Here is a 142,353-nt window from a genome sequence, read left to right as displayed (position 1 = left end):
CAAAACAACAAATAATCTACCTTGGAAATAATGAATTTGAGATCGGTGAGTATGGTAGCAATAAAAAAATTTGGGAGGAAAAAAATGACAAAATTATGCAGGAGTAGAAAGATGGAAAAAGATAAGGAGTAGACAGATGTGAGAAGTATGGAGAAATTGTAAAAAAATCATTAAATAGGGAGAAAATAGAAGTAGAAAGCCATTAGACAGAGAATGTCAAGTTGTTTAATTAGATAAGGATTTTGAATGTAATTAACAAACAAGGATAGATTTGGTAGATAAAATAAAATAGTTGAAATAAATCTCTTGATTCTTATCAAATTAAGCATTCAGTTACAATTCTTGTGCTGAAAAAAATACATACAAATTCAGCACCACTTAATAAGTTCAGCAGAAAAATTTTTATTTATCAAACACCCAAAACATCTGAATGTCTGAATAAATTCAGTTTCAGCACTTTTTTACATTATCAAACAGACACTAAGCATGATGGAGTATCTCGGACTGGGCCACAGACTGATTGCTTGCAGCGTCCTAGTGGGACGAAGTAGGTGGGCTGTTTCCTGTATTCCTACATTCATCTCTTTGGTAACATTTCCTTCATTGGGCTGAAGACCAGATAGACAAAATCCAAAACATTAATCTGGGCTTTCCTGATTTTTGGTTGGTAACACCGGCCTAGTCATCTTCTTTTCGGTCAACTTTTTTCCTGTTGAAACCCTGTGTAAATGCTTGATGTAGCAAGAAAATGTCGACCTGGTGGAATCATAGCTGAAAGTTCCACCATGGAGCCGAAAGTTGGTTGTCCTGCCTACCAATTCGCACCAGAAAAATTTTGATTATCAAAAGCTATTGAGGAAATAGATCATACAGTAGTATCAGCGACATAGTGTGTGTAGAAGAATGTGCCAACACAAAAGGTTTTGGTGTATATAGTCCTCCTCAAATCTGATTCCAAAATAAGACGATCCAATTAATCCCAAGATGTGTATGAGCATGAAATAAAGCATTTTATTGGCCACTTCTTAGGGTTAAAAAAAGTGGCTAAAGAATTAAATTCGACTCAAGAGAACGCAGATGAATTATAACCCATTTCAGGATCTATATTCATTGAAACATAGCACGTAATAAAAAAAAAAAAGACTTGGCTTCCTAAAGTAGTCAAAACTATCCGGGCATAGGTAGTAGTAGAGGTGTCAAAATGGGTGACTTGGGCGGGTTTGGGTTGGGTAAAATGGGTAATGGGTATAAGTGAGTCAACTCATTTATATTCATTTAATTAGATGGGTATAAATGGATAAGTCAAAAAATGAATTGGGTAACCCAATTACCCATTTATAGCCCATTTATTTTAACTTTTTGTAAACTCATTTAAATTCATTTTTGCAAACTAAGTTATCAATTTATACCACTCTTTGTACCCATCATTAGTTTTAAATATTTATTTATAATGTTCAATAAACTTAATTATCAATTTTTTTTCATTTATACTCTATGTCACAAAATTACCTATTATTTAATAATTGAATAATAAGAATATAAAATTTTGAACTAAGTACTATAAAAATTAATATAAAAACTTAATCCAAAAATTTTGAACCCCAAACATTTTTTTCATATATAAATTTAAAATTTCATTTTAGAAAGATAAGAAAATAGGCTAAAATTTATCATAAATTAGTAATGCTGAAAAGTGAGCAAGTTAACAAACTAAGAGAAAATAAAATAATAAGATAAAACCAACAAATAATAATAATAATAATAATAATGAAACAAAAGTAGTTAACATCATGACAAAATGAAAAATTTGAAAAAAAAAATGGGTGGGGGAAAAGAAGAGACTTGGGGGGAAGAGAATTCTAAATGGGTTAATTGGGTTTGATGGGTTACCCAATAATACCCATTTAATAAATGGGTATTATTGGGTAACCTATTTATACCCATATATAAAGATTTAAGATACCCATACCCATCTATTCATGGACGGGTATGGGTAAATTTAATTAAGTGGGTTGATTTGCCACCTCTAGGTAGTAGTATATTGATTATTCATCATCTTATCTTATCATTGCCTTGAGCCAAAGGCTTTGCCAGTATAATACGGACAAGAATTCTTCAGATGGATATATTAAACATATGAAACAAATTTATCAGGGATTACCGAACCCTGGTGCATGTCTCCCCTTGACCGCGCCCAGCCGTTTAACCAAAGTAGTAGTAGTAATATATAGAGTTGGCAGTCTATGAGGTTGGAGACATAGTTTAACAGAGGTTGTACGAATGTCAAACTCACATGCAGTCATATGGAGTTTGCCGCTAGAAAATCTAAATACGAACGAATGATACTGTTGCTCAAATATGTATGTATATATGTATGTATATATATGTCACAAAGTTGGCGGAATAAAACTAAAAGTGTCCATCGAAATTAATAAACCTGCCTGCCGGAAAAGAGCTAGCGTATGTCTGATGGAGCAAGTTCATTAGGTTCAAACACATGATGGTCTTTTAGGTTTGCACTTGTTCAATTAGGTGGTGATGAGAAGTTGATCAAAATGGTCTCCCCTCGTTAACTGATATGCATTACTCATGTGTAGTAGCTTGACCAGAGATTGTGTACCTTTACCAACTAAGTTACATTGACCTCAAACTCAAAGCATCGATCAGTAAGCTTTCAGGAAAGTCATTGACGGCACCATGCATGAACTGAGCATCGGATCTAAGGGGTGCCGATAAGCATGCTGTAAACCCTGCTATAAAAAAAAAAAAAAAAAAAAAGGGAAATGTTCTTTTGCATGTGAGAATTTTTATTTACACTCTCTTTTTTGTTATCTGCATTCCCACTATCATTTTTATTATATAATTTTTATTTATTAGACTATGTTATATAACAAATGGTGGGAGTGTAAATAATATTTTCCTAAAAAAGAAATTGGATGCGCGCAGCACCTGCTGATCATGGTTTTAACCTTATTCAAATGGTGCATGGCCATTTTAACTCGGACTGGGCTTACTAGGCACCTTTTCGTTACGATCTTCTTTTCACTGAATCAAACCATCGAATGATATTGAGCAAAAAGACCATACCACGACTCCAATACTGTATATATATGTGTGAGACATATACAGGAAACTTTCTGAATCACGAATCCTGATTTATCACTACCCGAACTCCATTGGAGCCTTTTTTTTTTTTTTTTAAAAAAAAAAACTGCTCGTTAAGCCAATTCACATGCATGCTCCTCTCAAAGCTAGCCCGAAAGCCGCAAAAACAATCTTAAATACTTCAACTCTAAGAAGATAAAAGAAAACAAATGTTTTGGCAGAGTAAAACTTCATAAATATGCTTAATTATTTTTTATATAGGTATTCATCTTTCCTGCCCAGTCAAAGTAAAGTCCACCACCCCGCCCCCCCCCCCCCCCCCACAACAAAAAAAAAAAAGAAAAAAAGAACGAGTTTTAGTGCGTATACAGATTTGCAAGCAACTAAGCACGTCATCAGAACATTTTAACAGTGGAAAAAGTGTTTCAAGGTTTCTAAACACAGTATGTACGTAGATTACAAGAAGATCGATGACATAGGGTGCCTACTGCAAGCATAACGAAATACTAATTCAATATCGAGTGTTGCATTGTACCAATAGATGATCTCGTAACTTGTATTGTACTCTGATTAACTAGGGAGTAATATAGACTTGACTACATAAATTGGTATACTATAATATAGCAAAAGGGAAAAAATTAAAGACTCGTTCTCGATAGATTTATTCTTTCGTTTTTTTTTTTTTTTACTTTTTGTTATATATCTTGGTAGACATGAATACCAATAACTTTAAGATTTAGAATAAAGCCGGGGGATGAGATTATATCATGCATGTGTCAACCTAAGGATTTTCAGTGTTTCGCTTTAGTATGACTCAAGTTGTCGTATTATTACCAGAATATTATTTTTTTTTTTTTATCATTTCTAACTTGTGGATAACGCCGTCAATCTAAAAGTCTAGAGCATGATGCCCACATGGTAGCATGTGGTACGACTTTTGAGTTCCATACAAAATTAATCGTATCTACCAAATTAAAAATGATCAATTGCTCTCTTTGAAATGGTAAACTACGAAGTGGCTCAAGCAAGCACACATCAGAGAATCAAAAAAATGATTAACTCAATGTCAGCCTTTAATTATCACTGCCTGGAATTTTGTAATGAACGAACGAACTATACAATGGGAAGAATGTATGAGAGGTATAGTATTTTTTGAAGTTCATGCACCCGATTCTGTGGACATTGCGTAGTTTGTTGAAGCTGTTCCTTTCTGCACTGTTCGGTTGCACAAAACAGCACCAGAAAGTGTTTTTGCCGCCTGGGCAGAGCTCATGATTATTCAGTATCTAACCACTTACGCTTGACTGAATTGTCTTTAATTTGTCTCAATTTGATGAATTGGAAGCTGACTTAGATTTCCACAATCATCCAAAAGAACTATATTGTTTCCGCCGTTTGGTGGGGTTCATTTTGCAACTTCAAGTTAAATAATTGCTAATAAAATGGAGTAAGTATCCAATCCACGCAGGATGTTCAAGATTCACGTCGAACAAGAAAATTAGTATTAACATGTCGACAAATTACGTTGCTGTCAAATTTTAAAAAAAAAAAAAAAAAGAAAAGTGCTCTGAAGATGCAAGCCGTTCCACCCAAATTACTACGTTAATTGTTGGGATATCAAGTGTGAATCAATATCCCACATCGGAAAGAGACGAATAGAATGAGGAACATATAAGTGGGAATGATCCATAGACCCAATGCCTTAAGGTTTTGGGTTGGATTTGGTGTCAAACCCATGATTGTGGTTTCCATTCTAACTCATGGTTAAATTCTCCCCGAATTTGGCTCTCTCAGAGCCCAACATTAATTAGTCAAAGATACCTGAAATTAACAACAAAAATTGCTGAATCCAACTGATTATTGGAGTTACATTCCAATTACACCATTCCACATGCACATTTTACGTCTTTGCCAGATGCCTAAACAGTGGAAGATATAGCAAATCCCAGGAGAAGTCGTCTTAAAACCGGCATTAATTGATCAAATCATGTCTAACTCAACAAATTAAAGGAGAATGTCATTCAAAGTTTGATATGTGCAGCCGAGAACGTATGTAGATGAATTTCCGATAAAACTACTGTCTTATTGAGTATTGCGTAGTGGAAAAAGAAAACAGAAAGGCCAAAAAGAGGAAAAAAATTACTTCATGGGACCATTGGTAATGCGCCTTGTAAGTTGTAACCAGGGAAGGCATTGACCATAAGACATGCTAATGCTAGTACTGTAGATTGACACCCCACACGTGCTTGGGAGAAAATCAAGAGGTCTGGAATGAGGAAAATTCATTTAGCCGCGCGAACCTTGGGATTATTGAATAATTGTACTTTACAATTTGTAATGCGACTAGAACGGTTAAAACACCACAAACCGTACCTTATTATCGAATACAATGCAACTACTATCAAAAGTCAGATTATTGCAAGAAACGTGGCGTTGACCAAGGAAGAAAGAGCCCGCAAGACTTTTGGTCCGACTGACCAGAGACCAAACTCTTACCCAGTGCTGACGGACACGTGTGCAACCGGCAAAGCACGCTTGGGCGTCAGAGAATGGCATCTATTCTCGACGAGACTATAGCACTGTATTGTTATTGTGTGGTAATTGTACATTGACGAGGCTCCCAGCCACAAATCAAAGAGAACTCTTGGCTCAACCAGGTAGGGTTTATTTTATATCTACCACAACTAAAATCCGAAAAAAAATAAAGCCAATTGTAGTGGGGCAAACCCACGCGTGACACGTGTCAGCTCGGCCGACGGCACACGCCAGGTCGGCAATAGAGATCCCGCAGCCCTGGCATATCAGCTCGGAGTAAGGGAGGACAGCTCGGTCTTGGCCGCCGCCTCTCCGTGGATGGGCTTGGTGGGCCGTCGCCTCCGAATCTTCAAGAACTATCGTGCCAAACCCTAAGAAGACTCTGAACCCTAAGGGGACACCCACTTCTACATGGAAACTACTACTCGTTAAGCTTATAAATATATCACTACTCGACAACTCAAGATACGCCATCTGCAGTGCTCTAAACTGCAACCCTATCTCTAAGTTCTACTGACTTGACCGTTGGAGCTACTCCGGGGACTCCAGCCCCGCCGTTGTTCTTTCTCTGCAGGACTGCCGGCCCGATTTCCCCACTCAGCCCGGTTGCACTCAGCTAGCCCGGCGCGAAGCAGCTCAGCTCGGACCGCATCTTTGGCAGTCGCATCACCAATGTTTTCTCTATTAGCTGTATGATTTTTTAAAAGAAAACACAAAATTAATGTCGAAGTCAGATGATTTTTTAAAAGAAAACACAAAATTAATGTCGAAGTCAGATTATATTAGCCAGTGTTTTTTCTTTTTTTTACTCGTACTCATTCATTTTTGTCAAGAGCTAATATCAAAATCAGATTCCATATGAAAAATTGAGTGAGAAGTTGAATTTTGTAAAAACTTTGTGATCAAAAGTGGTAATGGCCGACGACAGCACCATCACTACAATGGCCAAAAACAACCATGGCTGCTGTCAAGTTCTTGGTTAGGCAAATAGGATGAGAAAGAAAGAAACGTGAAGGACGTTTTCCTTTCTATTTGCGATATTCCAATTCTATCCTGAAGTTTATGAGACAGAAAATGTACATTTTTTATTTGTGAGAGATGAAAAATCATCATTTCAAATATAATGGACGTAAAAAGTACAAAACTATTATTTTCATCATCATTTCATATCTAAGAGACGTAAAAGGTATAAAACCAATATGAAGGACTATTTGTTTGATTTTTCCTATTTTAAATAACCTCTTATCAAAACACAACTATGTTTATCCTCTTAAATAAAATTTTGTAAGAGCAAATCAACTAGTGTCTGAAGCCAGCACATGATCCTTTAATAACTTGTTCAACTGTAAAGACTTCACATGAATGATGTGTGAGTTGTACAAATCTGCTAATTAAGGGCGGAATTTGGGATCACAGCTGTGCCATACAAATTTGCCAAAAGAACAAATTCAGTTACTAATCCAATTCCGATAGATGATTTAGTGTAATTTTAAGCTTCATCGAGGAGGATTGATTTCATTGAGGAGAACTGGTTTCATATTTAAGTTAAATAATTTAACCATGAAGTTATCAAACTAGAATTTGTTACGTCTTGTAGGAAAATAGAATCCCCCACTTTTGGGCTTGTTTTATCTTGATTTCTTTTCCCCCTTCTCCATGGCAATATACTCATCCGGGTAGCATAGCAGAAATGAAATGATAACTCGACAAGCGTTCTACGGAGTGATTCATTTCTCCATCAAATTTTTTTACCTTGTCCAGATGAAACAAGTATTCCCCAAAGCTAGAAATGAACAGATTAGATAGGACTCCATGAGCTGTCCAATATGATGATGTATCGGCAATCTTGGCTTTCATTCACTTCACCAATTAACCATCCTGGGTCCATTTGCTGCGTAGCCAAAAAAAATTCCATTAACTGCATCATCAATTTATCCCGTCCCTCTGATCAGTCATCTTGTGGGTCTCCATCTGGTGATTGATCAAAGCAAAGCAAGAATAGCATATTTCTGCAGCTATCGACCTCGGAGAATTATTTTATTTTATTTTTCTGGTGAAGCAAAAATAATTATAACTCATTTACAGAAGTTGTTATAGATCGCCTATCCCTCTCACATCTCGGAGAATTATTATTGTATGGATGATGAAGCTCCACACCCAACCTCACCTCAGCCTTTTTTTTTTTTTGGTACGGTGATATGGGCTGTGGAAGACTGGTAGGCAGCACCTTTCATAAGCTTGCAAACAGTGCTGATTGGTGACTGGTTAGTACGCGGTACACTTCCGTTCGAATGTCATGTATCTGCAACGTATTAGAAAAAATTACTGAGATAAAATTGAGGAGTGAGCAGTAAAAAGGAGTAAACGACACCGCCCGGACCTGACCCTCTGTTGTTAATGCTTATCCATGCAAATGCTTTTGCAGAGCCTCTTCCTGCTGATTCCTGACTCATGTGGTTCATACACCGCACTATTCCCAGTCCGCCACAGCAAGAGATAAAGAGGCCATCAAAGCATTGATGATAGGGCGTCTGTCAGCATCCAACCAGATGATAATGAAAAACTCTACAAGCCCACCACTAAAATTTCCAGGGAAATTATAATATTGGTGTCCTGTTTCTTTTTGTCCCCATCAAGAATATTGTACTATGCTCTGTTCTTTCTCTTTTTTTTTTGGGGGTGGGGGTACAATTGCACAGTAAACCTGTAGCTACATTAATTGTTCGTCGGTTAATATCTTAAATACTAGCAGTTTTAATATGACTTATTTTAGTCTACAGCAATGTAATAGTAGCTTTATTAGTACTACTATGTGAATATACGTAATCCACCTTGAAAAAGGGTGTAAATCCCTCATATTGGTTTTCTTCTGAGACTTCAATTCAAACTTCCAAAAACCCCAATTCTCTGCCCAGTGCCTTCAATCCTATGAGCCTATGATGTTATCTTTTATCCGAAATGGGCATGCCACGTATCCTGGTTGTACACGTAGATCATCTTGGACTCTATCTCAATTCTGCATCAAAATTCATTGGCTCTGCGTTTTTTCCTGTTGCATCATAAAAGTCTGCACTATGAGCAATGCACAGTGACAGGCCCCCCTACCCACTCTAGAGCTATAAGCTTAGTGAGATTTTCTTGATAGCGCATTAATTTGTACAGTAACGTCTCTCGGTTTCACTGAATTAAGCAAGCTCGCCCCCCTGACGTGTATTTGGAACCATGCATGTTATTTATGTATAATGGTCCATAAATGCACCATACCAGATTAATTAATTTATATACTCGTACGTCACCCTAAAGAATTAAAAAACATTTTAGTAATTATAATTTTTTTTAAAAAAAATACACAATCTAAATAGTGTGGGGCTCTTGAGGAAAACAAAGCCCAGGTGATACCCATTGCCACACCCATTATCTTATACTGCAAAACCCTGCCTTCTTTCTTCTATGAAAACCCGTTATAAATAGCAACCCTAGCTTCTCACTTTTCGACCCATGCCCTTGATGAACCTCTCCAGCTGACTCATCTTTGCATAATTCATTAGAAACCAATCACCCCAAATACCCACTGTTCCACGCATATTTCTTTGCCCAAAGCAGACCCAAAGTTCCAAAGTTGAAAGCTGTCTTCCCAAGACAAACAAAGGTTGCTTTTTTCGTCATCAAAGTTGAAGCTGAAAAATGGCTAGTTCTATTACAGCCGCTCCAACCCAAGTAGCAGCACCTCCACCCCAGTTCTACTTCGATGAGAAGTGGAAGCTATCAAAGAAAGAAAGCTCATCAAGAAGCTGCCGTTCCTCCAGTTCCTTGATCAAGAACCCCTCCACCACAAAGAGATGCGCTTTCACAAGAAAATGTGCCCGTTTGGTTAAGGAACAAAGGGCCAGATTTTACATCATGAGGCGCTGTGTAACTATGCTCATTTGCTGGCGTGACTACAGTGATTCTTGAAGGCCAGAAAAGAGAGGGTCAATGCATTTCTCCTTTGATTCTCTTTCTTTCTACGAGATTGTTCGTGGGTTTTTTTTTTCTGGGCTGTCAAGAAATTAAACTCTAGTCATGAGCTTTTCCAGCGTCCGAGGAGGAAGAGAAAGAAGAAGAAAGAACATGAGAGAGTCACATAGATGATGAGAACAACACGTAAATACCGCCAAAGAAATTTTCCCTTGATTTTTTTTCTTAGTTACCTTCTTATCCTTTTTAACTGGTAGTTTTTTAGAATTTTTTTTGGACCCAATCTCCAGACCCTAGTGAAGGAGAGATGGATTCTTGATGTTACTACTGTTATTGTTGTCCATGATCATTAACTACTGAGGTAGAGAATGTACGGAATTAATTACGAGGACTGGGATTTTTGTGATTTTGTTATAACCTCTCGCCATGGTATGTATTACTCGTGCTCCTACTGTACTGCTGATTGCAGGCATGTGCTTTCAACAGTGATTATCAACGCTACAAAACTATTTGCTTAGTTGTAGTTTCAGTTTCTGTAACAGTTGATGACTGAAACGACGGGGGCCGGGCCGGCCTGTGGTTTGCGACCTCTCTTCTCTTTCTCTGTGGAAAAGAGGGGAGAGGAGAAGAGATTCCATGACGACATTGCTGCAGTGCAATGTGTGGATCCGGTGTGCTCGGCTGACGCAGATCTGTATTATTTTAATGCATTTTTCAACAATTGTGTCAGCAATTATTTAATGGCATTATTAGGGTATAATGGGGTTGAATTTAAAAATTCCCTGCAGAGTTGATTGATGAACGTGGGTGAGAGAAGGCTAAATCGAATTGAGAGTTGCCTTTTTCTTTTTCTTTTTTGATATAATGGATAGTAGAGAGCAAGGCTACGATGCATCCTTCTGCATGGCTGAAAATTTTGCACTTGAAGAAATGGTACAAGGCAAAAAATGAATTGGAGAAATAGTACAAGGCAAAAAAAAATTGCTATAGCGGTTATTAGACTTTTTGTAAGGTATTTGAGGTTTTGGATTGTAGTTTTTGGTAAAGAAAAATTTTTATTTTTTTTTGTGAATATATTTTTTATTTCATATACATCAAATTGCTATAACACATTTTCTATATAAACTCTAAAAAATAGCAAGAGCCTGTTTGGAATGCATTTTTTGAGAGATTTTGAAAGAAATTAGTGCAAAGTGATTGGAAAATGTGAGAAAGAATACTCTTGTGAAAACTTTAAAAAAAAAAAAATTTGCAAAAAATGCATTCCAAACTACGCCCAAGTATTTGGTCAAGCCATCAATGCCTGTAAACCTAGTCCTAATTATATTTACGACAAAAGAGATGAGATTTCAAACCTAACCTTTCTTTTGTCTAAATATTTTTAGGCACACAAACGACTTCTGGCGATTGCCATTACTAATTTACAGGAATTTTTGCTGAAAAGAATACCAAGTCCTGATAACCATATGTATACAATTGGCTGCACATCATACTTTACTAATTGATGATTTAAGATGCACAATGCGTATGGTATTTGACAAATAATTACTATGAAGGGCAATCTGCAAGATACAAGCTAATCTGTAACTCATACTCGTTTGTTTCTTTCAGTGAAAACTAATCCTATATGCTTACAAAACCCTTCAAATTTTGCGGAAGTTTTTTTTTTTTTTGAGCTCAGAAGCTGATTTTGTATTTGTAGTTAAGGACACCAACAAGCTATGAGACCCTTTCGTGTTGAATAAATGTAGCGGCATGGTAATGCCACAAAGTCTCGAGGATATCTTTGTTAGGTATGTTTGACTTTGTACGTCTTATTTGATTAAAAAAATATTTCAAATCCTTATGATTTAATAAAATTTTTAAAAAAGATACATTGTAACAATTTGTTTTTGATATAATATATGTTAAATAAAGGAGTGATTGAAAATATATTCATAATATAAGAAAAAAAACAAAATGAGTTTCCATACACCAACCTATGAATTAGGCAGCTATGACTACAATTAATTTGGTACCACCTATGGACGGAGAAGAAGAAAGTGGGCCTTCAGCTGGATTGCTGTCAGCTTCTACTTTACACAGGGCTGATAGCTCGACATGTAATTGGGCTCGACCTACAATGTTGTACTTGCCCAAATTACCGTTCTGTCCTGATTCCTTAGATCGTTCGGACCGTTTGACTGGCAGTGGACCACTTTTGACTTCTCTTTCTCAGGACTTTGCCCGTGGTGCGGAACTGGAGATTATGCCCTTAGAATCGTCATCTTCACCTGACCAATTTAGTGTTACGTTTTATTTTTCATTTTTGGATTTTAAAGATTATTCCGCCTGTTTCAGCTTACACACACACTCTCTCTCTCTCTCTCTCTTTTATAAAAAAAAAAAAAAAAATTAACTGGTTGCTTCGTAGCCTATGCTTACAGTAGTAATTTTTATACGGTTTGATTGTCTGAGGGCATAATGGTCCATCTGGCTCTGTTTCTTTTATTTTTTGCTATTTCTTTATTAGTTTTATTTTTTAGACAAGATTCCATGTGGATCAAAACGCGGGCAATCAGACTAGTGTTCCGTCGTGGATTTGACCAGACTTGGGGGCTTGTAGGACAGTCTGAATCTCCAAAACAAGTCGTAATTGAAAGCCTGAAAACTTGGTTTGGAATTTGGGTTCAAATTAAATAGTACCACAAAGTGAATGGACAAAAATAATAAAGGTGTAACAGTTTCGGGAAAAGAAAGGTAGTACAATTGCTGACAAGGATTCACGAGAGCTACACATGGGGGGAGGGGGGGGGGGTCACACTTCGCAGCTCGCAATTTCGCCTACACGCCAAACTCTCGCCACGGCAGGAGGAATTGATTGACCAATTGCCATCCCATATATACTCCACAAATAATAACGGATCACTCGAAAAAGAGGTCATGTAATGTTCGCTCCTTATCAATTATTTTGTTTTATATTTCAAAATTTTAATTTTTTAAGATTAGTGATTTAACTGTGATATTTGTACTTTTATTTTCAGTCTTATCTTTATAAATTTAAAATTTGAATTGGAATGACAACATGCATATAATTAAAGGAAGAAATTAAAAAACGTTTTAACTTTGTCAACATGACAAACATTTTAGGATATTTCAAAATATAAAATATGATATTTTCAATAAGACTAAGGAAATATATTTAAATGTTGCGAAAAAAATGAGAAATGCATATGTGAGTAATCTATATGTTTAAATTCCGTAAGCGATTTATAGTTTTGAGGATCTGTCTTGACTCCTAATAATAATAATGGAAGTAGGTATCAATAAACAAAATTTTTATTGTTTCAAAAAAAAAAATCTGCAACGGTTTCCTTCTACCATGTAATAGTCTCGTCTTATTGTGGAGATCCTTGATAGTGGAAAATTAATCCGTCACCAAACTTCCCTACGGAACAACCAGAATGGACTGAAATTAGTTTTTTTTTTTTTTTTTTTTGGTCAAAAAAAAGGACCTGGCCCCACTTCAGGCCCCAACCCTTATTCGGGTTGTTGGGTTACCCCATTTTCGTTACTGGGACTCAAACCGGTGACCTACGGGATACTACCGCATGTGGTCACCGGCTGAGCTACCCAGGAAGGGCGGACTGAAATTAGTTGGGGAGATCCATATCGCAAATTTTGCCCATAAAGCTATTTGATCTTATCGTTCAGGTGAACGATCGCCCAAACTATCCACATATGAAGCAGAAAACTGTAATACCCGTTTGGATTTTTTGAAAAAGTGTGTGTAAAAAATTCACTGTAGCACTATTTTGATATGTAATCTATAGAAGGTGGCAAAAAAGTAGTTGAAATATATAAAAAGAAAATTATTCCAGAAAGTTTAGAAAATCTAACATAAAAAATGAAATCCAAACAACTTCATCGTTGTCCAAAATCATATATTGATGCCTTTTTTTTTCCGGCAACATCTGAAATTTAAATCCTCAACCTACCCTCCAAAGAGGAGTTTTAATGCAATATTTTTTTTTTTGGCAATCACAGCATGCCTTCGGGTTTTTTTACTAGGCTGTATAAGGGGCAGCTCCTTTGAATTTTTTGTATTGTAGGTAGGTTTGAACTCCGATCTATCGTTCAAAAAGGGACTGAGTAATTGGTTTTAATGCAATATTCGCAACGTAGTGTTTTTTTTTTCTTTTTCTTTTTTACACCCTCCATACGTAGTGTTTTTTTTTTTTAACCCGCCATACAAAAGGTTGGCCAATTGACAGTTTTGAATTGTGGATGGCCCATGATGTTAAGTACAACTCCAAAAGGTTGGCCCATAGAGACACACGAGTAACCCGACCGAGTTGGTGTGTGATTGTGACGTCTAATCTTCTCTGGGAGGGTCCCCAGTTTATCCTATTTAGTCATGTAGCTTTCGCCGAGGCGCGGACTAACATATTAATCGTATCTATACTATACGTAAGGTTTAGGAACAGATTTGGGATTAACATTTATCGTTACTTAATTTTTTTTAGTTATTTTAGGAGGGTCATTCCAGCGTATTTAAATAGTTATCATATCCAGTTAAGGATGGGTGGTGCTATCAATACTATGTTGATCTCCATAATAAAAATAAAATGTGGATTAAATTGTAAAACACGAGTAAATGTCACGTAATTTTAACACAACTAAAATGTACAAATTCATATAAACAGTAACCAATCACAACATCTTTTTTTCATAAAATTATACAAATAATTTGCAATAAGTTACAACTGTTCAAGAACTTTCAATCGTTTCTGCTCCTATCTCATAAACGGTAGGACTATTACTTTTATCTTCAAGAATTAAAAATGATGGCATCCCTAGTCCGCCAACCTCCACCTTCAAATGCATGAAATAGGTTTAAAAAAAAACATTAAAAGGAAAGCTCTATAAGCATAAATTATAATTTAAATTACAGCTGATACATTCATGACTTTCTTGAGCAATTAATCCAATGAAAACATTTCTGCGCCATCACGAAGGTCATCAGGGTTGAATAAATTTTTGAATGCTTTATGAAGAAAGCATATATACTAAAATAGCGGCTATTTAATTCAAGAAGACATTTCATGTTTATATTCTAGTTATTTTCCAAGAGAATTCCGAGATTCGTCCAAGAGAATTCCAAGATTCGCCTTTTTCGCTCGTTATCAACCATGAGTTTAATCGGAAATATGTATCGTCAAAAAGGATGTTTGGACAGTCATTTTTCGTCGAAAAATTACTTGGTTTTTCATTATCACATTTCCCTATTATCTTTTTTCCTCACACACATCAAATCGCTATATTCATTTTTCTACAAAAAATTCAAGAAAATGCAATCCAAACAATCCTGTCGACATATTTGCTTTTAATTGCACTGCAATGCAAGCTAGTTAACGTGACAAACTGCTGCGCAATACCTACCGGCAAACAGCTTAGTTGAAATATTAACTATTTAAACAGCAAATAAAATGATTTAAACACCAATTTGTCTATCTGCTCTGCGGGATCCAGTAATATCTGACGACACATGGGTGATGGAGGATGTCAGAGCCAAACGGCCCAAACCCGTAGGGAGCCCCAAGAAAATTCCCATTCTCTCTCAAAAAAGCATATTTTCTCTAACTTCATTCTATTATTAAAAAAAAATTTAAAAAAGGTGCCCGAGTATTCATTTAATTTAGTCAGATTCTTATATCTATTAATCACTTATACACAATTTTTTTAGACTCTTCTCCCCTTAAATTAAAATAAAATTATATTATAAAAATATTATCGTTATCGTAAAAAAAATAACTTCATTTTACTATCGAATACTCAATTCGGATGGACACAGAGATTAGTCCCAATCTCAATCTTGAGATGTTGACCTCTCTGGCCATTGTATTGGCTGTGTTTTTTGGTGAAAACGATTCACGTACTAGGTTTTACTACATTTGCTTCACAATAATTTACTGTTGAATCATCCTTTGATTTTGTTTTGGTTCATTTAAAGTTTTAAACTCATCACGGTTCACTACAGTTAAAAATCAACTACCAAAATAATATTAATAATATTCGGACGCTGGAACGCATGTGCCAAAGTGCCACAAATCTTTATAACCACCAGAAAAATAAAAAAAGGTGCATGCAGTTAAGCGTTGCAGAACCCAAATAACACGTATCAATTAAAAAAAATGTAACTTTATTTATTTTTATGGATTAATCTAATATTTATCAACAATGTATACAGTATTTGAGCATGAATTTATGTCACATATGTATGATATGTATTTAAAGTTGCTTATATATATATATATATATATATATATTATGAGCGTGTATACAAGATTAATTAATCATATTTCTGTTGTCTAAATTTTTAGAAAGAAAGTAGGTCACATTCCTAATTGATTGGTTGATACGATGAGATAGTAGTGTTTCAGTTTGATATCCAATTATTCACGTACCATAATCCTCTTAGGATGGGATAATCCTCCGACATCAAACTTAATGTAGATTGTGATTGATACCTTAAGACTTCAATGTCCCAATGTAGATTCGATGAATTATTACAACCAACCACGAGCCAAAAGTGACACTACTAAAACCAACTGCTTTATCCCCTTCATAACATAAGAAAAGCACACCAGAATTGGCTGCTGCTTCAACCTATTGTCACGCTTCATACTATCGTTTTTAGGTTCTAATTGATTCACAAATAATTGAATGAACAAAATGGTGAGATTTTTTTTTCTTCCTTTTTTCAAAGTAGGGTAAAATGAGACTTAAAAAGCAGAGAGACAAAAGAGAGTAATTAAATTCTGAATCTCTAATCTCATAGGCAAGGGAATTAAGCTAAAGTATCATTTTTTTTTCTTCATTTTTTTTTTTACTTTTGGTAATGACATCGACCGGTGATGTCACTAGTCAAACTGAAACATCCATGAATCTTAGAGAATATACGAACGAACCAAAAAATAACCCATAAAGCTGAAGTCATACTAGTATAGTTTTCTCTCTTTTTTTTAAATTCTTCAAACAAAAATTTTTTTTTTTTTGGGAATATCAAGTAAGTAAGGATATGACGTAAGATGAATTGGAGCACGTTGGACCACAAACATTGCCGTTCATCAGCCCACAGTTTGAGAAAATGCCAAATTTATAATTCAAATCTTTAGGCGTAGAGCCGTAGACTAATGGATTCGCTTTGTGGACCTAACTGCCTGAGTCGAAACTCCCAAATGTTTAAAAATCATAGCAACACAGAAAACGGTCAGGTTGGGTCAACAGTCACATCAAACGTCTTACCTGCGGGAGAAAATTTTGTTAGCATTTCCACGTGGCAACAATCGGCAGGATAGTCGAAGAGATAACATCAATCAAATGGTGGGAGGCTCCTACACCATCCGTCACATGGCCATTGTCTAATGGACCCATCCTCACATGATCGTCTGTTTGGAGGTCCCGCCCTCGGCAGCATCTGATAATACTCTACTATACTTCTTGTTATTTCGAAGATAATTTTATCCCATTGATACATATGGTCTAATAGATACCAAACTCAATTTCATCAGAACAAACAATTTTAACTATATAGAATAAGGAACAGCACTACCATTCATGAAGGCCGTCCTGGTTGTGCTGTTTAGGTGCAAGATTTATCTTGTAGAAATAAAAAATGTAGAACTTGTTGCGATGGTACGAAACAATAAAGATTGCGTTGATAGTTTAATAAATTGAATTTAAATATGCTTGTGTAATATAAAAAATTTTAAGAATACTAAGTGAAATTGTCAGAAATCTCGTCGAGTGATGAGGTTTCTGAAATTATCCCTTTAATTATATGATTAATATATTTAAACTCAACGGTCGTTACAATGCATTTTGAATTCTTTGTATTCCTCAAGTGGGAGCCTATTAATTTAAACTGCAATCTAAATGAAAAGTCTTGCTGAAGTTTAGAAAACACGTTTTCATTACTCGCTGTGTGTTAAGACTGCAAAAGCGGTCTACAATATGGTAACATCCCAAACGAACATTTTATTTTTCTTTTTCGCGCTCTAAGTTATACTCCTTTGATATTTCCTAGATCTACATTTTTCTTTTTAAAAAAAAAAATAAAATATTTTTAGTACAGTGTCAGTGAGGAACGTCAAGTAATGAATCGTTGATCCGCTGGAATTTTAGTAAAAACTTGCGATTTTGATGGCACATATCTGCAAGGATTTGATCTGTTTACTGAAACCATTTGATCCAGGTCAACAAATACATTGGACATAGACGTATTACTTAGAGATCCATGATAATTTAGTCCCATTTCGAATCCCGTCGATTGTATGAGCAAAGGATACAGAAGATAAGATCGGGGAATAAATCGGGGTTAGGATCCCGGTGTCGTTTGACTGCATCAGCGATTCAAGAGAATCACCAGTCACCCTTCAATGGTCAAGCTGTTCACGTGCGATTTCTGGACGTTGGTCTCCACCCCTCAATTCTCCAAGATTCACGTGCAGTCCATTTTTGTACTTTGAGGAAAAAAAATCTACTTTTCTCATTTCCTTTTTATTTATTTCATCTGGGCCAGATCCGATTCTTTGTGCCCTTTGTGGGAACTGTGATAGATATTTTATGTTGTTGGCTAAATCAGATGGGATGGGAATCCATTAGGATTGAGGCTCTTAAAGGTCATTATTGCTGGATCTTACTGGGTAACTTGGACCTACGCAATCGAAACTATCAGCCCCCAGTCAGTGGACCTCTGGGCCATTGATGTAAGATAAGATTGCTTGGGCGGCTGGATTGGGATGGGGCTCACAAGTGCCCAACTTTAATTGAATGACACTTTGAACGTGACAAGCTTTGATCATCATCCCACTCTCTACTCTCTAAAATGTTAAGAAAAAAAAAAAATGGAGAGGACTAATCATAACGACAGCCATTTTCTCAAGAAAAGTGCATATTCCTTGCTGTCCACCAAGAAAACAAGGAAAAGAAATAAATAAAAAAAAAGAGAAATAAGGCTAAATGGGCATGCCACATAAATGACAAACCACTAGTAAAACATAAGGTGAGTTTGAAACTATGTCCTAAAGGTAGAGCTTGTGTTGTATTTATCTATCTAAGTGGGCCTCAGCCTTCTTGTGACCCAAGGGAGAGATTGAGTTCATTGAAATTTGACCTTTAATTAGTCATGAAACAAGTGTAATCAGACTTTAAGTAATTTCAATAGGCTTTGACATGATTTCAGCTGGAAACATAAAAGCGAATCAACTATAATCCAAAGCATGCTTTAGAATTGAAGAATGCCTACTTATGATTGAGTGGCATGGCAAACCGGATTGATAGCCTAACTTTCGAGATGTGTTCCAATTGTGAATGGAACCATTTAGATTCAACCCAATCACAAAGATATATAATCCATTGACGGACGCCACTAGAAACAAGAAATTTGTTGGACCTTCTCGGTCGTTTTGTGAAAGGTAAATTGATCAGTCGAGGATATCTTGATCTAATGACTAAAGTCGAGACTTTAAGAATTAATAGTTTCGGGCTCTTTGTTTAAAAAAAAAAAAGTGAATTGATCAGACGAAGCCGTATTAATATAAAATTTAACCTATATAACATTTCTGTATGGTCATATTTATTCATAGTTCATATGTTTGTCGGTACAAAGACATCTAACGAGAGGATGGCACCAGAAGCAAAAGACAATTGTCCAAAAACGTTATAGGTTTGCAGTATCTCTACCTATTATTAGATGTCTCTCGTGGGCTTCTGGGCTAGTAATATGTCTGTTTCCTTTAAAGAAAGACTAGACCCTTTGTTGGGCCTGTATCACAACCATACATAACGACTGCCTTGACTGGATGGCGCGCGTGGAGACGCAACAAACCCAATTTCTGCAGCACTTTCCAAATGGTATAAAACGAGTAGCGACTAGCGAGAGAGAAGGGATAAAAAGTTGAAAAACCGACCAACACTCAGCACAGAATACAAAAAGCGCCTGAAGCTTTATGGCCGGCGACTCCCTCCATCACCATCATCAAATCTCCGATCATACCCCTCTGTTTTCCTCCAACTCCTGCCCAACCCTTCCCCTCCGATCACTTCCGCTGCTTCCTTTTCCGTCGTTAAGGTACAATTTTCTTCCCTTCTAAACCCTAGTTCTCTTCCAAGATTCCTACTTTTCGTTTGATTTGTACTTTTTGCAGCATCAACTTTGCTGCCTGCATTTATTGCTTGCCAATTTCTTTATCTTTATGCTTTTTTTTTGGGTACTGTAAATTCACTAATTAAATATGAATTTGACCACTTTTTTCCCTTTTCTGATTAAAGCTGAATTTGACTGGGTTGATTGGGTCAAAGCTCACCAATACTCTTCTAAATTGTATAGTGAATCCTATAATTTAGATGCTTGCTCACCGATAGTTTAGTAGTTTGGTTTATTGATCCTTTCTTGGTGTTTTGTATTGGGGAAAGAAACTGCGGTTTAAATGTTTCAAGGAAGTTCTCTAATTATTTAGCTTGGAAAGTATTTTTCGGGCATTCTGATCGTGATTTGTTTTACCTCTCAAAAAAGGATTTCTTCCGCAGTAAAATTCTAATTCAAGCTAACCAATGACTTGTTGACTTGTACTGAAAATTCATCCAAATGACGTTTTATGCACAGATTGTTCATTTTTCTATCCTGCTTGCCTTTTTTTCTCATTTATGTTTCATAGACTATGAAATTCAGAAACTTTATCCAAAGATTCTCACCCTTTGTGCGTGGAATTCACTATAAAGTTCAGCAGTTTGAGTATTCAACTTTCAGTGCATGGTCAAAACAATTTCCTCAGATAGCGTTTTATGTGTTTAATGCTGGTGTGTACAACTAACTACCCAGGTTGGTTAAACTTTAGAAACCATGAGTGATACGATTGATTTAACTGGAGATGGAGGTGTCTTGAAGACCATTGTTCGGCATGCCAAACCTGATGCAATTGCTCCATCGGAGAGTCTTCCACTTGTAGATGGTAAGTTCATATGAACAGAATGTCAGTTTAAACATATCCAGCAGTTTTGCTAGTCATACAAACTAAGGGCGTAATGGAATTAATCCACCATGGGAAAAGTTTTAATCTGGTTTCCCATTGTAAGAATTACTTTAATTTAGTAATTGCTATATCGGTTAAGAGGCACATAGGACTAGTGGGCTTGACTGATAATGATTAATTGATTTTTCTTCTGGATGCAGTTCATTACGAAGGTATTCTTGCTGATACTGGTGAAGTTTTTGACACTACCCGGGAAGATAATACTGTTTTCACATTTGAAGTGGGCAAGGGCTCTGTGATTAAGGCTTGGGATGTTGTGTTGAGAACTATGAAGGTCGGTGTCCTGTTCTCATAACATAATTTGTTGTCCAGATAAATTACTTCTTGCATATCATGGGTTTCTCCAGGTTGGGGAGGTTGCAAAGATTACATGCATGCCAGAGTATGCATACGGAAGTGCTGGTTCTCCCCCAGAAGTACCCCCTGAGTAAGAGTTTCCTTCTCTAAAAAATTTCCCCCTCTTTTAAGTCCAGCTTATAATTTCACTTGACAACAGAAGTGAAACGTTCTAGATGTATCAGGCAAAGCATTAGCAGTCCAAGTTCCACTGAGTTTGTCAAAGATAAAGGAAGCCAAATATCTTTTTGGTTTCCATTGGCTTATTGAAATACTCCAATCTTTTTGGGTCATTATGCTCCTCTACTTGCGTGAACTGGTTAAGTGAAGAAGACCACTTACCCAAAATGTGGTCTCCGGCGTCCATGAAATAGTGACTGTCACTGCAAAACGAATTGAATTTTTAAGTGGTGATATCTGGAGAAGTATCATCCTTTGTAACTTCCCAATTAACTTAACTAGAAATGATCCGTTACATCTATTTTTGGGTTGCTAGCCGGATTTAACTTTCCAAACTATCTAATGCTGGGAACTGCCGTTTTTATCTAGATGGCATGCCTAGTGATTGTGTTTACCTCGTGAAGTTTCACTTATTGAGTTTGTTTATTCTTGGATCACCTTTCTCATTCTTGTTTAAAACTAAGTTGCATTGTTGTCAAATGATGTGCTGCAGTGCGATACTCATCTTTGAGGTGGAGTTGGTGACGTGCAGGCCTAGGAGGGGTGCAAGTCTGAGTAGTGTTTCGGATGAAAGGGCTAGACTGGAGTAATTTATTTCTTGCCAATCATTCACATTTCCGTTTAAGTCAGTGCAGTATGAGATTTAGACTTATTCTATCTCTTTGCTCGTTTTGACAACCAGGGAGCTCAAGAAACAAAGGGAGGTTGCCGCTGCAACCAAGGAGGAAGAGAAGAAGAGGAGAGAGGAAGCTAAGGCAGCTGCTGCTGCTCGCATACAAGCCAAGCTTGAAGCCAAAAAGGGTCAAGGCAAGGGAAAGGGTAAAGGAAAATAGAATTGTCTTTTTACAATTAAGTTGCAAGGCATTAATCAGAGATATTTCCCTAGATTGAACTTTAAAATATCTGAAGACGATCTACTGTGGTGATTTATAAAACTGTAACCTGTGATTTATGATGGGTTAGCTTCTGAAATTTCTTGGCTGTTTTGTCGTGAGTTTTGCGTTTACAAGTTCTGATGCACTCGTTAGACGATTTTTTGGTGTTTTTAACTGCAAAGTTTGGACAGACTGTATAAGATGATTGAAGCTTCAACTGAACAGATGAACGAATGCTACCGTATATGATTAGGTACTGCAAAATTGCAGTGAACTGATTCAGTGAAAACAGTCGCGGCCTCAGTTTGATTAAAATTGCAATTGTTGTCTTATACCAGAATGATTAAAATTGCAATTGTTGTCTTATACCAGAATAGGCGATATTTACTGGGCCAAGAGCACCCCCTCGAGTAAAAGCTTCCACAGCCGGTTGACCAAAATGAGGATCCCAAATTGCATGAGCAATAGGTCTTACGTGTAAAGGGTCCTGTACCCATGACTCAAAATTTCCTTGCCAAGCTACATGAAACAGATTTCCGGAAGTCCATAGAAAAATTATTGCTAATTGACCAAAGTGAGAAGCAAAAATATTCTGATAAAGACGTTCTTCAGTAATATCATCATGACTCTCGAAGTCATGTGCGGTAGCAATACCAAACCAAATACGACGAGTAGTGGGGTCGATCGAATGCCATAACCTCCCAACATAGTCCGGTGTAGGAGATTCATGTTACCAACCATCTACAAAGTGTTGATTTTTGGTGCAACTCTGCTGTATACCGAACGAAGCTATCATTAGGTAGGTCACGAATAAAGTTGGGGTTGAGAAATTGTGTTCGGATTTTGGATGTTATCAAAGGTAATTTAAAGCAATTTATTCTCATGCTATGCCAAAATCATTACAATAATGGTAAACGGATTTATAATTTCAAAGCATGAGTAAGCTAAGACATTTAGTATGGTTACTGAGGAAGGACTACACCATGTATGAAGCATCCATTTCTTCCTCTTGGCCATTCGGATGCCAGCCTGATGCAGCTCGAAACTTGCAAACAGGGCATGTTCCTTGCTGACACAGCCATGGATCAATGCAGTTTGCATGGAACTGCAAAAGTTAAAACCAGAATCTTAAGCATAGCATTTACAAGGCCAACCTACCCCGTGACATAATCTGCCTCTGTGAATAAGTATTCTTAATTTGAAATATACTTCAAGGTCATAAAAGACCAAAACATTAGATGGCAAGGTCTTAGATCTTTATCAAAATCATGAGCGTCCATTTCTATTCTAAATTAAGGAGCTAGAAATGCCAAAACGTATTGAGCTTGATTTCAAGGATTTACGGTATTGAGAACTAACAGAATATAAGCATAGCTCCACCCATGTTGCAGTGGAAACTACTGTGTCAAGGATATTGTCTAGCAGGGGAAGTTAATTCCGAATAGAGAGCAGTAAATAACTTACTCTTCCTGGTATCCTAGAAACATCATAGTCATTGGAGCATTGCACTGGCATACTCACTTTCAATAGTTCTTCAATTTTGAAATATGACCAAATTTAAGTCTTCCCGCAGAAAGACCAAATTTAGATCTTCAAGTTGACATTATGACACTTAATGTACCAGAGTTGCAATTGTAACCCATCAGGCTGTGTTCACAGCACAGGTCGTTTTTTGAGTAGTTAAACACCAGAAACACAATAAGAAACTCTAAATGATGTATTCAAAATGACTTCCACTTAGTAAGAAGGAAGAGGAATCCAATGTTGTTGCAAAACAAAGACAAACCTGATGCAAGCATGGCAAAGTGCGGACAAGTTCTCCCACATCAACTTGCTCCAAACAAACACTGCAAGTCAGTTCATCATCGCAGGCCTTTGTGCCCCCAGCTGCATTGGGAGGGTCTTGCTTCTTCTGCTTGTGAGTGAAGTAGAGAAGTTATTACAGTTTCTACAGATCATCAGAGCAATTTCCATATATCATCCAAGCGACCAGAGAAATTGTATGCTTGGATACAGAATCCATCTCTGTGTTTTTGCGAGGAAATCAAAGCCTCTAGGATCGAAAAAAGAGATTACCTAAGCAAATCACCTTAGGGTGAATAATGATTTGACCTTTTTCACATTCTGCTGGAAAGTACACAAGGAATATAGTGGATAAAAAACATCTGATTGATTTTCGAGTACTTACATGCTTATTATTCAAAAACCATGTATCACCAAATGAAACACAAACTTTGGGCAAACAATGTTAGCCTCTCAAAGTGAACGAACCTAATGATAAAAAAGGGAACTCGTTTTCTGACTGATAAAAACAAAAGATAATGTTACATGGTTCAAAATATACAGCTATGACCATGATGCAAATAAATCTGGTAGCATACACAGGGGAGAAGATAAATTTTCATATCTTAAAAATAGGTAGAACTATCTGAATGATATGATATTTGCGCAAAAGGAGAAAGGAAACCACCTCAACTGAGGATGAAGAAGCCGCCTGCTGAACTGATGAGCCAGCACTGTCCAGAAAAGCAGAATCAAGACATGTTAATTCCAAGATAAACACAAAGCAACTATACAAGTCATCCATGTATTTAGGGAAATAAATAAGGAAACAATGTTTAAACTTACAGATACCCCCATCCCCAGTCATCCATGTATTTAGGTGAAATAAATAAGGAAACAATGTTTAAACTTACAGATACCCCCATCCCCCGTCCTCCTTAGTGAGAGGCTGAGACTTCATATAAATATCCCAAGCTAACTAGGCCAAAGTTCTGCCAGTCCTGCAAGGTGGATATCTTGCAGAAGCAGCTATCAACTATTTTGTGATTTTTCAAATAAAAGTTGAGCTGCTGATAGACAAGCTCAATACAAACACACAAAAAGAAGGTTGATTGGCACCCTCCTAATTATAATCATCTAAATGTAGGAGTAGGTTATGCAAGATGCAGCACTGACACAGGTGGACAGGACCAATTAATGCTAGTGCTTCTTATTTGGAGAGGGGGGGAGGAAGGTGCATAAAGCAGGATTAGGAAGGCAGGGAGGGCAGGGACCATACTGACTTACCTTTGAGGGCCAGTAACCTTATATTTGTGAACAGGGAGAGCATTTATCTCTTCCTCAGTCATTGAAGGACCTGTTGGAACATTGTCAGCATCTAGTGCCCTCAGAGTTTCGTAATCTGAATACAGCAACAAAACATTTGGTTCATTTTTCTCCTTATTGTTTTAACCAACAAACCGACAGATATTAAATGCGAAAAAAAAGGATGCCAAAATTTGTTTTTCTTTATTTCACCTGTGTTAGAGCAAAATCAAAGATTCTTACCAAGGTCATCAAATTCCCGGTCTAGAAGTGCAAGCTGGAGTCTAAGACCATGTAGTCGCCCTCTGGTTGCGAGGGCAATGGAAGGTGGCATATGCAAACGCAGCTCTGTATGACCAAGAAGGCCACTAGCTGCCACAGCATGAGCTTGAGCCTGAGCTTGTAGCTGCTGACAAGTTGCATACATTCGTAGGGTTGTTGCCATCAAAAAGACAGCAAGTACCAGCCAGAGCTAAAAGGAAGCAAAGCTTAGGTTTTCATAAGTGCCAAATTAAGATAGAGTCTAACAATTCACCAGTGAAGAGAATACTAACCAGAAAGTTGGGTGACATTTGATGGGAGTTAAGAATCATGAACAGCAAAAGAACTGGTTCATAGAAAGAAAAAGAAATTATATTTTGCAAATTTTCAGTGAGTCACTCAAAACCAAAAATTCCCAAACTGTTAAAAAGGTAAGCACCTGTAACAAGAAATGCAAGAGAATTGGTATTAACTGGTCGGGCTCCATGAACACGCTGAACAAAAGGAGTAAAAGATGTTTGGAAGCATAATCAGTTTTACAAGGCATCTTGAACCGTGTAACTTTACAAATGATGTAAAGTAAATTTTACAAATTGTACAAGGTTAATACCACTGTACGACGCTCCGGAATAAGCCCTGGGAAACCAGTTTCTACATCTGCTCTAGTGCCTCGGAACACAAAACTCATGGTCTTGTTTTCCAAAACGTGGATCTATCTCCACAGAGACTCCAGAGACTTCAACAACCAGAGGATGAAACAGAGAGTGAGAGCAAGAGAGCGGGAGAGAGCAAAAAAAGATTTCCAATCAAACCCCATTGACATACTATCACGCCTCACAAGGACACAAGCATGACATGCGACATACAGCTAACAGTAAGTTTTTTTTTTTTGGGGGGGGGGGGGGGGGGGGGTTGGTTTGGAGGGGGGGCCTGGAAATTCAAGGAAGATCATGAGATTTAAAACAGACCATTCCTATCCTTTCAAAATTCCATCCATTCAAGGAAAACTGGCAAGAATTGCATTGAATGAACAATGCTTTAATTGTCTCTCATCTTCTTAACTATTTTCTTTCCTGTTTCCTTAAAATTCGTCACCATTTTCTTCCTTAGCTATTTCCTTATCTCTATTTAAAAATTCTCATGAAAAGCTTAATAAACAAGTGTCCCATTTCATGATTCTTGGTTTGAAGATAATCACTTCAGGACCTGGTGCTGATATCAAGATAATCGTTGTATCAGTAGCATAACAAACACTAGGTCCTTAGTATTAAAAGGAGCTGTTATCATCCTTATCAGTTTTTGTTCGGTGAAATCCTGCATGCACTCTCCAATGGCATGAGTTGATGCCTTGTGCGGCTAAAATCGGAACTTCCTAAAATGCCATACAAGTCACTAAAAAGAAAAACAGTTCAGTAAACAGATGCACAGGAGCCAACGCATAGACTGCCCATTAACTCTTTTCACAGCAGTCCTTCATCATTGAGTTACTCAGTACTTTCAACAGAAATGACCTAGAATTTAGCCCAAATACAGCAACATTCATACAATAACAGGACAACGAAGATTTAAGGAAATACAATTATTAGTGCCATTATTATTTGCATTTACATAACATAAGAAAGTAGGAATTCGTTCCCAATCCTGTCCATTTACACAGAAACCCAATTTTTTGTCATATATCGGATCACAAACTCCCATCAATACTCAAAAGCACAAAAAAAAAAGCACTGTCACAATTTCGGAAGTAGAATCACTAATTAATTAGATACCCAAACTTAATTTTGATTAAAACAATCTACTTCTTTCTGCGTAGAAGGGAAAAGGTTAGTACACAAATTTGGTAACTAGGGTTCAATAATACACTTTCTCATCAGTCACAATTCTCCAATTATTGAGCAAAAATTCAGCTTCAGTAACAAAATAGATAATAATCTCCTTCTAAATTGATCATTGACGAAACAAAATCATAACATTTCATCAAAATCGTCAAAATTCCAGCTACATAAATATGCGGAAATGATAACGGACTTACAGGAAGTGGTTGAATGGAGAAGAAAGAGATCGAGATGACTTAGAAGAATGGCATTCATAAATTAAAAATGAAATCTTTCGTATCTCCTCCCCTAGTCCCCTTTCCCTCTCTAAAGTCTCTCGTCCTTATTACTCTCTACTCTTTTTCTTTTTTATTATTTTTTGGTTATTTGCGAGGATTTTCTATTTTCGTTCAGGGTCAAGAAGGACAAAGAATGAGTTTGGGACGCGAGAGGGACAAGAGCTGACTCGGTAACTGTTGGCTTTTTCTAAATTTTGTCTCTTTTCTTGTGGTACATTTTTTCACCCTACTAAAGCTATGGATGGTTGGAAACAGTTGCTCTGCTTAAACCACGGAGCTGGAGCCTGTCCAATTCGGTTCGATTACTATAACTAGTGCTTAAACCACGCTCTAATGTATGTGCAGTTAATAAAAAAATATATTTATTAAAATTATCTCTTTAAAAAGTATTTTTAAATGAGTTTTATGGGTTAAATTTTATTAAAAAGATAATGGAAGTGGAGCAAAATATGTAGGTTAGGAGCAGAGTATCAAAATAGTTGATTCGAACGGATTTGGATAGATCGTAATTAAATAGTGATATAATTAGATTAATTCATTTATGTTCATTTAATAAATGGGTATGATTATACCCAATTACTTATTTATGATTCATTTAAAATTCTACTTATTTTTTTATTTGTTCGCATGTTGTTTGATAAGATTAATGGTATTTTATTGTTATTAGATTGGTAAGAAATTTAAATTTATTTGCTTAGCACTTACTAAACGTTAAATTTAAATGTATAATTATTTTTAAATGAATATAAATAAGTAAGTCGGGTCAACTCATTACCTACTAATTAAATGTATTTAATTGGATACCTATTTAGACTCATTCAAAATTAATGCACAAGTTTGGATGGGTCAATATAATTTGATTGTGATTTACATCTCTAATTAAGAGTTGTGTGAGGAAGTTGTAATTAATGGATAATTGAATAAATAACTATCTTTTGATTCAAATAACTATCATGTGATTGGGGAGATTATTTTTGAATAAATTTGTCATTCTAATTAAGTGTATATTAGAAATTTTAAAAAGTGACATTGTATATTTACATCATATAGTGGCGTTTCCCTTTATATATTATATAGATGCTTATAATATGTGATGTAAAATTTATACAAATTTGATACAATTATGAATTTTACAGCACTTATTTGTATGGATTGATAAATTTTATAATGAAAAATTCGTTCAAAAGGTTCCTCACATTCGGTAAATGATATTTTCGTCCTTTACCTTTAAAACAATAAATTTACATCATTTACAAAATCAAATCGTTAAATTTTGGTTCTAACTTAAGTTTTTTGACCACTTTTAGTTTGAAATCACCACTTAACCCCACATAGAGTAATTTTTTATGTATAAAAAGATCAAATCCCACTTTTTTAGTGATAAAAATAAATATGAAATAGATACGGTCCCACCTTTTTAGAGAAAATGAATATAACTTGGATTTGATTCTACTTTTGTGGGGACAAAATGAATATGGATCAAAATTTTTGATTACGAATAGAATATTAGTTCTTTGCCACTAAAAAAAAATATCTTGTATAGGTCACATGGTAAATTTAGGTCTCGTTTGGAGTTGCGGTGCTTTTGATAAAAAAATACTTTTAGAAGCTAACAAGTATATTTTAAAGTATTTGATAAATATCATCCCATAAAATTAGGAGTAGAGTTTTTGATGTTAATAGCACTTTTAACAAAAACTCAAATTTGGTGCATTTAGAATAACTTTTATGATTTTAAAAATAAAAGATCAAATTTAATCATTTTATCTTATATAATGAACGAAATTTTATAGGATAATTAAACATCATTTATGAAGTTAGCACAATTTTTGTAGGTAAATTAAATTTTAGACTTTTAGGGTTAGGGTTTACGTATTAGGGTTTAGTGTGTTAGGGTTAACAGGCAAAATCAGCGTGATTTCATTTTTAAAAAAAATTTTAAAGCTTCGCTGCACCTAAATATATATATATATATATATATATATATATATATATATATCGCTGCATTTATTTCCATGGGAGGAAAAAAAATGAAATTTAAATCAATTTTTTTCTGAAACCTCCTTTATAAATTGCGGTGACCCTTAAACTAGAGCTCAATCCCAAGTAACCCTACTTTTGTGATATTTTCTTCTTTTCACATTATTCTGAGAAATTTGCCAGACTATAATACCTTAAAAAAAAAAAGAAGGAAAATCTCATCAACATGGATGAGTGAGCTATATAATAACCAAGTGTCAAGCTAGAAGTTTATGTCATGCCTGCTACCCATTCTACACGTTAACCTCGATTTAACCCCTTCCCATGTTTTTCCATGCTTCTCCAACCCCTGAGGCTTCATTATGCTTCAGCAAGTACCACATAAGTTTTGCTAACAAACCTTTCTTCTCCAATTTCAACCATCTAATGGCAAATCCTTCATTGCCTCTAATCTGAGACATTAGTCTCTGAATTAAAATCATGAATCTTTTTCCTAGCAGTTGAGTCCCTTCGCACCGGCTACATATTTATTAGGGGGGTTAATACCACTTTGTCCCCCCAAATTTTGGACGATTATCCACTTTAATCCCTAAACTTCAAAATGGGACACTTAAGTCCCTAAACTTATAAATACCTCTTACTTAAGGAAAATTGTTAACAAATCCTGAATGCCGTTGGTGGTCGAAGTGTCCCATTTTATAAGGATTTAGGGATTTAAGTGTCTCATTTTATAAGTTTAGGGACTTAAGTGGGAGGTATTTATAAATTTAGGGACTTAAGTGTCCCATTTTGAAGTTTAGGGACTGAAGTAGGTAATCGTCCAAAGTTTGGGGGTGACAAAGTGGAATTAACCCTTATTAGGGATGGCAATCGGGTCAGAAACGGATTGGCGGGTAGGATTGAGAATCGGAATAATAGAAAATCCGCTGACCCGAACACAACCCGCAAACCCAAAACGGGTCAGGAGACCTGACCCAAACTCGAAAATTTCGTGTTGGCGGGTTGACCCCGAATGACCTGAAACATAATTTTAATTTATTAATTTACCACTATAATTTATAATAAAACTAATTTCGCACAAGGTTAATTACATAATCAAATAATAAAAATTTTAATAAAATAATCCCAAACCAGATCTAAAATAAATTGAAACACCGTAAAAGTGTTTTATCCCAAACCAAATATAAAATAAATTAAAATAGTATAAAAGTATAAAATAATGTATTACATTATTTGTCTAAACATAATAATTTCAACTTCACACAAGTTAAACAAATTCATTTAGGATTAAGTGGTTAATGCCTTTAGAAAAAAAAATGAATAACTTAGTTTAGTTAGATAAAATATTTTTAATTCGTAAACGGGTTATCGGATCACCCACGAGTTGACCCGAATTCGACTTGTTTTATTTTTGGGTTCACTGGGTTCGACCCGATTCTGACCCAAACCCGCAAAACCTCAACCCAAACCCGTTAATTTCGTGTTAGATTCATGTCGTATTTTCAGGTCATTTTAGAAATTGCCACCCCTAATATTTATTTTTCCTTGGAATGCCTACATTATATGTAAAAGTATCTAGAATTACTACTGGAAAAATGCATTTAAGATCATTAGGTCATACTGGCTCTCCACAACATGGCCTATCATAGAGTTGAATGGCATTTCTTGAAAGCTATAATGATCGAAATGGATTTTTGTGATAAATGGGTGCATTGGATTGTGGAATGTATTCCAACTGGTGATGTCAATCAACCCCTATTTTTTCTTTTTTCTTTAAAAAAAAAATTTCATGCACTTGAATTATCAACCACAAAAAAGATCTGCAGCAAGATTTCCTTCCACCGGGAGCATCGCATGTTTGAGAGGGTTAATTCCACTTTGCACTCTTCACTTATATTTAGATTCTTATTTTGATGTCTAATTTCAAAGCACTGCATTTGTGTATTTAAAGTATAAAATCTGTTCCATTTAAGCTTCTAAAGTACAAAATTCATCCTATTTAAGTAAAAATTCTATCTCACACATATCAATGATTTTAGTCCCTAAGCTATAAAGTTGGTCCTACTTAAATATAAGGAAAATTTATTCAAAACATCCCACACATTTTACCAAATGAATTTTTTCATTATTCACTTTTAAAATTTTTATTTTACATCCCTTAGAAATTCAAGTTAGTAAAATTTAATCCCAACCTAAATTTTTGACAAATTTTTAATCTAAAATCACTACATAATCCACATACAGTCATTTTTTATGTACAAACAAATTAGATTCTATTTTTTTGGTGGCAAAAATAAATATGAATTTAGTCCAATCCCACTTTTAGTGGCCAAAATAAAATATGTCTTAGTTCTGTTGATTATTTTAATTAAGTGGGACAAGTTTTATATTTTAAGAAATAAAGTATCTCACTTTGAAACTTAGGGACCAAAGTGAAAAGTGGAATATGATTAAAGGGTGCTAAGTGAAATTAATCCTATTTGGGAATAGCATGGGAAAGATTTTTCGGGTCTCAAGAAACGGAAGCAAGGTACAGAGACTAAGAAGTACAGCGCTGTCCATTATCAAAAAAAAAAAAAAAAGGGTACAGCGTTGTCAATTGAAGATGGAAAAGATTGGTGATGTTCTCTTGCTGTGAAGCCAGGAGAGCTCATTGCCTGTGTTTTTTCTTGGGGCATCTTTGAAAAGAAGCTAGGGAATGGATAGGCGGGATGATCGTCACTTGTTTCTATTAATTTCGTCCTTCAAATTCACCTTCTGTTCATGTCGAAGTACCTTATTCCTTCATTTCCCTTTTTGGAACTAAACAACCACCCCCATTTGGAAAAAGATTTGGCAATAAAATTTAATTTAAAACACCACCAGAAATGAAAAGTGGCCCCGTTTGACAAATGACTTTTTGAGTATTTGTCTAAAACTTTACTATATCTTATTATTGAAGTTGTAGGAAAAATTTTTAAGATGAAAAACTTTTCTTTCTTTCTTTTTTTTAGACAAAAAAACTTTGAGAAGTTTTTCTTCTCTTTTAAGATGGAAAACTTTTCTTGTTCTTCTGTTTCCTTTTAAGACGTAGTTTAAAAATTTTGATAAAATTTTTTAGGTTATTGTAAGTAAAATTATTAAAAAACTGATAAGAGACAAACTCGACAAAAAATTTATTTTCCAAACAGGCCTGCAAGATAACACAAAAGTTTTAATCTACCCAAAACATTTTAAGAGTGAAACTGCATTAGTGACGTTTTCAGCCCAAACATGGACGCAACTTCTGCAAACTAAGTGATGGGCTCATGGGTGACGACCCACCCTACGACTCCTTGAAAGGATGAACCCATCTTAAAAATCCATGATCAATCGAAACGGGCTTAAGAGGGTCCTCGAGTCGATCGTTAATATTACCGACTGTTTTGATACGGATTTGGGGGTCTGGTGACCACGATTTTTTTGGGGAGAATTCCGGGTCTGATGACCTCACAATCAAAGGGTCCAATGCCTGGATCCAAACAGCAAGCTGTAGGTGGTAGTCGTCCATTTGCCACAAGCAGCCATGGATTCACCGCGTTGCACGCCAGTTTAATCAGAGCACATCATTGCGGCCTTCGGTTGGGTAGGTCCCTCGATTACGATAAAACGATAGGTTGTAATTTAAATATCTGTATCTCTCTCTCTCTATTTTTTTTTTTTTTGGTTGCCTGCCACGGTATCCAGGACTTTGCCCTGACTAATCCGTTGGTCGACCCGGGTCGCACACCTGGCTGTGGTGGGTGAGTCTCCCAACAAGGATAGCTGCATACGCCAGGTTCGAACCCGAGACCTGCTTAAGCGGAATCAAACTGCTTACCACTTGGCCCAACCCCAGTTGGTTCTCTCTCTCTCTATATGTATATATATAACGAGAGCATCACACAATAAATACATAATGTCATTTTTTAAAATTTCTAACATTCCCTTAATAACAAGGGTAAATTTGTCTCAATTTATGAAAAAGAAACTTCTCCGCAATTAACAATGAGCTATTTGAATCAGCAGTAGTTAATTGCTGAATTTATCCATTTTTTCACACTAATTGCCAACTTTCACGTAATTTGCCCAACTTTCATCATATTTATGTACAATTATCTAAAACAATTTGACCAGTAAAAAATATTATAAAGAAATAATTGTTTTAAAAAAATATATATAAATATATATTTTAACTGCACAAACATTAGCGTGTGTTTCAGGCACTAGTATTAATAACTATTCAATGAATGAAAACTTGTTGAATTTGTTTGGATCCTTTAGTTTTTCAAATAATATAAAAAATTTTAAAAAGTACTCTAAAAGGTACTTTAAAAAGTAGTCTAAATTTTTTTAATATTTCAAAAATATTCTAAAATATATTTTAAAAACTCTACTACTCTTAAATATTTCAAAATATTTTTTAAAAAGATCTCAATATATATTCTAAAAACTCTGCTATAATAAAATTTTTTTAAAATATTTTCAAAAACAGCTAATACAAAAGAAGCCGTTATTTTAGCCGAAAAAGAAACAGAAAAGAACGTCGTTGCAACGGACCAGATCATGCACATTACGTTTTCCACTGTTTTGTCAAACAACAGCTGTCTGATTGAAGGAATCAGCCATCTATCTATAGACCACAGAGCTAAAGAGTAAAGGTGGTCAATTTGCATTAACTGCACAGGGTCTTTTTCAAGGGGGTCTCCAATTCAGTTTGGGAATCAATTGTGTGACCACGAGGCCCACCCTGTGATTTTCCATTGTCTACTGTTAATTTAATACCCCCGGCCCCTTCCTTTCCTGGCACCAACAATCTGGGACGGAAAACGATTGATTATTCGGTGAAAACAGGCCTGAAAAAGGACGATAGAAAACCCAAATCCCAATTTCCCTTGCCATGCCTTTCCGCCTGGGTTAAGGCCACCAGTTATCTTTTTTTTTTTTGTTTTGGGTCAGGCTTGGGGTGGAGGAGGAGGAGGGAGACAAATTAAAAATATAATCTTTTATATACTAACAGTTTATATATTATTATCGTTAAATATATGATAATTAATTTTAATTTTAAATTATATATATGTATTTAATCATAAAAGTGTATACAACGATAGCACTAAGGGTACGTTTGGTTCTACAGAATTAGAATTGAATTAGAATTGAAATTCTATGAATTGGAATTCCAAGTCATTTCAATTCTTTCGTTTGGGAAATGCATAGAATTGATACGGAATTTATTTGAAATTCCAAATTCTTTGTTTGTATGAGAGAAGAATTCATTAGGAATTAGAATTGTTTCCAACTAATATTTCCTTACATAAAAAATTTCTTTTTTTTACTATATAATAATTTTTTAACATTTAGCTAATTGTTACTAAAGCTTTAAGGAAAAAACCAATTAGTACCTTTAATAATTTATTTTTTCTTGCATTTAACTGATTGTTAATAAAGCTTTAAAAGAAAAAAAATTAGTTCCTTTTTTGCAAAAATAAAAAATTCTTTTTTTTTAAAAAAATTAAATTATATTAAATAAAAAATAATTGTATATTCTAACTTAAAAAGTAGTTAATATTTATCGAGTTAAAACCTTGATACGTTTTTAAAGTTAAGAACTTTAAATTTTAGAAAATCAAAAGCCTACTTTATCAAAATGCTAAAGCCCTACTTTTGTCAGATGACCAATTCACACACAGTCAAGTACTTGCTAAATAGAATAATATCTGTCATCAATTCTTTAGTGAGTGTGCAGACTTGTGGAAGATAAAAACCAACAGAATACAGGAAGAGCACTTATACAAAATCTCCTTAACTTTGAAAAAGAATGCAAAGGTTCATGTAACTCAAGGACAAGTCAGGGCATCAACACAGGCAGCTATGTTAATCTCAATATCTAAAATGCTAGTTCATCAGACAAAAGATCCAATGTTCCATTCTTATCATCTCAAAAACAGAGAAAATAGCTGAAATACTCTCTAGAATCTTTCTATAATCTTGTTTTGATCCATTACATAAAAAACAAAGAACTCATCAGAATTTAAAAAGTCATGGATACACGATGGAGTAGTAACAACTTCTACTTGCTCTACTTGGGCTTCCAGCAATCAGCTCAACTTCTTCTACAAAACAACTTCAACTGGAGATTACCAAAAAAAATCAATTACAATGCACATTTACCATCCAATTTGTTTCCTTGGTTCATTTGGTCAATAAAACAGGTGCCCATTACACGATCCATTTCAGGAGTCCAAGTGAAATACCCTTTGCCTTTCCCTTTTGACTGAGATGTTGCTTCAGATGCCATATCTGAGGCAGATATGCACCAGAAAAACATCACAATGTCATGTTCTTAAGAACATATTTAATAGCTACTGCATTATAGAACTAAAAATGAAAGGCAAATATGCACCTAGTCATGAAAGGCAATCAATCTCTAAACTTAAAAACGTGTTGGGCTGGACATTGATTTCATATCATTGAAGAGTAAATAAAGGGAAACGTCCATCAAAGGTAAACAGAATTCCTGTATTTTAAGTTCTATGACTATGGCTGGACATTCCAATTCTTTGCTTATGCTGTCTTCAAACAAAACTAGAAAAAAATGATTTGCCTTAAATGTCGAATGAACTTTCACTAAGAGAAGGCATCAAGATTCAGAAGTGATATTTATGCCTCAAAGATACCAATTATTTTGTAGAGAGCATGTTAGTCTCTTTAATGAGTAAGGAGAATTCTACACTTAAAAAAGCCAAAACTCAAACCATATGAGAAGGGAGTTATAAAAGATTTGAGTACAACAACCCCCAAAAACAGCAATAACAAAATACAAAATGAAAAAAATACAGATCAACAGGCAAACCAAAATGAAATGGACAATCGCAGTAAATATAGACACCTTTTAAAAGAGTAAATGAGACTGGTGTTACAGTTGTCTAGGAGATGCAGATTCAGCCATTTTCAACTTGTACGGAATGACCAAAAGGGTATTTTTCACTTCTCACTGATGCAAGAGGGCCAGCCCATACAGTCCGCATTCGGACAGGATGAGGGGTAAATCATACAGTACTAGCAATTAAATCAAAGACGGCTCAAATTAATAAATAAAACTGACGCCTGGAGAGTATTAGGGGCCACATTTCGCTAAGTTTTTACTATTGCTGCCATTACTGTAGTTATAAAACATGAAGAAGGGGCATGCAAATTATAATTGTCATTAGTTTGCGACAAATGATGTGGGGGGTGCAAGGAGGACAGCCCTCTTGATAATGAGGTGAATTGTTTAAATTGTTTTCCTGCTTCTATATCATCACAAAGTTGGGTTCCCATAGCAGTATTTGGACGTCATAACTTAAAGCAGTATGAAAGTTGGAGATACCTCTGCTGTTGGGGTCCGCTCCAAAATCCAGAAGCAGTAGCACACAATTCTCGTTTCCTTTTGATGCAGCTATATGCTGAGTACAAAAAAAGGATGTAGAATGAACAAAAAGACAGAATTGCATTCTAGAAATAATTTTTAAGGAGTCAAATGAGAGTAGTATATATATACACACCAGGGCAGTTCTCCCATCGTTGTCAGATTCATTTGGATCTAGACCAAATGAGTGGCCAGAGAAACGGAAGGCAGGGGGGAGACGGTGGTGGGAAAGGGTTGCAGGTGGAAGCGATGGTGGAGAGCAGAGCACCTGCGGCTGAGGAAAAATGGTGAGTTAGATAGAAAGAGAGGGGTGCCGATACCCTTGACCCGATTTTAATTTTTGATCCATATTAGATCCGCGTTTGGACCCGTTTAATTGTGGAATTGGAATTAGAATTCTTTTGATCTGGTAAAGAATTCAATTCATGGAATTGGAACCTCTTGGAATTAGAATTCAATGCTAATTCTATGGAAAAGGCAGCATCCAAACACAAGAATTAGAATTGGGGTTCCAATTCCAATTCTAAACCCCAATTCTATGGGGTACCAAACATACCCTAAACGTTATTGGCAAAAAAAAAAAACAAAATTGAATGTTTGATAATCTTTGGAACCACTAATGCGAAATAGTACGGTGGCTGACAGCTAATGTTCAGAAGTTTCCCGGCACGAGATTGGTGAAGGTGACGGAGGAATAAGCAAATCATTCTTGGGGTGTTACGGCGTCTAGATGTTAGCCAAAATTAAATTTTTTTTTTTTTTATCAATTGTCAATCTTATACTACTAGTATAAATACCTGTGCTACGCACAGTAGATTACATTTTTGAAAAAAATTACAATCTATAGAGGAATTTAAAAATAGTAAAATGTTATAATTACGGACACATGAAAATATATTTAAAAAAATGAAACTTTGTAACAAATTCTAATTTAAGGGGGAGATTCAATTGAGTCTAGAGGAATCGGTGGAGACTGAACCACCAACTGAGTCTAGATGTTAGCCAACTGGGATTTTCAAAGTCAAAAACCAGCATTAAGAACTAACAACAGACGTGGACTCGCCAGTTAACATCAAAATAAGAGTGGCACAACAAACTAGGAAGTAGTACGTTAGACGAATGACTTGATAGACGATGTAATAATACCCAAATCTACCAACCTCGACCCAAGGCAGTGTACGGGATTGGAAGTAGGAATAAGTTGAAACTAGAGGCATTAACGAGCCAATTATGGGTGCAAAATTTTATGTCAATGAGCAAAACAATTGATAAACGCCATTCCCGAAAGTCATTAACCCAAGCACGAATTGGTATTACCGCAAAAGAACACCTATACAATGAACTTCTACAGTTGGGGAAACGTTAATGTTACAGACATAAGACTTACAGTTAGGAATTAAAGAACACATGTACAATGAGCTTCAAACGTTAATGTTATTGTCAGACGATTGATGAAGAACTGAGAAAGATGCAACAAATATAACGTCAAGAGTCCACCTAAAAAAACGATTAAAAACAAGGTATATGTCTAAACAATAGCCCAACCTGGGGGGATTAGCCCTCACGTGCTACCGTTGTTGGGTATCTTTGGGGCAGAACTCTGTCCAATCTGGGGGATTAGCTTCCAGACATGAAAAAAAAAAATAGATACAAATATGGGAAATTGGAGAATTCCTAAACATCAGAAAACTAGATTGCAGTTTTGATATCTAAACTTTAGCCGTTATTTTGGTACTCAAATTTATTCGCGATTTTGGTACTCAAACTTTGGACAAAAATAAATTTAAAACCCAGTATTATAATATTTAAGCACATCTGGTGCACAAATTTTTTAAATTCCTAGTAAAAAAAAGTAACGTGTACGGCGACAAAATTGTAACAAATATCTAAAAACCAAACTGCATTATTTAGTTTGTGTCTGTCATACAAGTCGTATGTCTCTTAGTAGAAAATTTTTTAATAAATCAAATTGCCAATTAACCGGTTTCAACTTAACTTGTAAATTAATGCACAACAAAAGCAGTTGTATGTCCCTTAGTATAAAACTTTTTTAATAAATCAAATTGCCAATGAACTGGTTTCAACTTAACTCGTAAATTAATGCACAACAAACAACAGCAATTGTCACACAATTGCAGATTTCTTCTATCAAAATTCAAACTAAATTAAATTGTTGTTGAACTGGCTCCAACTTAATTTGTAATTAATGCACAAGAAATTGAACCACCTTTCACACTATCGTAAATTCCCATTTGTCAAAAATCCAAACTAGGCACCGTTTGGATTGAATGAAAGAAAGGGAAAGGATATTAATGGAAAAGAAAGGAAAGGAGAGTAGAGAAAAATGATTTCCATAATTTTTGTTTTAATGAAGTATGGAAAGAAAAAAAGAAAATATTGAATTTTTGTTTGAATTGAGAAGAAAAAGATCAAGTGTTAATTTACTGGAAAAGAAAGAGAAAAAAATGATCTTTAAAAAATTAAATTAATTTAGTTTCACTTGCCTTAGTTTTGGCCCGCTTTCGAACAAAAACCATAACGCAGCAAAACATTAAACCTTTTCACTCTTTATCTATTTCCTCTAGCCCTCAAAAATCAATCCAAACAACAAGCACCGAATTCCTCCAATTCCTCTTCTTTCTTTTTCTCTCCAATTTTCTCAACCAAAACTAAAATGTGCCTAAATCAAATTGCCATTGAACTGGCCTCAACTTAGTTGCAATTAATGCACAAGAAGTTGCATCAATTTTCACGAAACTGAGAATTCCTTTTTTGTCAAAAACCAAACTAAACCAAAATTGACATTGATGATTGAACTGGTTTCAACTCAGTTTGCAATTAATGCTCAAGAAATTGTGTCCATTTATTTTTCACACAATTGCAGATTCCGTTTGTCAAAATGAAAACTCCTTCACATCACAGTCCTATCAATCGGTCATTACAATTGTACTCCCATAATTACATGCCAAGGAGGAGGTAACCTAGGGATTGGCCTATGTTGGATTACACAACCACAAAAAAACAAATGAAAAAAACTAGTAAAAGATATCCATCTAAATAAATATATCAAACTAGACCTACTACAACCATTCCCATGCCCAATGGGATAGCTACTCTATCATATTAGCAATAACTAAAAGTAGAACCAAGACATAAAAAGTCAAAACTAATGACCCAGGCCTAGCCTTTGACTTGCCAAATCACACCTAACCTCTGCCCATCCAAGTCTGGACTGTGCAAGGTCAAACTCCACCCATATGTTTTGCTGGTGATGGTGCCCAATCACATACGCCTCTATCCCCAGCAAATCGGAATTCCCAAACGTGAAACAGTAGATTCCATCAGTTCCCCTCGTTGCACCTGGAACTTTGTACAGTAATTTCTCCCCTGCAACACTCATCTCCGCCCCTTGAAACATCAGCGCTACAGCAGGCAATGGCGGCAAAGTTGCACGACTCAACTCGACTAGATAACATAAATCCATGGCCCCTTGAAACACAAAATTTGGCTCGTTCAATAACCTCAGGACGCCCCTGGTTTGCTTCACGAACTCATTCTTTAGTGCAGTGTAAACCGGGCCGAGTAAGAATGTAAATTGGGTGCCCGAGTCAACCATTGTTTGACCTGCCCCGGTGTGGTCGGGCACGAATACCGACTTCGGTAACGGCAGCACCGTATCCGAAACCTTAATCCCTTCGAGTTGAACCGTGTAGGCAACCCGGTCGAAATACGGTAAAGGGGTAGACATTTGTATCAATGGCGTGTACTTCAGAGGCCCAAGCCACGGAAAATTGGCTGCCCCGAAGAGCAACACGCCCGACGAGTCACGACCCGATATGCAGTAAGAGAATTGCCGGAAACCCATTTGGGAAACAAAAGATAAGGACCCCCTGTTCATGCCGATTAACCCGGTTGTTTTGGCATCCTCTTCCGGGGTAGAACTCGAACCGGAGTCCATGCACCCGAATACCAAGCCGGGCATGCTCGAATTATCAACTGCAAAAGTATCCGTAGCAAGATTTCCCTCCACGGAGGAGGCGTCGGCATAGGAGAGAATAGCGTGGCAGAGGTTTTTCGGGTCGCAAGAAACGGGCACAGTGAAGTCCCGTGTGCGGGTCCTGCATGTGGGTGAGGAGCAAGGCACGGGCGAGTAAGAAGTAGAGAGTTGTGGGTTGAAAAGGGAAAGGGTGTTTGGTGTTCTGTTGCAGTGAAGCCAGGAGAGTTCACTGCCTGTGTCGAGGACCATGGTAACTTGCTGTGGGGGTGAGCCAACGGTGAGTGAAACCGTGAGAGAAACATTATGGTGAAAAGCGACCCGGTTGGGCGCCGTAGGGATGGACATTGATGATATGTGCTGGGCTTTGAGAGTTAAAAGTACTGATGATTCCTTCTTGGAGCAATAGCACGAATTTAACTGCACAAGCATGCAAAAGCAAAAGAATAACACTTGCACTACAAACTTACCCAAGTCCATGGCTAAAGCAAAAACAAGAATACGTTTCCACGTTTATTGTTGCCGGAAAGTGAAGAAATTCTAAGGTTGAGGTGTTGGGTGGATAAAATATCCGTAGAGAGTGGTGGCTTTGGTGGTGTCTCGATAGTCGTGTCTTGTCGTACAAGGAGGTGGTATGGTTAAGGTTGATGGTGGTGGTATAATAAGGCTAATTGCGGGCATGGTTCCTTGTGAATATATATATGTAGGATGGTACGGTATTACTGTTGTGTAGTTGGGTTTAGGGCAGTTGTTGGTTCTTTGTTTGGAGTGTCCCACTAAAATAGGCAGATGTAGGATAGGGATTAGGGAAGGCAAAGGAGTTCGTGTGCTTTGCGTTTGGTTTTGGAAATTGCTAACTTGGAAGTCTGTGATGTTTTGGTCTTCTTTAAAGTCTTCCAAGCAAAAAGGCGACACCCACCCTGTTGCAGGGAAAGGCAACTCTAAGATTTGGTAATTCTTTTAATCATTTTTTTTCTCGTAAGCGGATGTGGTGATTTACTAATTTTTTATGTGATTTACTTTCTAATTGTTTGAATTTATTCTCTTTCCTAGTTTGAAAATTTTAAATCTAGAAATCTTGTTCTGAATAAATAACTAAGAGTAATCTTGTATACATTGATAGTGATAGTGTGTGCACTAGCTTTTGGATACATGTTATTTAATTTTAATTTGAATTTAAACTTTATTTTTTTGGTACATATAACATACACTCAAAGGTATTAATGTGTATATTGTTAATGTATACACCATTAATCCAAACAGTTATAGCTGAAGTTATCCTCTTGCACCACCATTTTATATACTAACGAATATGGATGCGTGACGCATGCAAAATTTAGAATGTAGATTCAAATTGAGATATATTAACATACAACTATTCATGTTAGTGTAACACATTCTTGGTAGTCGTACTCTGACCATGCTTACTAGTATCTCAAGATGGCAAAGGCACGGATAAGGTGCTTATGGTCATATTTTAAAATCTCTGTTTGGATTAGCTGTTTTTGGGAGCTGTTTTAAAAAAAATTTACTGTAGTATAGTTTTTAGAATATATATTGAGATATTTTTAAAAATTATTTTGAAATATTTAAGAGTAGTAAAGTGTTTAAAATATATTTTGAGATATTTTTAAAATATTTAAAAAAATTAGACTACTTTTTAGAGTATTTTTAAAAAATTTTTATAATATTTAAAAAATTAGTTTTTGAAAAACTGAAGTATCCAAACAGATAGTTTTCTGATAATACCAGCAAAGTTTTTACAGACGGGGATCGACGTGAACAGAAAAAGAAAGGGAGAATTCATTAAATAAATTCTTCCGTCTTACGCTGATGATGGCGACAGACAGAAAAAAAAAACTATTCCAAGTCTCGGTAAACACGGAGACCGGAGACTTTTTGTCCGCCAGTTTGAGCCAGCCAATCGAGATAATTGAATATTCAGGCCGTTGAGCGTCTTTTGCCTTCATTTTAAGGAATCCTCCGTATTAGATTATACCTGTTTAAGTTTAGAATATATGTATTCTTTGTTGGTGAAGTAATTGTATCTAGAACTCAAGCATTCGAGCCTCATCCACAATTGTTTTTTCTAGATTTGAACTCAAGCATTTTTGCATCCGGACTTTTCCTTCATGCCACGCTCAATTATGTCCCTCCGACTTCTCATATGTCATCCTTTTCAATAATACCACCAATTTTTGGACGTGCGATTTGCCAAGACCTTCTTTCCGCAATGAAAAAATGAGCTTTTTTTCTTTCTTTTCCTTTTCGCCTTTTTTACAAAGCTTGGAATTTACAAATCCTCGATAAATTTGTTTTTAATTAATTATTTTAACTAATTATAAATTTTGATTTTGAATAATCCTCGATAGCTTGGCGGCAATGGGGCCTTGGATGCTATAGTAATAATCATCAACTAGTAGTAAGACGATTTAACATCAACTGCAGACGTGGGTTATAATCATGCAACAGTTGCCTTGATTTTACGTTACTACTAAGAAGATTAGATTCCAACGCATGGAACCTACGAACGTCACCATCCGCATCCATATAAATACTGTTTGTGGTTGACGGCTCAGCATTTTCCACCGCTGAATGGAAGCTTTCTACAATCATTTCGGTGATTTGCATTCCAACAACAACTGTACTATAGACGGAGAGGAACCGGACAACCAGAAATTCGCAGCATCTCATTCTCATGAATCGGGTGATGTTTCTCCATTTCATAACTTTCATTTTCAAGAATCTGTTGTTTTTGCGCTGCTCTTTCATGGCTTTCGAGCTTGCTTTGAATTTTAGGCTACCCACGTGTTGATATATTACAGGCGGCCAGACGCAAAGTTTTATTGGTTTCTTCTCTTCTTTCTTTTCAAAAAAAAAAAAGAAAACATCAAATATGTATGTGTATGTGTGTGTATATATATGTATTAGAAAAGATGAGAGTAAATGAAAGTAGTCGATTTTTTCTTTAAAAATGCACCGCGGGATTTTGCCCCTCATATATTAAGCGAAATTCCACTCATATAGTTTTCCTACAATTTTTTTCGAGCTCTTGTAGGAAAAATTAATCCTATTCAGATTGAACGAAGCCAAACAAGGCGCACATTTTACATTATGCAAAAATGGACAATTCAAACTTTACAGTATAAAACTACAAAAGTTAAAAATTATGCATACGCTGTTGTATGCTATGTTTATTCATTTAGTTTTGTAGCGTCCAGCCAAATTATAAACCTTAATCTGCAGATTAATAAGATATAAACAACCAAGATTGTTTTCGTATATGATTCGATTAACCTGCACTTGTTTTTTCGGGTGGTCTTCAAATTAGGTTTCCAGTTGGATTATGTCCGATTAAATACTCTTCTTTTAAAGATTATTAAAAAAAAAAAAAAAAAAAAAAGGAGCCTTGTTCGTGTCATTGAAAAGCACGCAAGATTTGATTGATGAATTTGTAGGACACCAAACTGATTGAGTCAACGTAAGGGAACAAAGAATTGGTTGTGATCTCACGATCAAAGCCACTGGTTAGGATTAAGATTGATGCGCACAAAGCGTGACGGCAAATTGATTCGTGTTAATCCCCAACGCGTTTTCTTTAAGATAATTAGTGGGTCCGCAAAAACCAAACATGAATCCCACGAGAATCAATTATTAATGCTTTGATTAAACAACTTGTTGCTCATGGAGGAGGCAAAATTTTTTTCCCCCAATCTTTGCAAGGCTCTATAATTGATTATAATCATAATTCAATAAAGAAATCAACTTCTTCTTGATGAATTTTGTGACTCAGCTAGATTCTCAGTCATCTGAAGCTGTCTAGATAGTGCCTTCTAGAGCTGGCAATTTGTCCCAAGTCCCAATGGGCTACCCATGCCCAAAGGAACTTTGGGCGGGATGGGTATTATAATTTGGTATTGGGTTTAAGTTGGGACACATCCCAACTATACCCATTAATGAATGGGAAAGGATGGGAAATACTTGGGTACCCATTGGGCTCAAATGGCAAGGGCTCCGTTTGGATTAGCTGTTTTTGGTAGGTGTTTTTGAAATATTTTATTGTAGCAGTGTATATGAAAATTTTTTACTATAAAATTTTTTTGAAATATTTGATATATTAATATGGATGGGATGTTTCTTGAGTTATTGTATATTACTGTAACATTGTATTTGAAAAACTTATTTTTTGAAAAAAAAGTCAATCCAAACGGAATCTTAGATTCAAAAATTATCTTTAACAATTTTTATAGTCATACCAGCGAATATAATCTAGTAGTCTTCCTAGTCATTATCCACAAGAATTTCCAGCATTTCAGTTAGTTTAGACCTGTCATCCTTGGACAATGATAAGGATAAATATTCAACATCCTAAGGACCTTGGCCATCTTGATATATGTTGGAATATGGCTGTATATCTATCTTTTCCTTTATTTGTTAATCCAATTTTTGGTGGAATCTTGAGTATAAAGCACTTACATGTTTATTTAATAAAACTAAAAGAAATTTAATAAATCAAAAATATTAAAATTATATAAAAATAAAAAATGAATTAAAGGAAAAAAAATATGTAGAAAATGGATTTGGGTATTGGGCGGGATCAATCTAAACCCATCCCAAAATGATCCCGCCCAAGTTAGTCCCAAAACACATATGGGTAAGGTTGGGCCCAAACCCATATGACTCGGTTCCATCTCAAACCCAAGCAAATCCCGCCCATCCCGCCCATTTTGCCACCTCTAACAGGTACAAACAAATAGTCATGCAGCTTTGTTCTCGTTTGCTCAGTTGTAGAGCCACGAACAAAGGAGCACCATTTAAGAAGCCCAGTTGAAAAAGTAATTCACAATAATCTCTGGAAAAGAAACTGAGCGAAGTACACGCAACCTGATCTTGATCAAGAATAATCAAGACTTCACACCATGATCAAGCCTGCAATATCTTTAATACTACACATATGCGACTTACCATCATAAATTCTTCGTGTTAAAAGCATCTTATGCAAATCCATTAGCTTACAAAGCATCTCAAGACAGAAAACCAGGGCTTACGTTGGCAAATCTAAATGGACATATTTATGAGCCAATTCCTCCTACAAGAAAACTTCCAAGTGTATCTACTACTAAACCTAAACCGATGCATTTGACGGTCCGCACAATCATCTGAGCGGCTATATTGCTGATTCTCCGGATTATACAATTTGTGCTACCCTACTAGAGTTTCATACATGTACCATCGTAAATGCACAATACGAGAGAGCACAAGGTTGACGACAATGACAAAGCAAAACCCTCCCTGCCATTATAAAGGAAAATTGAGAAAATGCCAAAACAAAATTTAACCGTGTACTTTGAAACCAATGCCCCACGTCAAGGAGTTTGTTGATTCAACAATACAATTTTGTTATCAACTCTTTATTTTCTTAAACAGCCAGCTATGCATCAAGTTTGACTTGTGGTTGTCGTTGCCACCAACTATTAAGCTACTATCATCTGACGACCAAATTATAATAGGAATTAGCAAAATCCTTTTTGGTTTGTCCCAGTAACATGTTGTTGCACATAAAACCTTTAACTGGGCTAAAAATCTCTTAGTCTATCCACCAGGGAAAATTAAAAAAAGTAATAATAATAATAAGAAAAAATAAAAGGGCAAAGAGATAGCAACATTCATGAAATTTAGTTTTTTCATACATGTCAATATAACCAGGGAAACATTCATGAAAAGTTTTCATCCTTGGAACTCTCCAAAAAGGCAGAAATAACCAGGGATTTCGTGTTCAAGCAAGACAAAAATTTCTGACAGTCAACTGTGGGAAATCTATGTGAGGGCAAAACCATTGGAGATTAACTCATCATGTCGAAGCTACTTTCCTTCCATTTCCCTCATTGATTCTAAAATGACAGACTACAAGAAAATTACTCCAATCACAACAAACATGTCAAGATAATTCTAAGTGGATATGCAGTGAAATATTCTCAGTTGCAACATCAAAGACCAGTAACCCCACAAACATCCCTATTAATGTAACAGAGTGATGACTAATCCTTCTAGACTATGATTGAGGTGCGCTAAACAAAAAGTTCAATTGCCAATGACAATTTCATTAGATGCATAGCACATGCAATATAAGGCAAAAATGAATAAAAGTATTCAGTTTGAACAGCAAAAGGACAATTAACAAAGTTGGACAAGGGGTTTTCCAACAAGCCTTACAGGGAGCTCAGCTCTAAGAACTCTGAATCATTAATTTCTTTTTAAAATATATAAAAACTACACCAGCCTGCTAGTGACCTGATCCTAAGATCTGCAACTATCTTTCCAGAGTGGGTACCAAATCGGTAGAAACTGCAGTAATGGGCTCCTCAACATGGAACTCAGAGCCCAATATATCAATAACAGATAACTTCCCAAAAAACACTGGTGCCATTTTCCAATCTTGTGTGCATTTGTCATTTTCATAACCCTGAGTTACATTATCTATACCTGCACAACCAAAAAGACTAAGAGATACGAAATAACACCAGTGCCATTTTCCAATCTTGTGTGCACTTCTCAAAGTAGAAAAGTGAAAACTGCTCACCTAAAATTACCCTAAAAAGATGCCCTCCCCCCAAAAAAGTACAGACATGGGTGGGTGGGTGTGTGTGTGTGTAGAGAGAGAGGGTGGAGAGGCGAGAGAGAGAGATTTAATGACATTGCACCAACCAAATTTCAACAACTTAATCATTGACTACTTCTCTAACTCCACTGAACCTGACAAAAACGTCTTAAACTCAAGCCAGTGAGGGAACTCGAAAAATCTATCATGTTCTCACCAGGCCAAGCAAAACAGACAGTACATTGGACAACTTGTTCTTTGAGTTTGATATTGGTATATAATAACTATTACAATATAAAAAATCCAATACTAAGAAGCTAATGACCATTATGCACAATGAATGAGTAAAACATTGTGTCGACACCTAAAGCCTCTGTAATGCAGATAATTGACAACTTAATGCAACAACAAGAACATTAGTGACTGGTGCATTTTATCAAGAACAAAAATGCAGAATGCAGAATTTCCTACGGACTAGACCTGTCAGTTTAAGAAATGAATACAAGTAGCAAACTATGCATAATCCTCGGACATACATACTGCGCAGCCTGTCTCAGAAGATTTCTCAATATCAGAAAACTTCTTCTAATTCACGATAATAGCCAAATGGGACTAGTATAAATTTGTTACCATACTCAAAAGTAACAGAAAAGAAATATTGCAATGCTTGAAATCAGGAAATTAAAAGAATGGTAGCTGTCCCCTTTTTGCAATTTTTATTTTGATATCTGTATTTTTTATCTATTGATGCAAATAGAACAAAGGAAACGATCCTCAGAATGCTACTCCACCAACTAGGGGAGGCAAAATTCCAAGTTTTCAAATACAAGTGAGGTCTCGCTACAATAAGCGCATTTCATTCTTGGAAGAACAATTTAAGACACATGAAACTTGTTTCCATCTACAAATAATCATACTTCCGTCTCATTCAAGGTTCATATGTTGAATATAACTTGGAGTTTCCCAGGGAAAAAGAACTGATATAACAAACACCAATTTAAGAGAAACTACATGGCAAAGGAAAAACAACAGAGGGAAACAATTAAAGGAAATGACTTCCATAACTCTAACGTTCAGAGGCACTGTGGTACATGAAGCCGTGTACCTTCACATTCCAAGGAGCCAATTTAAACAATAGAGTGTTCCTCTGACGATCATCTGCCATTGTTTTGATCTTGTTCCTATCTCCTTCTGCCAGTATATTAACCATCATCAATGCATCACTGGCATAATGAAAAATTAAACCGGCCTCATTGCATATTAGGCTATTTACAACTTGCAGCAAATTAGACCATTCCATAAAAGACCAGAGGACCCCTCACACCCCGATGATCACCACTCAGCTTGCTTTTAAATTACCTTCCAAATTTACCATCTTCGATTCCCACCGTTAATATCAAAGGCCCAGTATCTACGCCCTGTTGTTCCAGAGCTAAAAACAGATGAGAATGACCTATTTCTCCGAGTTACCCTTGAATCTGAACTTGAATTAGAACCTGATGAACTATCACCAACACCACCAAAACAGGCAAACAAATTTCGAAATGCCCTCCTCAGTCCTCCACTTTGCCGGGAAACACCCCCTCTTGAACCCCAAGATATCCTCCTAGGAACCCCATTATTATTAAAACCACCATCCATCTCAGTATAAACTACTGGGAGCTCTCTTTCCCCATTTCTTCTCCCACCCGAGAACCTCCCAACCGCGAAGCCACCACCGGGCAATCTCCAAATAGTTAAACCAACAGTGTCATCATCATTTCCAACTCCAGTCTGCTCATTAGATGATCTGTTCGATTCACCTGAATCACGAGCATCAGTTGGTAACTCATGTCTACAAACTGGGCAAGAATTTCGCAGCGAAAGCCACGGGAGAATACAATCTGAGTGGTATATGTGTTTACAGGGCATTTCGCGGGCCTCGCAACCCAACTCAAAGGGCTCTTTGCAAACAGCACAGTGGGATTCAGTTGTCGTGTGACTCTGATTTATCTCAATAGTAGGCATTGACTCAATAGCAGCTTTCGAGGCGGGCGGATTATCTATTCTCCCAATCCCATTCGCTTCAATCTGAGACAACTGATCCAAAAGCCTGTCAAAACCCGAACCCAGTAAAAATTCCGACATGCTGGCAGGCAAAGGTCTCAACCCCGAACCAGCTCCATCATCATAATACAACTCAAATCCACCACCACCACCGCCACCGCCAGCAGCCCCACCGCCACCGTCAGCCGGCCCACGAAGCACTATAACCGGATTAAAGGGAGACCTGTCACCGCCGTTCCTCCGGCTTCTACGTAAAGCAGGACTAGAGCCCGAACCGGAGCCAGAGCTGGAACCGGGGGGACCTTGACCCGAATCAGAATTTCTCATCATGTACATGGCCGCAGCGGGGAAACGGCGTCGTCTAGACTCGGAAAGTGAGGATCGAGTGGGAGTCTCGATTTCTTCAACGAATCCACCGTTGCAATCAGGGCAAGTAATGGAATCTTGGGTCCAGACCCGAACAAAACGATTGCATCTATAACACCAATAAGATGAAGGCATAGACATCTACACTTTAATTTATTCTATACAAACATATAATAAATCAAAACCCTAATCCTCAAATCAGATCTGGCAATAACCCCGCAAGATCGAAGCTTTTACCTAAACAAATTCGAGAAATAGAGGGAAAAATACCTTGAATTATATCAAAAATTGAATAAAAATTTTTCAGGAAAAAAAATATGCCTGCAAAATTGAATTTGTAGATTGGCCGGGGAGGAATATTCCGGCGAAGAAAGAGAGAAAGGATGGGGCAACCGGGGGCGAGGATGGGGGCCAAGGGGGTGTTTGGTTGGAGAGACTGAGGTGAGAGAGGGTATAAGAGAGGGGGGTTCGAGGGTAAAAGTGGAAATAGAACGCTTGGGGAGAGTTGAGTTCGGATATTTAGCGTGTAATCAACGCTGTGAAGGGAAGACACGTGGCGTAGACTGTGCTTTGTGGAGCGTTTGACCAACGAAATTTGGTGACTGGGGAAAGTGAAAATGTAAAAAATGGTTTTAAAGGCGTGATCCTTGATTTCAGTTTTACTTCTCAATTATTCTTTGCTGGTTTGTTTGCCTTTTCACTGGGGCCACAATCTCTCCTCATTTTTAGTAAAGGAGTAATTTTCCGGGTAAATTGATTGACGTGCGATTTCCAAAATTTCACCTCCTTTTTATTTGTTTCTATATAGTAGTTTCTAGTGTCTGGTACCTTTTTTTTTTTTTTCTGAGTTGACTTTCCACTACCCCTTCTCCACATATTTTAGTTTTCAATTATTGTGTTATGATGATGATAACAGAAAAATGTTTGCTTTCGTTTAAGAAACTATTTTCAAATTCAATTTCCACAATTATACAATATATCAAAGATTTGTTCACCTTTCTTGAGATTATACCAAATCATTCGGTCACCATAACTTTTTGTACGTTAATTTTTTAGACTAGCCATGATTGTTTTAATGAAAGAATTTATTGTCAATTATTAGGGAATTGTCGAATTCATTCCAAAATTAGCCTCATTTATTATCTCAAAAAAACCATCTTTATCTATATGTATTACAGAGTGGTTTTTAGGAGAGAACCTCTCAATAACTTCCAAACTTCTCATTCTTTTTTCTATATTTTTTTATTTATTTTAATACATAAAAAGTAGTGGGTTATAACTAACCCTATCACCAGTGAAATTTAAAATTTAAAACTTTCCCACTATATATTTCATAAACCGTTTATAGTTTGTTATATATACTTTAAATCCTTTTTACTCCTTAATTAAATATAAATGCTCATTCGTATGCTATTTTAATACAATTTTACATTTTTATAATAAAAAAATATTTATCACTAAACTAATCCTATAACCACCCCTGTAAATGTGCTTTGCAAATCACAATCACGTTTCAAAAAAATCACAAATGTGCAACTAAATGTAAAGTTGAGGGGGTAAAGTGCAACTAAATATAAAGTTAAGGTGCTTACTATATTTAACCCTCTATGTATTGCAGAGTGGGTTTTTAGGAGAAAGCCTCTCAATGGCTTCCAAACTTCTCATTCTTTTTTCTAATTTTTTTTATTTATTTTAATACATAAAAAGTAGTGGGTTATAATCAACCCTATCACTAGTCAAATTTAAAATTTAAAACTTTCCCACTATATGTTTCATAAATCGTTTATAGTTTGTTATTTATACTTTAAATCTTTTTTACTTCTTAATTAAAGACAAATACTCATTTGTATACTATTTTAATACAATTTTACATTTTTATAATTAAGAAATATTTATCACTAAACTAATCCTATAACCATCCCTGCAAATGAGCTTTACAAATTACAATCATGTTTCAAAAAAAATCACAAATGTGCAAATAAATGTAAAGTTGAGGGGGTAAAGTGCAACTAAATATAAAGTTAAGAGGCTTACTATATTTAACCCTAAAAAAATCGCAAGAATGGAACAATTATTTTTTTTTCCTTTTAGGATGGCCGAACATCCATGTGCAGTGACCAAAAAATTTTCTCTTTCTTAATGAACGTAAGATGGTCAATTTATTTATTTTTTAAAAATGAATAAGGCTGTTTCATATAAATAAATAAAAAAAGAAACAAACCCAGGTTCCTCCATTGTTATGATTTTTTTCACCATTATTCTAAGAAATTTGCTAAATTGAGTTCTTCAGGGCAAAAAATGAAATGTGTGACCAGTCTTTTTTTTTTTTTTTGTGTGACTAGTTTATTGTTGACAAAAGTTTAAATTTTTTTAAAAGTATATAAAAATTAGGGGAGATAATATTAGGAGTTTATAGTAAATTTACCACACTTCTGATGTGGTTTTCGCCTGTCCAATACCATGAAAGAATAGAATAAACCATTATCAATTATTACATGTTAAGTAGAATTCGGAAGCATACAATATGATCAAGAAACAGTAGAACCAATTAGGACTAGATTTTGACCCAAAAAAAATTAGAACTAGATGCCACTGACATGTTGTCGTAACTTGCTATGCCAATTAGGACTATTTTGCTTTTTTTACAAGGAATTAGGAACTGTAAAGTTTATTTAGGCAAACTTTACCTCAACGGTGATTGGAGTATACTACAAATCCTATAATCATGCTCACATTTTTCCCACATCTTCCACTCCAATTAAGAGTCCTCCAATTTAAGAAACTAGTGTGAATACCCGTGCTACGCACGGTGCCTACATTATTAAAAAAAATTACAATCTATGGAAGAATTTAAAAATAGTAAAATATTATAATCACGGGCACATGAAAGTATATTTAAAAAAATGAAACTTTGTAACAATAGTTCAATATATGATAAAAACATCTCCATTATTTATAAATGATCATTTCGATGAAGGTTGGATCCTGAAAAAAAAATAGAAATCTATATCATAAATTGAACGACATAAGGGTCCAATTAAATATAATTGAATATTTAATTTGATAAGTAAATGAAATACTTACAGACATTTTGCCTTTGATTTGATAATCTTCTACGAAGGTGTGAACATTCTTCACACCAGTCAACTCTGAGTACGAACGCCAGTATTGGGGGTTTAATTAATTCTGTTGTTTTTTGTGGAGTTCACACTATAAATGAGAATGCGCAATTTTTGCATGAATTAATGTGTTGGTCGAACAATGCACCTCCATTTTTCTGACAATTAAAAGCATACATAGTTCAAAATTATCTTTTGTTTTAGACAGTTTGTAAATAATATTATGTAAAAAAAATATACATATAAATAATGTATACCTTTGTTTTTAAATCTCTAAGATAAGAAACATCACAACGAAACATGAATCGTGCATGCCTGTCTTGAAGAGCGAAGTATAGTACCGAAACTTGTAAACAATGGAAACAACAATTATATTATAATATTGAAAATATTAGTAATAATTGAAATTACAATGAAAATGTCAATATTCAAAGAATAAATAGTACCGAAACTTCTATTTTGATACATAAGATTACTGTCCATAAGATTACACCTAAAAAGTATATTAATTTTTAGGTGCCATTGTCTCATATGTTCTCGTAAGCAATGTTTTGCAAGATTCTTAGGTGCCATTGTCTCACATGTTTTTGCAAGAATTATTTTTTGAATCTATTCCCTTTTTTTTTTTTTTTTGCTCTTTCTCTTGATCGTCAACATTTTTGTCTTGCACGATTCCAACTTTTCATAGCAAAATTACAGCATAATCCAGATTTAAGCAGCCCAAGGACATGTAATGCAGTAAGACACAAAATCTGCCAAAAAAAAAAAACCAAAACACAAAAAACGAACCTACCCGCTAGTAGTAATCTCTTAATGTCAACCTTCAGAACATCTTATTTCAAAGAAACGAAGAAACTCCAAAAATCACAACTCATAATTAATAGTACTACTATTTTGCGTGAGCAGAATTAATAGTACTACAGCAATATGCTACCATATTAACAGTTTGGGGGAAAACCTACATAAGTCACATCATGAGCACAACTCATGATATGATCAGTTTTTCAGCCATAATGTGGGACGTAGTATACTTTTGGGAATTACTCATTATCTTTGTCAAATTTAAAGGGCTATAGTGAAGCACTTTAAGCATGATCTTCCACCAAAAACTTCTGCAATAAATGCAAACTGCATTCCTTGTTCAGTATAATATTTCAGTTAATTTACATTACCTTACTTTTATATTTTTTTCAAAAGAAAAAAAAAGAATGTTACATTAGTCCCTCGTCAGTTTCCCAAGCTATTTGTCTCTAAGTCTGGATAGTCACTCGAGGTGACTGGAGAAAATATCTTAATCTCCATTTTTGTTCTAAACTTTTAGCGCTTTGTGTGTAGAAATAATAGCATTAATGGGAAGACATTTAATGAAAAAATAACGTTTTCCCTAATCAAAGTTATGACCATGTTCTGGGACTAATCTGATTAATTACTAATACAATGAGAACTATATGTCTAAATGCCTAAACTCACATAAAAGCCATAGTACCATACTTTGTTGATTGAGCCAGCAAGGATTAGTATGGAAACAACAATAATATTACAATATTGAGAATATTATTAATAATTGAAAATACAATGAAAATATCAATATTAAAAGAATAAATAGTACCAAAACTTCTAATTTGATTGGCGCGGCGTTTGAGTCGGTGTAGTCGAGATTTTATCCATCGTAGTTGATGTGAGATTTTTCTTTCGTCGACGCAAAGTTGTTGGAACTGTTCCAATTCTTGTGCGGGACCGTTGTGGCGTCCTTTTCATTTTGTTAGCAGATGTTTCCTCCTTTGCAATCTTGCGAGTTTGAAATTCAGGCATTATTGACATGCCTGTAAACTGCCATGTTCCATTATGAAGTTAATTTGAGAGGTTCGAGAAGGAAGTTGATTGGAAGGGTTTTAAGAGTTTTTTGTTTGAGGGAACGTGAGAGTGTTAGAGTTTTAATGTAAGTGGAAGTTAAATTTTTGTTTGAGGGGACGTGGGAGTGTTAGTTGAAGTTAACTCCTTATTTGAGGGAAACGTGGAGATGTAATGTGCCCATGATATTTTTTACGAAATAAGATAAATGTGAAATGCTAGGAAAATAGAGTTGAGAGTGGGAAGGGTTGTGGAGGCTTGTTCCTAAAAATCCCTTCTCAAATTTATATAGATATAGATAGATATTTATCTCTTAACTAATCCTATAACCGCTCCTAAAAATCCTATAATCATGCTCACGTTTTCCCTACTTTCCCCCACTTTTCCATTCCAATTAAGACTCCTCCAATTTAAAATTTTCACTCCAATTAAAAGTTCTAAAAAACATAGCATCCTCATTCAACTTTCTTGCGTGGTCACTCCAATTAAGAGAACTTTCTTGCGTTTTTTCCAAGAATTTATTATCTTTTTTTTTCTGACATTTTCTTACGAAAGTAAGAATTTTTGGCAAATAAACCTAACTCCCCACAGAAACTCCAAAAGCCGGTAACTTTTGGAGTCCTGTGAGGGACTTATAAACCTAAACCCCAACCCCCACATTACCGATATGGGATAGAAAACCCCACAGGGGTGCCCCGCTGCTAAGAGATAAAGACCCCCCAAGCCCCCCGAGAATGAGTTTTCTTTCTGAGATTTTCTTATGAAAGTAAGAATTTTTGGCAAATAAACCTAACTCCCTACAGAAACTCCAAAAGCCGGTAACTTTTGGAGTCCTGTGAGGGACTTATAAACCTAAACCCCAACCCCCCCATTACCGATGTGGGATAGAAAACCCCACAGGGGTGCCCCGCTGCTAAGAGATAAAGACCCCCCAAGCCCCCCGATAATGAGTTTTCTTTCTGACATTTTCTTACGAAAGTAAGAATTTTTGGCAAATAAACCTAACTCCCCACAGAAACTCCAAAAGCCGGTAACTTTTGGAGTCCTGTGAGGGACTTATAAACCTCCCAAGAATTTATTATCTCCTTCAATTTTTTTATGGTATCCATCTTAACTATTAACCTAATTTCACTATGGAACATGTCTGCCTATAAGTATTTCAACGACAACTAAATTTCAAACTCGCAAGATTACAAAGGAGGAACCATTTGTTTAGAAAACGAAACGTACACCGCAACGATTCCACACAGCAGTTCAAAAACTTTTAGCAATTTTGCGTTGACGAAAGAGAAATCTTACATCAAATTCGAAGGACAAAATTCCAACTATACCAATTAAAACGTCGTTCTCATCAAATTAGAAATTTCGGTACTGTTTATTCTTTAAACATTTGCATTTCCATTATTTTTTAAAATATTATTCCCAATAATATAATATTTTCGATTGATTATTGCTGTTATTGTTTTTCGTCTTTAAATAGAAGTGAAATGTTATGTAATAGATCATCGTTTTAGATTTATTTTTTCCATGATTCAATAACAACTTATTATGCAACAGTAAGCATAAAAATTTATTTTATGATCAGAGCAATAGATGTTCATCACTGTTTGTATGTCATCTTTTTCCTATGGCACAAGTATTGGTATTTGACTTTTGATGGAATCAAGTTCCCTCCAGATACAAAAATGATGGGATTTGATATGAGAAATTTTTTACTCCCTCCGTCCCGTTTTGTTTGTCTTGATTTTTTTTCACACAAATTAAGAAAGTGTAATTAATTTGGTTAGAAACATAAATTTAGATTAATAATTTCCTAAAATACCCTTATGCTAATCACGAAGAGTGCCAATTAATATCAGTTACAACTAATGGTGCCAATAAATATCAGTTACCGCCAATAGTGCACCATGATTGTTTCAATTACTGCCAACAGTGCCAATAAATATCAGTTGCTGCTAATACTCCATTTCATAATCCATTTCAGGCGCCTAATACTCCATTTCATTTTCAATCATCCGCCAATAGTGGATTCAACATTTGAGAAACAACACGCTCACGTTCTTGAGAAGCAGATACATAGCCATCTTCTTTTGGTAGAGTATTTAAATCCAATAATGGTCTCACCGATTTGAACTTGGGCTGAAAATATTCTTGCACTTGAGAAAAAGTAGATTCATGCTCTTCAGTTGTAGGAGCAAAACTATCTTCTTGTGATGGAACATTTACGTCAATTGATGGCTTCACCGATTTCAACTTGGGCAAAAAAATCCTCTGCATTTCAAAGACAACTTGTGCACATTCTTGACTCGTTGAGATGAGATCATATTCTTTTGTTGGTGTTTCATCAGAAAAATTGTGAGAATATGGATGATTTTTCAAAATTTCACTCATGATTTTGTAAATAATGATGACATTATTTGTTTCCCTCCTGATATAAATAAATTTCAAAGAATAACAAAGATAGACTTTTCATTTATCTATGTATTGGAAAAACTCAATGTATTCAATGTAGTGGGTTAGTATTTAATAACAAGATATTTAATAAGGGTATTTTAGACAATTTGAAAGATTACTACATTACTTAATAGGAAAGTGGACTATAATTTGGGATAGAAGAAAAAGGAAAACAAGACTAACAAAACGGGACGGAGGGAGTATGATAGAAAATTTACATTTTCAGATTGTTTGCTACTTAGTTTGGATTCTTGGAATTCGATAACTATGTATAGTATTTGATATTGTCATGATGACAGTTTCTGTACCTTTAGTTGGGATAGTTGGGATTCTTACATCAAATTCGTTAATGTTTCTTATCACCAAAAATATTGTCATTATCTGATTCTTGGTCACTTTGGTTTGCATTGTAATGACTTGGTCGACACTGTTGTTAGATAACTAATTTCATGTACTTTTACTTTCAACATATTTTTTCTGTATTGTATATAACATTTTATTTGTCAAAACAGGTACAATGTTAACATACAAATAAGATATTCCAGTGGTAACATGCATCTTAATCTACAAGACAGACATACACGATTCGTATTTAGTTGTGATGCTACTTATCTCAGAGAATTACAAAGGAAGGTAGAATTTCTTGATATATATTTATTTTTTATAATGCTATTTATAAACTATGTAAAAAAATACACTAATTTTAAATTTTGTACGTACTTAATTTTCAGGAAAATGGTGATAGGTTGTTCAATCAACGAATTAATTCATGCAAAGATCGTGCATTTTCATTTGCGGTACGCACTCTACAAAATTCAACAGAATTAATTAAATCACCAATTTTGACTTTCGTACTAAAAGTTGATTGGTGTGAAGAGTGTTCGCACCTTCATACAAGATTATCAAATCGAATGCATAATATTTGTAAGTATTTCATTTTAACAACATTCAATTATATTCATTTTTATTCATATATCATTCATTTTGTAATATAAATTTCTATTATTTTTTTCAGGATCTATCTTCCGAAAAAAGGCAATTCTTGAATGATATACACATTTTATCATATTTCAAACTATTGTTAGACAGGTATTACATTTTAATTGTGTTGGTATAATTTTTTAACTTTTTTTATTCATCATTTTATTTTTAATTTTTTCAATAATGTCAGCATCGTGCGTAGCACAGGTATTCACACTAGTTTTTTTCTAAAGCAGAAATAGAGTGGACGACGTCAGTTTCTAAATATTGTATTGCTTTGACGATTATTTGAATTCAGGATTTACCTTATGCATATTAAAATGGCACCTTTTTTTTTTTTTTGGAAAAGTATGGAAATAAAACTTTTGCCCTTCAAAATTTGATAGAAAATTTTGTTGTTTCCTTGCATGAATCAAATAGCAAAAATCAATTACAAAATTTATTAAAAATATTATTTCAAAAAATTATTATAACACTTTCTTTAATGTGATGTATATGATCATAAAAAATAATTAAAAACACAAAAATCAATTAATAAATATATTTATAATGTAAGTAATATAATATTTAAGATAATTATCTATCCAAACACACCCATTTCACTGTACAAATTGTCTAGGTGTACAAACGCACACGCGAGCACACAACCAAAAAAGGGGCCAGTTTTAATGTTTTTCTTTTTTGTTTTACCACGAGGAGTGCATTAATACAAGAAAAAAAGAAAAGAAAAAGCAAAATAGAGCGAAGTCCATAATTCGAAACGTGGCTATGGGTGGCTTTAGTCAGTCGTCCTTGTCCAACGCCAATTGTCGCTACATGGATTGGATCGCATGCCTCATGCTTATGCGTCCTTAGGGATGGAATTGGATCCATGGGCCCGTTATGCTTAGTTGGTGGTGGTGACTCGTGAGTCGTGAGTCGTGACTCACAGCTTTGATGGTGACTTTTCAGTCGTCCATCACCTACAGCATATTCCGGCATTTCATTGGTTTATACTCCTAAGATATTAATTCTCGCTCTTTCAATTCAATACAACTATTAAACGTCAAATAAACAGATGGATTCAAGTTATCCGAGATTCACAAATCACAAAGAAAGCATATATCAGAAAAAGCAGTTTCGATTTTGTTTTTCAAATAAAAAGTTTGTGATTAGTTAGTTACGGTGAAAGCTATGAATTTTGGACAAATTAATCATATATGCTGTAAAATTGATTTCTGAACTTGTTCAATACGTTTGCTAATGCATCTGGCATCCAAAGAAAAGTGAAAAAAAAAGAGAGAAAGAAATCGCATATAACCAAGGATTTATGTTAACAGGTTTGTTTGGATAGCAAAATTTTTCAAAATAATATTTCGTTTGCATCATAAACATATTTTTCAATTCACATTTTTACATTTTTAATCACCTTTTTATCTCACATACATCATACCGCAAAAAAATAATATAGGAACAGAGAATGAAATAATTAATTTATCGATTTAACCCAAAAAGGAGAAACCAAAATAGGCAACCAAACCGCGTGATTATTCTTATTCCTTGATATTTTTTTTTCTAATTCTCTTTTTTTATGTAAAACTTCATATAGTTTATGATGCTGACCGGAAAGCACTAAGAAGAACGAAGCAATACTATAAAATCAAATGAGAACAAATTCGATTTGGAACAGTACTGGATTTGTTGACATATTTTAAATCAACTCATCCATCTAATCTATAAATTTAGAATTCGACAATTGGTATCGAGAGCCAGACTATGAAGTTAGTCCGAAGCATTTTTGCAGTCAAAAGATTAGAGTACAAAATTGTCGAAAAGTATTATCAAAACCCTAAAATTTGGATTCTATAACCTTAAAAGTTGTCAAAAAGTATTAATTCTGTAACTCTGCACGCACTAATTATTATTAGAATTCTAAATTTGGATTCTACGTCATGAGCTAATTCTTGTATTTTGATGACTCGAGACGTTCTTCATTTGTGACTTGTGAAAGAAAACTCCAAGAGAAAAATAATCCCTCCAAAAAGTTTCGCATAAAGAATCTGCAGAGCGTGGGCTTTACAGGCAGTGCCGTTGCTTACAAGTATAACCTCATTTTCTCTCCATTAGATCACCTAAAATATATCTTTGAACATTGACTCAGCGGTTTGACCGGAAAGTCATCTTCATGATTGTTTACGTTACTTCTAAAACAAACCCAAATGTATTCGTTTGGACTGCTCAATTTTTTAAAAATAAAATTTTCATATACGATGTTATGTTATGGTAATATATAAATAAAAATAATTTTAAAACAATATATTTATATAATATATCAAAAATAATTTTAAATATACAAAAAAATGTATACCTCCACCACTATCAACCATCACAAAAATCACACCATCACCTGACGCCCCTTCCCTTCTCTCCTCCCTCCTTCCCCTCCCCTTTCTCTTCTCTCTCTTTTTCTCCCTTCTTCCTTCTCTCTTTTTCTCCCATCCCTTTCCCTCCTCTTTCCTCCTCACGTCTCTCTCGCTGCCCCCTTCCCCTCTCCCCTTCTCAGATCGCAAGTGGCAACCATTTTCTAGTCACGACCAGAGAGGGGAGGAGGGTGAGGAGGAGGGAGGAGGGGGGAAGGCTGGAGTAGTGGTGTGTGGTTGTAAGATTTTATAAAATTATAAAAACTTCTCATTAAAATTTTAATTTGTAAAAATATTTCAAAATACATTTTCAAAAACACCATTAAAAACATCTACAGTAAAAGTTTTTCACCCAGTAAAATATTTCAAAAACACCCATAAAAACAGTTAATCCAAACGGAACCGTAAATAATTTTTTGTTATAATTTGAGTAAATAATTTTTTTGTTATATTCAATCAACCCTTTATTTTTCTTAATTACTCTTTTATCTTACGTATATCATATTATATAAAGTATTATGATATTATTTTTTCAAAATAACTTTCTATCCAAACACAAGTAATATTATGTTTTGAGGCCATATGTGTATATACACAAATGTTAAGTGATGAAGGATTCTAATCTAATTAACAATTTATTGATTTTTTAAAAAATTTTCACATTTGTTTTGTACGTAAAGAAATCCATTTGGGTGACTGCATAATCGCACTACAGACGGAGGTATATTGGTCCCTAGAATCTAGTAGGCGCAGATTTTGTACAATATGTTATACTATCAATCCGCAACGGATCTTCTATCCCACACCCTGTACCACTCTCTGTCTCACTTTTTATTATATTGCTATTTCTCCTTCATAAACATTATGTTTTAATTTTTTTTTGTTTTCTTAAGATCCAATAACTATTAATTGAGTAATACACAAAATTTAACAAACTCAAAAAAATCAAAATGCATAAAAAATGAGATTTTTTATGAATTTTCTGCTGTATTTTTTAATTTTCTATTATATATTACTTTTTTGAAGTTGTTGTATTTATTTTTTACTTAATTAATACTTATTGAATCTTAAGGAAACAAAAAAGAATTAAAACATGATGTTTATGTAGGAGAAAAAACAATATAATAAAAAGTGAGACAGAGAGTGGCACAGGGTGTGGGACAGAAGATCCGTTACGCAATCCAGATAGTTAGCAACGTGAACTGCTGGTTAATTATTCACTCAGGTGCTTAAAATGTTTTGCTGTCTTCTCTTCTCCTCCCCTGCTAAGAAAGCTTTTGAGAGGTCTTTAGCAATGGTTGAAAGAAATCTTGATATGGAAACTGCAACGGTAACCATATTTCACTATTTTTTTTAACCGATTATAAGAAAGGCGCCAACTGGACTTACGGGGTCTCACTTGACTGAAGCCCATTGTAACATCACCACATGGATTCCAAGACATACCGAAGTACGTGTCAGGCTATCATGTTGTGGATTGTGCGTTGTCCGAAGGATTCCACCCGCATCACATCATACATGGCAGATATTTAGTCAAACGAATTACGGCCTCAATTTCATAAGTATCTGAGTATATTTTTAGCAACGGAAAAGGCTCACAAATCACGATCCGGCACAAAATTTTCTTCTTAAAACGTACTTTTTTTGGTTTAACTTTGGCGCGATCACCCCGATCATTATCATCAAGTTCACTGAAAAAGGAAAAAAGACACCAAGACATGCTGCATGATACTTATTTTATGAAGCAGCCATTTCATTTTATGTAGCAAGAACTAATGAGGTCGACATTTCAAGGTTCAGCTGTCATGCACATCCTACATAAAGAGAAAAAAAAAAAAACAAAGGAGGGGATGGGATCAAGCCCGAGGTCACTTTTAATGGAGTAACTTTGTAGAGAGAACAAGTGACCGGTAGAGGGAGGGGAGTTTTATGTGAGAAATTCATCATGTTACCATTCTTGTACCGATATTTTACTTAGAGGCAATGTTTTCAGAACCGGACCGGACCGGCCGGTTCGACCGGTTGGACCGCGAACCGGCCATGTCACCGGTCCGGTCTAATGCTAAAGTCGGAAGTTCATGGAGAACCGTTGAAACCCGGACGAACCGTGCGAACCGTTAAGAACCGTGAACCGGCGGTTTTTAAAATTCTTCAATAAAATATCAAGAATGGTGTAGCTAAGATTCGAACCTGGGTCTCCAAATTTGGATATGAAAATCTCACCGCTAGACTGTAGTTAAGTTTGTTGAGAATTCTACTTAACTAAAAAATATATTAAAACATCAAGTTCTTCTCTTTATTTTTTTTCCAATTTTTTCTTCTTAACCATTTTTAACCCAAATATCCACAACAAGATTTTCTCAAGTCTTCACCATTATTATCAGGTTATTATCTTTAGCAAATTGTAAACAAGTTGAAAATTTCAACTTTTCTTGTTTTCCAACATCTTAGTAAGTTTAATTTTTTTCTTTTCAAGGTTTTTTTTTCTATATTATTATCTTTAGTTGATTTTTTGCATTTTCTTCTTTTTCCCCTCAATTTTCATATGTTTCCCTCATTTTTGTTTTATTTTTATTCGATTAATTAAGGATGAAATTTTTGCAAAAGTAGTGCACATCCGTGTAGGAATTACAAATAATAACATTGGGCTGGTCAAAAATATGGTAGTTGGCACATAATCGAAGCTATTGATAATTGAATTTAAAATAATTAATGGTATAGGATCATTGAATTTAATATAACATGTTAATTAGTAATGTTTAGTAGCAATTAATTTTTTATGTGTTTAACTGTATATTTGTTTTTCAAAAATTTTTAGTTTTTTTTAGTTTGAGCAATTAGATTTATATTTTTATAATAAAATTTTAACTTTTTCAGCTTAAGTTGATGAAATTGTGAAGGTGGTGTGGTTGCTTATCATGCCACTGATAAAAGTTTGCTATTCAAATAGTTTGTCTTAACTTGAACTCTTTTATGGATTTTTTTAAGGGTTGTAAAAGAATTTCAATATTTAATTTATTTATTTTTTGTGTTTTTATTTGTGATAATTGGTGAACATTTGGATTGTATCTATTTATGTTTATAATGAATTTATGAAAACTTATGGTGAATTATGATATTTTAATTATATTTATCATTCCATGTTTTATGTATAACTTTTAGAAAATTTATTATTATCATAACTTAAATTAAGTTATGTTGGTAAAATTCAAGTGTAAAATGAAACCTGCTTAGTACTTAACACTAAAAAAAAAAAAAAAAAAAAAAAAAAGTGAACCTTTGAACCGGCCGGTTGGACCGGTCGGACCGGTCGAACCGCGAACCGGCCACCTCTCCGGTTCACTGACCGGTCCGAGTTTAAAAACATTGCTTAGAGGTGGCATTCATTGGCCTTATAATTATTGTATTAATGGCGTGAAAATTTTACCTTTAGTAGGTGGCTCCTTCTACCATGTAGCAGCTGTATGCTACTAGTAACGACATTTATATATCATATTTATATTTAGAAAAATAGGAATGTAAATCTTTATATTTATTTACACCAAGAAATCAATATTTGATTGTAGAAGAACTTCTAAAATCCTAGGGGGCCTGCATGCATGCAGTTTTCATTATTGCAAGGGACTCTCATCAAGACGGATATCTCCTGAAGTGAAAGAAGCCTAACAGGAGCTCTGGCACCTCTGATGCCTTCGATCTGGAAGTAGATGTGAGCTTCCTCAAAGGAAGTGCTTGAGAGGTTGCGATCTCATGTTCGTTCATAGACACTTTTGAATCTGAAGACAGGTATTAAAGGGCTTCGGAGCACAATCAGGCAGCCAATGCTTTTGTATTTTTCGCTTCTCTTGCGTCCATGATCTTTGACGAATAGATACTGCCGGGAAGTTGAGTTGCAGATCAATTTAATAAAGTACAATAGCTACAGGAAAAGATAATAATAATAATAATGCTTGAAAACTTCGGTGCTGAGGTTCAAAAAAAAAAAAACAATACTTTGCTGCAGAAACCTAAAGTAATTGCTTCACATCATCGCATATTAAAAAAAAAAAAAAAGGGAATACAAAGGCCGGTAGTTTTTTTTTTTTTTTTAGTCTAGCTAGCCAGGAGCGTTAATATTTGTCATATTTCTTAAACAAGTAAACAATCAAGAGCATATACTAGTTTTCCATAAACTTTGAATCTTCTTTATTTTATTTTTAGCAATGTTAAGAGCTCTTAACTTCCTTTATATACATCAGGTTTTCGCAATTCTGTAGTGGGCACCAAGACAAAGTTTTACCTTGTATAATAGCAGTTGGGATCCTCTATGCCACTACTCGGTGCTAAATCCAGTGCCAATTCTACTTATCACATGATGGTAGAAGAAATTTAAATAAATAGCACATGACAAATTAAATAAACATGACACTTGGCATAAATATAAAAATGACACTGAATTGCCACTAGAAGAGTGGCACTGAGTATCTCGTGTGGTATAATAAGGGTCCAGGACATAATCTCCGTAATTATGGTGGTTAATTAAAAATTCTTATGAACTCTTTTTTTTTTTTTTTTTTCCAAACAGTGGAGGGGTGGGATCTTATGATCTCAGTGAGAGTTGTTTACCTCTAATAAGAAGGTTAAAGATTCTAAAAATTCGTTAAAAGCTCAGCTGGGGCTGTAAAGGTAAACTCCACCATATATATTTAACACAACTGCGACAAAAAGATAAAAATAAATAAATAAAAAATATATTTATATCCCAACTGAATAATTAACATTACCAGTAACATCAGTCATTCTAGTACATTATTCAACACTTCAGCGAAAAAAATCCAGTACAAAAGAGAAATTGCTCAAACAAAAAAGATAAAGAATACAGACCTCGCTTTTTGTACAAAACAGGAGAAATTGAGGGTAAGAATATATAGCATGTAAACAAAATTTACAATAACGAGCCAGCACAGTATTCAGTTAATGAAAGGCTTAAAAGTCCCCACAACCTGCTTGAATCCGCTCATCAATTTCTTGAGGCTTTCGGCAGTGGATGTTTGTGAAACTATCCCATCGTTGCCAGCAAGAACCCTGTATTTATCCCTGCGGGTGAAATTCGTACACTCGAAACCAAGTGTGGCAGCCAAGATCCTCTGAACATAATTAGCAACATCATGTGGGCTCTTACCTGAAGAGCAGGTTGCTTCCACAGGGAGCTGATTTAAAAATGTTACCTCATAAATTGGTCTGGGATTCATGAAGAAAAATATGGGGTCCAAAGCTTTCCAACCCCTAGCAGTGGTTGCATGGAAAAACCCAACCCTATAGTTCATGGCCACTGGAACTATTCGGTCGGTTAGTTCTGCGAAAAGTTTGCTGAACCTCAATAGAAAGGGTTCTCTACACGTTGTTCCTTCAGGGCAGACGACCAAATCTCCCTTTTCCAGTTGTTGTTTAATCTTTTCAGCATCTATGTCTCGGATTCTCGTCAAGCGGACAGTTGGAATAGGGGATAAGATCTCGGTAAAGCGAGAAATGGAGTATGTTACTGCTGGAATTCTACGATGGAGGACGGCGGAGAGGACGACGGGGTCCATTAAGGTTCGGTGCGTGCAGACAAATAGCACTCCAGAGGTGGAGCCAGATGGCGGCGGAGGAGGTTTTCCTTTCACCATCACTTTGCCACCGAATAGAGGAGCCATACGTTGAATAGATTTCATGGGAAGCATGAGGCCAACGACAATGCGAATTGCAGCGAGAATGATTCCCAGAGGAATCCATAAGAGAATTAGGAGGGCAGTTGATGGTGTTGGCCGCTTCACTAGCCGGCCATCGTGGAAGATCACTGGCAGTGGGCGGATGAACTGGCGGTCATGTTTCTTGTTGCTGGTGATTCGCGGATGAGGTTGTTCCTGTTTACAAGCCATTGTCCAGCAAATTTTAGCACATACGTGGGCAAACAGTAATGTTATTTAACTATTATGCAAGTAACGTCCCCCACCCCCTTTTTTCTTCCAGTTCAACTCAGATATGGTCTGACTAGTTGAATAAATAGTTCTGATAGGTGATGAAGAAACTAAGTTTAGGAATTTTGTATTCACCAACCTTGCACAAGTGTAAGAATTCAGAGCCAGAATATTCTGTCCTTCCTAGGCCCAAACTAGGTTGTTCATCTTCGAATAATTCAGAAACGCGGTCGGAGATTGAATCAAAATCATCTTTGATGAAACCCGTAGCCCATCCAAACCGATTGACCGAAAGTTCACTCCCAATAACATCATCAGCTCGCAAATGCTCTTTCACAAACCTCTCCACCATAATCCTCGGGGTTTTAGTCACCACAATTCTCTTGTCATAGGAGCTGAAGACCTTCCAAGCATCCATATCAATGTCATCAAAGTAAAACTTGGGCAACACTGCCCTTGCCACGGCTTCGATCTCGGATATAGGCACCCCAGCCGTGGCAACAAAAATCATCAACTTTAGGCCCGCATCTCTTTGTCCCCAAATCTCCAGCAAACGGATAACTGGCCATAAAATTAGCAAGAAAGCAAATCGAAATATGCTTGATGCCTCGAAAGCTACTAACATGAAGTAGGAAAATGGATCAGGATCCTTTACAAGGGTCCCTTCGAGCTCGGAAAGAGCAGACTCCATTCGTCAGGTTGGTTTTTGTTATTTTTTTCGCTAATGATTTTTGTGAAGAAACTTGGAATCAGATATTTCTGCAACAATCACAAGGCTTATAAGGATTAGAAAGGGGGTAAGATGAAGGTAGATTGACTGTTGTCTAATGAAAGAATGAGGCCGTTTATCAGTTTGCAACTACCTCTTTGTGCATGGTACATATTTATATTCAAACCTCTGCTTCCCTTGCAGGTTTTCTTGGGTTGATACAGCTATATGGAACGTAAGATTATACGCCACGTTAACATGCAAATATTGATAACTTAACCCAACAACTTTCAAATACAAAAATAACTACAAGACTCAAATTTTGGGTCCACGTGGAGACACCTGAATATTTGTCTACCGTTTCATATTTAGGTTACTTACTAAGATAATTTTGGCCCTATATACGGCCTAAAGACAATGTGTCATTAAACTTCTGATAGGAAAAGTGTTTCCAAAAGAAGTGACTCTCGATTCAACAAAAAAAAAAAAAAGGAAGTGATTCTTGTCACCTTCACGTCGTCATCAGGGATCATATGCTGAGAATTTTTTTTTTGTCAATCTTTCCACCTTTGTTGTCACCTTCTCTAGAACTTGCTTTTGCTATATGTCTCGAAATGTTCTATCAAACCGCCAATTGTGTCTTCCTTCAAAATGTGTCAGCTTCTTCTCATGGCCTGTTCCAATTTGGCTGACCTCATGAATGCAGTTTTTGAATCTTGTGAACCTTCTGGATTTTGATGTTAGGATGATACATATTAATGGTCAACCATACCGTGTTCATATCAAGGAGGCCGGATCTGGATATTTTCCCCGTAACACAAACGAAGATTATCTAACTGATCGATCCAAATTTCTTACATAATTGTGTGGATAACATGTAAACTCTGTTGGAGACTTGGAGTCCATCCACTTCATTGAAGTTATTCAGGAGAACAAGTTCTTCGTTTCTGCGAGATAACCATCCCTCGCCTGTGTTATTAGAGTCGGCCAAATGATTCATTAACCGAATTTGTACATTGTAAATTATTATTGTTTAGTGGCAGTCATTAGTCATATATATCCTCTTTGCTAAATGAGTTAATACTTTCTGTGTTTGACTTTCCTAACCAGCAATTGCTCTAATTTGTCAGGAGCGCCAGCGATTAGTAACTTACTACCAAGCTCATCCAATTAAACCGAAAGATCTTGAAAAGTTGTTAATTCTCTTCGAAGTTTCAGTGTTACAAAACCTTGTAGGTCACAATGGTTGTGACGGAAATCTTGCAATTGCCTTAAGTTTTATTTCCTGCTTCAAAGGGATGCTTGAATATGTAATAAACAGTTAAGTGTTATAAAATGAAGAATGTATCATTCATCTCAGGCAAACCACACACCAAAAAAAAAAAAAATTCCCAAGCCTACAACTCTTAATCTAAGAACCAGCCATAAATTGTTGAACAGACTGGCAAAAGTATATATCTATTTTCTTTTTCTTTGGGTGATGTTTCGATGAAAATCTGCCAAAAGAAGTTGGCAAGTTGGATCACGCAGCAAATCGCCCCGAAGTTCATGTATTGCTGTCATAATTCATCGGCAAAGTTGCAAGTACACCAGTGGCCGTCGGATAGCAGAACATGCAGCTTGGGGGCCTGGGTTTACAAGTTTGATCGTGTCCAACTCTTACTTAAGGTGATGGCTCATTCTAAGTAATATTTTCCCATCTACCAACGACTTTCACAGTATTTCACACACGTTCTTCACAAGCAATCTCTAAACAGACGTAGGCCACCAGGCTTTAACAAATACAGTAATATACTAGCTCCAGCGCGAATCTTCATAGTATTGCAAGTAATTTGGATCGATTGTCAAATAATTACAACCAACATTAGAGAAAATTCAAGAAGTTTTCAACTGGAGAAGGAGGAGTTCTATTTTTGTTTTTATTTTCATGTTTATATATATTATTATTATTTTTTTTTTTTGGAGAAGGAGAATATCAAGTTCAGCTTTTCTAAGTTTGAGATAGAAGGAACCATATACATTTCAAGATTGAGGTTTGTGCTGATTATACAGGACTGCATGTCTCTAGTCGATAACTTGCTTTTAGCAAGGACTGATTGTTTACAAATTTGGAGGAAAGCTAGAGTATATACATTACTTGATCCTGTACAGTTCCAAATGCAACCGGAGTTTTGGAAAACTTGTAAGAAATTTTCAAAGTAGGTTAGAACTTAGAAAGTTGAACAATTCTGTTTCTATGAATATACTAACAACAAATGTGTATTCTTTGTTTCTTGACTTCTTTGATTGTGAGGCTTGCTTCCTGATCACCCAATGCACAAGGAGCAAGTCTTATGCCTCAAGCCATAGAATTAATGTATTCAACGGCAATGACTTGAATGATCAATCAAATGTGGAGCCTTTTCACTCTCTTTATCAATTTCAACTGGCTATAGGGACCTTAAGTGTGTGTGTGTGTGTGTTGTGCATAAAGAATTTGTAATTAAATTTGGTCTTTACAATTGGAAAAAAGAATCAAGTATACACAACTTGCCGAATGAAGAATTTATCTGTCACGACACTTACACTGAACTATGTAGATATGGAATGTCACAATGTTTATACAGCAAAGGAGATGATGAAATCGTCACTTTGTTTGGTTCTAGCGATTGAATATGCATAGTTTCTTGTTCAATTTATTTAACTTCATTCACTCGGTCCAGTCTATTTGGATTGCAAGTTTTTAAAGTTTTTGCAGCGATATAATGTACGTGATATTAAAAAATGAGTTGAGAGAATTTTGTTGCTAAAACTCGCGACAAGTATTCATACCTTTAGAACAAAAAATAATAATAATAAAGAAAAGATTCATACAGAACGATAATAACAACAAAGTCATGTTGTACAAAGAAGAACAAGAAGTTGAGAACCTGAAGAATGACAACGAAGTCATGTTCTACAAAGAAGAACGAGAAGTTAAGAACCTGAAGAATGGGCAAGAACAAGAAAGTCGAACCTTCGAAAGGTCAAAAGGGAAATTGGAGATAAACCAGAGCTAAGGTACATAATTGGACATCATTTAGTCTTAAAGCAGATTTAAAGGAGCTTGGGAGCCGGTGCAGGTGACCATATGATGCATATGGCATAATTGTTGTACTTTTTCGGAAGGTAGTGTACATTTACAGTTTTACAGTTGTAGTTGTATTAATTTATTGAGTTGGCTTACAAGAACAAAATTTAGGTATGTAACAAAGAAATATAAATATACATCAAATCCTTTAAAATGTACAACAATTATACAATTGTACCGTATTTCCAAGCGTATTGCCGGTAAATCCATTTAAAGGTGTCCCATCATATAAAATTAGGGTAAAGAACACATGAGTTGTCAATGAAGTTGTAGAATTCCAATTTAATGGGGGTCATACCAAAACAGGAACAAGAAAATCCATAAATTGAAACTAATTTGGTCTTAAAAGGCTAAAGGACCAATCATCTCATCTAAAGATTGGGTTCTAGAATCCTCAAAGCCCATTTATAAGCAGGCTTTAGGGAATCTTTATCCACTTTAAACTTTTTTCTAGAGAAGAAAATTTAAGTTGTTTAAGAAAAATTTTTATATTTTTGGCGAACAAATTTTTCAATCATTTGTTTTATTTGATATATATCAAATTATTACAACATATTTTTATCAAAACTCTAAAAAATAGCGATTCAAACGGAACCTTTGTCCTCAGCGACCGTTGTCCATCTCCCCCACCAGGGATCGAGTCCCAGGGTTAACATGCTCGAGGAGACAGGGCCTCTCCTCTCGGGTCGGGGGGATTAGTCGGGTTCGGTTTACCCGGTGACCCGGATATCCCTCCGTCTGGAAAAACAAAAAAAAAAAAAAAAAAACGGAACCTAAGTAAATTTGGATGTCTCATATGTTTGCCTACTCACTAATGGAATGCCAAGTTAATCTGCGAGAATCCTGAATCCACCATTCATTTTAAGGTTTCCCCAGGCAGCATTGTCTCAAGCCCAGTGCTTTTCAGAGGGAGAAATGGATACTGAGAAGTGGGTGTCTTGAAAACTTGAGACCTTCCACTTAAACTTTAAAAGAAAATTTTCAATTCTCTCTCTCTCTCTCTCGTGTAGATTTCGTTATGTATGTGTCTTGACAATTTCTAACACTAGTTGAAGGTCCCCGACTTTTAGACCCGGACAAAATATCCAAACAGCGGTGATGGGTGCCTGGTTTTAACTACCCCGGTTGGTTATGGTCAAATATCAAAAGAGAGCTCAATCATTCAAATGTATAAATGAGAGAGAGAGAGGGAGACTTATTATTATTATTATTTTTTTTGTCAACACATGGGTGTTTGGGTCAATCCTTACGAGGCTGACTAATCCCCTGCGGCCTGCAGAAGAGGCCCCACTCCACACCGAGCACGTTAACAGCGGGACTCGAACTCTGGACAAGTCAGGAAGTTCGCCATACCTTAAGGAGGGGGAGCGGACCGTTCGAGTTATCCCGTGAAGACAGAAGACCAGCCACGTAAAGTGGCAAGTTTGTGGTAGCTATCCCCGAGGGAGACTTATTCGATTGTCTAATTTTAGTCAAGTGATGGAGTCGGGATCTGAGATTGATGAGCCTCATTTCAACTTCAGAACGGCGCTGTTCCACACAGTGCCAAATGCAAGAATTTCAAGTTTTGTGCTTATGCAATCTATCTATTTCCTTAGTTTACGAGCAATGTCTTGTATCAAGGGATTGACGTCGAGGAGGTTAAAATGGAAGAAGAAGAAGATGTATTCGGGAGATAATTGCCAAAGACAGGTCTCTCTCTCTCTTTTTTAGTTTTCCATATTATTTAGAGAAAGTGGTGTTTGGTTTTTCTTAGCTCCCAAGCAGCTCGTAGGAATGTGGAGACCAAGTATTAAATGAAACACGGAAATCAATAATTATGTTGAGGAAGAATGATTTTAACCAGACTAAGTATTAAATAAACTCCATTATCAGTCATATATATATATATATATATATATATAATGTTGGTGTCCCGATTCCGAGGTTTGAATTTTTTATACTATACCACAACTGTTTTCTACAGATATTAATGGATTTGCAGTAATGAGTGGCATGAGCACTGAAATTATGGAATGGTGGAAAGGGACACTTGTGGATTTAATCTACTACTTGTGGAGTAATAAACAACAATGCAAAAAGTAAATCTCATCGAGGACAAGGTTGTAGCTTATGAATTTAAAGCACCCCTCCCACGCACGCATGAAAAGTAGGGTTATCAATTCTGGGCAGAGAAAGTTTTATAGGTCGCACTGATTTTGGACAGCAATTGATTTACCATCAAATGGATCTAGTTTTGGAGGTAGCAGTTTATCGTGGTCTAGATAAACAAAATGTGCGACTCAGAAAGTTGCAGCATTGTACCACCAGTGGGGGCTCCTGTGTAACAACCCTAAAATTATGTTTTTATTTTTCTTTTGTTGTCCAAAAGAGAATCTCTAAGGAGGGAGGGGGGAATGTAACCCCAAAAAAAAGGATAATAATAAAAAGTGGATCTTCCCATTAATTAATTGTGCAAAACCAAAGAACAACAAAAACTTTTTTTTTTGTAGTATTAGATAGCAAAATATTGAAATTTAAATCGTGCATATAACAATTTTCAGAAATTTCTAACCAGTCCCGATAGGTTTTAGCATATAAATACAACTTGTAATTGTCTGAGAAAATCTTTTAATTCTTGAATGAGAGAGGGAAGAAAACAAGTTTAAAGCAATGTTTTCAGAACCGGACCGGACCGGCCGGTTCGACCGGTTGGACCGCGAACCGGCCATGTCACCGGTCCGGTCTAATGTTAAAGCCGGAAGTTCATGGAGAACCGTTGAAACCCGGACGAACCGTGCGAACCGTTAAGAACCGTGAACCGGCGATTTTTTAAATTCTTCAACAAAATATCAAGAATGATGTAGCTAAGATTCGAACCTAGGTCTTCAAATTTGGATATGACATTCTCACCGCCAGACTATAGTTAAGTTTGTTGAGAATTCTACTTGACTAAAAAATATATTAAAACATCAAGTTCTTCTCTAATTTTTTTTTCAATTTTTTCTTCTTAACCATTTTTAACCCAAATATCCACAATAAGATTTTCTCAAGTCTTCACCATTATTATCAGGTTATTATCTTTAGCAAATTGTAAACAAGTTGAAAATTTCAACTTTTCTTGTTTTCCAACATCTTAGTAAGTTTAATTTTTTTCTTTTCAAGGTTTTTTTTTCTATATTATTATCTTTAGTTGATTTTTTGCATTTTCTTCTTTTTCCCCTCAATTTTCATATGTTTCCCTCATTTTTGTTTTATTTTTATTCGATTAATTAAGGATGAAATTTTTGCAAAAGTAGTGCACATCCGTGTAGGAATTGGGTAGGAATTACAAATAATAACATTGGGCTGGTCAAAAATATGGTAGTTGGCACATAATCGAAGCTATTGATAATTGAATTTAAAATAATTAATGGTATAGGATCATTGAATTTAATATAACATGTTAATTAGTAATGTTTAGTAGCAATTAATTTTTTATGTGTTTAACTGTATATTTGTTTTTCAAAAATTTTTAGTTTGAGCAATTAGATTTATATTTTTATAATAAAATTTTAACTTTTTCAGCTTAAGTTGATGAAATTGTGAAGGTGGTGTGGTTGCTTATCATGCCACTGATAAAAGTTTGCTATTCAAATAGTTTGTTTTAACTTGAACTCTTTTATGGATTTTTTTAAGGGTTGTAAAAGAATTTCAATATTTAATTTATTTATTTTTTGTGTTTTTATTTGTGATAATTGGTGAACATTTGGATTGTATCTATTTATGTTTATAATGAATTTATGAAAACTTATGGTGAATTATGATATTTTAATTATATTTATCATTCCATGTTTTATGTATAACTTTTAGAAAATTTATTATTATCATAACTTAAATTAAGTTATGTTGGTAAAGTTCAAGTGTAGAATGAAACATGCTTAGTACATAACACTAAAAAAAAAAAAAAAAAAAAAAAAACAATGAACCTTTGAACCGGCCGGTTGGACCGGTCGGACCGGTCGAACCGCGAACCGGCCACCTCTCCGGTTCATTGACCGGTCCGAGTTTAAAAACATTGGTTTAAAGGGGGATTTGGAGATGATATTTTCTTTCATATTTTGCAAATTCTCGACTAGTATATGCACTATACGGCTCTTTAGGGGCTAGAGATTTGGGGTTGGATTCCCCATCAACATTTCTCCTTTTTCAGATTTTTTTTCCCTTCAGGATAATTATAAAAGTTTCACCCCCCCCACCCCCCCCAACACACACACACACACACACAAAAGGTCACTATGTTTAGGGGTTCAGATCGGGTTGGCTGACGGGTTGGGATCTAGGTATAACAGAAAACAGAAAACCTGCTGACACGAACTTGACCCGTCAACCCGAAACAGGTCCGGATACCGGATCTGAAACAAAAAATTTCGAGTTGACGGGTTGGGGGTCGATCAGAAATGACCCGAAACTTAATTTTAATTTATTAATTTACCACTATAATTTCTAATAAAATCAATTTCGCACAAGACTAATTACATAATCAAGTAATAAAAATTTAAATAAATAATCCCAAACCAAATTTAAAATAAAATAAAACACCGTAAAAGTGTTTTATTCCAAACCAAATATAAAATAAATTAAAACAGTATAAAAGTAAAAAATAATATAATACATTATTTGTCCAAATATAACACATGTTAAATAAATTCATTTAGGATTAAGTGATTAATGCCTTTGGGAAAAAAGAATAACTTAGTTTAGTTAGATAAAATAATTTTTATGTTTATTAAATTATTTTTAATTCGTAAACGGGTTATCGGATCATTATTTTTTAATTATTTTTAAAATTTTAAATTATTTTACGTAGGCGACCCGAATTCGACCTGTTTTCGTTTCGGATTCATCGAATTCGACCTGATTCTGACCCGAACCCGCGAAACCTCAACACAAACCCATTAATTTCGTGTTTTCAAGTCGCGTCGGAAATTACCATCCCTAACTATGTTGCACAAAAGAACGCTTGGGATATATATTCTTCATCAAATCCTAAAACTAAAAAGTATTACTCACATCATTATCATTTAAAGAATATTTCAAACGATTAACGCCTGTCTTCGCATCAACTGCACTTCTTTATTCTACTATCCTGGTCCATGTGTCCATTACTGCCCTTTGTGGACCGGCTGAATCTCTTACTTTCGGCTCATTCATCGGCAAGTCCGCGAAAAAGAAGAAGAAGAAGAAGAATTACAGAAAATTACGTAATTAGGATGCATGCTTTACGATTTTCAATTACTCTGCATTTTCTTGCTAGCGGGAGTAGGAAGTTTCTCCATGATCCTAAAAGTATTGGAAGTTCTGCATTTTCTTGTTTTGACTTGTCAAGGTATTGTTAAATTTTGAGATGTAACGGGAGCAGGTAGGTCTCCTTGTCACAGACCTGTTCAACGGCATGTGGCAAATTAAACAGGAGATAGCGAGATATTAATATATTATTAAAATTATACTTTGTATTTTCATAACAACCAGCCATACAAGTACTACATTATAATCAAGTGGTACTCCTTTTAAAAATGTTAGGACTTACTCCTTTGGTTTGTCTATAGTATTGATGCAATGAGCTTTTATCTCTATATATATTGCCTTTAGTTGATGGATGGATGAAAACTAATCTGTCAGTTTAGAAAGTGTATTTTTACAAATGGGTCTACATTCATGACATATCTTCTCTGTTCACTTTTACTCCTTTAGCTCTTTTTTTTTTTTATGTAAGTTGTATACGTCTAGATTGCATCGTGATATTATTGATTTGTAGCAATATATGTGGGATGAAAAAGGATAAAAATAAAAATCAAAAGATATGTGTTGGATCCCATTATCTTTCTAATTTTGCAGATTTTTTGGCCTATCTCATTGAAAAGTTATTTCGACAAATTGTACAAAAACTTGTTTTTGTCATCGATCAAGTTCCCAACTTTTTTCAAACATGTCCCAAATTTCAAATCAAATAAAAATAATCACACAAACGAATCAAAGAACCAAATGAGAAATCTAAAATTCTAAAAAATTTCCTACTCTATTTTCTCCATATGACTCAAATAAAGTTAGAACCAAATTACATCCAATGATTTCTAGGAACCTAAAGATCAAGAGACCCATGAGAAATATGAACCCAATAACCAGCAAACAATGGACCAAATTTTTGGCCAAAATTTCATTGGAAAGTTGATTAAGGATCAAAAGCGAGTCTTTTTTATTTATTAGGGACTAAATTTGCTCATTTTGATTTTAAAAGACTAAAATTTTATATCAGTGATATGTAAAAGACGATTGGTGTAATTTTCCCATTACTTAATGTGCCAATTCCTAGTCCATATTTGTATAGAAATATACCAGACATGAGGATTCATTTCATTCATAATCCTACTTTTAAAATTTTTTTTTAGCAGTGGATGGATAAGATTTAAGAGACGAAATGAGAAGGGGAATTTAAATCTAAAATTTCTAAATTTTGGAGTTTCAAGTTTAGCGATTAGATTTAGACATCTTAGGCCATTCATATCCCCACTTTATCAGCTCACATGATTAATCAATTGTCACACTTTTCGTGCCAAAAGTAGTAAATGAAAAAATTTTAAATTTTAAATTTACCTAATCGTAACACTTTTGTAGTTAGTTGAGGATTTCATTTAAACTTTAAGGATTAGTTATAAATAGAAATCACGTACAAGATCAAATGAAAAGTTTTTTGTAATTTTGGAAAATTGTATAGTCCCTTTGTGTGTTTATAAGGGAATTATTCCCTCCATCGAAACAAGATTGGTGAAATTGAAACATAGGGGGAAAAAAAAGGCCAAGACAAGAATATTGGTAACTTTTCCTTTTCACCGGCGAATTTTAATAGTAGTATAATCTTAGAAATATCATGAACCACTTGGAATTTTAATTCCAGAGTTGAGCCCAAAAAAAAACCAAAAATAAAAAATTGGGAAAAAGTATTAAAAGGCTGTAATTTTGTAAACAGATTTCATCCCTCTTACTATTCTCACATGTATGTTTCCGTCGTCGTCATCATCTTGGGGTCAATTGGTCGCTTACTTGTTCCACGCGCAACGACTGCGATTTGAGGTTAAGACCTATATTGTCAAGGGATCTCGAGAACTGAGAAGTACAGAAACGGCAGTGTCTTCTCTTTCAACACTTGGGGACCACACGTGACTCCTCACAAACACTTTAATAATAATGACACACCACCTGCCCACCATCGTGCGTGATTGGGTCACATGCAAAATCGCAGCAACCGAAGCGCGTGGGGTTTTGGATATTTTGTCATACCATTACTAACTATAGCTAATGACGTCGCCTTCATGAAAACAGACTTATCTCAACCATTGATGAAAGCGGTGCCTCCTTCAGATATCAACACTCAAGCAGAGGCAGGCCGTTACAACTTACAACCTCCTCTTCCAGTTATTGATTACATTTCTCAAGCGCGAATTTGTGCTTTTCCTAGATTTGCTAGAGTGAAGAAATTCATGAAAAAACCAAAATTGCATGGACAGTGTGGGGATTTGGCCGGTAAGCAAATGTCTGTACTGTTTATAGTTCCTTGAGATGGTTTTAAACCTCAGCTAAGATGGAACTGAGAGCTACATAAAGTTATGTATTTACACTTTTGAGACAGAATATAAGTTTGAATATAAGATTATTTTAAAACAATTTATCTGAAATAATAACATAACATTTGTTATGATGTGATGTATATGAAATAAAAATGTGATTGAAAATTATGTTTACAGTGTAAGTGAAACAAATTTTGGCTTTCTGCAGAATACTTTCATTAATGATATTAGAGATCTATGTGGTTATCGTATGTGTGTGTGCTTATGTCTGCACCGTATGAGTCGAGTAAACATTTTATCAGACGTGCGGTGTGCCTTAATTTCAAAATTCAATCTATCCGTTCACTTGCTATTTGATGTCTCAAAAACACGATTTGTTTTTGAAGAGTCTGCCAAAGAGCACGATTCGAGCAGAATGCCCAACACGGCTAATCGAGCTGACCTGCAATGAACTGAACAACGAGACTATCTTTTCGTTGTGAGTCCGATGCTTAAATCACTTAAAGAATGAAAATATAGAATAGAATGAGTGTATTTTTTTATGTTGTGTATTGACCTCTTCCTGGTTCAATTTATTAGCATTTATAAGGCTTTTTCTGATAAACCATGAAAGTGTGTAGAGTTATTTATTTAATTTCGATAGTTATCCCATTCAAGAGTACGAGTCTTATTAGGTTATCAAAGATAAAGTCCTCGTTTGACTCAAGCTCGAGTCTTGTAATTTAAGTATGGTAGCAAAAAAAAATCACACAAAGTCAACCATGAAAAATATATCTGAACTCTCGATAAATTGCATTACAGTATGCGAAAGAAACATGTAAAGCACACCGTGACTAAGTCCGTCAATAGAACACATATAAGTATCTCTAATGTTTTGGTATGCTGGTATTGAGTTCTGGTGTAATCGATGTTTGTATGAGGTGGTCTTAATTTTTTCAGTTAAAGTTAAGACGGTAGGAATGAGGAGTTTTAGTTTCAAATCCTCTTTTCTCTGTCGATTCTTAAATCCTATTCATGCATGTTGTTAATGCCACCAACGTATAAGATCAAAATAGTGGTTGCACTCAAGTTTTTTGGCCAACATTTTAAATATAGTTAACATTTTAACCCACATACAACATATAATTTCCACATGTACTTTTTCACAATCTTGGTGAACCTTGTTTGAAAAGGTATTTATCATCAAAAAAATCTCTACATTTTTTATTAACATATTTTTTATTACTTTTTTAACTTACATATATTAAATCGCTACAATACAATTAAACAAAAAAACTCTAGAATATTTGAATCCAAACACAACCTTGGCATGCAATTAAAAATTGAAATACATAGTTGCATTTGAATGTCACCCACACCTTTTCTCCTCCCTCTTCACTACCCTTCCAATTTTATCAACTTACATGTCATACGTCATTCCCAGCTGTAATCATTAAGAACAATTGGTAAAACTCTTTTATGTCAATTAAAATAGGAAATAAATCCTTGTATTTATGTGTGGTTCAATATAATTTTTTCACTAAAAGATTGACATTACTTCTAATCTATCTGAATTTGTTACATTCTTACTAGTTTTAATTTTAAAAAAAGACGAGTTAAACTTCATCATCATCTCGACTTACTCTTGTCTGGCAAGTAAGTTTTTGGTCAAATTTATCTGTTACAAGTTCTTAACAACTTTAGCTACAGTAATCTCAAAAAATTTCTCAAAAATTTTAAACTATATACTTCAAAATATCAAAAAATTTACACACTTCAAAAATTTTTTCTACAAATTTTGCAGTAATATATATATATAATAAAGCCGTATTCTCATACTTATCCCTTCATATTTTTTCCTTCCTACGTGACTTAACGAGACGGCAAGTAGTTTCCTACGTGGCTTGCTCCTTTTTTGTTTGGATATATATCAATTCTTATTTCCCATAAAAATTCTTAATATTATATGATTCTTATTTTCTACCCAAAAAAGGAACTGGAAAGTAATGCAATATAAATAAAAGAGACATAAATCTCCTCTATTAGATATATAGAAATAAATGATAATATATTTTTTTATAGTGTCCTATTCTTTTTTTTTAACAGCTTCATCGTAGATCTTTTTTTTTTTTTAAGATAATCTACCCATATATAGAACAACATACAAACAATCTAGACATGAAAATTAAAGAAAGTTAGCCCGAGAAAGTTTTTACAAGACTCACAGCCCCCATGCATAATTGATGTACAAAGAGAAATGACACTTCATCTGATTGAAAAATTCTGGAAAAGTCCATAAAGAAAATGGAGTGTCATCAACCAAAGAAATAAAATCCCATTATCATAGCTAAAGAAAGATGAGATAAAACATTAGATATTTGTTGAAGTTTGCACCCCGAAGGCCCCTACTCAACTCTCCGTCCGTAGTATCTCCAATCCAAGAGAAAGACCTCCATTCGTAGTATCCTCCGCCTGTCTTTTTTTTTTAATATATTTTTGCTAATAATTCCTTAATCACAATACATCTCTGCCCAGATGGTGGGAAGTATTTCGTGTGTGGGCTCACATCATAGGAGTTCATGCACTTAAAGGACTCGATATAGTGGAGGTGATCTTTTAAGATCAGTAAAATCTATCTTGATAACGCATTTGTAAATTTATTACGTATAGGTTTATATACGTGCATAGTACGGGTCACATAAGATCTTATTTCCTACCCAAAGTTATTTGGACGATTACGGTTTTATTTCCTATAAGAATTTTTAATATTATAGGATTCTTATTTCTTACCCAAAGTTACGTACTTTAAGCAACTTAAATTAAGATGAATATACTTTTAGTGTTCTTATCAATATCTCTTTGTATTCTTATCAATTCTTATTTCCTATGTCTACACTACATATAACCTCTAATATATTGATTTCAAGTATCAAATTCATGGTTAGGTATTTCCAGTGCAAGCGGTTGGCATATTAAAGTGTCGATTTTGGGTTTTCACTCCTTTTGATTATCAGGTACATCTTCTTTCAATATATATATATATATATATTAAAAAGGCATGTTGATCTTCAATTGTAAGAACTTAGTAACATATCTTGAATTTTGTTTTTTTTTTTAATTTTATTTTCTATTTGTTTTGTATGAAGACATAGGATTTAAACAAGTACTTTCATCGTTATTTTTGTAGGATTTTTTCTAACATGTTTGTTAATTGATTTTTATGATCATATACTACGATGTTTGTTAATTTACCTTCAGGAAAAACAACCAAAAACAAAAGGCACTGGAAAGTAATGCGATATAAATACAAGAGACATAAATATCTCTATTAGATATATCTGCAAATTCATTAGTTAATTAAAAGACTCTGGCCGTTTACTTAATTATAATCTTTACGTATTGTTATACATAAACTTGAATGTGATAAATCATTTATTTTTTTTAATACTTAGTTATCCTACTTTGTTATCATGCAGTGATAATAAAAAATTAATAAATGCTGATTTGCACGGACAAATCGAGGAGAATGTTCAAACAGAAAAAAATAAAAATAAGTTTCTGAATAGTAGAATATTATTTGATACTATTTACTGCACTTTTTATTTATTTTCAAGTTTTTGAATGTTATGGTATTGTTGAATGTTATTTTTTCTATTTTTGAATTATTATTCACTGAATTAGATGTTCAAATTTATATTATAAGAATACTTTACATTACAATGCGCACATAGTAATATACTTAAGATAAGTTATAATAGATTATACATTAAATATGTATTTTATAACGACATTTTTATAAATTGACTAAAGTTTATTATTTTTCGACGATTCCCGTCCAACGAACGGGTACAGAACAAGCTTTAAATAAACACAAAAAAAACTCACTTGCCAAACGGATCCAAAATTATTTTATTATTTTATGTGCGGTAATCCAATAGTCAATGTTTAAAAAGTAAAAGAAATGTGTTGGATGAAATGTCTAACATATATGTTTACGATTCCTCAATCCAAGAGCTTCAAAATGTTTAATCTTCAAGATATCTACTAATTAAAACAACTTAAAATGGTCGTTTGCAAAATTTTGTTACCAAAACCCCGAACTAGATTTATTTCAGATATAGGTCCTGTTTGATAATCCGATTCGGTACTTAAACTTAATAGATTCAGATCTTAACATATCAGACTGTTTGATAACAAAAAATTGAACATTTAAATTAATTAAGTGGCACTGAATTTCCTAGGCAAAATTTGTTTCTAAAATTAAGTGATAAGTTATTCATTTATCACTAAATGTGATATGTTCTCAAATATATTAGATTTAATATTTAATAATTCAATAATTTAATAGATTCAAATTTTAGATTTTAGATTTTAATTTTTAAATTTTAATTTTATCAAACACATCCTTAGTTCTATATCATTGTTTATTACCAAAAGAAAAAACCCTTGTGTAAGCAGAAGGTGAACATTTGCGTGCCAGGATATAAATACTACCATAATTGAAACCCTTGTGTAAAAATTCCAAAACGCCCAAAGAGCAGCCTAACGCTAGTAGCATAAAATATGGCAAAATATCTAATTTCAGGCGATCCACAATCCACCTAAAGATCCTCTGAAATAAAAACCCTAACCCGGTATCGCATTAGCCACTCCTACACCCCCACTCCCAGGGCCCAATTGTAGGAAGCGTTCCTTCTCCATCTCTCAATCTCAACCGTTCAATCATCGATCCAACGGTTGACAATCCCTTACTCTTACTCTTTATAATCCCTACGTCCCCGTCCCCCTCACTTGCGCTGTTTACTGTTCTTTCTTCTTTCCACTCTCCGCTCTGCGTTCTCTCTCTGAAACTAAACCCTTTCCCCTCACTAGTTTCTCTATAGAATGCTTCACTCTCCAGCCCTCCGCGATGGCCGATCTCTCTATTTCTGAGCGAATTTCGAGTCCCTTTTCAATGGCAAACCTCTGTAATTACTAATTCAGCTCAGAAATTTTTTTTTTTTAAGTTTATCCAAAAAACATTAATTTGCTGAAGGCAAAATGGAAAAACTGTTTTTGGGTCAACTTTTAAGTTAATTTAATTCTAATTTAAGCTTCAAGTTGTTAATTTGCGGTGTTTTAGGATTAGTTTTTGGGAATAAAAGTGTGTGTATAGATAGAGGTGTAGATATATACATATAGATAGACGTATATTTATATGTATGTATAGGTCGGGATGATTACCGATAGCTATTCGAAGATGATGTCGGAAATCGGAATGCGATCATCGATGATGCGAGGAAGCGACGACTACAGTGAAGAGCTGGAGATGTTGCTGAGAGAGCAGCACCGGAGGCAACAAGAGGCTAGTGATATCGAGAGGGAGCTCAGCATTTTCAGGAGCGGCTCGGCTCCTCCCACTGTTGAAGGATCGCTGAGCGGCTTGTTTGGCGGAGGCGCTTCTGGCGGTCGTGGAGGTTTGTCTGAGGAGGAGATTAGGTCTGATCCGGCGTACATTAACTATTACTACTCGAATGTCAACTTGAACCCTCGGCTTCCGCCTCCTCTTTTGTCTAAAGAGGACTGGCGGTTTGCGCAGAGGTTGCAGGGCGGTGTTGAAGGTGGAAGTGGGGGTGGAGGGGGAGGCAGTTCAGCCACCATTGGCGATAGGAGGAAAGTGGTTGGAAACAGCGGCGGTGATGGAGGAAGTATTAATAGGTCACTGTTTTCAATGCAGCCGGAGTTTGTTGGGATGAAAGAAGAGAATGTCATGGACCCTCAGAAGGAATGGGGTGGTGACGGACTTATTGGTTTGCCAGGACCGGGATTAGTAAGGCGGCAGAAGAGCTTCGCTGAAATAATCCAGGTGAAGACAAATTAAGAAACTACATTTGCCGCTCCTTTTCTAGGTTCTTGTTTCTTGGTTGAAAAGTTTGAAATTTTGGAATTTGTTGATAGGGTTTCTATTGGGTTGCTTATATAAGAAATTAGTTTCTGCTATATGTTGAATAACCTGTTGGCTGTTGGTTGATGGTTGAATTGCTTTGTCCTGTGCAGAAGTTGCTGATAGATTTAGGGTTGTGATTGAACACGTGAGAATGTGTATCTTTACCTTTCATCTGATTGATTGTCAAGAATTTTATTTATCTAGTACTTGAGAAGCTATGAGCTTATTTACTGCCATTGGATTCTATTTTCGTCACTCCTTGACTGATAGTCACTGCTAGAACGTTGGCAGATGATATTCGGTTGTTCCCTGTTTCCTCAAGGATAATATTTAATTGGTTAAAGTTATTGTTATTGGAGTTTCATTGTCTTTGGTTATTAATGACATTAAGAGATGCTTCATATTCTCCTGCTAATGTTGTCTTTGACATTTCTGTTTGTATTTATGTTTTCCATATCTAAAGCGGTGTTGACGTGCTTCTTGGCAAATCAGCGTGCATTTATTTTAAAGATTGTCGTGAAGCATTGAGCACTGACATCAAAAGTTTGCTTTGACATTCTCTCATTTTTTGCTATTATATTCTTGTCACACGTGTGGATCTGCTACTAGTCATTTCTTGCTATAAAATGCGTTTTGCATGTCCCGTACAGCAGTTGCAAGTATTTTGTTAGGCTTCTTTTGTTTTTTATTATGTAATTCCTGTTGTTTCATGTTTTTACAAGCGTATTCCTATATTGGTTCAAACGTTGGAAACCTAAATAAGATTTTCCTTTCTTCGTGAAATGGTCCATGCAAGAAGGTTATCTCCTACATATTCTACGTTATTTTTTATTCTGTAATTCCCATTGTATGATGTTTTTACGAGCGTATTCCTATATTGGTTCAAATGTTGGAAACCTAAATAAGATTTTGCTTTCTTCGTGAAATGGTCCATGGAAGAAGGTTATCTCTGACATATTCTATGTTGTCGAGGCTATAGAAGAGCTTTTTGGGGTGAGCAATAATTTGAAAAATTATTTCATGGATGTATTAATACTTAGCACTGCCCTTGAATCTGCCATGCCTCTCACAATTTTAGCAGTAGGATGCTCGGGCCAATGTAAGAGTGCTCTTGCTGGAAAAGGCTTGCCTTGAACTGAGACAATGTTTATCATTCCAATCTTTACTAGATTTCTTCATTTTCCAATGTTTTACTTGCCTATACGCTTATGCCCAAAATTAAATACTTTAGGTTTTAAAAAAAAAGTACTTTAGGTTATTGGCAGCATCTGAATTCATATCTGTAAAATCTGTAAGTTTTTAAAATGTAATAGCATTTATTTATCTTTTGTAAAATCAATAAGGAAAAAATAATTTTTGCTTGCTTCTCACATACATTATATGGTCACCTGTCATCTGTGCTTTGTGCTTGTGCTAAACTTTTTGGTATCATTTACATGTTCTATTCATCAAATGTTATGGTGTAAAACAATACTTCGATATTGGTGTAGGATGATGCAAATCAGACGTTACCAGTTTCTGGTCATCCATCTCGTCCGGCCAGCCGTGCATTTGATAACATTCTTGAATCTTCTGATCCTCAAATTGCTCATCTACAGCAGGAATTGACATCAGTAGATTCATTACTTTCTGGTGCAAATATTCAGGGAATTTCTGCAGTCCACAATGTTGGCTCATCAGCTTCTCAAAGTTATGCTTCCGCTCTGGGTGGTTCATTGTCGAGAAGTACCACTCCAGACCCACATCTTGTTGCAAAAGCTCCTAGTCCTCGCATTCCTCCAGTTGGTGGGGGAAGAGTGAATTCAGTGGATAAAAGAAATGCAAACATCTTGAAATCATCGGATGATATTTTACCAAATATAGATGTATCGGCAGACATTGCTGCTGCTTTGTCTGGTATGAGCCTTTCAGCAAATAACAAAATAGATGAAGGGAAGCATCTGGCATCCCAAATTCATCATGAGAACCTCTACCATTTGCAAAATGATCACAATCCAGTTAAACATCATTCCCTTTTAAACAAGCCTGAAACAATGCAGTTTCACAAATCTGCTGTGCCCTCTGTTGAGTCATATATGAAGGGACCTTCCTCATTGACTCTTCATGGTGGAGGAAACTCACCTTCTCAGTATCCAAATATTGATAGCCCAAATGCCTCCTTTGCAAACTATGCCTTAAGTGGTGGTGCTATGAATCCTGGATCACCGTCCATGTTGGGGAACCAGCTTGGTGGTGGCAATCCGTTGCCTTTGATTGAAAATATTGCTGCTGCAAGGGCAATGGGTGTTGACTCGAGAGGAGTTACTTTAGGGCCTAATTTATTGGCTGCTGCAGCAGAGTTGCAGAACCTTGGTAGAGTTGGTAATCAAAATTCCGCTAGTGCTTTGCAAATGCCTCTGATGGATCCATTGTATCTTCAATACTTGAAATCAACCGAGTATGCAGCTGCACATGCTGCAGCTCTTAATGATCCAATGCTTGATAGGGAGTCTGTAGGAAACTCATTCATGGAGCTGTTAGAGATGCAGAAATCTTACCTTGAGACATTGCTCTTACATCAGAAATCACATTATAGTCTTCCCTATCTTGGCAAAGCTGGTAATCTAAATCATGGATACTATGGAAACCCTGGATTTGGTCTTGGAATGTCTTATGCTGGAAACCAACTGGGGGGCCAACTTCTTCCAAATTCTCCAATTGGATCTGGCAGTCCAGTCAGGCATGGCGAACGAAACATGCGTTTTCCTTCAGGGATGCGAAACTTCACTGGAAATGTTATGGGATCATGGCATTTGGATCTTGGGAGTGGCTTGGAAGAAAGTTTTGCGTCATCATTACTGGATCAGTTCAAAAGCAATAAAACTAAGTGTTTTGAGCTTTCAGAGATTGCTGGCCATGTTGTTGAGTTCAGGTATGCTTCTGTGAGTACATTTGCCTGCAGTTCTTAATATAGATGTTTAATATCCTTGTAGTATCTTTGCCTAGCTATTTATGACACATTGAAAACCTCGTTTGAGCAGCGCGGATCAGTATGGAAGTAGATTTATTCAACAGAAACTTGAAACAGCAACTACAGAAGAGAAGAATATGGTCTTCCATGAGATTATGCCGCAAGCACTTTCGCTGATGACTGATGTTTTTGGGAATTATGTGATCCAGAAGGTGAAGTTGCATTTATTTTTTTTGCGATCAACTGTGTAATTGCAAGTTGGCACACATTCAGCTGCCTGCAAGTACTACTTGAATAAAGATTGTTGTACAAATCTTATCATTGTCTTATGGTTATATTCTTTCTTTTCACATTCTTCTATCTTTTCTTCCAGTTTTTTGAACATGGAAGTCCAGCACAGATTAGAGAACTGGCTGACCAGCTTAATGGCCATGTTTTGGCACTTAGCCTTCAAATGTATGGCTGCCGAGTGATCCAGAAGGTATCCAATTTCTGCTGATTCTTGCTTATTACTAACATGTTAGCATGTTTTTATTCCATTTATGAAAATGTTAGAGTCCCTGCAAAAACTAGTCTGAGTAGATGCCGTTTCTGCTCACCAGAGCTTCGTGATTTAAAATTTAATACCAACTAGTGCTCTAAAACGTATATCTGCACTTGTGTAACACCAGTGTTCAAGTGATTCATTATGCCATAAGACAAATTATTTTAAATGCTTTACTAAGTTCTTATGCTGATGTACTAAAGATTTTCAAAACATTGTGTTGGACCATGTATAGGTCTGATGCTCGCGTTAGAAAATGCAAACCTTTTTTCCAGTGTTCTTGTCCTGTTTCTTTTTTCCCCTTCTCGCCGCCCCTCCCTTTTATCACAATCTCTAGTTTAGATCTGTTCTAATTGGTCTTGTACATCGCTTATTCAGATGGGGCTCTAGTTTTTAACATCTTATGATCTCTGTGGACATATTTGGTCTTTAAGACTTCTTTGTTTGTCCAGGCGATAGAGGTTGTCGATCTAGATCAACAAACAAAAATGGTCGCAGAGCTCGATGGCCATGTTATGCGCTGTGTACGCGATCAGAATGGCAATCATGTAATTCAGAAATGTATTGAATGTATTCCTGAAGACGCCATTCAATTCATTGTTTCAGTTTTCTATGATCAAGTTGTGACATTATCAACTCATCCATATGGTTGTCGGGTTATACAGGTTTCTAACTAGCTACGTTTAATCCTGCAGACACAGAATTCAGGGTTTGGTTTCTCTTATATTAAATGCGAATTATTGATTCTGTTCTAAAATAGTGATGGTTTATGTGACAGCGAGTACTTGAGCATTGCTGTGATGCAAAGACACAAAGCATAGTAATGGATGAAATTCTGCAATCTGTTTGCATGCTAGCACAAGATCAATACGGGAATTATGTTGTTCAGGTTTTGCTCTTTACTTAGATAAATAGCTTCCGATATTGTATTTGGATGTTAGTTCTAAAAATAAAATTTTCATGATAGGTGCCACTTACCATGGGCTCCTGTAAACTTCCAATTTTAGTGTACATGTTTAGTTTGATCATGACTTCTCCATATGAGATGAATAATCTGCTTTATAGAGGATAAGTTTGTAACTCAATATACTTTCCAATCTATCAGCTTATGGTCATGCAGCAACTCTCCAGGAAAATGATGTAAGAGTAACCATAATTGATGGCATTTGAATAAATAATTGATTTGTCAGGAAGTTTCCAAATATTCCAATCTGTAAAGTCCCATTATGTTGTCAAACATACTGTAATCATGGCCACTGCTGCAGTTGAGTCTTCTAGTCGTTAGTGTTGTTACATGGACAAAGATAATGCTACTTCACGGGATTAATTGATACAATTCTCATGTGTATTAGTGTTTATTGGTAATACAGCTATATGAATGCACACAGAACATGCTTGTATGCATGCACATTCTTTTTGGGGTGTATTTATTTGTTTGGACCTCCAAAGTGCTATATGAGCCTCTAAGGAGACTTTCTGTCATTCCCCAGGCATTCTCAAGTTTCTCCTACTTGGCCCCCATTTGTCTGTATGTGTGTATGATCTTTGTCTTTCTTAAGTCTTCTTTTAACATTGTGTGTTCTGACAGCATGTACTAGAGCATGGAAAGCCCGAAGAGCGTACTTCTATAATTACTAAATTAATTGGACAGATAGTCCAGATGAGCCAGCAAAAGTTTGCCTCAAATGTCGTGGAGAAGTGCTTAACTTTTGGAACTGCTGAGGAACGCCAGACCTTAGTGAATGAGATGCTTGGTTCAACTGATGAGAATGAGCCCCTTCAGGTTGGTTATTTTTCATGTGCTTTCTCCAAGAGACTTTGATGGTTTTGGTCAAGCTTGATTTGATACATTCTCTCATTTGTACTTTTTTTTTTTGGTGTTGGGGGGGGGGGTGCTAGTTGTTATCATGTGTTCAAGCTCTGTAGCAACCAACACTTACTTTCAACTTATTCTCAAGTTTACCTTTATATATTTCTTGCTCAGTTTGGTTTAAATTTCTTTATCTGCTTTTGGGTTTTAAATGATTCTCATTCTAATGTAGGTATTCCAGTCCATAAATGGTCAGATATTCTTTAAGATGCAATTTTCTGCCTTAATAGTTATTAATCGTCTCAATTGTCACAAATTTGTGCACAAACAATGGCAATGTATGCATATTGTTTGGGAATCATTCTATGATATCATTATGGTTAAGAGTTAAGATGTAGGTGTGCTGACAGTTTACTTTTTTCTTAAAAGAAATTGTTGTGAAACTACGAAAGGGAATGAGAACAGCTGAGGAGGATATCTACTTCCAGGTCCCATTCATGTATTCTGTTGTTTGGAAGAAAGTCGTCTTTTTTTATTTATTTATTTAAATTTTTAGATAGGTTGAGTTCTTTAACCTTGTTTGATGCAGTGGACAATTTAATTTCATCTTGCTGTTCTTGGATTAAGTATTAATCTGATAGCATGACTGATATTGTGCTTTTAAGAGCCAATGCAGAGTAAGATGCACTCATTCCAATGTCCTATTCCTACCAGAACATCAACTCAAACTCAGATTCAATAATCCCCTACTCTTTTTTTTTTTGTTGGGGGGGGGGGTATTTGAAGGTGCAATTGGTTTATTAGATCTGTGAATTCTTTATTTTCCTTTAGAATACCCCAGGTTCTGGTTGTATTTATAGGTGCTAATTTATAGATCACGTATGTGTCTAGAAGCAAATGGGATGCATGTTCATGGTTCTCTGCTGCTGTGCATGTGCTATTTCACTAGATTTTTATTTTTGTGGGTTTCATGATATTTTTCTTTTTAATGGGCATCATAAAGGATTTCTAAGAAATACATGTTCATGATTCATTGTTACATTTTTTAATTTCAGGTAATGATGAAAGACCAGTTTGCGAACTATGTTGTACAGAAAGTGCTGGAGACTTGTGATGACCAGCAACTTGAACTGATTCTTAATCGAATAAAGGTTCATCTGAATGCGCTGAAGAAATATACCTATGGGAAGCATATAGTTGCCCGTGTGGAGAAACTTGTTGCTGCTGGAGGTATATTGATGATTTCATTCATTCTGATTATAATTGTCCGATTTATTTGCCTCCTGGTATTGTGCGAGGAAAATTATCTTTTGTCCGACTGAATTCTGTCCATCACCCCTCCTAAAACTGAATTTGTCAAGTGATTGACCGAAGGGTACCCGTATTTGGTGGGAGTTGAAGATGCAATACAAAAGTGCACAAGCAAATTAGGGACGGCACATGATATTAACTCTTTGTTGGTATGGGAATTTATGGCCAGAAAAATGTTGGAAGCGCATATTGTGTGACTAAAATTACTTAACCCCCAATATCACTTTTTGTGGAAATAAACCTATATAAACTGTTTTAAGAAATCTCTTGAACATTACTTATTTGGCTGTTCATGATGGCACGGCACATTCCAGATCCTGTATATATGTTATTCTTGATATATATGCCTGCTCTGGACCATATTCATTGCTCTGTTTATTGTTCTTCTGCAGTCTGTTTGAAATGAGAACATTATATGACTGCCACTGAAGTGTAATCATACTTCAAAGCTTCATAGAGAATTTCTCTGATGAGGTGTTTGATCTTTTTGCAGAGAGGAGGATAGGCATCCTTTCTTCATGTTCTGCTGCTTAGATGGCATAGGAAGGAAATTGTACAGCTAACAGAGGCTAATATGAGAGCTGCCTTCTTCAATTTTCTTGTCTGGCTTTGGTTCTATCCGTTATTTTGATGGATGGAGCTTTCTAAAAATAAACTTGTTGGTTGTACTTAAAAAACTTGTACATTTTTAGTTTGAATATATACCTAGAATTGGTTAGGTGAGGCTTTAATGGTGAACGAACCTGATGCCCCTGCAGAAATCATAAAATTACTGTATTAAGTTATGTAAGGGTGTAAAGAGGAGGAACGTGTAGTGAAGCGGAGGTCGTGACTGTACAAATCATGCCATGTGCAGAGCCTGTGGTGTAGTAGGAGGCCAGAAGTTTTCTGATGTATGGATTGGTGGATTTTCGTTAAAAGAATGTTTTTAATCTTCTTATTACTTCTTGAACTTTCAAATATTTCATCATTTCTTGGATAGATTAGGAATGCTTTTTGCTGTTATTAGAGTTCTCTCATAAACGATTGATCCAGCACTTTCTGAGTTAGTTTTCAGGTACACAATCTGATACGTACATTTTATCCTGACGATGGCTTCGATATGCGGAGCTGTTTAGTGTTTTGTCACAAAGATATAGCTCTGAAATACGTAGAAAAGAGTTGTTTCATGTGTTGAGACTGCAAAAAATTAAAGGGAAAAATGGAGGATGCGGTGAGGTATTTTCTCAGTTATCCACCGAGAGAATTGGCGCAGACCTCACAAATGTAGAATTTGATTTATAATCTTAGCCGCATCACGAAAAATCAAGTTCAGTTGCAGCAAAAGTAGGAGCAGAGGGACGTGTCCGGTCAATAAGAATTTCAGTATGCCCTGTAAGTTGATTTATATTCATTAAATTTATTTTTTTCTGCAGCACTTTCGTGATTTGATCAAGTGAGATTAAAATGGTGCCCCCACTCTCCTAGACGTTCAGGAAATAGTTATGTAGCCTCAAATTTTCGACCGAATATCTTTCCTGGTAATTACATATAGCTGGAGACAATTACAAGAAGATCTCTATGTCAGGAAATTTCAACAGTCTAAGAAGATCAGGGACATACAAAGCAGTAACAAGTAGTAGTAAACTTCCAAAAACAACAAAACATCAGCCCAGCAGAATTAAGGTCAAAGCAGCAGTGGCCCTTAGCGCAATGTTTTGTGAGGAGGGCAAAAGGTTATGACATACCGTGGCGCTCTGCATCTCTTAAGCCCAGCTGGTTCATCTTGTGCATAGCTATATGCCCTGGGGCAGATGGCCTTGAACAGATTGGAGAAAACTGTTGGTTTACAACTTCCCCGGCTACCATATTCCCCGGTACAGCAATATCTAGGTGCCTTTGTGGCCAGACAGGCGCTCTTGCATCCCACCACTTTCCCTCGTCTTCTCACCACCAAGGCCGCAGGACAGCACGCATTCACATTTGCCTCACAGGCCGCCACTCCACAGCCAACGCCGCCACCAACCGGAATCATCGAGACGGGGAGGTTGAAACCATCAACCAAACTCACATCATAGTAGTGCAACTGATTCTGTGCAGTTCCTAGCGTCATTTCTACTAGTGTTGCTGGGGGCAGCCCCCCGGTGCCCATGCACTCAAGGAGGCCCGTGCAGTCTCCGGTTTGGCATGAACCTTTACCCTGTTCATCAAAACAGCAGCCTTGCCTGCCCCATATTCTGCCGGACCACTTCTCGGGCACTTCTACCACTATCTGTTCGCCGGTAGACAGATGGAATCCGCCATCGTTCGGGGTCTGATGGCCTGCAGTGCCAAGAATCCCAGGCCATACGCTCTCTTTGCAGTTGTTCACTATTATAAGTTGAATTCCATCTACAACCAAACAAGAGTAAACATGTCAGTGAATTTTTGAATTGGTACAATCTTCGCAGATTAAATCACATGCATTCACTCTCAGGCAGAGAAGGAATTTAGTACTTGACTGGGAGAGTAATGCTAAGAAGCAGAAAATGCCGAAAAAATATAAATTCATTTGCATTTGCTTCAGATTCTGATGGAAAGAAGAGAGTGATGGACGACGATCCTTTACGGTCCTAGGGGAGAAAGATTTGGCCTATAACTTCCTGGAACCGAATGTATAAAAAGAACAGAGAGAGTGGTTAAGAAGGGGTGGGAAGCCCCTGTAAATTAATACAGTTTCTTTCTGTTCCCACTTTTTCTGGACTTTGGATTTTGGATGGTGGACACAGCACAACCGTTTAATTATGCATTATTCTGAAGGCTACTTTTCTATTCCTTTTGTCTCAAAATTATTGCATGATGATGATTCCATACGTTTTAGCCTCAACCTTCTGTATGTATAATCCACTGTAAGTGCAAACTTTCAACGTACTTGGTCCGAAAGTTACTGTTCTTTTTACCCCTTTTAGCTAGCTTAGCTATTCATGGAAAAGTTCATGCGGTAAATTAGTTTTCGTATGAAATTCATGAGTGGAATAATTTTCATTTCTAAAGAAATGACCAAATTAATTTTCAGAAATAAAAAAAATAATTTGAATAAAATTACAAATTTTATTCAATAAGAGAAGTGCATAATTAATAATTTTAGAGACCAGATTGAATGTCATTCTTCACAACATATTATAATTCAGGGTAACTTCAGACTTTGTTGAGCAAACAGCCCATAAATCTGCCCTATAACTTCATTTCTTTTCTTTTGTGTAAAGCATTATTTTTTATTCTTAGTTAGTATATCTTGGTCGTCCTAGAATGTTTGAATCGAGAATTGGTAAGCTCTTTCTTGAAATCAATTAGTCTCAGATGAAATTTAGGATTTTGTGAGCACACATTTCCTCAAGAATTGCCTGATATCATTTGCTATCCCAAGTAAGTAAATACAACTAGGTTTAAACTGTGAACCATGCAGATTATGAGAATTAATAAGCTTCCAGTAAAACGAACAAAGTTAGCTTCATCCGTATCTTGGGAAGTCGACACCTTTGAGAAAACTGCAGTGAAGCGTACAGCGGCGGACATAGTTGAGGGAATCTTTGAACTTGGATCGTCTGGAACATGACAAAGGAGGTTAAACCTACGAGCGATACAGGTGCTTGGTGCATCTTGGTTAAGTGATGTCCTTTTTACTAGCATTAGCCAATAACTTTCGTCAAATCAGTATCAATGGATAAGGATCCGAGAAGGAATAATACAAAATAGCTTTGGGATTGAGGAAGATTCGTTAGCTAAAAGGCACCATATGAGAAAATGCTATGCCTAAACAAAAGAATCATTTGGATAATGCTTTTGCATATCAAAGGATGAGCTGTACTCAAATGCCTTCATGTTTTTAAATGAGAAAGTACTTATAATAGTATTCAAGATCAATAATGGATTGTACCGTCCGATATTCAACGAATCAATAATCATTTTTCACACTTTTGTCATCCCTAATCAATACTACTTTATAGCTAATGGGATTTTTCTCCCTTCTCCTTTATAGCTGAGGCCACAGTTCATTGTAAAGGAAAGTAGGAACTTGGAGCTAGTTTCGATGTTTCATGATCAAGGTCTGTGCTTTGGAAATAGCTTGAGAAAAACAGTTGTGATCTTGAGAGAAGTACTATTAACACACGCAGTTTAACAGGGGATCAAGCAAAATGCCAATAGTTGAAGATTGATACCTGACCTGAGGCAGGGATCTTCTTAGTTGCACCTAAGATGCTTAATTTCATGCATCGAGCCCCTCAAGTGACAAGATGGCACGATGTTCTTTGTCATGGATGCATAAACATGGCCCTTAATCTCGTATCTCCCAGAGGGTTTTTGTGCTAAAAAGGATGAAACAAGTTTAAACCAGAAAAAAAGTAACAAACATGAGTTTGTATGGTGGCCAAGAGCAGCATAAAAGATGTTATGGAAACAGCACAAGTGCATACTCTTTTGTATGCTCGTTTGCATACAAGTAAGTTACAGACTAGTAGCAATTTCTCCGGAAGCCAAGAAATTAGAGTTACACACCAGAATTTCCGGGATACTTGCCTAAATTCCAAGGCGATGGTAACACGATAATATATACTGTATTATTGGGAGGAAGTCCTGCAAAATTTCCGGTTCAGAGAATAATAATAATAATAATAGTAACTTTGCCTAAAAATTTGAGCGCAAAAGGGAAATGGGTTAAACAGAAGAATCGCCGGTTCAGTAGTCGAAATCTGCGGTCTGCGGCCGGATCCAGCTGGCGTCATCAGCGTTTCCGGCTCCTCGGCAGTGGGCAACCGAGTCCTCCGGTTCTACACTCCACAGACCGGCCCACCCAACAATGGCCTTGACCGGTTCTGCACCCATCCAACGGGCCAACGCCCGCATAAAACAAAAAACCCGGACTCCTAATTGAATCCCCTCACGGGCCTGACCGCTGCCCCCAAACCGGTCCATCCGGTCATCCAATCCAATCGACTCTTCACCCACCTATATATTCCTTGTTTCCCAACTCAAACCCTTCCCACCCTTCCCCGACTCGGTCTTTGTCACGAGAAGGATTAGTTGTACTACTACTAAATACGAAATCCGACCGAACCCAAGTAAGTTATGTAATCCCTTTTCCTCTTCTTCATAAAAAATTTGATTATATATTATTTGTACCTTAGCAGAATTAATATTGTTGTACCCCTGGGGATGTTCTTGAAAAGGGGAGCATGTACATTTATGGAGTGATAGATATTTAATGAAGTACAAAGGGCCCTAGTGATTGTTGTGTTATTATGTTTTTGGATGAAAATTAAAACATGACTTCAGATATGGAACTGGTACCTGTGACATCACAAAAACATGATCCTGCATGGAAGCACTGTCAAATGTATAAGAATGGTGAAAGGGTTCAGCTCAAGTGTGTGTATTGTGGGAAGATTTTTAAGGGTGGTGGAATCCATAGGATTAAGGAACATCTAGCTGGGCAAAAGGGTAATGCCTCTAGTTGTTTGAGAGTTCTGCCTGATGTTCGCCTTCTAATGCAAGAGAGCTTGAATGGGGTTGTTATGAAAAAGAGGAAAAAGCAAAAACTTGCTGAAGAAATAACCAATTATAATGTGGATAATGCTAGTGAAGTTGATGCTTTGACTATAAATAATTGCGGTCTAAACACTGAAGTTAACTTGCTTCCTGTCCCAGATACGCTTGAACAGGACTCGAATTTTTTTGTGGGTAGGGAGGAAGGAGGAGGTGGAAATAAAGCAAGTGGTAGGAAGAAGAAGGGGAGAGTTAGAAAAGCATCTAGTTCTGCCAATCCTAATGCAATTGTTGCTTGTAGTAATGCAGCTATAGCTACGAAAAAGGTGAATAATCATGTCCATATGGCAATAGGGCGGTTTTTGTTTGACGTAGGGGTACCTTTAGACGCTGTGAATTCAGTTTATTTCCAACCCATGATTGAGGCGATTGCTTCTCAAGGTGATGGCGTTGTTGGACCATCTTACCATGATCTTCGGAGCTGGATCTTGAAGAATGCAGTTCAAGAAGTTAGAAATGATATTGACCAATACACAGGTTCTTGGGGAAAGACAGGATGTTCTGTATTGGTAGATGAATGGGTTTCAGAAAAAGGTAAAACTTTTTTAAGTTTCTTGGTAAATAGCTCCGAAGGGACAATGTTTTTCAGGTCTGCAGATATAACCAACTTGGTAAACTCTGAGGATTCTCTGTTTGAATTGCTTAAGGAGGTGGTAGAAGAAGTTGGTGTGAGAAATGTGATGCAAGTAATTACTAATAGTGAGGAGCGATATCTTGCTGCCGCTAGAAGACTGACTGATTCTTATCCCTCTGTATTCTGGACTCCTTGTGCTGCTCACTGCATAAGTTTGATGCTGGAGGACATCAGCAGGCTTGAGTGGGTAAAATCAGTACTTGACCAAGCCAGAACAATATCAAGATTCATGTATAATCATAATGTTGTTCTGAACATGATGAGACGGTACACTTTTGGAGTTGATTTAGTTGATCTGGGAATCACTCGCTCTGCAACACATTTTACGACGTTGAAGCGAATGGTTAACATAAGACACAATTTGCAATCCATGGTCACTTCAGAGGAGTGGATGGAGAGCCCATACTCAAAGAAACCAGAGGCATTTGCTGTGCTAGATTATATTGGTAATCAATCATTTTGGTCCACTTGTGCCTTACTTACTCGATTAGTTGATCCACTTTTGAGACTTCTGAGGATAGTTGGAAGCGACAAGAGGCCTGCCATGGGATATGTTTATGCTGGAGTATATCGAGCCAAAGAAACAATTAAGAAAGAACTCACTGATAAGAAGGAATATTCCACGTATTGGGATATTATAGATCATAGATGGGAACAACTTCAGCGTCATCCTCTTCATGCCGCTGGTTTCTACCTAAATCCTAACTTCTTTTACAGTACCGAAGGTGATGTACATCTTCATATCCGTTCACTGGTATATGACTGCATTGAGAAGTTGGTTCCAGACCCAAAATTTCAAGATAAAGTTGTGAAAGAGATAGGTTCTTATCACAATGGTGCTGGAGATTTTGGACGAAAGATGGCTGTTAGAGCTAGAGATACTTTACTTCCAGGTCCGTCTTTATTAAGATCAAATAGTAGCTTCCGTGTCCAGTTATGCTATGTCTTCTGCTGCTGCTACTTCTTGGTTATTTATTTATTTTCCTTTTCCAATGTCAGGCTTGTAGTGAATCCTTGATTCTCACATGTCAATCCATCCATTCAATTTTCTGTATTCTTATACTTAATCATTTTTTGTTTGGGTGTTCAGATTCCCTACTCCCTGATATCAATTGCTATTTTTGTCTCGTGTCAAAGTCATATGACTGTATTTACCTCAATTCATCTTTGTTCCAGGACATTTTCATAGTTAATGTGTGGATACAATCGTCACAAAGTTTGACAAGGATGGAATATAGTCATATGACTTGGTAGTTAGTATTCAAACATAATGGACTCTAATGGGAAATTATGTTAGTTTTATTTCTATCTTGTGTAGCTTCATTTTCTGGGGCAGGTGGAGAGATAGATGAGACTTGAAGGATTTTTGTGTCGTTAATGTCCCTCTTAGTTGTTTGTCTGATATATCTTGTTGGTGTGTATTTTCATCCATGCACTGTACTGAAAGGCTAGTTAACTCATGATATCCTTGTATAAAAATGTGCTTTTATTTGGTTTTCATTTCCACAAGCAGTTGATCTTTCTTTCTTTCTTTTTTTTGGTTCACTTTTTGAATTTTGAATTTGATGGTTGTAGCTGAGTGGTGGTCAACTTATGGTGGGGGTTGCCCAAATCTGGCACGTTTAGCCATCCGCATTCTGAGTCAAACTTGCAGTCTGATCTACTTTAAGCAAAATCAAATCCCTTATGAGCAGATGCATGATACCAGAAACTGCTTAGAGCGACAGAGGCTTAATGACCTTGTCTTCGTCCAAAAGAACTTGTGGTTGAAGCAAATGTAAGTAGAAGAATGAACTTATTCTCTATTAATTGGTATTGAAGGAACCAAAGAATGAGTTAGACAAACTGAATGGAGCAATGGCCTTTCATTGATTATTGTAGGGTTCAAAGGAACAAAGAACAGGATTCAGTTGACCCGATATCGTATGAGCATATTTCCATTCTTGAGGACTGGGTGACGGGGAAACCATTATGCTCAGAAGACTTGGACAGCTCAGATTGGATGATAGTTGATCCACCTTTAGGCAACACAATGCTTTTAGGAACACCAATTGATGATTTTGAAGCCCTCGGTACAGGTAATTGATGGCTACCGTACCAATAATAACTAGAAACTTGTCTGTTGGACATTTCTAACATAATTTGCTGGCGCGCAGGCTTCGATGATTATGAAATTTTTGAGGGGGTGAAAGACAGTGAAGAAGAAAACGGAGGATAACACTGCAGGGTATTAGTATGCGAAGGTCTTCTCACTTTTTGCATGATGGAAAAAGAATGAACGCAAGTGGTGCCAACTAATATACTTTTGACCAAATAAAGTGTGGAAAAGTTGGATTTGATGCACCTAAGGAAGCGAAGCATCTCTTCCCCTCCCTCTAAAGTCGCCCATTCCTCGACATATAATTGTTTTTGAGTAGAAAGCTTCCTAAGCCTGTATCCTCTGGGGATGATGCTCGTCGAAAATAGAGGTTGATATCATGCTTATGGTGGCTTTAAATATTTCTTAATGAGTTTCATTTTATGTGATTTCATTATTTTTTCCGAGCGCACTTTGCTCTGTGCAGGAGTGTTGAGTCAGGATGTGGTTGGACTTTCACTAAGTGTAAATTGGCTTAATGCCTCTGTACTTTGAAGCAACAAGATAGTAATCCTCTTTCCTGTTTAAGATTCTCTTCATTGGCCTTGGGATAAATTGGATTGCGTTGAATCGTGATGGAGCCAGTAAGCCAACTTTTCTGCAGGAACAGGACGACTTTACCAGGATCACAATGGAAATTTTCTTCTGGGGCTTGCCATGCATCTTGGTCCTCAATCTGATATGATGGCTGCTGATTTACGAGCCTTACTGGCGGCGCTCATGTTAGCAGCAAAACACAAATTCACGGACTTGATCATTGGATCTTGATTCTCAAGTAAATGTGAATAATCTTGGCAGGCCTCTGTCGGGCATGTCTTGCAGCAACGCTGACGGGTTCTCGTGAGCATCATGATTTGGACCTCTCGCTCAGTATATATGCCAATAAAACGCGATATTGTAGCAAATATTCTCTCCAGGCTCTAAGCATGCAACTTAGTAGAGCTTTTCATGAAGTTTGTGTAGTTCTTGATCAGCTACCTATTTGTCGTCTGCTCTCTTTATACGAGGGTAAAATCAAACTTCAAAATCAATTTCTGATGGCGTGCAATTAGTTTTGCTCAAGTAATGAAGTTTATTATCTTTAAGGAAAAAGATCCTCTTTTTAGTTAAAGCTTTGTGAGACATAAATTTCCCAGGTTGCTTGTACAATGTAATTTTCTTTGCAGCCTTTGGTGCTGGTTCCTCTTCTCTTTTTATGCCTGGAACTGCAAAATCAGAATCGAAGTAGTATGTAATGCGTCCGTCACTCGAATCAAATATCTTGACGAAAAGCTGATTCAGTAATTGATCGCTTGGTTTTCATGACACCACCATCCACTGTGTGAAGATCGTAATGATGACAGTCCACATTAGAAATCCGTACTCCATTCTTCGGAAGGCTTGGACAAATGGTACCGTTGGCCTGAAAAAAGCCATGCAAAACATTTGGAACTGTCCCAGGGCATATGGCGCAGCGGTTGAAGGGTCGGCCTTGTGTTGCTGGCTTCCCCACTGACCAAGGTTCGATTCGTGCCCGCTGCGTCACACATCTTGACTCGCCCGGGTAAGCTGTATGGGGCTGTCGGCTTCCCCTCCGGTTTGGTGTGCCGGCTCGGGTCCAAAGGGCTCGGGTCGGGGCATGTTCCGGATTACCAAAAAAAAAAAACATTTGGAACTTTCATATCAACATAAATTGTCAGCAACAGATACAAATCTACAATGATCTGAAATGGAATGTCCATAAGGTCATGCATTCATCTTATAATTTCATACCTAAAACTAGATACTACTACTAATTAGTGGTCCTTAGTAAACAGAAACCTCTAAGCAATGAAAACTAGAAGAAATCTCAAAGCAGCTAAGATGAGAATGGGTCTTCCCATTCTGGAATCACCGCTTCCCTTTCCAGCCGGTAACGGAGAGCGGTGATATTGAACCAGCTTCAAGATCATCCTTGTCGGCGACGTAGTCAGCCGACGACCATGCGCTTACCTTGTCAAATGAGGATGTTGGATACGAATGCACAAAGTCCTCAAACTCGCCACCATGACCACCACCTTTCTTCGCATTATACTCATTAGGTGCCGCAGCAAAATCCGGCAGTACCACCTCACCTTCCATGTATCTCACCACTTGCCTCATGCTAGGCCTCCTTTCTGAGGAATTACTGGAACACATTAATCCAAGTTTAAGCACCACCACTGCCTCTACCTCATCATAAAGACCTCCTAACCTGGGGTCGACTGCCTCGAGTATCGCACCTTTCTTCCACCTATCCCATACCCAATCCACCAAAACCAACTCCTCAGGCAATGCTTTTGGCTCTATTGGCCTTCTTCCGCATACAACTTCCAATAAGAATGCACCAAAGGCAAACACATCAGAGCTTGTGGTAGGCTTACCAGTCTTCGTAAGCTCAGGGGCTAAATAACCCAATGTTCCCACAACTCTTGTTGTGCTTGGATTTGAACCATGCTCATACAACTTAGCAAGTCCAAAGTCCCCAAGCCTGCCGTTCATCTCAGAGTCCAACAAAACATTTCCTGCCTTGATGTCTCTATGAATCACAGTTTGTTCCCATCCTTCATGTAGATAGAGTAGCCCAGAAGCGACACCTTTGATGATCTTGAACCTCTGTTCCCATGTTAAAATCATCTCAGGTTCATCAAAGAGGTACTTATCCAAGCTCCCATTGGGCATGAAGTCATATACAAGTAACAAATCACCTCTCCTCCGACACCACCCCAGTAACTGAACCAAGTTTCTGTGCCTAAGTCGGCCAATGCTGGCAATCTCTGATACGAATTCACGCAAACCCTGCTTCGATTCATGGTTTATTCTCTTAACTGCAACTTGGGTATTGGAGTTAGGCAAAGTTCCTTTATAAACCCGGCCAAATCCGCCAAACCCCAATAGCTCTTTGTCTCTGAAACCTCTGGTTGCTTGTTTGAGCTCTTTATAGGGGAATCGGTGTGGGCCTACCGAATGTTCCCAGTCCTCAATCACATCCATATTTTTGATCCTCCTGACTATGTACAGAGACAACAGAACCGCAAATCCCATGAATGCAACAGCTGATATAGATGTCCCTAAAATCAATTTCACGTGGCTCTTTTGGGGTAAAGGAAGTTTAGGAAGCGAAGGTAGATCTAAGGACTGAGCTTGCCCATTGATCTTGAAACTCCAACCAAAGACATAGTGAGAGGCAGCAAGCAAACCAGTTGAAGCAGAAAAGCCTACGTACATGTAATCCTCAAAAATTGGGGATAAATCCACATCAAGCGAGAGAATGGAGCTGTTGGGTTTGGATGAGGAAAGTGAAAGAGTAACATTGAGCTGATTTTTGCTGGAATCATAATCAATCCAGGCTTGAATTATACTCCCAGACTTGAGATTCAGGTCTAATATTGTTGAATTGCCATCAGCGAAATAGCCAGCTGGTATTGAGGCACTTGAGATCACACTATTGATATCTATGCCAACATGATTATCATTTAAGTCTTTAAATTCAAAATCTTGAACTGTATCGAACTCAACAGCAAGGAAATGATTGGAAGAGTTGCCATTATCATTTGAATTCACCAAGCCCAAATACTGACGGGAAAGAGCCCCTTTGAGCTCTTTGGTCGGCGAGATGGCAAAGGCCATTCCATGGCCACCAAGATTTACAGAATTAAACTGGGGAACAATTGAAAACGCAAAAGCGGTTGAAAAGGAGAAAACTTTACCAGTTGTAGAGTTCTTGAACAAAATAGCATTTGATTGGAAGGCATGGCCAAGTAATTTTTGTGTGTCATTTGTGAGCTTGACTATACCACTATCGTCAATCTCAGCAGCACCATTGAGAGTTACAGTGGTGCCCGCGTCCTTAAAACCAGCATGCAAGAACTCAACAGACTGAGAAAGAAGTAAGCTTGGAAGAAAAATCAGGGCCAAGAGAGAAAGAAATAATTTTTTTGCCATCACACAACATGTACTAGGCTCAGATTCGAGTTTGTTTCTGGATCAACTTGGGACTCAGTTATCAATAATATTCCTAGGTAGGTGATTTGTGGGGATTATTGGGATTATGTGCTACATGGCTGTAATTTATTACTTGTTCCTTTTTTTTTTGGGGGGGCGTTTGGTGCAAAGCAGAGAAGAAACAGGAGGTGGAGAATGGGGTGGCATTGTGTTGTGGACTGGAGTTGTACGAAAAGTGGAAAAATAAAGGGTCCCATCTTTGTTTGTTGGCTGTAATTTTCACACGCCACATTTAAAGGTTGGGTTGAAATCGAGTTGAGCTACGCATCTTACCACCCAAATATTGGACCCTTGGTCCAACGGGTAGAGAACTGAGAAAGTGTTCCGCCCTCGTCCATCTTCTTCTTGTTCTTAAGAGGATAGTTGCTGTTGCCGACCGGAAAAGGAAATGGCATCTTACTACCCTTTCCTTTCAAAAAATTAGTGCATTATACTTCTTGTTTTTAAAAAATTCAGAGAATGCAATGCAATAGTGGACTTAACAGGGAGAAAAAAAAAAGGCATCTCACTACCCCATCCTTTCAAAATTTTTGTGGCATTTCAGGATTCTAACATTTTAAGAGTAACAACTTAATTATGATTTTATTATTTTTACTTTTACGGCTTGCTTTCTAAAATTTAAATCCAAAACGAGACAAAATAAAGATAAAAATGATAATGAAAAAAGAGATTAAAAATAATTTTAATTTTTTTATAAAATAATACAATAAACATTCTGAGACATCTCAAAATGGAAATGCATGATATTTTTAACGAGACCAACCTACCCACCTTTTTAAGAAGATTAGATTGGAGTTGAAATGAGTTAGTGACGGCCCTGCCCAAGTCAGACCGACACAGCCTCCTTTAATTCAACACATGGACTGCAAGGACATGATTTCGTTAAAGAGGAGGCAGCTCATTTTGATCAATTGATGCTTGACTGTTTCTGCTACATTTTATCACCCAACCCTCCTTTCAAAATTTGTGGACCTTCTCGGGGTTGGCTGCTGCTCCCCTGAAATAAGTTGTTACTATTACAATTTCGAGAGTTCTGGTGCAAGGACTATTTTTGTTCCAGTCGTGATATGGCTGACTCCTTAAAGACTTCAAATGACGATCAACTATAAAAGTCGTCTTAATCAAAATTTTTTGTCCTCTATAATAGGAGATTGGTGGATCGTTGTTTCAACATTAAATTTGTTAAATAACCGGAAGTCGGCTCTCCATTTTTTGTTTTTAAAATTGAGCACACTCCCCTTAAACCTCTTGTCTACTCCAATGCAATAACTAACAAAGGGCATTTTTTGCTGACAGAAAATTGGGACATGCTACCAATATTCTTGCTGAGTTGTGGGGGATAAGGGATGGACTATACTTAGCTTCCTCTCTAAACTTGCAAAATGTTGAATTAGAAGTTGATGCTAAAACTGCTCTAGACTTGCTTAAATCGGCAGATACCTCAACTCATGAGTATGCTTCAATTATCTCTGATTGCAGGTTCCTGATCTCTGCCCTGCCGAAAGTCATACTTAGACATGCTTATCGAGAAGCAAACCAGTGTGCTGACAGATTGGTAAAACTGGGTGCTCAACAAGACGTGAATTTTGTATGCTATGAAAGTATTCCTTATGCTTTGAGAAGTCTAGTAGATGCAGATCTTAAGGGAATTTGTTTCCCTCGTTTTGTACCTATAACTTAAGTTTGTTTTAATATATAGTCCCTTTTATTACCAAAAAAAAAAAAAAACAAAGGGCATTTTGGACTCCGACCGCTACTTTGGCGTGTCTGAAAACACGACTTCAATGGCAGTAGCATCATCATTTATTAGACCGCAATGAATAGAGGAGCTCTCAACGCGGACATTCCTTTGATTTAAGGGTTCATTTATTTTCTTCCTTAAAAGCAAAAAAGCTTTGTTTTTTCTTCTGGGTTTTTCATGTTCAACCAAAATAGAAAAGCTTGGAGTAATTTTGCGCGACTTGAGTCATCAAGTCGTCATGTGGAGGGTTCCTTAGACAGCCAAACTCTGGCGTTGAAATAAAGTGCAGAGCACATAAAATTTCTTCGTTTTGCTTTCAAAAGAATGATTACTAGTCGCTATTGGGGTTAGATAAACAAACTCTCAGCTTTTCCTTGACTTTCTAGTCGGAAATAAGCTTTGTTATTATGTAATATTATAACTATACTTTAGCAAGTTGTTTGTCCTCTGTTCTTTTCAACTACTCAATTTTGAATTGCATAAAATAGCTTTGTTTGGAGAGTTCCGTGAACATATTATTCAATCACCTTTTTACCTCACACATATCAAATCGCTATAATAATTTTTGGGAAAATGACCGGTTTCATCCCTTAACTTTCATAAAAATATTCTTTTCGTCCCTCACTTTTAAAACGAAGCAATTTGGTCCCTGACATTTAAAAATTAAACCTATTACATCCTTGAACCCAATTATCAATCTGAATCAAACCATCTATCAACTTACTTACAAATTTTGGGGGGTATAATTTGTAGATCATTTGACTAACTCAACTTGATATTCACGTGAAGTTTAATGAACCCAAAAATAAAAAATAAAAAATTATAACATCTAAAAGAAGAATTAATCTTTCTTACAATGTCATTGTATACACTGATGGGTTTATGTACCTGCCACATCATTTCAATTTCAATTTAAACGTCACATTTTGTATTTGTGATATACATCTAGATTCGCAAGCGTATATACTAACGGTACATGAAAAGATTTACCAAAAAAAAAAACTCTATTATTTCAAGACAAAGAATGACCTTTTATGATCTTATACTTTTTATTTTTTTTGGTTCAATAAATGTCATGTGAATATGATGGAGTTGACGGAATAATCTATCAATTCTATCTCCGAAATTTATCACTGGGTTATTGGATGGTTTGATTTAGATTGATAATTAGATTCAGGGATGTAATAGGTTTAATTTTTAAATGTCAGGGACCAAATTGGTTCGTTTTAAAAGTGAGGGACGAAAAGAATATTTTTGTGAAATGTAAGGGATGAAACATGTCATTTTCCCATAATTTTTTTACAAAAAAATCCAGAAAAATACAATCCAAACAAAATAAAGTTTTGTTTGTTTTTCTTTATTATATCTGTAATTCCGTTGTGCTTTTGATTCTTGGCGACTTTTTTGCGTTGCATACTTTCTCCAGTTTTGATTTTGAAGGTGCCTACAGCCTAGTCAAAGAATGCGCACGGAATTTTTTGCATTGCCATCCTCATCAAGCATAGTGCCATTTAACTTTTTTTTTTTTCTCAAAATGATAACATATTTTGAATGAGTAGATTTGGAAAATCATTTACAGTTATTGCAATTATGTTACATGGTGGGTTGCAGATCTTTTCTTTTTCCCGAATGATTATGCCATGGATCTTTTCAGAATTTGTAAAAAGTTACTTAGATTTTCTGCCTACAACAAGGTTATAAATATTTTTTTCCCCAAATCTCATCTGGCTATCAAGCGAGCTCCTCCTTACTCCTAAGTTGGTTAAAGTTTCCCGCTTAACTTTAAGTCCTCCATCCAATGAATAACGATCCGCTACTGTCTCTATTAGTACCTACTTAATTAGTATATAGAATTGACAGGAGGTTATTTTTATTTGCCCCCTTTAGTTATACCTAAATTCCCACATTAGTTCATAAATTTAAAAATAGAACACTTTAGTTCCTAAATTATAAAATTTATTCCACTTAGGTAATATCATTAAGAAATTGAGACAGATTTTATGCCTAAGTGAATATATTTTACTGGAATAAATTTCATACTTTAGGGACCATAGTGGATAAGTTCTATATTTTAGGAAGTAAAGTGTGACAAATCTTATAGTTTAAGAAATTAAGACTTTGTTTGGAAAGCCATTTTTTCTAAAAAAAAGATTTTATGTTTTTTGTGCACTTATTTTTAATTATTTTTTATTTCAGATATATTAAATTGCTACAATTTTTTTTTTTTTTTGTCAAAGTGTTTCTTTTCAAGTTTGGGAATAAAAGTAAGAATTCGAATGTAGTGAATGATAGTGCTAAGAAGGAAAGTGAGAATTCGAATACCCTAATTCATAGTGCTAATATAAATAATGACCTCGTCAGTCAAGAAGTTGAATTGACAACCCAATTTCAACACAACTTTCTTAGGCTGACTACAAAAAGTCCACAACCACCGGCCCTTTCTGTTGGTGGTTGCTGCGAAGCACTTTAAGTTTTGGTGGCGTTGGAGGTTAATGTTCAACTCTTGTCTCTTGTTAAATTGTCATCGTTGTTTTCAGTGATATTTTTCAATAAAATTTTTATTTATATTAGATTAGATTATAGAAATACTATCGTTAATTTGATAGAATTTTTAATTCCATCAGATTAGGTTATAGAAATGCTATCGTTATTACACAATGTCCACACAACTTGCTTTGCACTTTTTTTGAAATTAAAATAAAACCAATTATAACTTTTTCCCTTTGCTTTGCACTTCTTTTGAAATTAAAATAAAACCAATTATAAAACAGCGCTACAAAGTATCAACCGGTTAACTATTGGATCGGATTCTGCCATTGTTTTCCAATTTCAAACGATAATTTGAAAACCAGAAGAGAGTTATTATCCAAAATTTTTTGAAATAATGGTATGTAGCTTTTTATCTATCCCCTAACCTTCTTCCTCCCTTTTGATGAGTAAATGAAAACATGTCGATAAAAACCATTTTTTGTGTAATTATATACATTATTATTCGGCTTGAGCAATAGCTTCAGTTTTATCTGCAATTTCACTTCTGTGCTCGACCAAAACAAAAGGCTCAGTCCATTGAAGTGCGCGCATTGACGTCTTCAGCTTTGCGGTTGCCGAATGCTGATGAGATAAACATTATTAATGCTTGCTTTGGATAAACAAAACTTCTTTACTTTGGTTGACTTTCCTGTCATTTCAAAGGCAGAAGTTAGCTGTGCTATCATTTACACAGGTTTAAATATTGTAATGTTGTTCATAACCAGTTTGAATTTCTTTTCGACCATTCTTTCTCAAATTGTGGAATAAAAAATAACAGGAACTATCGTATTCAAAGATGGGAAAAGCCCAAATTGTGTTAAAATCTAATTTGGAAAGAATCTTAACTCTTGACACGTGTTTTGTCGTGAAGGCAAAACAATGTGAGAAGCTTTTTGTTTCTTGAGTTGGCCGACATGATAGAATTGGTGTTATATTTTCTACCAATTAAGGTTTAAACCTCTTTTGAAACATCTATCCGTCACACAGGGTTTGTCTAGTGCATTTTATCTGTCCGTGTGGCTGGCGGACTATTATCTGAAATTGAATTTATTCTGTGCGCACTCTTAGGTAGCGATTGTGAGTTCCCTTATTAAAAAAAAAAAGTGAGAAGCTTTTTTATTATTTCTAGGGATAATATCAGAAACCTCCCTTGAGATTTCTTTTAATGTCACTTAGCACCTTGAGATTTTAGAAATATCACATAATTGTAAAAAGAATATATTAACCTTCACTTGACACATAATTCATAATATACCAAATAAATGGAGTTCAAAAATTAAAAAAAAAATGAAAGTCATTTTCTTCTTTTTTTTTTCCTTTTTTCCATCATTTTCTCCTACTCATATTTTTTGGATTACTATGCAATATTTTATTTATAAATTATAACAAATTAAATTTTATTTATTTTTTACTTTTTATGATTGTGATAAAGTGGGGTATGACTTATTTACTTATTTTGAGTTGATTTTTATAATGATTGGTACAGTTTAATGGTTTGAATAAGGGTTGAGAAGTTATTAGAAAAAATATATAAATTCATAGGAATCGATTTTGAACATATAAAATTAAATTGATGCAACTATATTTCTTTTCAAATTTCTTTTTTATTTTTCAAATTTATATTTTTATGAGGTATAGTATTGTAATGTGATAGTACTACAAGAGATTGTTTTTGAGGTGATGGTTTTCTTGAAATGAACAATGTGATTTAGGAACATTTTTATTTAGCAAGTGAAAAGGTAGTTCAAGGTTTTTAAAAATTTTGTTACACAAATAACAAAAATAAAGAAAGTAAGTGATATTTTTGAAACCTTAGAGCTGCCAAGTGATATTAAGAGAAACCTCAAGGGAGGTTTCTGATATTACCCTTATTTCCAAGGTTAAGTCTCGTGCGTTGAGCAAAGTTAGAAAGGAACAATGGATAAGTGCTAACTGAAACAAGCAACGTGCAAGGTACTAAGCTGGAAATTTTTTGGACTAGGCAGTTTGAATAAGACATGCAGAACCCAGGAATCTGGACACAGATAACACCTGCACGACAACTTTGAGTTTGCCTAACCATTTACCCAATTGTTTTCACTATAAACATCGTATTCAGGAAGCATTAATTCCCCAGCTGCATGCGCTGCACCATGCTCGACCGGTCACATTTTTCTCTACATTGATTGATTTTAAACCTTCCCATTGTGCTTTTGATCCAAACAATCAATAAATATCATCCGCGCATGCAAGATGAAGTTTAATTTGCTTTCCCCTCCACCCCCTCCAATTTTGCAATTCCACTGTGCTTTTGATTCTGGCTACTTTTTTGCGTTGCATACTTTCTCTAGTTTTATCCACGATTTCAAGGTGCCTAATCAAAGAATGCTCATTGTTTTCTTGCATCCACATCAATATTCTCCCTAATCTTAAATCTTACTCTCAATTTGAGGCCTTTCTAAGTTCGGTCTGCTTTTGCCAAATATAGGAAAATTTCTATGAGTGATCTACCTAAGGGCCTGTTTGGAACCCAATTTTTTGGACAAGTTTTTTACCTACTAGTTTTTTAACAACTTTTGTTACAGGAATTCCAAAAAATTTCTCAAAATTTTTTACCTACACACCTCAAAATACTCAAAACACACCAAAAAAAATTCCCTTCCCTTTTTTCCTTCTTCCTCCCCCATCTCAACCCAAAATCACCGCTTGTTCCCAAAACGCACCACCACCGTTTCGTCCCCCAGCCTGCGCGCACGTTGCGGCTGGGTCGTGAGCCCGGGCTGCTTCTGGTGCGCTGTGGAGAAGAGGAAAGGCTAAGTGTTGATCTTGATCCCTATCTTTTGATATTTACAAAACAAATGGATGATACTAATATTTCTTCAAGATATACTTTCAGTTTTGAAGTTGTTTGATTCCATGAACAAGTGCAATTGAAAGGCAAAGTTTGCTGAAGCTGTCGGACGTTCAAGAAGTCAGGATCGGACGTCCGAAAGGATGAAGAACATCAAGAAGGAAACTCTGTCGGACGCTCGTGAGGAAGCATCGGACGCACGCCTCGGACGCACATCAATCGCATCGGACGTTCGAGAAATTTCGCAAAGATTTGATGACTCTCTGACGACGTTCGGACGCAGGGTTCGGACGTCCGACAGGTGGTTTGGACGCAGGGTTCGGACGTCCGACAGACCAACGGCTAGTTTTGACACCATTTAATATTTGACCGTTGGAGAGCCTTTTGGAGCCATTTCTCACATTCTATAAACATCCCAAAGCACAAGAAGACATAAGACTTTTGCCAACACAAAATACAAGCTTACAAGTGAGATTTTTGAGTAGAAACATTCTTTGTTGGTTGTATAAGGGATTGGGAAAGTTGGGTTGTGAGGTTGCTCAAGTGAAGGTTACTCTCTAGGAGGAGTAAAACCTTGGTGAAGGTGAACCTATCACTCGGAGTGGTAAAACCTTGGTGAAGGTTGCCTCATTTGTATAAAATAGTTCTTAATTGGGTGAGTGATCTTTCAAGTGTAGGTTGTTGAGGGTTAACTAGAATAGTTGTAAAACTCCTTGGCTCAACCAAAGAGTGTTTGGGATGAGGAAGGAGTGAGCCTTCACTTGTACATCTTGGTTAGCATCGTCATCAATTGAAGAGGCTATTGGTTTGATATTTGGTTTGCATTTCTTATCTTTTCTCTTTAATTAAGTTTTCTTTATTGTGCTTAAATTTGATATATGTTTGTGCATCATTGTGAATTTGTTTGTACTCATTGGGTTGCACCGGGACCTTACAATTGGTACCAGAGCTTGGTCTCCTAGAGATTAAGTTTAACCGCTTAGAGTAAAGATCATGGCAACCATAAAAGTTTCCTTTTTAGAAGGGCAATCTATTGATAGACCACCTATGTTTAATGGTTCTCATTTTAGCATGTGGGATCAAAGAATGATGATTTTCTTACAATCCATTTATATTGAATTATGGTATGTGGTAGAAGATGGTCCTTATGAAGCTAGAATAGTTGACTCTACCACTAATTTGAGTAGATTAAAGACTAGACAAGAATTGAATGAAAAAGACAAGAGATACCTTTTCTTGAATGCCAAGGCCATGTATATATTGTACAATGCATTAGATGTAAATGAATCTAGTAGAATTAAAGGTTGTAAATCAGCTAAAGATATTTGGGATAAATTGTGTGTATTTCATGAAGGTAACCAAGATATTAAAGAACAAAAGAAATCTTTGCTTGTTTCTCAATATGAATTTTTCAAAATGCATCCTCTTGAAAATGTTGATAAGATGTGTAGTAGATTTTGTGACATTATTCAAGATCTTAAATTACTTGGAAAAGAATATTCTTTGGGTGAGAAAAATAGAAAGATTTTGAATGCCTTGCCAAAAGAATGGGAAAACAAAATAAATGCTATAGAAGAGGCAAAGGATTTAAATTCTATGTCCATTGAATCTCTTGTGAATTCCCTAACCTCTTATGAATTAAAGCTGAAATTCAAAGTGCAAGAGGAAGAAAATGCAAGAATGTATAAGAGAGGCATAGCTTTTAAAGCATCTCAAGTGGGGGATAACCCATCATTCATGGGTAATGAAATCATGGAAGTGGACAATGATATAACTCCTCACATCAAAAGTTTCAAGAAGATCTTCAACAAGAGATGTTCAAGAGGAGATTGCAAAATTACATGGGATGAATGCAATTCAAAAAGAGAAAAAGAAGAGTTGGCCTAAATGACACTAATGGCCGTTGGAGAAGATGAGGTAAGTTCTTATCACTCTTCTAGTGATGAAGATAATGAAGATGATGATGTGCAAATTCTTATGATTAAAATGCATAAAAGTTTGAAAGAATCTTATGCTAGAAACAAGGAGTTAAAACAGAAAATTAGTTTTTTGCTTCGAGATAATGTAAATCTTTTTCAACAAAATAAAACGTTGAAAGCTGAAAATGATTATTTCAAGAAGAGTGAGACTGCTTTACATTTTGAACTTGATAGAAAAACAAAACTTTGTGATTTGTTCAAAAAGGAACAAGGTGATTTGAAAAAAAGAATGGATGGCCTAAATGAATTGCTTAAACACAAGAAACAAGTCTGTTTTCAAAAGAATAGGTTGAATTCTAATTCCAACGAATTTGCTATCCATAGGAGAAGACAAGTAAGATTTATTAAACCTGTTCATGTAGATAACTCTTTGGTTATGTGTAATTTTTGTTGTCAAAAAGGTCACATGAAAAGTGATTGTTATGTGAGAAAGAATATGAGAAGAGGCATGAAATGCATGTGAATAGTTAAACATGATGCTAACTTTAACAAATAGGAGATTTTGTTTATCATTGCAGTGATTCTTGTTCACAATTTTTTTTGATATTTCTGATACTTTGATCTGAGTTTTCGCTGATATTTTGAATACTACTGAATTTGTATGATGACAAAAAGGGGGAGAAATGGATGCTATGTGTTAGGGGGAGTTATTCTGAAATTATAAGTTTGGTTGCAATGAGTGAGGGGGAGTCTATGCTCATATGCTCAATCTTTTTCCTTCCTTCCATCCATTGTTTTGTCATTATCAAAAAGGGGGAGAATGTTGATCTTGATCCCTATCTTTTGATGTTTACAAAACAAATGGATGATACTAATATTTCTTCAAGATATACTTTCAGTTTTGAAGTTGTTTGATTCCATGAACAAGTGCAATTGAAAGGCAAAGTTTGCTGAAGCTGTCGGACGTTCAAGAAGTCAGGATCGAACGTCCGAAAGAATGAAGAACATCAAGAAGGAAACTCTGTCGGACGCTCGCGAGGAAGCATCGGACGTCCGGAAGGATCGGACGCACGCCTCGGACGCACATCAATCGCATCGGACGTCCGAGAAATTTCGCAAAGATTTGATGACTCTCTGACGACGTTCGGACGCAGGGTTCGGACGTCCGACAGGTGGTTTGGACGCAGGGTTCGGACGTCCGACAGGCCAACGGCTAGTTTTGACACCATTTAATATTTGACCGTTGGAGAGCCTTTTGGAGCCATTTCTCACCTTCTATAAACACCCCAAAGCACAAGAAGACATAAGACTTTTGCCAACACAAAATACAAGCTTACAAGTGAGATTTTTGAGTAGAAAGATTATTTGTTGGTTGTACAAGGGGTTGGAAAAGTTGGGTTGTGAGGTTGCTCAAGTGAAGGTTACTCTCTAGGAGGAGTAAAACCTTGGTGAAGGTGAACCTATCACTCGGAGTGGTAAAACCTTGGAGAAGGTTGCCTCATTTGTATAAAATAGTTCTTAATTGGGTGAGTGATCTTTCAAGTGTAGGTTGTTGAGGGTTAACTAGAATAGTTGTAAAACTCCTTGGCTCAACCAAAGAGTGTTTGGGATGAGGAAGGAGTGAGCATTCACTTGTACATCTTGGTTAGCATCGCCATCAATTGAAGAGGCTATTGGTTTGATATTTGGTTTGCATTTCTTATCTTTTCTCTTTAATTAAGTTTTCTTTATTGTGCTTAAATTTGATATATCTTTGTGCATCATTGTGAATTTGTTTGTACTCATTGGGTTGCACCGGGACCTTACACTGAGCCTGGGCTGCGTCTGGTCGCTAGCCTGGGCCTGCCATCGTCTGGTGCGGCTGGGCTGCAGGGGAAGGGCAGGGCAAAGGGCGGGGGGAAGGGGGAAAGGGAGGGCAGAGGGTGGCGGGGGAAAGGGAGAAGAGGGAAAGGCGGCGCAAAGGGGTGGCGGGGGAGGGCAGTAGGCGGGGGAAGGTGGAAAGAGAGGGCAGTGCGATGGCGGGGGAGGGGAGGGCAGTGGCCGGGGGAGAGGGGAAAGGGAGGGCAGAGGGGTGGCCGGGGAGGGCAGTGGGCGGGGGAAGGGGGAAAGAGAGGGCAGTGCGGTGGCGGGGGAGGGGAAGGCAGTGGCCGGGGAAGGGGGAAAGGGAGTTGCTGGTGCAAGGTAACGGGGAAGGGGAAGGGGGAAGCAAGAAGATGAAGAAGAAGAGAGGAAAGAAAAGGAAAGAAAGAAAAAGAAAGAGAAAGAGAAAGAGAAAAAGAAAGAAAAAAAAATTTCACCTTACAAAAACTTCTACAAAAAAAAATTTTCACCTTACAAAAATTTCTACAAATTTTTTTTAAAAACTTTTACAGTGCACTACAGTAAAGTTTTAGACAAACTCCCAAAAAACTCAGGTTCCAAACAGGCCCTAAGTTTTTGTTCTGCCCAGCTAAAGCTGCAAAAAACTGGACATTGCACTTTGGAAATGACCCCACTGGCCTGAAAGATAAAGGAATAATAGAAACGTGTTAACCAATCGCTGATATTAATAAAATGGGTACATTACACTTATCTCGCCTTTAATTTTATGTAAAAGTTAGGGGTCTTCCGGTCTTCATTCGATGGGTAGCAAATTTTATGGCTACGCATAGAATTAAGTGTCATTAATTTTTCACAATTGTAATCTTTTTTTTTTTGGGAAAAATATCTACTTATGTCATTATAAGGGCATTTTGGAGACATTGAAGTACATTTATGACAAATTTGGTTAATTTCTCTCCATTAGTTAAAAGTAGGAGAAGTTCGTCCCCAAGAAAACTAAGGGGTTGCTTGGTTAAAGGGTTTGGGAATCACAGAAAGGAATGAATCCCTTATTTGATGCTTGGGTTAAGTCTATTGGAATGCAAATTTTGAAATCATTTCTAAAAAATCGGAGTTATCCCATTCCCGAACAAATTGGGAGGTTTTGGACAAAACCCTCAACTTATTCCCTCAGACAACATTTATGACGGACCTACCCTCTCTTTCTCTCCATCACACGCCGCACTTTCTGTTCTTCTTTTTCATCAGATTTCCTATCTCTTCTTCTTCATCATATAATCTTCATCTGTAATCCAAAATGTCTTGAAAAAAAAGATCTAAAATAGATCTAAATGGATTAATAGTGGGTAAATATCTTCAGTGGGCAAATTGTTCAACAAGATCTCTACCAGAAAGATCTCTAAGAAAAATTGAAAAAAACGCACAACCCAAATCCAAGAGGTTTGTGATTTTCGCTTCAGGGGTCTTGTTCAGTGCAGGAAGGATGACTTGCTGTGAATTAATTGTGAGATTTTAGTACGAATTGTTCTTTGTATATTAAGAACTATCTCAGTATATTAAGAACCTCAACCCAAAGATCTTCGCTTCAGGGGTCTTGTTCAGTGCAGGAAGGATGACTTGCTGTGAATTAATTGTGAGATTTTAGTACGAATTATTCTTTGTATATTAAGAACCTGCTCAGTATAGCATTTGAACATAGTTGCGGTTGGCATATTAATAAAGCTTTATAGTTGATCATTTCATACAAGATTTGATCTTTTGTGAAATCTTTTCGTTCTAGTGTTGGGTGGGATGGAAGAAGTAGGGAGTCAAAAGTTGATGGTGATAGAGACAGCGACATTGTAACCCTTCATTCTAAAGCTATAAAGAGCTGATATTTTATTGGAGAACGGATTTATTTTTAGTTTATCCGATAAATATATTTATTTATGGAAAAATGGGTACTCTGTTCTTATAATGGAGGAAAGTCATAAAGAACTAATGTTTTATTGGAAAACGGTTTATTTTTATTTTATCCTATAAATAAATTTATTTATGAGAAAATGGGTACTCTGTTCTTATAATGGGAGAAAACCATAAAGAGTTGGTTTTTTATGGGAAAATATGACTTTTGTGAAAGTAACCGCGATTTAGTTTATGAAATTATCTCAAAAAAAAATTTAGAATGAATTTGTTTGTTTTGAAAGTTGTATAATGGTCATTAAATTTCAAATATCCCTTCCTTAAATTTCAAAATCTACAAAGTCTCATATTTTTGTTAAATACAAAATCTACCAATTTCTGCAATTATTCCTTTGTTTTAGGGTAAAATACAAGGAACCCCCTTGTGGTTTTGCAAAAAGACATCTTACCCTCTATCGTTTAGAAACCTCTACATAAACACCCTAGACTTCATAACTAAAGCGGAAATTGACCTGTAACTGGGCATGCGATCTAGTGACGATGGGTATGCGAGATTCCTTTGAAAAGACCTTGAGTTTCATTCCTAGGGAAAGAAAAAGCCGCTTCTCCCCTAAATTATAACTTTTTTTCCTTTGATTTTCTTTCATTTTCTCTGATACACTGGATATCGTCCATCAAAAACTAATAAAATTTGATATTGTTTGGAACAAGAGCTCGGTAATTCGTGGGAAATCAAGGCCACTCCTACGATTTTCTTCCTCAGAGATGGCAAAATGGTAGGCAAACTCGTAGGTGACAACAAACAAGATCTCCAAAATAAGACAATGGGCATTGCTGAATCTTGTTCAAATCTGACAACCCCATGATTGAGTTGCTTGTATTCCGAATGTCTAAGGCGTATATCAATTTTCTTCAGAAATTTTGATACTCTAAAATCGGATCTCAGAGAACAAGGGATCAATTTTCTTCAGCAATTTTCTTCAGTAGTAGTAGTAGTAAACATAGAATTGAGTGCCCACTCAATTATTGATTGGGAATTTTTGGGAAAAATTTGGGAATCCACTCATAAGGGGAGTGGTCATGCCGCTACAGATGAGGAGAAGAATATGGCCTTCTGCCTCGAGATTGAAGCTACAGCTGAGGAGATTGCCTAGGAACTTATTCGTTTCCATAAAGAAATAATGGTAAGAATTCCTCAACGAATTAGCCCTTGATTGTGCAACAAAAACCAAGCGCTTGAATGCTGAAGTTGAAGAAGCTCTTGACCATGTGTACTTGATGCGATCAGAAGGGATCAGCAGCAGCAGTTCATTCTGATTCCAACTCCTCTCTCTCCCACTTCTTGATGTCTCCTTTTGCAATAATTTATTTGCATATGTACTATCAACTATGTCCGCAATCGAGACTATGGTTAATCATTATCATGTATGAGACCATTTCCGTTCCTTGTATGATAGTGTATCTGACACCGAATGGTACCTTGTTCGATTGCTACAATATATTCATCATCATTATCATGCCAGTGGACTGCAGAGTTTTGATGCTTGCGTTGGCATTTGATTCAAAGTTCCAAGGCAAAGCTTTCAAGCTTACGTTTCTGGATATGCATTGGATTGTCAATTCCTACTAATTTAGCAGGCCACAGGTTAGATGAGGTATTTGACCTGCTGTCGGTGACTCAGTCGGTTCAAAAGGTAATTTTCACTTTAGTTATGAAAGTTATGGTGTTTATGTGGAAGTTTTTAAACAATAGGGGGGTAAGGTGTCTTTTCGTGAAACCACAAGGGGGTTCCTTGTATTTTACCCTTTGTTTTATAAGAATTGTTATATCAGGGGTAAATTTGGAATTTAATTGCATTTAATTCCGAAACACTCATCAAACCAAGCATTAGGAGTTGAAATGATGCTAATTCCAATGTGTGAACCAAACTAGATATTGGAATGAAAAATTTAATTCCAAAATCAGAGTCTATGATTTCATTTTCATTTTCGATTCCAATATGTGAAACAGGCACCCACTTTGGATGTTCAACCATGAGGGGTTCATAAAATTCCATAGTTATGTAATGAAAGTAATAATTTTATTTTTGAACTTTGCATTTTCAATTAATGAAAACAATATACAGCTTTTTTTCTCTCTTTCTTTTAATCTTTTATTTTATTATCTTTTCATGGGAAAATAATGAAATATTATTGAACACATTATGATATTTCTTTCCTTCTTACTAAAAATATTGCCCCAAAATATGCACGGGTCTAATAGACTATATAAGTTTCTAAATTAATTTCAGATTGAATTTTTATACAATTTGCTCACTATTAATTTGATTAATAACCTTAACTTTATGTTGATTGTTACAATATTTTGTTCACTATGCTTACCTAACTCTATTTTTGTTTAGTACATTACATATTCTTTTCAAAATTTGGCTCATTTTAAGTGTCACATATACTATATCCTTTTTTCATTCTCAAACTATATTTGAATAGTTAATCAAAAAATACTTTATCTACTTAAATAAACATTTGGACTTTCAAAATTGATGTTGCGATATTTAATTGTGTTGCAAAATGCAAAATAAAGAAACTAGTAGTAATATATAACCAAACCAAATAACAAGGGAAAAATGTGATCAAAAAATATTAAAAAAAAGAAAATTATGAGATGCTTGAAATTAAAAGATTGATTGAGAATTGCAATAGTTAAGAAAGTAAAAAAAAAAAAAAAAGGAAAAGAGAATAAGAATGTGAAAAAATAAAGATAGATTTGATTGTTGTCAAAAAGCAAAATACTATAAAGTTTTGAAAGTTGCTATAGTTAAGGAACTAAAAAAGAAAAAAAGGATAAGTGCATGAAAAAATAAAAATAATTGATTGTTACCAAAAATAAAATACTCAAATAAAACATTAAATTTGGCACGTAGCGAAAAGATAGGGAACTGATATCGAATTTTAGAAAGAGTTCAAATTATTCAAATTTTAGTGATTATAATATGTAAAAAGACCAAATAATAAGAATAGAAAAGGTGATTGGTAAAGAATAAAAAAAATTGAGATACTATGAAGTGACTGACAAAAAAGTTTAGAAAGGCATAATTAATACAAACGCATATACAATAAAAAAAATTAAATGATTGATTAAAAGTTCCTATAGTTACAGAAGTGAAAAAAGAGAAGAGGATAATTGGGTGAAAAATCAAACATAGAATTGATTGTTACCAAAACTAAAGTACTTAATAATGGTTCAAATAGAAAATTTGGCCACATGACAAAACGATGAAGTATTCATTTGACAGAAGGTTAGAGTAGCCAACTCATCAACATATCAAAATAGTAATTGAACAGCATCTTATTATAAAGTCAATTGAAACTTTCGAACTTACATTCGGAGCACCGGTTTTGAACTCTTTCTCCGCATCCTTCAAAAAAAAACTTTCTCCGCAAGATATTCTTTGACGGATCAATTTTAATCTTAAATTAACTCTGTCCCTCTTTATTATTCACAAGCAGCGAAAACAAAATGCTGAAGAACGCAATACATGAGTGGAGACGAACTTTCTTGCTTAATAAATCAGACACAAACATTAGATTAAGTCTTGACTGGGAACCGGGGAGAAAGGTCTGGTTTTTGTAAACATCCCCAAGAAAGTAACTGATGCAGTTCTTGCAGATTTAACATGAACGAAACCTCCTCATTAAGCTTCCCAAAAAAAAAAGTCTTGAATAAGAGAGAGAGAAATACACAAAAATCAGAATTCGAGGATGAGACGAGTGTATAATATACTTTGACACAAAATTACAGGACGGTAATCCATAAAGAAACAGAGGCGACAACGATTTATTTTTTGACTCCTTTGCGCGCTTATAAATTACTCCTGCGTCGATTAATTGGTTGCTTCCCCCGAAAGGCCTAGAGAGTATATAAGCAGCTTCCATCATCACTCCTTGCAGTGGGATCAAAGTTGTTAGCATTAGGGTCAGTGCATCCTTCAGGAACTGGAACACCCACTTGCTGAGCTGCTTTGCCTGAGTAGAAGAAGGGGAAAACAAAAAACAGGAAACCAATTTTTAGGAGAGCAATTTCTCCTACTACGTTTTCCAATTGCACATGATCATCACCTTTTGCATAAAGAAAAAGAAGCAAACCTCCTATCAAGGCCTGTAGCTAGGATCAAGAAAGCTAACCGTAGAAACTTCCACTCTCAACAGCATCCTCGTTGGCATCACCAAGAGCGGCCTCGTTCAAGTACTTGTCAGCCAATTGGACCCTCTTCACGTTCTCCTGCTCTTGGACGAGCATGTTGCCGTACTCGAGGAGTTTCTCCAAGGTCATGGCAGGCTTCTCGAACTGTGGAGGGCCTTCCCTTGAGTTCACGAGCTTTTTCCCAACTTTGTCCACTCCAACACCGGAAACCCACTTCCTCACTTCATCATCGTACACTCTTGCCCTCAATGCACCAAAGAAATCTGCACAACAGTCGTCCAATATCAGTTTTCAAACCGAAAATGAGATTAAGATGCCAGCCCTACCTAGTTTAATTAATGTATATCCAGTTCCCAACTCACCAATGGATTGACCAGGGAAAGTGTCGACAAGTTTGACAATTTCTTCCTGAGGAACATTGTCAGCTCGGAAAATACCGGTGCAGACACCAATACGATCGTCGCGGGTTGGTGCCCAGTAGAATTTCTCCATACGACCATCACGGATAAGGGGAGCATACAAGGTGGAGAAATCATTACCGGTGACAATGACGGGCACACGGGGGTTCTCTTCTTTGTTGTACATACCGGGGAGTTGGACACAGGTGGGGTTATCAGCAATGTTCATGAGGGTGGCGTTAACCATCTGGTTGTTAACAGTGTATTGTGTAGTTCCACCGAGACGACCAGCACCGGCATCAAGATCGTTGATGAAGAGACAGCACATTTTTCCCTTCCTGATAATGTCAGCTGCTTCTCTGTATCTTTGCCTGATAAGCTTGGCTGGCTCTCCTGCATTTCCGCTTTCCAGTTCTCCGGCACTCATCATGATAGGGCTGAAAAACCCAATCAATAATTAACCCCAGTAAGTCAAGACTCGTGTTTTTGTACTCAACTTATGAACCGACCTTCACATTTTTCTTGTGGAGAACTTGAACTATGAAAACAAGAACAACTATATAAAACTCACTTGATTCCCATCTTGGCAAAGACGAGCTCACACTGGAAAGATTTTCCTTGACCTTTGCCTCCCCAGACACCCAGGATGAGGGGGACCTATTCCACAATAAGGGGGAAACTATCAACTTTCCATGGCATGGCAATTACAGAGACTACTTAGGTGATGGATCTTGTTAAAAGATGGTTCAGTACTGAAGGAGGTATTTTAATAAAATCGATACTCACCAGTTAATTACGAATGTCCTTTGCGTACTAGTGTGGAGGTTAAAATTGTTTATTTAGAAAATATTTTATTTTTATTACACGTGGCTGCGTAAGGTAGTACAGTTCCACTTATCGGAGTCTGCGATTAGCCATTACTAATACTATGATGAGTACGGGTTACATACATAATGCTTCACATTAATACTATATGATATCAAGTACATTTACCTTGATGCCAGGCAAGGACATGTAGTTCTTGGTTATGTGAACAACGAGCTTGTCCATGAAGGCAGGAGCGATGTACAAACCGTCGATGGTGTTGTCCAAATTGTATCTGCCGCAGGCAGCAGCTCAGCATGATTAGTAAGTTAATACTTTGAATTCCAATCTCATAATAAGTGAGGATTAGTTTTAATAGTACTCTTACGTGCGAAGTCCCTGACTGAGGTATTCGTAAGAGCTGAGGACAGCATAGTGGGTTCCCGATCCCGAGGGGGCTTGGAAGAGAGAATCAACCATGCCCTTTCCTCTGGTGATGTCTTGTTGATCATCAGAGGTATCAGTGCTTAGGCCCTTCCATCTGTCCTTCTCGGTCTGCTTATCCTCGTCAATCTCAGTAGCCACGATTTTAAAGTTTCCCGGTGAAACCTTTGGGGCTGTGTAGGATGAGTTCACCTTCTTCAGGCTGCTGCCGAAGAAGGCTGAGCTAGGAACCGCAGCTCCAGCTCCAGAGCCATTCAAGTTGAGCTGTACGCATATCAACCAAATCCAAACCTTGTCAATCACTAGTAAAATACTACCAAAACCACGTATCAGTAGAAGGTTAAGCAGATCAAGAAACAAAAAGCAGCGTCACATGCGACTTCATTCCAATTGAGCTAGAACTGTAATCGATGGCTACTCTTGCTTCAACTAAAACCAGAACACTTCATCCTGATCCCATTTAAGTTTTTAACTTGTATCATTAATGGTTCCAATCCTGTCTTAGCACACAACTAGTCCTGAGACAAGTACACTTGTTTAAATAGAAGTACTTGCATGGAATCTGATCGTTGCCTTTCTTAAAATCAGTACCATCTTCAAGAGTAGATAGTTATACGAACTGGAGTGGATACTTTAATCCCCCAAAGTGTCTTCCAGGACAAAAGGTATTCAAGTTAGACATGAGTATTACTCAGGCAAGTACTTAGAAGACTAATTAAGTTTAATTATGTTAGAATAATCAAATTTCAAGCAATCAACCGGTATAAACACAGCGAACCATACATGTACTTAACTTGATGATTTTGAAATCCCAAAAGGTATTAGAGAGAAAAGGAAAAGATGAGGTACCGGGGCAAAGTTGACAGCTCCGATTGAGGAGACGGCGGCTGCCATTGTTATTTGTGATCCCACTGGCTGAGAAGGAGAGTGAGAGATGGAAAGTTTTGAAAGTGCAAAGTGAAGGGTGGGAGTGGAGGAGCCGGTGCTTATTAACGATATAACCAGCGAGGATAAAGGAGAGAGGGGAACTTATAGGCGTAATTGAGTGTACAGAAATTGAAGTCCAAAGGATTGGCTTTCGAATTCTTAACCGCCACACACTCAAGATTGCCTTCTCGCCACGTGGCAAGCCTACGCTTCCTGTTGAAATCCTCCTTAGAATCTTGAGGTTAGCACTTTAGATTTGCTCCTCTCCACTTAAAATTTGGTAATTTGATTGCCACAAAGCCAGCTATCTCTTCAGTCATAGACACAGATATATATACACATATATATATATATATATATATATATATGTCGCTCGTGCACCGAAGAATACTACTCGGAAGGAACAAAAGAAGAATTATTGGCTATTGATTCATTATATATAATTTTCCCCTTTGTTATCAAAAAAAAAAAATATATATATATACACACATATTTTTCCCCTTTAATTTAGTGCCATATACAGAGGGTGGTATCAGTAAAACTCAGAACAAAACACAAAATGCTAAAACTTGGTCAGGGCTAAATGGTACTTTTCAATTTCCCTATATATATTTTTTAATTCTTGCTCTGTCTTGATAATGTAATTTCCTGGTTAGAAATCGTAGAAGCAAATGATATTGTCCGGATTTGTAAGCTATGTGCTCCACACGGGTGCCCTTCTTGGAGCCTAAATCACATCTTTTTCTTTCTTAAACTTGAACGGGACAGCATAATATTTGATGGCTGAAACAAATTCTAAGAAAACGCAGAGGGTTTCTGATAAATTTATTTCAAAGAAGAGGACATTATTGTTTGGATAGGAACGAATAATGTAAATCAAAATAGTCAATAATGGTTAATTTACTTCTCGGGACAGGGAGAGTTTCTTTTTTTGTTTCCCAAAAAAAAGACTATCATTCAACTCGCAGCGCGCCCAATAGCAACCTTTTTTTTATTTAATTTATTAATGGAAAGACTTTCCAGCGGCAAAGTCAACCCAATTGGTTCAGGCTTGAAAGTTGGAAACCCTATTACAACCCATTTTGTGTTTGGGTTCGGTCCAATAAACTTAAACATAGCCCAATTTGTGAGATGCATTGGCCCTAAACATCAAATTTTGATCTGGCCCAATGGGCAGTATTACCAAGGCCCTATTCTACACTAAATTAACAGTTTCTTTTCCTAGGTTTTTGAAGCCGGTAAGGATATTAATTAGTAGATGGGGTCTCACAGGTTTCATTTCCTACAAGTTTGTCCTTCGGAGTAATCGAGTTGAAAATGGTGTGACAAAAGTTTAAATGTGATGCAATTAAGTTGGAAAATGATGTAACAATTTTGAAAATATTAATTTATCCCACCGTGGAGTAGAATGAAACTTGTGAGAGGTTCGGAATCCAATTAATTAGGTAAACGTGAAGTTGTTATTCCGACTAATGAGTCCTCTTTTTTTTTTTTCGACACAGAGGGATGTCCTCTCTTTTGCGACTTTCTCCTTTTAAGACACTCAATCTCTGGGGTTTAGGTTTGTTGAGTCAGTAAGAGTCAATTGACTTCTTGACAGAAAAAATTTCCCTTTAAATCCAAAAGGAAGAAGGAGGTAGTACATTCTTTCCGACGTTCATTACATCGAAACTCTTATTTACCAATGTTTACTTCATCGCGGCGTTTGAGTGTCTGTGTGAATTGCTAAGACCAAAAATTAATACTGTAACAGGGCGGTTAATGCCTCTACCCTCCATGGAAAACTGTACTCAGTTAATGTTGGAAAGTAATCAAAACAAGAAGTATACCATCAAGTGATCAGCTGGTTTGATTTATTCATGAAATTCGACGTGACAAAAGAATCTGACCTAAAACTGGCTTTTTCTTGTGCTTCTTCCTCCTTCAAATTGCATTTCCTCTGAGAGACTATCAATGTTTGCTCCAAACCCACCCCCCCCCCCCTCCCCCCAAACAAAAACAAAAAAAAAAAGCTTTTCCTCCAATATTTTTCTCGTCAGTGCCACGGACAAAAATAACCCAGCCCATGAATTTAATCTCGTTCCCCTTTTTCTCATTTTACCTAATGCTTCACTGACAGGCAATTGGATAAGATTCACGGGTAGAAGTACCCGTGTATGCGCCGTAAAATCAATAGTATAGAGAGTGCCAATAAAAATTCTCGACCCAAAAAGGAAACCAAAGAGAAAAAACTTTGTTTTTATGTGCATATAATAACACAATGACACAGATGTCTCTTTCCTCTTGTGGTTCCCTCCCACTTCATTAAACTTAATGTTTTAAAATCAGTCAGAAAGCCAGAAACAGATAAAGCTAAAGCTATGTTATGATGGGTAGAATAGAAACGATTATCAGTATTCTGGGTGAGCACGCTCTCTTGTTCTGCAATACACTGCTAGAGTCAAGGAACTATCAGTCCAGCTTTAATTCGTTCCCTCATCCAGTACTTATTAGGGGAAAAAGAACTTGCTATAAATGTATTTTTATGATCTCAGAGTGCTAATGTCGCCAGGTCTGCTTTTCAAATGTGACAACTTGTTCAAGAATGGACTCAAAGACAGAATGAGAGGCAGGAGTCTAGAAGACGGACAAGGGCGGCTAGCAAGCCTACCATAGCATACGGAATTGTGCATATGATGAACTCATGATAGGGAGAGACACTTACATCGTTAAACTCGAAAGTGGAAATGGCTCCTCTCCACCATCCCATGTTATACTTTTGTTCCTTCCATCCATCTTAGTACTCGTGCATTTATGCCAACTTTCCATTTAAAGACCCAAGAAAACTTTGCCTTTGAGAAGACTCCAAAAAAACATTTTATTTTATTTTTTAATGTGTTGATAACTCAAGGAAAATGACTTTAATCTTTCCTTTCAACTATCTTCTGTTTGGCTGTTTCTCTCTGTGTTCCACTTCCACCACAGAAGAGAGGAATGGATGAAGCTGTTTGCGGCTTTTGGGTGCGCTGGTAGATGAGTAGGTGGCCGTCATTCCAATGACCACCGACCCATGACACACATCGCTTGAGTGGCAAACAGCCAACCAAGGGAACCATTTACTAGCAATTAAAATACTATATATATATATATGCATGATGATGCAGAAAAACGAAATATCTACATGCGTCTAAAACGATTCCTCAATGAATCATGCAGGCCATATGAAATATATATAAGCTGAAAGGCTTGAGCCCAGAAAAAAGATAACAAATTAATACTGTCAGAATATCAGATTCGCTTGAGCGAGCTAAATTTGAGAAGGATTCTCAAGAAAAAGAATGAGGGAAAATATGATATGTCAGGCTAGGATGGACGAAAAGATTGGAGAAAAGTTCTTCACCTAGTTCATGATTAGTCTTCTACGACATAATACTCCAAAATCTTGTCCACCCTTTTTCTACTTTCGAGCAAGCATTGTCGAACCAAGTCATTATTGTAGAATAAAGGGGTTCTTGTACTTTGTCTGAGATACATTAGTATTAATTAGGACAACTAATTGGCAATCATTTCACACTTACAGAGGTTAAACATATAAATATGGCATCACACAGTCAAATTCTTCGAGATTAACTGGATAACCCACTTTAATTAAAGACACAGATCAGGAAAGTTTACCCAATTTGCGAATGAAAATGCTGGCCACAAAGGAGACCTAAAAGAAATTACTTTTCAGGTAAAGTCTGGAATGTCTCTCAGCCATAACCAAACAAACGTGTATAACCCTATTGGGCTGTGATTATAAAGCTTTCAGCTCACCCCTGCATCGAGTTAATCAAAACAATTTGAAAGCTGAAAAAAGAAAAAGAAAAAACAGATAGAAAAGCTTACGACAATGACGGGAATGGGCTCTTCTTGTGGAGCATGCAAGTTCTTGAGAAGAAGGTGCACAATAGAATGTGTGTATGCTCCTTATTTCGGTTACGAACAAGCAGCTAGTCATTTTGAAGCAGTGCATAGGGTGTTTGGAGCTAGCAACGTCTCCAAGTTATTGCTAAATCTTCCAGTTCAAAACCGCGCTGAAGCTGCTATAACCATATCCTATGAAGCCCTGGCCAGAATGCAGGATCCCATATATGGTTGTGTTGCTCACATCTTTGCGCTCGAACAGCAGGTTGTTGTACTTTTTATGCACATTCATTTTTTAGCTCGTACTGATTAATAGAGGCCAATAGATTAAACTTCTTTATGGATGGATACCTAAATTAATAAGATTTTACATTCATTCAGGTGGCCTGCCTGAAAGAGGAGATAGAAATGATTGAGACTCAAATGGCTAGTCTAGCAGTGGATGTCACGTCTAGCTGTGAAAGCTATAATGTCGCAGACTACTCAAATCCTGAGATAGCCTTTGGGTGTGATCAGTACATGAATCTAGAGAATTTCATAAATCAACAACAGATGGAACTGGACCCAATTACATACACAGAAGTTAAAGCTTGTGATGACAGCCAAATGATGGTACAGTTCCCTCCGGGAAATGGATGGGAGGATGCTATTTCCCAGCTCTCTTCTTCCAACTCGAACTTATCAGAGCCACTCATTCAGGAATTTACGCAAACTATTTACGAGCAATGCCTATGGCCAGAGTATTGCAGCACCTTAAACTGACGCCCCGTGTCACGTTAAATTAAATAGTAGAGCCCTCCTCCTACCATGACACAATTTTGGGCCTAACCGTACGGCCTACAGTCCTACTGCGACTCTCTCGGGTGAACCTCAATAATCAACGTATATGCATTTTATATGGAAACTCTCATGAATTATAATTCAAGAATCTAGAATCTTTGTACACAAAATTTTGCCACACACGATCACACCACCCCTTTGGATATGTAATCATCCTATTATGATTTTGATTTCTACTTGTGAAAAGATCTATATTCCATGGCAAATTTCTCTTCAATGTTGCTTTCAAGTTTTTGATGGTGAATAAATTCTCAATTGGGGGCCAGTTATGGTCAAATCTGTAGCATTTAAGGCAAAGGACTGTAAAGCACTCATGATAAAAGAGGGCAAGGAGAAGCGTAGAATAGATTGTGTTGTCAAGAACACGCCTTTAGATCCGAGTTGTTTGCTTTGTATAGTCCCAAATTTTTGGGTTAGGATTTCGTTCAAAGTCCAATGAGTGCTTGCTTGCTAAAAATATTTCCAAAATTTGGTGATGGAGTGGTGGGAAAGAAGGACAATTACACAGCTTACCATTTTTTGATGTCCGAAGCCCAAAAGGTTGCAAAGGGAATGATTAGTTGTTTTCGACAAGGTGATTTTTACCTTTGCCTAATTCCATCATTTTTTATAATCTCGATCCTCCCTTTTGCCTTTTCCCAAGCTAACAATTTTGACCATTTTATTTTAGATATAAAACCAAACAATAAATATCGACTATATGTTTAAAAAAGGGGGGGGGGGGGGAAGTTGGCGACTTCTTTATGGTAGATTATTTGGGATAATATATTAAAAAAATAAATACAGTAACACTTTTTTGATGTGATGTATGTGAGACAAAAATGTGATTATAAAATATATTAATGATGCAAATAAATAAAATATTACAAAGAATCTACCATCCAAACAAATGTTTAAGGACCTTTCATCTTGCTTACTCATCCAACGCTCTGTCGTGGCAATTGGAAGAAAGGAAAACTGTTGAGATTTTCAGCGACAAATAATTGAAATGGCTTCTTCGATCACGCAAATGGCTTTCCATGACCATAGTTCTATAACCACGGTGACAGCAACGTTATCTTGAGCCACTGCAATGGCTGCTGGAGATAATAGCCAATAGCCGACCATCACCGATGACAAAGTCTTCATAACTGATGAGGAGTTGAACTAATTTGCACCAATACAATCACCGATTTCAAATGGTAGATAGGGATATTGAGCCTAATTCAACATTTGACCTATTGTTAGGTCAGAATAGAGAAGACGGAGGACATAGAGAAGCCACAACCACCTCTCATCTACCGTGGCTAGAAACAAAGGTACCAAACCAAGAACATGCATCTAGCGTCTTGGCTTTCTATCTCTCCCTTTCAAGAAACTATCCACGACTAATTACGACATCTTTGGTGCTTACGCCACAGAGAAATTGCATCTGCAAATGATGACTGTCGCCATTTTCCTTTTCTTTTGGCTATCTTTGGTGCGGTCTTCGGAGCTAGCAATTCATGTTAAGCCAGCGCACACGGACAAAAAGAGCCTGGTCCCCGAATGGAATCATACGCTGTGCCCTACAATGTTGTTCAACCTACAAAAATGATCTAAAATATTTGTCAAAGTAGGGGTTAACCGATCCAGTCCGGCAGCATAAACCTCCGACAAGGGAAAGTGTGAATTCTACGAGCATGCAATCCAGCATGGATCCTAAACTGGTTAGATCACACATATGACAACATGTTAATGGGTCCATGCAGACATTTAACCACTAGCTAACATCTTGAAATCATGGCCATTAGAGATTATGAAAATGAAATGTTTACCAGCAAGAATTAGATCAAGAAAACCCTAGACTTGATGATGCAACGCAGTTGGTGACACTGAATATCAAAACTTTTAGATACAATGCACGAGCAAAATCATTTTATAGCAGCTTACAAATTACTGTCCCTACAAAACATGCAACACCCCGTGAAGAAAAGAAAAGGTCATAGAGCACCTGAAGTATATAAGCCTGAAATGTGTGAATACATTTTCTTCTTTTAACACTAGGAAAAAGGAATATAAGCATATTCCAACAGACACATCTAAGCTTGCCTGGAAAATTGAGTGGCAGACCACGGTTCTCAGCAGTTCTGAAACAGGAAACTCAATCAAGATTAACTAAAAAATCTATCTTGCTGCTGATATCCCACTTCATATTTTTATGTTCTGCTAATTGATTCAGATATTTTAATGACGTTCTGAGAAGTTCACAGCAGCAACAGTTTCACGGACACAGAAAAATCAGTGTTCAACCTAAACAAATTATGGATGAAACAGTAGGAGAAATTCAAAGATAGGATGCTCATGCCAATTCGAGTTTTCCCTCAAAGTAAATCCTGCGGAACAGATAAGGTAAACAATAAGCTGAAGAGAATCTAGCATGCATTCTAAGAGAAAACAAGCTGTCTCTTTAATCTTCTCTTTTTCCTTTTCTTTCTCTTTTTCTTTCAAGTCTCATCTTATTAACTCTAGACAAAATGTAATACATACTCAGAATCAGAAGTTCCCAGTCATTTTAGAGGAATAAGGAGAATCATTGATGAAAATTTACACTTTCTAAAAGAAAATTTACATGGATAACCAACTATTAGATAGTTTTTATATGCCACTAAATACCAACAGAGGAATCTTAATACCATGCCCCCGAATAGCATCCATGCGTACAAGCTGTAAACACAAGTTTCCCGATCCAAACTCCAAGCAGCTTTGCTTTGTACTTTAGACTGTATCAAATCAAAGAACATGCAAGTTGATCACAAAATTTATTTGCACAAGGCACAATATTTGACCACCCCCCAGACAAACACACAAAAAATAAAAATAATTCTGGAATTTTAACCTTCAAAAGGTTTTCTAGAGCAGTAACTAGGGCTGATTACTCGTAAAGTGTCATTAGCGCTGATTACTTGTAAAGAGCCACCATTTTGCTCACCTTATAAGCCAAAAGTTTCCAAGTAATCTGAAGTATTGGTTCTTTGTTTGCATAAAGCCATAAGAGAACGTATATCTAAATCTGGTCACTTTGGTACTTTATCTGCTACACTAGAGGGCTGGAGGACATAAAAAACTGCTAAGACAAAAATATTTTATACATAGCTAAAAAATTTCCCTGTCTATACTTCTATGTGGCATGGATAGTAATTACCACACTTTCTGTGAACCTATACAGATGATGGTTGTGACTCCTCTCTATCAAGTTTTTTTTTTTTTTTTCCTTTTCTCCTTTTTGGGGTCTTGGTACGGGCATAAATCACGTGAATTGAATAATATGTGTCCTTTGGGCTAATGACCACCACCAATGCATTAAAGCTTGGTGGGGTGGGTCTCCTATCAATTTGCCACATTAAAGTGGTTCTGCTCAAAAAATCCAAGCGGATGCATAGTGCACCCGTCTGATTCAATGGTGGTTCACTCCTCTCTGGATTACCCTGGGACCTCTTCAGATCCTCCCCTTCCCCCCTAGTGTAGGATAATCTATCGTATCAACAAAAAAATATATATATATATGTCTCCTTTAAAGTATTATTAGAAAAGAAGCATCATGATTAGGGTTGTAAATGAGTCGAGTTTTAATCTAATTGAGTCAAGTTCGACTCAAATTTACCAAGATCGAACTCGAATTGATGACATTTCAATGTAAAACTCGAGTTTGACCTTAAATTCAAGTCTAGTTGAGCTCAAGTTCGAGCCTGCTCAAGTTTTAAAAAATAAAAAAATAATAATAATTTTTAAAAATGAATAAAATAATTATTTTTCTTAATAAATAATAAAATATTAGAGATATACATGTAATTTCATTATTAAAATAATATATATGTATTCGAGCCAGCTCACGAGTCGACAAGCTAAGTTTCTCTATGCTTGGCTCGAGTTCGATGACTTGGTCGACTCGAATTTGACTTGAACTCAATGTTGACTAAGTTCAAGTCGCTTTAACCGAGCCGGCTTGTGAACAACTTGATTCGATTGTAGAGTAGTCATGACGTCAAGAATGACACACATGCTATCACTATTAAGATGGGAGGAAACTCAATGAAATAGGAGGACACAGCAACCAATGAAATATTGCAACCTAGATAAGACGAAATGTTGCTAAGAACGTGACCTCTTTCAAACTTATTTGCTGCCCAGACACAAACATATAAAGAAGGGTCCAAGAATTATGTATTTGTGGATAAGGGGTATGCTAATACACTAAACATGCTCAGAATGTACTCTAAGACATGCATATGCTAGTGAGTGCGTGCACATATATTCAAACACATACATATATGTAATGTGCAACCTGCATGGTATGCCCTCCTTCACGCATCTCCTATTCAACAGAGTACACACAAACAAAGAAAACTGTCTGTTCATGCCAACAAGTATGCTGCAGCATTGATGTATAGACTTTGCAAGAAAAAAATAGTACCTAAAGTTCATGTCCGTGAATAATTGACTTTTATCTGAAATGAGTTATATTTTAGTTGATTATGTTATGATTTTCTCCCTATACAAAGAGGAGTACATTGTGATATTAAATCACATGGTGAATTATTACGTATTAGACAAGAGATACTAGACACTTAGCACTATAGGTGTCAAGCAAGTATTTATCAAGTTGAGAGTCAATGTTAACAACATTGGGAAAGTTACGCTTCAAGTTTAAGAATGTTGGTGCTTCATTTGGATATATGAGATCCATAAGCCAGCACTGAGTTCAACATAGGTGAACCATATGATTAGGAAGAACACTAGGAAAGAAGCCACCAAAGCATACACTTCCATGAACAACTATTTTGTATTCCAGCATCCTAGAAGCTACAATCATCTCTATACATAAACCTCAATTTAAAAAAAAAAAAAAAAAAAATGTCCTCCTCCCCATCTTTTGCACCAAGCATACAACAATCATTTTCAACCTCAAGTCAGCAATTGCTAGCTCAATGGAAGCATAGACTTTGAGTTTATGCAAGAGAAGACAACCTTGATCCTACTACTAAGCGGATTACATAGACATATTCCACTACTGCAGCAAAATCAAAATGTTTCCTATTCTTTGTACCCAACACTTTAATTGCTAATACTAATTAGCCAAGCTCAACTCCTTTTTTTACCCCTTTTGCCACTGTGGATTCGTATTATATGGAATTTTATCATTTGATGGTCTAAGTTTTTGTTTTCGAAAGTTAATGGAAAACCAAGAACAAGTAGACATATAATCTGCACTAGGTTAAAGCTAGACGGACGTGTATGAAGCGTCTGAATTGCAATTGTGGTTGCTTACCTAAAAATGGAAAAAAGAAGAAATGGCAAGATGATGTATAAGAACTATTACACTATTAGATTGTTTGCTGTGTGAGAACAAATAAAGGAACATTTTAACCTAATTTACTCCACTCCCCCCTCAACCCCCCCCCCTAGCACTCACAACAACAAAAAATTAAAAGAGAAACCCATGCACACAATTAATGAACACTTGTAGCCAACCATATTTCATGTAATAAACGCACATAATTATAGGGCTAATTGGTTGTAATTGAGAAACCACCCATTCTAAACGAGTGCACAAACACACTCAATAGCACTGGCAAATTAACTCACACACTAACTAGACAAACTTGTTTATGAGGTTTTTGACATATCAAAGAAAATTGTCAAACACAATACTCCAACATTTGTTTCTTAATATCATCCTTGATAAACATGGTACATGAACATGAGTTAATTGCTTGGAATAGTTAACAGGTCCTAAAATTTTCCCATTTAGTGATGCTCAATTTGGAGATGGTAGAGATGAAATCAAACAAAATTTCTGAACCAAGTTGACAGCAAAAAAAAAAAAAAATTAAGATCAATACTAAGCTCAATTATGTTAAAGCATGCAACCTAAAAGGAACCACCTTTTCCAGCCAATTGAGTTGAGAAATGACAGATTCATGAAGAATGCAGATGAACTAAACCATCTCTCTCTCTCTCACACACACACGGTGACAAACACAGTAAAGTTACAATAAAGTTATCAAGCATTCAACTACACCAGCTATTTTATTGAAGAAATCATTGTTTTTATTAAAAGATTCGAATTAAAGAAGAGCAGTACTTCTTCGAAGTACTTGTGAAAGATGAGTAACCTACTTACGTTACCATATTTCATGGACAACATTTCTATGCCAGCATCTCCACCACCTGTCTAACCCCTGAATAAGCCATTCACTAAAGGAAAAGATGAATTAAATAGTTATTGCTCAAAGAAGAGAATGGAACTTATAAAAACAAAAGTTACATTCATTAAATACAAAAGCATCCATCAACCTAAATATCCAATTGGAAAATGCGATTCACAAGGAATACAAAAGGGTCAAGTAAAAACTAACCTTGCTACTACTTCCTAAGTTTACGAGACCTAGAGCTCGAGAACAAACAAGTGACTAGTAAGTATAGTTCATCTACCACTTTTCATTTGACCTTAATAAGATGGTGGGGGGCGAGGAGGAGGAGTAGTCCAAAAGACCTCGTGACCCATTTGGCCATTGGGAAGCATATTAGGTGGTAGATTGAATAAAGGCATAGAGGATGCAGGATCAGCCATACCATGAGATTGAGAAGCTGAAGAAGCACCAGTGATAGTTCCAGTATTAACTACTGATGCTGCCTGCAATTGAATCCCTTCACCGGCTGGTTCCTCCTCCAGAGGTAACCTCTCATAAGTTGCATTTGTAAACGTTGCAGCTATAACCATTACCGGCCCAGATGCCATCAAGGGACCAACAACTGTTCCACCAACAACTTGCCCTTGACCGCCCGCTAAGTACACTGTCAAACCAGTAGCTCCAGGAGGGGAAGGAGCAGGCAAGAATGCACCTGATAAAGACAATATCTCGAATCTCCCGTGAAGGGTTATCACCCCACCAGGTGCAGCCGGTTGCCGCAGAGTCACATTCGTCACAATACCACTTCCACTCAAAACCGAGACGCCCCGATGGCGCCGTTGGGCATAGGCAGCAATGCACTCAGCAACATCATTCCCACTGCTTATTTCCAACACATGGCTTCGGAGAGCATTAGGACTTTCTTTTGTTATCACAATGGGCGGCTTTGGCTTGTTTTTCGAGCCGGGTGGTCTGCCTCTAGGTCGCCTTCCAGAACTTCCACCGCCGCTACCCGGCTCAGAGATTTCAAGTGCTCCGGGATTTTCCTCAGCTTCGGGCTCATTTTCCCGGCTATCTTCTTCATCAGGGTTATTGTTGCTTCCGCTGCTGTTAGTGGCAGTGGTATTGGTGGTGGTGGTGGTGGTTGTTGTAGTGTTATCCAAGAAGTCTTGGTCTCTCCTTTGCTGTCCAAGCCTGTTTAGCCCAGCAGCATTCTCATCTTCTGCAGTAGCACTGTTTCTTAGGTGAAGAGAAGGAGATGGAGTCGATGGTGATACTAACGGATTCATAGCCACGTTTCCAGCCCACCACCTGTTCGCCATGCTTCGTTCTTCAGGGAGAAAGATTTTCTAACTATTCAAGAATGTGGTCGGAGCCCAAGATAACGCTTTTTTCTTTATCAAGAAACGGAACTGAGCTAAGCTAGCTGCTAACACTTGCTTGACCTTCTTGTTCTCTTCCACAATGTATCAACAAACAAACAGCCAAAATTGCTTTTTGGATTGGCCGCATCCGTTACATTGGTCTACTAGTGGAAATGAAAAATAGCAAATAGCAAATGGTTTCTTCTTTGCCTTGCTTTTTTTTTTTTTTTGGATGTGCAAATACGAGATCTAATAAATACACCCCTAAATCCAACAGAGAAACTCCAAAAGCGTATGTTGGACCAAACTTCTTGTACCCAAAAACGGAAAATCACCCGGCCCCAACCAACCACAACCAGCTACCCAATACTATTTTGCCTTCTTCCTCAATTCTCAGTTCTCACCCTCACTCAATACCTCTCTTTCTTTGCTTCGCTTTCTAGGATAAACCCTATCCAACAATATCTTAACCTCAACTCTCAATTCCAATAGGAAAACCCAGATCTGCCGTAGCTTCTCACAAAATACCCACAAAGCCCAGCTGCCAAAAACTCAAGAACGCAAGCGGAGATCTAAACAAAAGAGGAATTTGTTGCCTCCACCGGCAGCTCAAGAATAGACTGTGAAAGTGTCAAACACTTAGCATTAAGCTACAGTTTAAAAAGTTGAAAGAAACCACGCACCTAGAATAGATTAACAGTATAAGTACTGAACTAATAAGTAGTATATGGTGTTTGGGTGTGTACATGGTACTGAGCGCTAGCAACTTTTGCTTCTGAATTCTGAGTTGTTCTGAAGAAGAGCTGAAAGAGAGAAAGAAAGCAAGAAAGAAGGGAAGAGTCTTAGGAATTAGGAGCACCTCAGTTGGCACGTACGTTAGGCTTAGGTTTTTGGTACTGAGGTTACCTTTCCCTTTCCTAAGCTTTCCTTAGCTGTTATGACTAATAATGTGGTACTGGTAGTACTAGAAGTACTAGTAAAGGTTTGGTATCTATCTGGGTCGGTCTATCTGATCTGATGATGCTTGAGGGGGTTAGCTTCTTCTGCTGCCTTGCTCCCGTTCTGCCCCGTGGTTGTACCTGTTTGCAGAGAGTGATGCTGGTGCGTTAAGCGGCTGAATACCGTATTGGGACTCGTATAAGTAGCTTGACAAATATCACTCTCTCTGTTGTACAATACTACCCGTTTCCGGCCTCCTCTCTAATAGTAGTATCTTAAATACTCTATCCACACCCCACCGCACCTCACCCTTTTTTGGCGGTTTTGCAGTGAGTGGTTTTCTTGCTGTCCCCTCCGCAATAAACGGTTTTTGGACCGTCAAGTTTGACGAGGGCTCAAGTTCCAATTCCCTGCGCTCGGTTCTAACGCAGGCTCTTTGACCGTAAATTACAAATTTGCACCACCCCCGAATATTACCGAATTATCACTTTGTCAGTTGAAAATTTGGGATTTCACTCAATTGTTATGTTATTTTTGGATTCTTATTTTTAAGAGTTTTTTTTAGAAAAAATGTAATATAGAGATTTAATGTATGTGAGGTAAAAAGTTGATTAAAAAATTGTGTTTACGAAGAAAATGTAAAAAAAAAAAAAATTTTGTGAAAAACCACAATTCAAAATAATATCAAAAATCTCATTTGAGCTTTCTCCTAATATTACTTGACACTCCTAAAATTTTAAAAACATCACTTATCTCCCCTCGAAATTGTAAAAAGTCTATATTAACCCTTATTTGATACATAATTCACATATCCAATAAATATATCTCAAAATTAAAAAATTAAATAAAAGTCACTTTCTTTTCTTTTTTTTTCTCCAACATTCTCTCCTACTCATTTTTTGGATGACTATGCAATATATTATTGATAAATTATAATAATTTGATATTTGTTTATTTTTTATTTTTATGATTGTGATAGAGTAAGATATGATTTATTTGCTTATTTTGAGTTGATTATTATAATTATTGGTACAATTTAAATGTTTGGACATTGGTTCAGAAGAAGTTGGAAAAAATATAAATGTTTATAAGAATTTGATTTTGAGCATATAGAGTTAAATTAGCACAAGTATACTTCTTTACAAATATCTTTTTATTTTTCATATTTATATTTTCATGGGTTATAGTATTGTGATGCGATACCGTTAGGAGATTATTTTTTAAGTGATAGCTTTCTTGAATTAAACAAAGTGGTTTAGGAATATTTTTATTTAGCAAGTAAATGGGTAGTTTAGAGTTTTTAAATATTAGTGTAACAAAAGTAAGAGAAATAAATGATATTTTTAAAATTTTAAAAGTACTAAATGATATTAAGAGAAATCTCAATGGAGGTTTCTAATATTATCCCATTTATTTGATGGCATTGTATAAAGATAATGTGGATGTGGATTGCAATTTATATTCTCTTCGGAACCTCATGATCACCTCGATGTGTATATATATATACACACACACATACAAGACATCTAAAGTTTGACCTTGTTTTCAATATTTTTTTAATTGATGGGTATTATTTTTAATTAAGGACGTAAATCTTACTTTCTAATTTTAACGAAGTGCAAATTGCACTTAAGTTATAGTGTACTAACTTAACATGCACCACGATAATAATAAGTGTGTTTGGATCATGATCACCTCGATGTGTGTATATATACACACACGTTCAAGACATCTAAAGTTCGACCTTGTTTTCAATATTTTTTTAATTGATGGTATTATTTTTAATTATGGACATAAATCTTTCCTTCTAATTTTAACTTAGTGCACTTAAGTTATAGCGTTCTAACTTAATAATAAGTGTGTTTGGACAGGAGATAAAAGCATTTGATGTCGAAATGAATGCTAGTAAATACTAAAAAAAAAATCTTAATTACAAGCTTCGAAAAGCTATACACAACACCGGAAGGTTGTGAATAAACAATTGAGTTTCATTAAATACGGTTTCTTTTCGATTGAGTGATTTGTAGCTTCATTCCGAGTAGATTATTTTCACGACATCTAGATTAAGACGAAAAATAGAAAATGACATCAATTCTATTTGTGAGAAAGGAGATTATTTGAAACAACACTATAGTACTTTTTATTATATGATATATGTAAGATAAAAAAGTGTTTAAAAATATAAAAAAATATTTAAAAAATTAATACATATGATGCAGGCAAAAAAAAAAATTTACAAATGAAATGATATCCAAACTATATGATTGTAAAAAATTGATAGGTAGTACATATCCATTACTCCAACCGAACCACAAAAAAATTGTTCCTTGATCTAACGCGAAAAAGTTAACAACTCACTAGTCTATCACAAAACTTGACACTGTAGTCCAGCACTAAGAAGAGTAAATAATTCACCGGTTCATCACTCAGATAGTCTTTTACCTTATTGGTCCTTTTCATCACTCAGAAAAGGACTTAGGTAGGATTGAATTGATTGGAGGACACAGCCACTTAAGGAGCGCTTAGAGTCAAATGGTTGGATTTGGAGTCTTCTTGAACCAAAAAATAAAAATAATAAATGTATTTCTTCTTTAGCAAAAAAGGTTCAAGAAACATTTAAATCCCCCTTCCTTTCTTCCTTTCCCCTCTGTTTTCTAAAGCAAGGGCTCCTGTTATTATTATTATTATCCAAATAATTTACAGGTTAGAAGGAATTTTCAAATTGGAACGAAGGTTTGACCAGACACGTCAACGTCAGTCTTTCCGGGAGACAGGTGGCATAATATGATTGGGTTTTCTTTGGTTGCAGAACAATGGGAGAAGAGCAGCGTACTAAAACCCATGGTCCTAAGTCACCACTTGGTATTTGGTAAAAGGTTGCGGCAGGAGTCAGGAGTACCGCGCGCGAGCGCCCCACACACGCTCGCACTCTCGCTCGACACAAATCGGCCAAATCCCTATCTCCATCTCCATCTCGAAATGGAAAAAAGAAAAAGAATGCAAGAGATGGGGGACTGCAGGAAGTGAGTGTGGGGTAACGTGCGCACGAGGCCCTGAGGGGGGAAACCAAGCAAGCAAATGGTATTAATTTGGACAATGGGCAAAGGAGCAAAGGAAGAAGGTGGGGCGGGGAAGCGAGGGGCTGGTAATGGAAACACGTCACTGTTTCCGACTCCCGACAAAAGTATCGAATGCCAAGGCTCTCTCTGGAATCAAATCTGTATGGATGGAGGGAGTCTGCCTAGTCTGCAATTGTGCGACATCTCATCTCTGATCTCTCTCTCTCTCTCTGCCCCATTCGCCTGCATTATTAACTCCAAGTAGGATGCTAGCCCTGAGTCACACTTCCCTGCCGCTCTTTTCTCACAGTAGTATTAGTACCAGTATACGTCTTTTTAGTTTTTACTGCTGCATGTTTTTACTGATACTCACGTTCATCTGGCATCACAGACGGTTTTCGGCAACCGCTTCTTTGTTCAATGGTAGCACTATTTGAATAAGTTATATTTTATTGTTATTTATTTATATAATTTTAAACTCCCAGTCTCATTTTGATACGTTTGTTTTCCTTTTTCATCGATTTCAAATTATAGTCTATTTTTCAATTGAAAAATATAGTTAATTTATAACACCTCTAAAATGCCCTTATCTTATTTAATGTAGATTGTTTTTTATTATAACTTAAATTATTTAATATAAAACTAATTAATCATACTCCATTTGATACAAGGGTATTTTAGGAAGATAGTAAACTAGATTTATTCTTCCAACAAAACTAACTAGCTTTTTTTAAATTATATGAAAAAAAAAACTAAACCTACCAAAATAGGAGGAGGGAGTGATAGAATTATAACACTCAATTACTATTTATGTAGGTCTCCTACGTTTTAATTACATTTTTTGATAGGAAACTTAATAATTATTCTCTTGTTTGGTGTAATGCCTCAACAAGATCCAAATTGATTAATTTTTTTGTTTTAGTTCGTGGTAGTGTGTTTGGATAGTAGGTTATTTGAGATATTTTTACTGTATCACTTTTTGTGATGTGATGTATGTGAGATAAAAAGGTAATTGGGAAGATAAAAAGCTGTATTGAAAATTGTAATGATGATGTAAGCAAATATATTTGGGAAAATAACCCACTATCCAAAAGTGAATTTTAACAAATCTATTCGTGGAATTTGTGACGTTAATATACAGAACGTGATTAGGAGCAACCCATGGCAACTGACGTACATCTGTACCATGCTTTACTCTGATTCCTTAAACCCCCAACATAGCTGCTAAACACTAGTGTTTGACACGTCCTAATGTTTGTGCTCAGGCGAGTCCCTCAGCCCTTTCGGTGATGTAGGATCGGGTAGCTCGACTCGAGCTCGTAAACTATTTGATCAATGTCTCGATTCGAGCTCATTTTGCTCGAGATCGAGCTACTTAAAAGTACTATCAAGTCGATTTTGAGTTTAAACATAGGTACTCGAAAGTTCAACAAAATCTACTGGCAATTGCATTAACTAAATACACATATGCATGAGATAACAAATACAAGCTTGACATTGTTCAAATTTAGTGTTTGAACTCAATAAAGTTCGTCATTGTTTGCGAACCTTATCAAGTTGAGCTCAAATACTTTTGCAACTTCCTCGAATCGAACTCAAATTTAAACCCCTTGACTCTATCAAACTCAAGTAACACTCATACCCGTCGAGTTCGAACACGAGTATGGTGTTACTCGAACTTGACTTGACTCAACAGTACTCCTGCTTTCATTCTTCTCCTACACTTGGATTTTACGACACCAAGGACTCCTCGTTTCACAATCAATGCTTGAACGAAAGCTCAATTTCAATAATCCCCGCCATCGTCAATTACGATTCATCACTTCTATGATGAATGAGCCACATTATAGTTTTTCTTAATTAAACAAGATAATGTTTGCTGTTGTGGATCTGAAATAGGGCTGTAATCGAATCGAGTCGAGTCAAGCGCGAGTATCGCTATACTCAAGCTCGACTTGACAGCAGAGATATATTGCTCGAGCTCGAGCGAGTAGCAGAAATAGAGTTCGGACTCGAACTCGAAAAATTGCTCGAAAACTCGAGATCGATTCAATTTTCTTACGAATATGATCGAGCTCGAGTCAAGTACTCGAGCTCGAGATCCTTGTCCACTTCCATAATTGTAGAATATAACTCTTCATGCAAAATAGATTGATGCAAGCCCAATTTCCTAATTTAGAACAGGCTATTAGCAATTGAAACAAGTTAGAACATTCGCAATTCGTCACAAGAAAGGTCTATAAACTGTTGTAGAAACTAGAAAGTAGAAGTTATAAATTGAGGAGGAAAGAGGAATTAGGAAAAGCCAATTTTGTTTTTTACCTCTCAAGTTATTTTTTTCCTTATGAAATGACTATAGGGCCTATAAATATTTTAAAGTTATAGTCAACATTTAGGTAATTTAGACAACTCCAAGCCTAAAAGAGTAAAATTGTAATAACTAAATATATAATTTTTTAATTAATTAATTTGTGCTCGTTAAGACTCGACGAGCCATCGAGTTTGACAAATTAATACTCAAACTCGGCTTAATATATTAACGAGCTCGACTCGCACTCGATTTTGACCGAATGTGATCAAGTTTTTGACCGAGCTACTCACGAGCTGCTCACGAGGAGTTCAGTTCGATTACATCCCTAATTTAGAGTAACCATCTTGCCTCTCTGTAAAAGCAAGGATTTTTTTCTCTAAACTAGTATAAAAGATATGGTAGGAAGAGGAGCACCCACTACGTTTTTTTGATGTATTTTTACTTTCAAAGGTAATATGTGTATTTTGAAATTTTAATTTAAGAAATTAAACAAAAAAAAGGACGAACCGCCAGCAGACTACGACATCCTTTTTTTTTTTTTTTTGGTTTTTTGGTAGGTGATTACGACACTCATTCACAGGTAAAAGAGGCCAATTTACAAATTAAAGAAAGTATCTTTTGTTAAAAGTTACGTCATAGTATATTTTAGATGCCATTTGCAAGTAGCATCCCATCCTTCCAAGAAAACATATTTGTCTCCAATTTATACAACTGTATACTTGCAATTTTTGAATGACACGAGAAGTTTGATGTGAATGGAAATGAAATTTCCAATAGGGCATCGTGCAATTTTAGATTGGAGAGTTGATATTGGGAAGACAAGATAGTCGCCGAGAGAGCAGTAACTTCATTTAATCTAAATAGTCTCCAGCAACGTAATTGTTCAAATCATTCCGTCTAAATAAACTAATATAGTGAAGCAAGTTAGAGTTTCGACAAGTTATTCCAACAGTTTAAAATATTTATAATGCTTACATTTTAATTCTATCTAAACGCTGAAATGATTTCTTTAGCTTTTGAAGTTCTATAAATGCATCAGACAGTTTGATTGTAAGTCTTGATCTCCAAGAAGAAGACACATTGGCATTGTTATACTATGTGGAGTAAACATACTACGTTATCACATTTAATAATAGTATGACTTGTTTGTTACACGGTCAATGTTTGTTGTATTATTTTTGTTGGGTTAATTCCACTTTGTTCCCCCAAACTTTGGACGATTACCCACTTAAGTCCCTAAACTTCAAAATGGGACACTTAAGTCCCTAAACTTATAAATACCTCCCACTTAAGGAAAATTATTAACAAATCCTGAATGCCGTTGGTGGTCGAAGTGTCCCATTTTATAAGGGTTTAGGGATTTAAGTGTCCC

At 36.1% G+C, this 142,353-nt stretch overlaps 12 protein-coding genes and 1 long non-coding RNA gene across 34 annotated transcripts; 4 read left to right on the top strand and 9 right to left on the bottom strand.

Moving 5' to 3' along the window:
- The first annotated feature begins 19,451 nt into the window (after positions 1–19,451).
- Positions 19,452–22,160, top strand: LOC113730466 (peptidyl-prolyl cis-trans isomerase FKBP20-1). Of its 2 annotated transcripts, none has more exons than XM_027255162.2 (6): positions 19,452–19,711; positions 20,478–20,591; positions 20,813–20,946; positions 21,020–21,099; positions 21,682–21,774; positions 21,871–22,160. In XM_027255162.2, exons 2-6 carry the CDS (start codon positions 20,483–20,485, stop codon positions 22,019–22,021), a joined length of 567 nt encoding a protein of 188 aa, XP_027110963.1. In that variant the 5' UTR covers positions 19,452–19,711; positions 20,478–20,482; the 3' UTR covers positions 22,022–22,160. The 2 variants fall into 2 exon arrangements, with proteins under 2 accessions (XP_027110963.1, XP_027110961.1); XM_027255160.2 differs by having other exon boundaries at positions 19,526–19,711; positions 20,462–20,591.
- Positions 22,161–22,885: 725 nt separating this feature from the next.
- LOC113730465 (E3 ubiquitin-protein ligase SDIR1-like) lies at positions 22,886–27,728 on the bottom strand. 2 transcript variants are annotated; one of them, XM_027255159.2, is made up of 9 exons: positions 27,444–27,728; positions 26,022–26,147; positions 25,851–25,905; positions 25,705–25,757; positions 25,394–25,622; positions 25,133–25,247; positions 24,534–24,579; positions 23,850–23,975; positions 22,886–23,168 (listed from the first exon to the last, which is right to left on the bottom strand). In XM_027255159.2, the coding sequence occupies exons 2-9, from the start codon at positions 26,097–26,099 to the stop codon at positions 23,040–23,042; spliced, it is 831 nt and encodes a 276-aa protein (XP_027110960.1). In that variant the 5' UTR covers positions 26,100–26,147; positions 27,444–27,728; the 3' UTR covers positions 22,886–23,039. The 2 variants fall into 2 exon arrangements, with proteins under 2 accessions (XP_027110960.1, XP_071934593.1); XM_072078492.1 differs by lacking the exons at positions 25,851–25,905; positions 26,022–26,147 and having other exon boundaries at positions 27,444–27,635.
- Positions 27,729–35,288: 7,560 nt separating this feature from the next.
- On the bottom strand, positions 35,289–37,461 carry LOC140036589 (uncharacterized). Of its 5 annotated transcripts, none has more exons than XR_011840133.1 (3): positions 37,046–37,453; positions 36,871–36,946; positions 35,289–35,631 (listed from the first exon to the last, which is right to left on the bottom strand). It is a non-coding gene; the product is annotated as an uncharacterized lncRNA (long non-coding RNA). The 5 variants fall into 5 exon arrangements; XR_011840135.1 differs by having other exon boundaries at positions 35,289–35,625; XR_011840134.1 differs by having other exon boundaries at positions 35,289–35,614.
- Positions 37,462–39,747: 2,286 nt separating this feature from the next.
- On the bottom strand, positions 39,748–41,743 carry LOC113730464 (aspartic proteinase PCS1-like). Its single transcript, XM_027255158.2, has one exon. It carries the CDS (start codon positions 41,381–41,383, stop codon positions 40,076–40,078), a length of 1,308 nt encoding a protein of 435 aa, XP_027110959.1. The 5' UTR covers positions 41,384–41,743; the 3' UTR covers positions 39,748–40,075.
- Positions 41,744–48,403: 6,660 nt separating this feature from the next.
- On the bottom strand, positions 48,404–50,381 carry LOC113730463 (probable E3 ubiquitin-protein ligase RHC2A). The gene has a single exon (XM_027255157.2). The coding sequence runs from the start codon at positions 50,052–50,054 to the stop codon at positions 48,870–48,872; it is 1,185 nt and encodes a 394-aa protein (XP_027110958.1). The 5' UTR covers positions 50,055–50,381; the 3' UTR covers positions 48,404–48,869.
- A 13,894-nt stretch (positions 50,382–64,275) lies between these two features.
- LOC113730462 (glycerol-3-phosphate acyltransferase 5-like) lies at positions 64,276–67,494 on the bottom strand. The gene is made up of 3 exons (XM_027255156.2): positions 66,796–67,494; positions 65,700–66,602; positions 64,276–64,591 (listed from the first exon to the last, which is right to left on the bottom strand). The coding sequence occupies exons 1-3, from the start codon at positions 67,345–67,347 to the stop codon at positions 64,466–64,468; spliced, it is 1,581 nt and encodes a 526-aa protein (XP_027110957.1). The 5' UTR covers positions 67,348–67,494; the 3' UTR covers positions 64,276–64,465.
- Positions 67,495–82,629: 15,135 nt separating this feature from the next.
- On the top strand, positions 82,630–91,520 carry LOC113730457 (pumilio homolog 1). Of its 4 annotated transcripts, none has more exons than XM_027255149.2 (9): positions 82,630–83,881; positions 85,453–86,873; positions 86,983–87,124; positions 87,286–87,393; positions 87,909–88,121; positions 88,235–88,345; positions 89,045–89,239; positions 90,322–90,496; positions 91,071–91,520. In XM_027255149.2, the coding sequence occupies exons 1-9, from the start codon at positions 83,252–83,254 to the stop codon at positions 91,109–91,111; spliced, it is 3,036 nt and encodes a 1,011-aa protein (XP_027110950.1). In that variant the 5' UTR covers positions 82,630–83,251; the 3' UTR covers positions 91,112–91,520. The 4 variants fall into 4 exon arrangements, with proteins under 4 accessions (XP_027110950.1, XP_027110951.1, XP_071934591.1 ...); XM_027255150.2 differs by lacking the exon at positions 91,071–91,520 and adding an exon at positions 89,696–89,754 and having other exon boundaries at positions 82,636–83,881; positions 90,322–90,441; XM_072078490.1 differs by lacking the exon at positions 91,071–91,520 and adding an exon at positions 89,696–89,754 and having other exon boundaries at positions 82,636–83,881; positions 89,856–90,333.
- A 554-nt stretch (positions 91,521–92,074) lies between these two features.
- Positions 92,075–95,039, bottom strand: LOC113730461 (thaumatin-like protein). 3 transcript variants are annotated; one of them, XM_027255155.2, is made up of 2 exons: positions 94,761–94,893; positions 92,075–92,947 (listed from the first exon to the last, which is right to left on the bottom strand). In XM_027255155.2, exons 1-2 carry the CDS (start codon positions 94,804–94,806, stop codon positions 92,262–92,264), a joined length of 732 nt encoding a protein of 243 aa, XP_027110956.2. In that variant the 5' UTR covers positions 94,807–94,893; the 3' UTR covers positions 92,075–92,261. The 3 variants fall into 3 exon arrangements, 2 of the variants coding, with proteins under 2 accessions (XP_027110956.2, XP_027110955.2); XM_027255154.2 differs by lacking the exon at positions 94,761–94,893 and adding an exon at positions 93,053–93,474; XR_011840130.1 differs by having other exon boundaries at positions 92,810–92,947; positions 94,756–95,039.
- A 487-nt stretch (positions 95,040–95,526) lies between these two features.
- LOC113730459 (uncharacterized) lies at positions 95,527–100,021 on the top strand. 6 transcript variants are annotated; one of them, XR_011840129.1, is made up of 6 exons: positions 95,564–97,666; positions 98,349–98,550; positions 98,655–98,851; positions 98,930–99,241; positions 99,338–99,417; positions 99,515–100,021. XR_011840129.1 is itself a non-coding variant. In XM_072078491.1 (5 exons), the coding sequence occupies exons 2-5, from the start codon at positions 95,872–95,874 to the stop codon at positions 98,989–98,991; spliced, it is 2,256 nt and encodes a 751-aa protein (XP_071934592.1). In that variant the 5' UTR covers positions 95,527–95,655; positions 95,870–95,871; the 3' UTR covers positions 98,992–99,941. The 6 variants fall into 6 exon arrangements, 2 of the variants coding, with proteins under 2 accessions (XP_071934592.1, XP_027110952.1); XM_072078491.1 differs by having other exon boundaries at positions 95,527–95,655; positions 95,870–97,666; positions 98,930–99,941; XR_003458346.2 differs by lacking the exon at positions 99,338–99,417.
- Positions 100,022–100,538: 517 nt separating this feature from the next.
- Positions 100,539–103,109, bottom strand: LOC113730460 (L-type lectin-domain containing receptor kinase S.4). Its single transcript, XM_027255152.2, has one exon. It carries the CDS (start codon positions 102,850–102,852, stop codon positions 100,780–100,782), a length of 2,073 nt encoding a protein of 690 aa, XP_027110953.1. The 5' UTR covers positions 102,853–103,109; the 3' UTR covers positions 100,539–100,779.
- A 16,300-nt stretch (positions 103,110–119,409) lies between these two features.
- Positions 119,410–122,512, bottom strand: LOC113730456 (ribulose bisphosphate carboxylase/oxygenase activase, chloroplastic). Of its 2 annotated transcripts, none has more exons than XM_027255148.2 (7): positions 122,354–122,512; positions 121,449–121,768; positions 121,250–121,355; positions 120,828–120,913; positions 120,221–120,693; positions 119,801–120,121; positions 119,410–119,680 (listed from the first exon to the last, which is right to left on the bottom strand). In XM_027255148.2, exons 1-6 carry the CDS (start codon positions 122,396–122,398, stop codon positions 119,835–119,837), a joined length of 1,317 nt encoding a protein of 438 aa, XP_027110949.1. In that variant the 5' UTR covers positions 122,399–122,512; the 3' UTR covers positions 119,410–119,680; positions 119,801–119,834. The 2 variants fall into 2 exon arrangements, with proteins under 2 accessions (XP_027110949.1, XP_027110948.1); XM_027255147.2 differs by having other exon boundaries at positions 119,840–120,121.
- Positions 122,513–126,302: 3,790 nt separating this feature from the next.
- On the top strand, positions 126,303–127,078 carry LOC113729531 (LOB domain-containing protein 33-like). The gene is made up of 2 exons (XM_027253821.2): positions 126,303–126,581; positions 126,698–127,078. The coding sequence occupies exons 1-2, from the start codon at positions 126,303–126,305 to the stop codon at positions 127,076–127,078; spliced, it is 660 nt and encodes a 219-aa protein (XP_027109622.2).
- An 889-nt stretch (positions 127,079–127,967) lies between these two features.
- LOC113730455 (AT-hook motif nuclear-localized protein 15-like) lies at positions 127,968–135,977 on the bottom strand. 5 transcript variants are annotated; one of them, XR_003458342.2, is made up of 3 exons: positions 133,751–135,977; positions 133,299–133,372; positions 127,968–129,897 (listed from the first exon to the last, which is right to left on the bottom strand). XR_003458342.2 is itself a non-coding variant. In XM_027255145.2 (2 exons), exons 1-2 carry the CDS (start codon positions 134,628–134,630, stop codon positions 129,893–129,895), a joined length of 885 nt encoding a protein of 294 aa, XP_027110946.2. In that variant the 5' UTR covers positions 134,631–135,976; the 3' UTR covers positions 127,968–129,892. The 5 variants fall into 5 exon arrangements, 3 of the variants coding, with proteins under 3 accessions (XP_027110946.2, XP_027110947.2, XP_071934589.1); XR_003458343.2 differs by having other exon boundaries at positions 127,968–128,720; XM_027255145.2 differs by lacking the exon at positions 133,299–133,372 and having other exon boundaries at positions 133,751–135,976.
- Between the last annotated feature and the right edge of the window lie 6,376 nt (positions 135,978–142,353).

The sequence above is a fragment of the Coffea arabica genome, chromosome 2e, assembly GCF_036785885.1.
Source record: "Coffea arabica cultivar ET-39 chromosome 2e, Coffea Arabica ET-39 HiFi, whole genome shotgun sequence".
NCBI classification, from domain to species: domain Eukaryota; kingdom Viridiplantae; phylum Streptophyta; class Magnoliopsida; order Gentianales; family Rubiaceae; genus Coffea; species Coffea arabica.
Note: the sequence above shows the minus strand (reverse complement) of the source record. Positions and strands in the feature narration are given on the sequence as shown.

Coding starts and splice junctions, on each gene's coding strand:
- LOC113730466 (XM_027255162.2), top strand. CDS start 20,483: ATGAGTGATACGATTGATTTAACTGGAGATGGAGGTGTCTTGAAGACC. Junction 21,100..21,681: donor CCCCCAGAAGTACCCCCTGA/GTAAGAGTTTCC, acceptor GATGTGCTGCAG/TGCGATACTCATCTTTGAGG. Junction 21,775..21,870: donor GATGAAAGGGCTAGACTGGA/GTAATTTATTTC, acceptor TTTGACAACCAG/GGAGCTCAAGAAACAAAGGG.
- LOC113730465 (XM_027255159.2), bottom strand. CDS start 26,099: ATGAGTTTTGTGTTCCGAGGCACTAGAGCAGATGTAGAAACTGGTTTC. Junction 25,248..25,393: donor CCGGGAATTTGATGACCTTG/GTAAGAATCTTT, acceptor TGCTGTATTCAG/ATTACGAAACTCTGAGGGCA. Junction 24,580..25,132: donor AAGGTTACTGGCCCTCAAAG/GTAAGTCAGTAT, acceptor TTTTCTGGACAG/TGCTGGCTCATCAGTTCAGC.
- LOC113730464 (XM_027255158.2), bottom strand. CDS start 41,383: ATGGACTTGGGTAAGTTTGTAGTGCAAGTGTTATTCTTTTGCTTTTGC.
- LOC113730463 (XM_027255157.2), bottom strand. CDS start 50,054: ATGTCTATGCCTTCATCTTATTGGTGTTATAGATGCAATCGTTTTGTT.
- LOC113730462 (XM_027255156.2), bottom strand. CDS start 67,347: ATGGAGTCTGCTCTTTCCGAGCTCGAAGGGACCCTTGTAAAGGATCCT. Junction 66,603..66,795: donor AATTCTTACACTTGTGCAAG/GTTGGTGAATAC, acceptor GCTTGTAAACAG/GAACAACCTCATCCGCGAAT. Junction 64,592..65,699: donor TGATGAGCGGATTCAAGCAG/GTTGTGGGGACT, acceptor ACTTCCCGGCAG/TATCTATTCGTCAAAGATCA.
- LOC113730457 (XM_027255149.2), top strand. CDS start 83,252: ATGATTACCGATAGCTATTCGAAGATGATGTCGGAAATCGGAATGCGA. Junction 87,125..87,285: donor GGAATTATGTGATCCAGAAG/GTGAAGTTGCAT, acceptor CTTTTCTTCCAG/TTTTTTGAACATGGAAGTCC. Junction 87,394..87,908: donor GCTGCCGAGTGATCCAGAAG/GTATCCAATTTC, acceptor TTGTTTGTCCAG/GCGATAGAGGTTGTCGATCT.
- LOC113730461 (XM_027255154.2), bottom strand. CDS start 93,113: ATGCAAATGAATTTATATTTTTTCGGCATTTTCTGCTTCTTAGCATTA. Junction 92,948..93,052: donor AGCATTACTCTCCCAGTCAA/GTACTAAATTCC, acceptor GTTTGGTTGTAG/ATGGAATTCAACTTATAATA.
- LOC113730459 (XM_027255151.2), top strand. CDS start 95,860: ATGACTTCAGATATGGAACTGGTACCTGTGACATCACAAAAACATGAT. Junction 98,551..98,654: donor AACTTGTGGTTGAAGCAAAT/GTAAGTAGAAGA, acceptor TGATTATTGTAG/GGTTCAAAGGAACAAAGAAC. Junction 98,852..98,929: donor TTTTGAAGCCCTCGGTACAG/GTAATTGATGGC, acceptor GCTGGCGCGCAG/GCTTCGATGATTATGAAATT.
- LOC113730460 (XM_027255152.2), bottom strand. CDS start 102,852: ATGGCAAAAAAATTATTTCTTTCTCTCTTGGCCCTGATTTTTCTTCCA.
- LOC113730456 (XM_027255147.2), bottom strand. CDS start 122,398: ATGGCAGCCGCCGTCTCCTCAATCGGAGCTGTCAACTTTGCCCCG. Junction 120,914..121,249: donor TGTCCTTGCCTGGCATCAAG/GTAAATGTACTT, acceptor ATTGTGGAATAG/GTCCCCCTCATCCTGGGTGT. Junction 120,694..120,827: donor TTTGCCAAGATGGGAATCAA/GTGAGTTTTATA, acceptor TGGGTTTTTCAG/CCCTATCATGATGAGTGCCG.
- LOC113729531 (XM_027253821.2), top strand. CDS start 126,303: ATGACGGGAATGGGCTCTTCTTGTGGAGCATGCAAGTTCTTGAGAAGA. Junction 126,582..126,697: donor TCTTTGCGCTCGAACAGCAG/GTTGTTGTACTT, acceptor ACATTCATTCAG/GTGGCCTGCCTGAAAGAGGA.
- LOC113730455 (XM_072078488.1), bottom strand. CDS start 134,630: ATGGCGAACAGGTGGTGGGCTGGAAACGTGGCTATGAATCCGTTAGTA.